This window comes from Nothoprocta perdicaria, unplaced genomic scaffold (assembly GCF_003342845.1).
Source record: "Nothoprocta perdicaria isolate Ctin4 unplaced genomic scaffold, notPer1 scaffold_40, whole genome shotgun sequence".
NCBI classification, from domain to species: domain Eukaryota; kingdom Metazoa; phylum Chordata; class Aves; order Tinamiformes; family Tinamidae; genus Nothoprocta; species Nothoprocta perdicaria.
In genome coordinates this window covers 4,850,199-4,994,377 of record NW_020455644.1, presented here as the reverse complement: position 1 = coordinate 4,994,377, position 144,179 = coordinate 4,850,199, and the positions used below count along the sequence as shown (strand labels likewise).

At 41.7% G+C, this 144,179-nt stretch overlaps 1 protein-coding gene across 1 annotated transcript; it reads left to right on the top strand.

Moving 5' to 3' along the window:
* Window positions 1-50,597: 50,597 nt before the first annotated feature.
* On the top strand, window positions 50,598-143,913 carry LOC112952624 (copine-4). Its single transcript, XM_026045516.1, has 13 exons — window positions 50,598-50,675; window positions 58,748-58,819; window positions 61,800-61,874; window positions 66,909-66,992; window positions 67,934-68,023; window positions 99,096-99,194; window positions 105,427-105,513; window positions 106,086-106,145; window positions 112,186-112,319; window positions 126,895-126,949; window positions 136,581-136,632; window positions 141,345-141,478; window positions 143,668-143,913. The coding sequence occupies exons 1-13, from the start codon at window positions 50,655-50,657 to the stop codon at window positions 143,911-143,913; spliced, it is 1,209 nt and encodes a 402-aa protein (XP_025901301.1). The 5' UTR covers window positions 50,598-50,654.
* The last annotated feature ends 266 nt before the right edge of the window (window positions 143,914-144,179 follow it).

Below are 144,179 nucleotides of genomic sequence, written 5' to 3'. Positions count from 1 at the left end.
GAGAGCCCCGAGGGGAGCGAAGGGGCCGCCCGGCGGCCGCCTCTCCTGCCCGGGGCGACGCGCTCAGAAACGACCCGCTGAGCAGAAATAAAGGGAGCGCCCGGCAAAGAGCACCTCCTCTACGTTACATACGACATCTCGTAGTTCACGTGATGCTTTTTCCCCCCACCACCATTAAAACATCCACTCGGACATTCAAGGAACAACGCACAACGCTGCTCCCCCACTGCCCGGTTCCTACCCCCCAGTTTGCCACTACCGTACAGCTGGCAAACTAAATACATGAAGAAAGTTCCCCCTGGAAGCTTTGGGTTCTGATTTTGTTTAAAACCTCAGCGGGCTCAGCCTGTTGCCAGCAGCCACTGCAGCGCTGSAAGCGATTCCCGCCCAGAGCTGCAAAACGAGGCGCTGGCCACGCAGCTGCCCTCGCTCAGGTCAGTAAGCCGTGTGAGCACGAAGGGYCGTGCAGGGATGTTCCCATGCCGAGCTTTCAAAGCTCCTTATTTTCATAGCAGAGACGGTGCTTATTAGCACCTTCTGTCCCATGTTAACTATTTAAGAACCACCTCCTTCTGCACACCCACACCCAGCAAGTGTCTGCGCTGCCCCATCGGAGACCCCATCAGGGACCCAAGGGACAGCCCCGGCTTTGGTCTCCATTCCTATCGGGAAGCGCTGCCAAGCCTCCCTCAAGCAAAGGCGMCCACACGTGAGCTGCAGGCAAAATACCCCTGCCTGGAAAACCGTTGGCAGCTGCGCCCTCAGGAYGCGAGGCTTGGCAGCTGTATCCAAACCAAAGCTCGCGCTTAGCTCCATTAGAAACCACGTGAACCTATAAAGTCCAYGGAGACGAGGACACGTGCTCAGCACGGGGAAGCGGAGGCAAAATAAGGGCATATTGGCCCGGTGCTGCGCACACAAAGCAACTCAGCAGCTTCTGCACCGCCGTGTCTTCACGGACCGGCCAGGAGCAGGTTCACACACAAACGCAGCCACCCAMCGCACCCGCGAGGACAAAGCCGGGCAATCATTCCTGCAGATTAAACCCATCTGCCCGACAGAATCCGTCTGCTCAAGGAGCTTATTAAGACTGAAATAAGTCTGTCACCGGGCGGGGGACGGAGATCCGAACCTGATCTCCGTCACCTTGGGGCTGCCCCACAGCCCAGGGCCTCCCGCTCATATCCCTGTGGGGCAGCCACGCTGAGGAGACCCCTCCATGGGGCTGCTTGGGGGGCAGTTGTGTTCACACAGGCCATGCTCAGAGCAAAAAAACATCTCCAGGAACAGAAGCGGCCCCGGCACCTCCCGCACCAGCCTCGGTGCTCTCCAAGCTGCCCAAGAGAGGGGACAACCCTCCACATGCACCACAGAGAGAAGACAAGGAAGGGGCTCAACCGGGATTAGATTTAAACTCTGCCTCCCTCCTTTTCTTTTTCCAAAATCTGGATCGAAAATCAATAGGACACTGACAAATTTCCACAGACCAGGCCATATACTACACCTGAAAATAAACCCACAGAGGGCTCTAAGATTCGTACCAAGCCATGCCATTTTTCTCCCYGCATTTTCCACCTCCCAAAAGGAAGCACATGGAGATACAGGACAGTGAGATGTGATGAGGGATATAATCACCAGGRACTGTGTTCTATGACCAAATGCCTATAGGATACATAGACAAGCAGCTGCCTCTGTGAACAAGTATTCGTTTCCGTAATTTCCACAGTACTCACCTACCCGGCCAGGCCGGGACTCCCGAACAGCAATATTGCCTTTACTGCCACAAGAACGACTTTTCCACCTCCTTAAACACTGGAAACRAACCTATCTGCACATCCTGAGGCCTCCACGTACAAAGGAATAAACAGCTCCTCATCCCCAGCAAGGGGCCGCACGCTGCTCCGTATCCGGCGGCTTTCTCCGTGCTTCGGAGCTGCCTGTTGGGGCTGGCTCCAACCCACCTSCCGCTTTGGAGGACACGTGTCCGGGGCAGCTCCGGGCCGGGCCTCGCGCGCTGCCCAGGCCTGCGCCCTCCCGAGCACATCCAGCTCCTTCCCCACTCCCCGACCAAACCCGGCTTTGCAGGTCCTCCCTCCTGGCAGCGTCTGTGACTTCCCCTTCTCCCTCCGCACATTCCATGTGAGTGAGACAGGGATTCAGCAGCGGCAGGCACTGATTCCATTGGCACCAAGCTAGGGCTCTCCTGCTCATCCCTGCTCATCTCTGGCACGCAGCTCATTTTCGAGGGAACCTAGAATCCTAGAGTCCCAGAATGGTTGAGGTTGGAAGGGACCCCTAGAGATMATCCAGTCCAGCCCCCTGCTCCAGCAGGGACACCCAGAGCACRGGGSMMMRGGSSGSMWYCMRGKKGGKTTKGRRGACCTCCAGAGAAGGAGACTCCACAGCCTCCCTGGGCAGCCTGTGCCAGTCCCGCCTGGCAACCCCGGAGCATTTGGGCAGTGCCCACGCACAGCAGCTCCTCGGAGCGAGCCGCCGGGGAGCCGGCGCGGCAGGAGCGGGGCCCCCAGCGCCTCCCCGCAGGGCTCTGCCCCCGGTCACCGCCTGCGCCTCGCCGCAGGGACGGGGTCGCTGCCCAAAGCACCCCCAGGGGCTGTGCGGAGGAGAAGGGGGCATTCCCAGACCTTTTCCGTCGGCCTTCTGCTGCTTTGCCTTTTTGGTGTGTGCAGGCATGTCAGTCATCTTATTTACAAGGGGCAGTCACTCCACCTAGGACCAGATCGGCCCCGTCTTTTCTCCCCCATTACTATCAAGAGCATCTTCKGTCCCGCAGGTGCAGCAGCAGTCAGCAAGTGGGACAGGGCAGCGCAGCCCTACCCAAACCCCAGCCTGCGCCGCTCTCTGCGGGATCTGCCCRAAAGGAGGGATGTGGAAGAGGCCGGAGCATCACAACATGCGCCGTGGMTGCCAACCAGACACACCGCGGCAGAAGCTCCTCAACAGCAACATATATACAKACATATACACATACACACACACACATTCATGGGTGACAAAGGCCACGGCAGAAGCCCAGCTCAAACGGTCACTTCCGTGGCTGCTGTTCGGTGGTGTCAGTCTCAGCTCACCRGCACTGGCAGGGCACTGGGAAACAACCTCCCCGAGAACAACGTTCTGACAGAGACGAGGCAGAGGAGATGCCAAGGAGCCTCAAGCTAAGCAGGTCGAGCGGATCAGAAACCTCCTCTTTAAAGAAAACACAGCCATGTGTCTGGGAATGTAACTAAGGCAGCTGCACACGCAGAGGAATGGGACCACTTCAAAAACAGGCTGCAACTCTGAGGCTCACTTGGTGCACGTGGGAAAAGCTCTGGGGCCACGCTGGAGGACTTGAGGATCCRTGTGGGAATCAGAAGCCGGAGTGGGCTCGTCCGCAGGACACGGTGAGAAGCCTCCCGCTTCGCCCACGCGCAGGGTCAAACACGGAGCCGAGCGATGCGGGCTCACCAGCGAGGACRCCCACGGCAGCTCCTGGAGCCCATGGAGCCCATGGAGGTCGTTGCCCATGGACTCGCGCACCAAAGCTCTGCCGCGAGGGCCGGGCAGACCTGCTCTCCACTGCTGCCCCAGAGCACTGCGGCGTCACACACAGTCCCAGGAAAAACAACGTGGGGCTTTTGGCCAGAAGGTGCCCAAGCATCCCGGCCTTCGGCTCAGCACACACCACGCAGTCCTTTTTTAAAGGCCTTGYGGAGAGGGGGAAAGGCTGTGACCGCAAGCAGGGAGCATCCCCCGTTCAAACAAACAAACGAATGAAAGGGGTGCAGAGCCAAAACAGTCTTGAGGGGGAACAACGTACGAAGAAAGTCGCACGGCCTCCAGGTAGAGTAAATTATACGCCCAGGTCTGAGGTGGCGTTTGCACATTGACGTCATCTCCCATCAAGCAACAACAACAGTGTGAACCTGATACCGTGCTGGCCGGAACAACCACAATCCCAAGGACACGGCGGATCCGGCGCCTTCCTGGCACAGGCAGCGCTACAGGGATGCCCAGGACGCAGCCCCTGCGGGCACAGTGTGTATCACAAAACCAGCCCCACTGAAATCGGCCCAGCTGTGTAACACTGTGCTCCCACATAACCCGGTTCCTTCTCGCTAGCAGGGACAGGGCGTAATTTCTCTGGAAACCCCAACTCTGGCCTAAGGAAGGCCTAAGGAAGAGAAGCCTTGTCCGTGCCCGGGCCTCTGCTCCGCTCCTCGGTGTTGCCAAGGAAGGCAGAGGTTCAGCACCCTGAAGCTCACCCAGAATTCGGCACCCAGAGCTGATAGCTCAGTGGGGTGGCCGGGTCTCCGGAGCCACACGGGGACCTGCTGGACAGAGCCAGGACACAGCCTGTATCTCCCCTCGCAGGGACCTTTTTGCCTTTTTTACCCTGTTTCAACCCTTTCTCACATAAAGCTGCTGATTGACACAGGAACCAAAAGAAGCACCGAAAACGCACAGATGTGCGAGGGACAGATGTCACGATTCTGTATATTAGGGGAAAAAAGCATCCGTTCAGAAATCCTGCTTTTAAAGCCTGCCAGGGCGGTCACCATTATACCCTTAATATGTTAGCATGCATGATTTATACCTTCCTTGTGTGCAGTCCACACACTGGGTCTCTTGTACACTGAAAAATTCATGGCAAACTAGCGCAGAGGAGCCCCAGCAGCAGCAGTGCGAGCTCTCAGCTGGAGGCTGCATGAAATGCTTCAACGGGAATATCCATCCACGCATATGGCTCCAATTCCGCACAGCAGAGCAACCCCTCTGCATTTCTACCACCTTTCTATTCTTTTTGCCTTCCTTTTGTTCCCCAGCCTTTTATAGAGAGGCAAAACTGTAGTTCCAAATACCATTTTACTTGATTTCACTGTTCAAACCCTTGTTAAGGTTTTGCTCAACGTTTGCAAAGAATGGAAGGACGGTGAAACGCACAGTACAAAGGACAAGACCACTCCAGCAAACCTGCATTGGCTTTYTGCTCGTTTCTAGCCCACCTGAGTATTTCACCCCCAGATGTAGAAAGCAATAGTTCTGGAACCAMTTTACTGCCTTTTTTAATAAAAACGTTTAATAAAGAGAAATGTTTCCTAAAAATACAGCAAGCCGCTAGGGCAAACCATAACTAAGCACCACTGAAAAATCCTACTCTGCAGTACTCTAATATAAAGTCACACCAATGACTTTGGGACTGATGATCCAAGCACACTCCTGCGCCAGCACATGGTGTCCTGCTGCCCTCACCAACCTTTGAGCCTTTCCCAATGAAATATTAAAGCAGGAAGYCAAAGCCAGAGCTCTGTCCTTACACCTGGGTCAGCAGCCACCAGGAATATGAAGGACCCCTCAGCTCACTACGCTTCTGATCCCAATCCAACAAGGCTTAAGACTTCAGCTGAAATAAGGAGAATATCAGTAACCCAGACTGGGTTTTGGTCCTCACTCGGCCCATGTCCCGGCTAAGGATCTGGGAGGCCCTTGAGGGCRGCGGGAGCTTTTTGCTGCCAACCCCTCATGGACCAAGGCCGGCCAGGACAGCTGCAGCCTCCCGTGCAGGACACAGGACACTGCCCCAGCCCTCTCCTGGATTTTCATTTTTAATTGAATTCGATTGGATTTGTGATTTGGGAAGAAAAAGAGAGGAAATGGCAAGTACAAGGCTCCGGGCCAGGATTAACGGCAATGGACACGAGTCAGGCTAAAGGGATGGCTTTTTAAGGCACCAGCCTCCCTTGGAGCAGGCGCTTGGAAGCCACTGCCCGGTGTTCCTGCGTTCCAGTCATCCCTCCCTCTGAGAGGCAAGGATGATTTAGAAGGAAAAAGGAAATAAAGCAACACTTCATCACCGTACGCACATAAAATGGCACACCCCATTCTTACCCAACTGAAAATCCTCTTAGGCTATTCCCGGGAAAGCCTGGGAATAACGGGCAACAGAAACACCATTGGCATGTGTTTCTGAGCAGGGGAAGGCACAGAGACACCAAGTGTYGACATTGCTCCCGTTCTGTGGAAGGAGATGAATTGCTGGACTYGACACCGCGCTCCAGCATCCCGTGCTGGAGGAGGCTCTGCTCAAGCCCGGCATTCACCCAGCAAACCCAAATTCACAGAAGTTTCTCGGACTCCCTCTGCTCTTCGCTGGGATAAACTGGTCAGCAGCAGCCAGGTACCCGTTACCCGGCCAGGTCCCTGTTACCCGGCCAGGTCCCTSTTACTCAGCCAGGCTCTCCCAGCCCATCTCACACCAGGCATCTGTACCCTGGGCAGGGGGTACGCAGTAAAATCCACATGGGCAACATCTCTGTCTTCTTCAGATTAAACTAAGCTTAACCTGGGATAAAAAACTCACCCCTGGCTTCTGTAGTTCACTCATCAGTACCCAAGGTATTCTCGAGAGTGCCTGACCAAACTCTTCTTTTTGTTCTCCTCRAGCGTGCCAGGTAATTTTCCAAGGGAGAAGCACTAGCTTGTGGCATTAGCTTTATATAATATTTCCATTGATCAAATGACAAGGACATCCTGAAAGCGCACAGCACTGCATCACGTGCCTACCCTCTCCCAGGACTGCTGAGGTTGTTCCCAACTTTTGGAGACTTCTCAAGCTCCCAAAAGCTGGGCCTAAGGCAGCAGCAGGCTCCCAAGAAGGCTGGGCCATATTCCTGCTGTGTTTTCTCTGCAAATGACATATGAGAGACCTTCTCAGAAAGAACTGATCGACAGTGACTGAACMAACGTAGGGCAAGACCTACTGGGCCAAACACCAGCACTGCAGTCCCTTAAAACCCTCTGCTCTGCTCTATGAACTGCAGCTGGGGTGCCCAGGCATTTTTTTTACCCAAAAGACTGTGGTCAGTGACAGGTCTGACATTGTCATCCCTCTTGCTGCTAGAAGAACTACCCCTACCTCACAGCCCTTCAGCCTGCTGCGTACCGCAACAGGGGGTCCAGCACTCCCAGATGGGCACACTGGTCCTGCAGAGGTGCCCAGTTCACACTGAAGGGCCTGGGCAGGCGGCAGGACACTGCCCACACCTCTGCCCAGGGCTTCTTCGGGACAGCACCCACCCCAGACCAGACAGACCCAACCACAATATGAGAGGAGACAAAACAAACGCTGGGGGCTCATAYTGCCCAACTCCTCCTGCCCCAAAACACCCCACGCTCCCCTCTCCACGGCATCAAGAGCAGCCCACTGCCACCACCACCACCATCCCCCTCACAGGAGGCACCTTCCTGCTCCTGCCAAGCCAGGCTGGCATGTGATCAGAAGGAAAATGATTCACGGGACACCGAAACATATTTCACCCCACTTGCATCATAACTGGAAATTCTCCCTGGACTTCCCAGTTTCTCAGATCCCGGGCTCCTGCGCTCTCCAGGCGTGCAGGAGCCGGCAGCCGACACACAGAGGTGGAGCCCAATGACTGAGAGGTGACGGCCTCTTTTCCAGCTCCTCCTTTTCAAAAAGTACTATTTCCGAGCCCCGCTCAGCAGCAAAGGCAGCCCGGGGGAGATAAGAGATGCCCGGCGGGCAAGCAGAGCAAAGAGGCAGCTCCCAGTGCCGAACAGCACAGGATGCACCACAAGCCCAAGGGGCCTGCAACCTTTGGCAAAGGCGGTGGGAGCTGCTATAAACACAGGATCACCCAGGGGGCTCATGAAGAGAAGATCTGCAAAATTCAAACTAAAAAGAGTTCATGGTGACGCACATACCAACAATAATATGTATTTTTTAAAAAGTCTTCGCTCCGCCAGGCACAAGTTGAACTGTGCAAACAGGGAGACACTTGATTTTAAGAGAGTACTGGGCAGCTGCAGCTAAATTCACAGGGTTTCTTCAAAAGCGCCTGTCTGGGGTCTCCCTGTGCGCCGGCCTGGCCGTTGCCTCCTCAGAGCCAAGGAGAGCCTGCCTGAGCAATTTGCTTAATGCTGGAGCTATTTTGAGAGCAGTGACCCAGATCTTTGTTTTGTCAGCAGATGACTTGTATAACAGAGATGAATTGACAAGGAGTCGAGCAGGCCCTGGGCAGTGCCCCGGCGGTGACGAGCAGCAGCAGCGCCCGCTGAGCGGGGACGGCGGCACCAACAGGCTCCTCCACGCGAGCCTGCGCCTTCACCACCAGCATCAGAGGCACCCAGAGGGTCACCCGGGGCCACCACGAGCTCTAGGGCAGATACAGCCTCTGCGGCTGTATGAATGTGCCACTATGACCTGTATCCACAGCAGGGGCACGTTTACCGTGGTTGTCACAGCATCACAGAAGGGTTGAGGTTGGGAGGGATCTCTAGAGATCATCTAGTGCAACTCTCCTTCTCCAGCAGGGACACCTGGAGCACAGGGCGGCATCCAGGTGGGTTTGGAGACCTCCAGAGAAGGAGACTCCACAGCCTCCCTGGGCAGCCTGTTCCAGGGCTCTGTCACCCTCACAGGCAAGAAGTTCCCCCTCATATGGAGATGGAGCTGCCTGTGTTTCAACTTGTTCCCATTTCCCCTTGTCCTGTCACTGGCCACCAATGAGAAGAATTTGGCCCCTTCCTCCCTACRTTCTCCCCTCAGCTATTTATACACAGTGATCAGATCCCCTCTTCTCTTCTCCAACTAAACAGGCCCAACTCCCTTACTCTTTCCTCACACGAGGGATGCTCCAGTCCCTTAATGATCTCYGTTGCTCTCCGCTGGACYCTCTCTAGAAGTTACCCATGAGTAGAGTGCTCCCCAAATACACCAGGCAGCAGTTAAGAGTGAAATGGCCGAGCCGGGCCTGCAGCTGAGCTGCTTCCTCAGTCACATCTCAGGAGGGTGAATCACTCCGTCCACACTCCACAGTTACCCGAGTCCGAGGAGAGCAGAAGACATTCAGCCTTGACCAGGGCTCTTCTCAACCACTCATTTATTGCAGCTGATTAAYGTGCAACTGAGTTCCCGGCAAAGAGAAAGGGCCCTAGGACTGAAGGCTGGAAAGCAGCTAGGAAAGACAAACTCAGGAAGCTTTAATTATGGTTTTTGTCTGCTGAGACGTCCTRTTTTAGGTGTCTCCAGCATTTCAGGAACCTAAGTCACACACAATCTTACGGAAAACGGGCTGACAAAGCGCAGGGAATATTCTGGGGCACAGGGAATTGAAACCTCGYGAAGACCAGGAAGATGGCGCTAGGGAAACGGCTGTAGAAAGACATGTGGGGAAAGGGTCTTACAAGGGTATGGGGAGGGCTCCAGAGAGGCACAAAGGCGGGCGGCAGGAGGGGAGCCGGGGAAGGGCTCTCGGCCGGAGCGCAGGCCGACACGCCGCACCGCCTGGCAGGGCCTGCACCGGCACCGCTCCGCTCCGGAACACGGCGGCTCCTCCCAGGAAAGCTGCCCGCTCGGCCTGCTGCTGTTTACAAAACATTAGTCACAGAAAAAAGTGTCTCGGCTTTTCTGATTAGACCAAAGGGCAAACRTACGTGACATGGCGGCACCCTGGGCACAGGCCTCTGCCACGGGAGGAGCCAGGCTCCTGGTTTTCAATGGAGCTTGGTTTCCTACTCACGGGTAGGAAACCTTTCCCACATGGCTTTGAAGCCTAAGGTTCAACGTTGCCAAGGTTGTTAAACGCAGYGTGTGAGGGGACTGCAAGTGGTCACACAGGCTCAGTGCCTTTCCCTTCAGTTTTTGCTCTTCTAGGACAGAAGAACCAAGCTGAAAACACGTGAATTGGGATTTCTGAAGGGGAGGGTCCCCCTCTCCGCAGTGCCGAGGCTGCCGGCCCAAAGCACGAGTGGTAAAACAGCAGCAAGATAGACTTACCTTGCTGATAACTAGATAAACAGAGAGACTAGAACRGCGCCAGCAACTCCCAGGTTGGGGCTTTCTGCCCTTGTCCTCCCTCACTGATCAGTGTTTTGGGAACGACCACGCGTGGTCAGCACGAAGCTGCTGCCCAGAGCAGGGAAGGAAATGGCTCGGGAGAGGCAAACACACTCACACTTGTAATAACAGACCCTTTAATACGCTACAGGAGGCAGCAATAAAACTAACTTTGCGCTAATACCATAAACTTAATCAAGTATTTCAGACGTGTTGGACCTCAGGACCAGAGCTCTCCAGGACCTCCTAGGGTTGGAAATTCAGCCCTATCACCGCGYGTGCAGGGATCCCAACGAGACTGCRTCTGCCTGTAACCAACAGGCAAGAGGATCATGGCGGGGCCGGGGGTGAGGGGCAGGAGAACGGGAAGACGAGCAAAGACATCAGAATTCCGCAGGCTTCCAAATCTAAAGTAATTAAAGTGGAATCCAAGTCTACTACAGAATCGTCAAACATTTAATGCAGGAAAAAAAAGCCCTTAATCACGGCGCTGTCAACTGAGCTCGAGACAAATTCGCCCCTCTCCCGGCATATGGCTTAATCTGCTCCCAGGGCGCAGTCCCAGGCTCGGGATTTGCGGGTCGAGCAGCCCTGAGCCGGGGGTGTCTGCATTAGCTCAGTGGCTGCTGCCTTAAGCAGAGTCTGGCTGCAGGGGCACCSAGACCCTCCACGGAGCAACTAAGGGCGCCCGGAGCCTCTGCACACATTGGGCGTCGCAGAGCCCTGCTTGCCTGCTCTTCCCACCGCTTCGCACACGGGATTCCTGCAAGGAAGGCGCAGCTCCCAAGTCACAGAGTAGAGGCCCATAGAGGCGTTAAGGGAAGGCTCCCTCCATGCCCTTCCAGCCTTCCAGCAGCGCACACACCGCGCTTAAACATTTCTTTCTGGAATGAGTGCAGCTCCTCGACAAATGAAGCTCTGTCCAGATGGTGTTCCCAACAGAAACTCCTCTAAGTACCTCCTAATACCTAAAAAACAGCCTTGGCTCAATCCTCCCACAACTGTCACCTCCTTGCAGAGTGAGGGCTGGGGGCAAAAAAGAGGTAATCTTAAGGGGAAAAAAAAAGGAAAAAGAACAAGCCAAGGAAACAGAACAGCCCGAGCAATGCAGGCAAGTGTGTCTTCCCTGAAAATTAGAGTGTGTGCATGTTATGCCCAGTTATATTATCCCTTTCCCCACGATTAAATGGATGTTGCTTACGGCCTTGAGCCCCTGGTCTCCCCTGGTGCAATCGCACGGGATCCCGTGCAGAAAAAAGCGGTGGATGCTGACGGAGTCCCCATGGATTGCGCCGAAAACACAGCCCTGGGAACGAGCTGCTCCTCTTCTTCTCTTCCCTCCACCTCCACCAGCAGCTTAGCAGTTATAGCCATTAAAAAGCCTACAGGCACTTCTTTCCAGCCAAAGAGGTGGGAAAGGAAACCCAGGTCACAGGGAGCGTCCCACAGGGGCTGCAGCAGATTTGRGAATATCCGAAGTGCTGGAATGCCTAAAGCGGGGCGGGCTAGAAGAGGGGAGGGCAGCAGTGCGGGTGAAACGYGCGCGCTGCAGACGCTGCTCAGGAGCCGGGCGGCCTCGAGCGGCTGCATCGCACCAAGAGGCCCCGTGCCCAGGCCCACACGCAGCAGACACAACCGAGCTGARCTCCACGAGTAGCACGAGACACCCAAGGGAAACATTAGGCTCCGGTTCCTTCGGCAGACGTGTCAGAGCGCGTCCCTCCACAAAGCCCTCTGCAAACCCGCGCAGGGAAGCGAGGACAGAGCAAAACTGGCCAAGCACCGTCTTTCTGTAAAGCCAACCCCAAAAAAGAACCACAAAAAGAAAAAAGGCCTAAAGAAGGTGCAGAACGTGTGGTGAAACACGTTAATTCGGCAGCAAACCGACCTCATCCCGGTCGAACTACAGCCACACAGGTCACAAGACTCAACTCTATCCCTTTTCTTTGCTGCTTACACGTACACCAAGGCTGCCGCAGACAGGCCCGGGGGAAGGATGACAAGGGATGAGTGTAGCCAGGGAAAAGGGGAACTGCTGGAGGAGCTTCCCCACATGAGGGTGAGTGTGAGGAGAGAGCGCAAGAGGGACAACCCGCACCACGGAAAGAGAGGCGAGCCCAGTACCACCCAACCTTGGACAAAACCAGAAAAGAAAATTCCAGGAGAAAAGATTAAATCAAAAAYGTTACAGGTAGAAGGCACTTTCGACAAGCAGTATTTCTCAAAAGAACTTTTCCAGGAATTTTTCCTTTTTTCCCWGCTAAGCTTGAAGCGGGAACATTGCTTTACACCAGGAATTGCAAATTCTTTGTGAGCCCAACTCCAAGCTGCAGAACCAGACTGTTAGCCAACTTCCTTCCACTAACAGCACCAGACCAGACCCTGGATGGGCAGCAAAGTATTCCTACCTTATAGGAATAAGGTTATAGGTTGCATTGCTTAAACAAAGCAATATTCACCTAAATGCTGCAATAAGAAAGCCCTCCTGGATCATGATCTTGCGCTGTCGCACTTCTTCCTTCTCTCAAATAGTATTTAAAGCTCTTAAAATTATGAATTTATATTCTGCCTGCATAATCAGTTAAGGTTCCTGCCAGCCTAGGAACAGCAAAAACATCTGAAACATTCCTTCTAATACTTGATTTCATGATTTGAATGTTTTGATGACCAGAAGTTCGCCTCAGACTCTCACAAGACTTTTTCTGACGTCAAGCAAAACTCTTCCTGAAACTAGGTGGTTTTGCTGATGGCTGTGGCCCGAGTGCCCGGCCACTTCTGCGTGTTGTTTCCAGTCACTGTTAGAAGAATCCCACAGAACTGAGCACAGCCAAGGCAGAACCGCTCTGCGCACACATGATCACAGGATGGTTGAGGTTGGAAGGGACCTCTAGAGATCATCCAGTCCAACCCCCCTGCTCCAGCAGGGACACCCAGAGCACGGGGCACAGGGCGGCATCCAGGCGGGTTTGGAGACCGCCAGAGAAGGAGACTCCACAGCCTCCCAGGGCTCTGGCACCCTCACAGGAAAGAAATTCTTCCAAGAACTTCAAGAGCATCCCAGAGAAATTCAGGACTAAGCATCCCCATCTCCCTCTCGGGAAGAGCAGGTATGAACACAGCTCTCAGGGGACCCCTTGGTGCTAGTGCTGGATGCACCAGGTGCAATCCATGCAGGAAAGAAAAGAACAGCTATTGCATTTTTACTAGGTGAAACACTTACCAAAGTAAACCTAGTCTTTTCACTCTCAGCTATTATCCTAACACATACGGTACATGATGTTAATGGAGCCCAGGAGTCCTGAGATGGAAAACACTCTCAGCTTTGGAAAACGTGAGGTTTTATCAGAGTTCAGCAGTGCCCGGGGCTCTACGAAACCCCTTGTTTGGTGGCACCTCTCACTCCACATGACAGAAGAGGCAGTCGGTGGCAGAGGGAGGTCTGGAAAGGCCCCACGCAAGCAGCACCAGGAACCAGCACCCATACAGACCCACGAGTAGGCAAACCTCTGCACCCCAAACCACTGCCTCACAGATCCTGGAAAAAAACACACCATCTTCAATGGATTTGGCTGCATATGAGCCACTGCACAGGTTATTGGTCAATAACCAGTGTATTTTTATTCCTAAATAATTCCTAAATAATAGAGCGCTCTGGTTTCCTCAACCGGAGCACTCTTCCATGAGATCGGAGCAATCCTAAGGAAAGGGAGCAGTGCTCAGGGCTGATTTACTGCCTCGAGACACTCCGAAAACCATAAAGCCGGTGGCGTTTAAGACAAGCAACTCATTCACAAGAGCTCTTTGAACTTAAGCACAAATGAAATTAGGTCAATAATAAAGATTTTCATTCCTTGCCATATAAGACTCCTACAAAGGCTACGAAAAGCTTTTCCCATCCCCTCTCCTAGCGCTCAAGTTATTTAGCAACCGAAATTTCTTTCACATGACTTGAAACCTTTTCTCGATACTCCTTTGTCATCACGCCAGAATTTAACTCTTAGAGGGCGCCTGAAATGCCAGGGGACACGGATAAAGCATCTCCCACAGCGCCCAAGATCGGCAAAACCCCAGTTTTACTTCCCTTGACTTGAGTGAAAGGAAGGAACTAAGCGCACCCTTCCTACCACTGACATTAAGTAAGGTTTTTGAAGAAACGAGGTTTCCCAGGCACTCCAGAGACATGTAGCAGACAAAGAGGAGAAAGGCTGCCCTGCCACTATTAATAGACTGACATTTTTTCTTCCCCCCTGGACTCTACCAGAAGCACAGACGGAGGTGATGATTTAAGCCAGAGCAGAGATGCAGGAGCCCTCCGGGAAGGCAGGACCCCTTCAACGTACGGCACCCTCCAACCACACACCATGTACACCTACAACCAGGTACACCTACACGGCAGCACCCTACAACCACGTACACCCACGCTGYAGCGCCCTACAACCGCACACCACGTACACCCACACTGCAACACCCTACAACYACACACCATGTACACCTACAACCAGGTACACCTACACTGCAGCACCCTACAACCGCACACCACGTACACCCACACTGCAACACCCTACAACCACACACCATGTACACCTACAACCAGGTACACCCACACTGCAACACCCTACAACCGCACACCACGTACACCCACACGGCAGCACCCTACAACCGCACACCCGCAGCGTCAGGTGCCCCTCGGAGGGCAGGGATGACGCCTGCAGCAGAAAGACGTAGCCTAAAACACCCACAGCGAAACAGGGAAGGGCTTTGACATCAGAGACTCCCCTGCATTTCCCAACACTTCTTTTTTCCATCCTGCAATAGCGGGTCATTAACTTAATCCTTGCAAATAGCGACGGATCGTGGGATAAGCTACAGATCCAGCATCCCCTTGCATTCCCGGCTCTGCGTGCACGGCTGTGTTCGAGTGCCTTCCCTTTTTTTATTTATTTGCTTTCTAAATCACCCCAGAGCTCTTGCTGGGAGCAGAAGGCCCCCGAAGCCATCACTGTAATGCAAYAGGTGCTAATACACACCAAGATGCCAACTGTAAAGGTATCAGCACTGCCGTTTGGTCCCGGTAAAACACCTGAGCRCCTGCCCCACGCCTGGCAGGGAGCAGGGCAGCTCTGTCCCAGGCTTGTGCTCTGGTCACACCACTGTCTGAACCCCTCTGCTCACACACGGCACAGCCCCACTGCACACACAGGCACGCAGGGCTGCAACGAGGCTGCGCTGCAGGACCCACCTCCCCAAAACCCAAGGCCATGGAGCCCTTCTTCCAGAAACCATGCCGGCCCTGAGCAAAGTCTGCCCCCGCTTCACCAGGGCAGGGGGCACAGCTGATCTCAGCTGCTATCCCGGGAAGGGATCTCTTCCCGCAGGAGGAGAGCTGGCCTCCACCTCTGCCACGCACTTCCCGCGGGTCGGGGAGCAAATCCCCTGAATGCCAGGGTATCCCTTCACCTCCCTCCTGGGCTCCCACTCGGAAGTGAAACCCGTGGGGCAGCGTGAAGGCAGGCGAAGTGGCGCACATGAGTCCCGCTCTTCCCCACACCTGCAATGGGGCCGAAGCTCCAGGCTCGGAAGCGGAGCACAATGTGGAGCTTCCAAGTCCTGAGAGAGGCCTGTCGCCCAAGGAACACCGCTGCCTCCAAAGGGGGAGAAAAGGACGTGTTAATTAGAGGGGAGACTCGCAGATTTGCAGCAGATTGAGATGTAAAAATAAGATTCACAAGCAGATTGAGTTCAATCAGCTGAGCTCACGGCTATACAGAAACAATACAAAGATAGGGCTGGACAAAAGAAAATAAAAAGACTTTGGTGGGAAAGGTCCTTGCAGAGAAATACACTTAAAAATTAGCTTGAACATCATGCACTTAGTTACAGCCCATATCAACATCATTGAAAGAGCTCATGTATTTCCCCAGTTCTGTCCTGAAAAATGTCATTTATCTATACAGAGGAAAACCCAATACTTGTTGCTGAGGGCATGGAGTGGAGAAGCCTGCTCTGCACGCTGCTAGCTTCCCAAGCAGTTGTGCACAAATAAACYTGCCTGTATTTAACCCCCCAGTCTCTGTACAGACATTCTGAGGGAAAGCACATTCGCTGCTCGCTACATGTGCACAAAAGGAGGCTGCTTTTTTATGAGTCCTTGGGGAAATGGGAAGTTTTCCTTTCAGCGATGCAGAAGAGGGATTAGACACTTTGCTCACTTCCACACAYCAACTTGCAGTGGGGTTTTCACTCCCACTATATATTCCACAGTGAAGGCAGGAGCTGCAATACACAAGGTTTGCAGCGGGGCCACCTGGCTAACCACGGACATTCAGGAAACATCTTCCCAACCCRCCTGGATGCCRCCCTGTGCCCCGTGCTCCGGGTGTCCCTGCTGGAGCAGGGGGGTTGMACTAGATCATCTCCAGAGGTCCCTGCCAATCTCAGCCATTCTGGGATTCTGTGATCTCCGACCCGCTCATCCCAGGCTCTGGTCGTGCCTAATGGCCACAGGCAGACTCACGTGAGGAGCAATTCGTCTCGTCTCAAGCCAGGTGCCACCACAGGCCGTTCATCTCACTGGCTTCTCCCCACCCGAAGGCCAAGGCCAAGGGGTGGGCCCACACGTGTAGCTCCTATTTAGGTGTCAGCAGGACAGCACACAGAGGACGGCCCAGCTACCTGAGCCCCTATTCACCACATAACCCAAGYGCCCTGCACAGAAACACGCTGCACATGGGCGAGGGGCCACACGTGTCTGCAGCACCCACCACTGAGCGCACGCCGGGTGCGTGCCAGGCCACTGGGAAGCATCCGGAGCTACCCAGCGCTGGCAGCCACCTGGAGAAGCACAGGAGAAATTAAACCAGGGCTCCCACCCAGGAAACAGGGCAGCAGTAGGTTCAGGAACCACGGCAGTCAAGAACCACGGGCGCTACCACAGCAGTGTGTGCTGGGGGCACTGCAGCCAGGGGTCTGTCGGCATCACGATCTTCTCTATGTAGAGAAGTACAAAACAGGAAGAAAAACAGTGAAGTACTGAGGAGAAAGGGGCATCGCCAGACTTCTTCATACACCTAAAAACAGGTACGGTGTAGGACACTTTAAYACCTTAAGGCCCAAGGAGCACAGGCTGTGCTTTCCTTGTTTTGGAAAGGAAACAAGCTAACACCACTGGGCAGCCCAGAGTGAAGGGGGCAAGCTTTTAAGACAAGCTGATTTGGGTTTGAGCTTGCTGTTTAAACTGAAATCGTAAGTTTTCACACACTCTCATCCCCTGCAGTTAACTCTCTCAAATTCCTGAGAAGACACAAGTGAAATTCGTTCAGTTGAATTTAAAAATGAGTTTAACTGAACAAGATTGCTTTATTTTAAACCCCTGGAGTGGTTTGCCAAGCTTCCAAACGCAAAAAGCGCACCCGAACCTCAGCAGCTTTGAGGTGAACGAGCAGGTGTAGACGGTGGCCTGGGTAGTCTCCGCGGAGCTAGGCGAGATCCGACGTGCTGCAACACAATCTCCGAGGCAGCTGCTGGCCRGGGCAGCTGCCGCGCTCCCATCCACCCCAAAACGCTGCATTTCACCCCCGCGGAGCCGCCAGCTGCGGAAACTGGAGCCGCTGCCTGGCGAGGATGCGGCAAGCGTGCCGGCCCATGGAGAAACAGGCCTCCTGATGCCCACAAGAGACGGGAAGCGGCCGGAGAAGCCCGGAGCAGCGCTGCAGGCCTGGTGGGAAGACATTTTAGGGGGCAGTTTTACGCAGCACTAGCCCTACCAGCCGCACTGGGCCCCGTGCGGGSCCAGAGCTCCCTGCGGCGGCTCCGTTTCCACTCCGTGACTCCCTGCAGCCCTTACAYGGATGTGCCGTTACCAGCGCCCCACGGAACGGCGCCAAGGGCAGGTGACCGAGACCCCACGGATGAGCGCGACGATGCCGGCCCGGCAGCGTCCGCGGCAGGAGTTTTCCCACAGCGGCTGTTTTGTTGCCATGGCCGATGGGCACGCGCGGGCGCTCGCGGGGCCCTGTCCATGCCACTGCAGTGGTGGCTACAGGGCCCGCGGGGACGGCGAGGGACCCAGTTTGCCACGGGCAGCCCCCGAGCCCCCTACGGAAACCACCTTTCCTGGCACGGCCGGGCGGGAGGCACCGAAAGCAGCACCAAACCCGGCTGCATAAATAAACCCGTCCCCAGTGCCCACGGGCTGCCTGGGGGGAAGGCAGAAGATGCCTCAGTTGCCATGGGTCAAACCCCAAATATTTTAATGATGCAAGTTCTGTTAGTGAGGTAAGGATGTCTGCTGGCAGTGAAGCTGGCCTGGTGCTTTTTCTTATATATAGCACCTCATTGATTCCACACTACTTTTTGTTTTGCACAACTATGAATCTTCTACCGGTTTGTGCTTGGTGCTCAGGCCCTCTCCTCTGCCTTCACTTCCCCATTTCCTCAGTAAATTCGCTTTTGCAAGGACTGATTTTCTCTCAGGTGTCCAGTTGTCTCTTCCCACTCACTTTCCAACCCCACATTTTACCGCAGACCTGGTCCTTCACCCATTGGATTAGCTCTGTGGAAGGTCAAGCAGGAGAGCATGGGAAGATCCCAGAGGCAGTCAACACCTCCCAGGCTCAAGCCCAGGTTGCTGCACAGGCCACTTTGGATGGAACTAGCACCAATTTCTAAACAAAGTGCAGAGAAGCTGGCCCTTTTATGCTTAGACTTGGTGATCTTGAAGGCCTTTTCCAACCATAATGATTCTATGATCCCATGCCTGCGTCCACCTGACCCTGCACACGCTAGGGCGCTGTGACAAGCCCTGCTCAAGGTGGCACGGGGGGACAGGGGCGAAGGTTCAAGGTGGTGGCACCCTGAGCWACGGAAGGGCTTGCAGAGCACGTGGCAGCGCTCTGCACATTGCAATCCCAGTCACATTTCGTGCCTCGGCACAAGCCTCCCAAGCTGCAGCCAAGGCGAGAAAAATACTCCGGAAATAAGTTCAAAGTTCACTGGTAAAAATCTCAAAGCTTATTATATTCCATGTTACCTCAAGATCCCTAAGCATTGTGCATAGTGGCCTGGTTTTCCCCCTTGCCCTTCCTGCAGTTGCCTTCCAGCACCAACCCTGCCTGGTTTTTGAGGCCGTGCTGATCGGAAAAACAATCGGGGAGGCAGAAAGCTCCCAACGGCAGGTACTGGATAAGAAACCGCTTGCGCAAAAGCAGGAGATCCCCTCCCAAATCCACCCCTGAGTTCAGCAAGCTGAATTCTTTCCGCCGTCTCCAGCGGGAGCTGGGCTGAGCCCTAAAATAACGCCGCAGATAATCATCTCCTGCAGCCTCTGACTGCAGGCAAGCCCACATTGTGCAAGTCAGTGCCATGGAGCTGAAGTGTCACCCTCATCCCAAGGCGAGGAGGAGAAATGCTCCTGGAGGAGCCCGCATGTGCAGGCAGAAACGCACAAAGGGATCTGCAGAGACACCACCTTCCTCCAAGGAAAACAGATCCCAGGAAAGTAACCTCACACCCAGCCAGGCTGAAGTCACAACTGCAGCAGAAAGCACCACTTTTAAAAGAAGATGACTGGAATATAATGTGTGTACACACACACGCCCCAGACCACACGAGAAAAATCAGCCATCGTTCCAGTCCAAAAATCTATACTAAGAAAAAAATGTRTGTGCTGAAGGTAGGGAAACGCAGAGGCTGACTCTTTCTTGCAATACGGGATTCCCTCTGGGAATGGGAGGCATGGATCTGCTGTCATCACCGAAGTAAAACCCTGCAATGCTGCTCACTCCCACCAAGGCCCTGGTGCTCCCCTGGCCGAGCACAAAGCTTCACACCCCCTCACTGAAAATTCCTCTGCCAACCTTGTGAGGGAACAAAAGGGAGCAAGGAAAAGTAAGGAAGGACTCCAGAATACATCCGTATGTTTCTCCACATCTTTCTGCAATGTCCCTAACAAAACTAACAAAAACAGGAGAGACCACAATAGCATTTCAACTGAAATCTAACCCAGACCAGCTGAAAATCCTCCCACAGAAAGTCAGAWAATGTCCTAGGAGTCAGTTCAGTCCCTGTGCTACATTTTGTTCCATCCATCACCTCCAAGCTCTGCACACATCCAGGTCCCAAAGCGCCAGGCCCTGCTCTAATTACTACAAGATTAGAGAGTCCCTGCCCCAAGAGCCTGCAATTTGATTTAAGACAAGATACAAAAAAGACATTTTGACAAACAGACAGATGGATTGGGGGAGGAAGACTGAGAGGGAYATGTGGTTACCCACAATTAGCAGGTTGCTTTCTTTTTTTTTTTTCTTTTTTTTTTTTTAAATAAAAATAAAAATCTCAATTGGAGATATTGACTTCAATTGTCTGTATTCAGAAATAGTACAAGCTTGCATTGAAATTTTGGGAAATGCGTAAGTGTAATAATTTAAAAATAGGTTTTGAAATTTCATTTTCTCTTTTGGCAATGTTGGTTGCCATGGAGTTCAAGTAATAGGTTGTGATGTTTAACACTGAATTAATTACTACTTCTTACTCACAGGGAACATCTAATTATACATATTCATGAAGAACGGTGTTTGGCATTCCCAAGGGATAAAGTTCTTTTTATTTATTTATTTTTTTAAATACAGTGTACGCATACTTTTGCAACCAGATGGGATCTGGTAAATGCGWATTCTTTTATAGCACTTTTCCCCAAGGTTTTTAATTGTTTCTGAGTTTAACAAGGTTTGTAGTTTTAAATACAGTCTTAAAATAAACTCCCTTATATAATGAATACTTAGATTCAGTGAGTGCAGACATTTACTTACACAAAAAGTTTGTGTGCATATGTAAAGATAAATCCATAGAACAATGAATATTGTTTTTACCTCGGACAAAACAGGACAGCAGTGACTACTTAGCCCCCTGGCCCTCGTGCACGGCAGCTCTTGCTCCCTTGCCATCGTATCGGTGGAGTCAGTTGACCCTGAGTGCAGACGGAGTGCTGGGATTTCTGCCCTCTGGCCTTGCAGGGCTCTTGCACGTGCCCCTCTTTAGCTTCACAGCAGTGTCAGAAATGAGAACAGCCCTTGGCTTCCAGGTCCTCCACAAGCCTAGTGCCGCCGGTACTTGGCTTCATAACTGATTGGTGGCTTTGGGCTGGTGCTTTGGAAGGCATCTCTATTCACAAAGATCTATTAGTGCTAAATGCATTCTCGAGTGCTGTCCCCAGCGATGGTCCACTTACAGGAGTGAGAGGTGGCAGAATTCGGCACCATTCGTCCCTAAGACAAGCAATTAGAGATGCTCTGAATTACAGTTTCCTATTTCTCCTGGAGTCACCACTGCTTTCCCGAGCCAGCTCTATGCTGACAGCCTTCACAAGACCTGTGAGAATGTCTCGCGCCATTCGGTCAAAATAGTTGGCTCTGAATTCAAGAACTATTTGTTGTATTTTTATTGTGAAACTGTTAGGTTTAAGTAATGTTTTCAATATAGTTTCTGGGAATCATAACAGTTTCATGCACAGCTGTCTTGTGCATATATGCATCTTTACATACTTTGAAGCCTAATAGCAAAATTCTAAGTATGTGGTCAATGCCAAGATGTTTTTTAACTTGCACAGCATTTATCTGCCATTGGAAGTCATGTAAATGAAAATTACAGATGAAGGGAAAGATTACTGTCTGTCTTTCAGCTGATCCATCCTTTTAAAATTCTCCACAGAAAATAATCTAATTATCTACATATCTACCGCATAGATATGTGTGTTACTTTTAGAAAGTGCATGGTATTCTAGGATAAATATTAACATCTTTGGCATGCTAAACTGACAATTGCCCTTGATAAAACTTGTCTGCTTCGCTCTGATAAACATCTGCAGAAAGATTCTGTATAAACAGAACAACTAAAATCAATTGAGTATTAGAAATCAACTAGAAAATCTGAGGTGTTAAATTTCTGGTGCTCTCTCATCCGCCTCCAGTATATTGTTTCCTAGGAGTGATCAGCTGTGTTTTTGTAATACAAACACTGCACTAGCAGATAAACAGAAGTGGTGATTGAATGGGTAGCGGTCTTCTTTTTTTCATACATCATCTTTCTTTTTCCATTCCTTCTTTTCTGTTCACTGGTGTATATCTTTTAAAAATTCATTAGATGTCTGTTCCCTTTCCATGTAAATCCAGTGGCAATGTCATGTTCATTGCACTAATGTTCCTAGGACTTCATAAATCGAGAATGGTCAAGCAAGAGGAAGTACTTTCACTTTTTGACTTATAGAAAATTAAGTCAGATAATTACATTCTCTAGTCTTTAGGTAATGGGCAGTATATGAACTTCAGCTAATCAGCCCCTTTTTGCAATTTCCCCGTTAGCACTTTTCAGTAGTAATAATGAGCACTATGGTGCACTTTCTCTAGTCTTTTTGATGCAGAGGAATTTGCTGATTAGTGTGTGATTGGCAAAATCAACGCAGATTCCACAGTAGGAATAATAGTAACCATAACGGGAGAAAATAAAGATAACTGCAATGAAGAATGGTTCATTGTGAAGGTTCTCATACAAATATCTCACAAGAGATGAAATGTTCTTGGCTATTAAAATTAAGAATGATGAAGGGCACTGATACAGTTTTACTGGTAGCTCGTGAGCTCCTGGGAAATAGTGTTGTGTTTTGCTCAGGCCAAAGAAACTATATCCACTCTCCAGAAATAGGGGGAAGATGCCAAGCTTGCACTGATCTGTTATCCTGTTCAAACCACACAGCTCTGATACAGCTTTCTAACCAGGAAGCAACATCATTTTCCTCCCAGTGGAGCTTGAATTGGCAGCATCCTTGGTTAAAATAATTAATATTTAACTGGGATGTGAGATGTCTCATTGCGCGTCTGCGCCGTTCCTCCTGTGCTGCGCTGAGCGCACTGCACCACGGGTTGCTGCTCTGGGGTCGTGTGGTGGTTACTTCTACACACAGAGCAGCTCTCCAAGATTTGAGGATGCAAAGGGTTTTAAAAAATGGAGGAAGAATTGCACGTTTTTGATCCAGTGTAAATGTTTGTGCAATAAGTGTATGCAAAGTTTGCTTTCATGAGCCACAGGAAGAATTGTATAAATAGTAGGCATTTTCCTTATTTCATATTCCAAACTTTTGCTCTTTCTCTCTCAGCACTGTTGGGGAAAAGGCTACGTTTCTGCCCCTCTTTCCAGGCTCTTCCTGCCCTCTCTGGGTTTTGCAGTGTTGTTTGCTGGCAGGAAGTATTCGTGTGCACACTTATCCAAAGCAAAGCCATTTTTATGCCTTTTCATTCAGCCATAGAGAGAAGCTCCATCTACCCTCGCACTGCTAATCCTGCACGTGGACTCTACTCCTGCGTAGTAGTTCTGTTGTTCAAGCTTGAACTGTTTGAAAAAGGAGCTTAACAGCTCTGCACATTTCTGAGCTGTTATGCCACAGATTTGACCGTGTTCCTCTCAACCATGGATCTGTCACAGCAGCAGTCACCAAGATCAAGCTCAGAGAAATGGTTCAGGTAAGAAGGCAATTTGCAAATGCCCCCTGGAAAAGATTTGCTGTCCATCCCACGGATTGCCGAGCACATGTCCAAGGCTACTCTGCCTTGGCCAACTCTACTGCTGGTGGTTTTGTCCTCGGAAATGTGGCACGGCCAGAGCTGCGTGTGCAGAAGCTCTGCGGCAGGGCAGGACTTTCCTAAGGGAGGGCGCAACCTCTGCCCTCCCTTGCAGGCAATTCCAGCAACCGTCTCCCTTTGGATGGATTTCAAGGAGTCTTTGATGATACTTGGCAACAAAATCCACACTTTTAGCTCCTGTGTTATTCCCATTTCTCTACTAACAAGGTCATTGAGATTCATCTGCATATTGATATGATTTTTACACATCATTTTTTGCAGATGCCTCTAAGGCACCTAAAACCTGTAGCAATWTTATCTTTCTTCTTTCAGTCATCAAGATGAATATACACTGTAAAATGGCCATGATCTTATTAATATTTTAAGGTGATGACAGATTTCAAATTAAATCTAACTTGGCTGTATTAAAAAGAATGAAATCTGGCCAGCCTGAAAGTCGTCACTAGTTTCCAAAATGCTTTTAGGAAGACAAATATATGGTAGAAAATAAAATGTGTAATTATAAGAGCAGCTCTAAAAAAGAGTTGTATTTAATATTTAAAGTCATAAGTGGTAGTGTAATAGCACTTTCTGCCAAGAGCAGACTTTTATTGCATATTAATGCAATTAAAATTACATCACAATTTGCTAGTTTCCATCTAGTTCTGTACATTTAAAAGCAAGAGTAAATCCTGCTGATTAATAGCTGTAAAGGGAAATCTCTGTGTGAAAAGYATTGCAGAAGGTGAAAGTTATATAGCAGTGATGGGCTGTGCTTCCTTGGGCAATTTTCCTTGTTCCCCTCTTTTCTTTCCCTTATTAAACATTTGTAAATTGAAAGCCTTACTGCTGAGGTTCTTGATTTTCAGAAAAGCATTGCAGATAGTAAACAGTCTGTTTCTCAAGGCAGTCACATAGTTTTGTGTGGCTTGCTTTGTACAATCGAGTGCTTCAGGTGTCTCATAAACTGTGGCACAAGAATGCAGTATTCTGAATAATCCTGCCTGTAGAAGGGCCCCAACCTGGGCTAATGGGACTCCGAATGGCAGTCTTGTTTSAGAGAGGCTTCTTATATTTCTCAATGTGCATTATGACTCAAATTAACATTTTCCTCAGACGGGATTTGCCATGAGTTTTGGACCTTGGAAATAATGCGAGTCCCAGATTTCCTTAGAGTGCTGAGTTTGGATGGTGGGTCCCTACTTGTAGGCTTTCAGCAAGTCCCCAAAGTACTTTGGTAGGAGATTTTAAAGTAATTTCACTTACTGCAGTAATTTAGTACTACTACTCCTGAAGTAATTTAGTAACTAGTTGTTTCTGGCCACTAAAAATGTGTTCACTAGCTACCCTTTAGTGTCCCTATTAAACCTTTCTRGGGCCTTCTTTCATTCCCTGAGAGCACTCCCAGAAAGATCATTCCGCTTTGCTAGAATAGAATATATTTTTCTGCAGAGAAAAAAAATATATCTAATCATACCTAGTCAGTCATCTCTAATTGGCTCAAACAGTGCCTTGGAGGAGGAGATGTGCCTTGGGGAATGGCACTGCAGGGGTGTTTGGCCTCTGTTGCACTTTTGCTGCAGGCTGTGAGACCTTAGACAAGCTCTTCTCCTTTTTTTCTCTGTCTTCTGCTGTAGAGCAGCAGCTGCCAGTTCTGTTCAGCTAACCCAGAATGMAGAGACATCTAGGTTTAAGAGATTGGGTGAGGAAGCAACGTAGCCACCAAAGCTGATAAACTCCCCAGCATCAGCACAATGCTATTGATATTGGATTTGGGTTGCTTTATCTGTAGACCTCCCCATTTCCACTAGTTAGAGGGTCTCTGACCTGCATTCTAGCCCCCATTTTCAGTTCTGCTTCTGTCTCTGTCAGCTCTTCTGGCTTAACACCAGTAACTTCCACCTGCCAGTGATGAAAAGGGCTTCAGCATGAAGTAGCAACTCAGAGGCATCCTGCCATCCCTTCGCCGTTCTGCGCTCTCTCGTGTTCACACAGGTAGCTGGTGGAGCCAACGCTTTCCTACCTGCTCCTGGCTTCTTGAGCTCTGAATCTGAAAGGGAGAAGAACCCTGTAGAATCCCAGGATGTGGAAGTTCAGGAAAGTTAGTCCCCCCTCATAGATTACTGGTCTTCAGATTTCCTCTGACCCTTTGGGTGCTGGGAAGTGTTTTAGTTGTATGGATGCTTACACGATGTTTACACTCAGAGCTGCACTGAATGGTCGGGAATGGTCTCCTGACTTCGGCAGTTAGTGTTCCTGTGCCTGACTCTTAGTTCTTCAGTTTGATGTAGTCTTAGAGACCCTAAAACAAGAGTGCTTTCTTTCTTTATCCTTTTTTTTTTTAAAGGTCTGCAATGTTTGCATTTTGAGAGGCTTTGAATCCCTCCCTGTCCATGGATATTTTGCCCTAAGCCGAACTTTTAGCCATTTAGACTTGTCCTTTAAATCATCAGTAATCTATGGCTTGTTATCAGTCAAGGAACATCCATTAAATGTGCTAATACAGTATTTAAATTATTGAGTACTAAAAAGTACCAGCTCAGGGAGCGTCTGTGACATGAGACAGAAGCTTCTGGGAGCTCGTTTTATTAGATTTTAATGGCACAGCAGGTGCCATGCAGAGTAATGCATAGAGTCCATTTGCTTGGAAATGCTGTCCAGGCTTTTCTGTGTTTTATTTCTGTGGCAAGACTGTAATTTCTGCAGCTCTACTTCCTTGACTTTATTTCTCTTCAGGTCTCACAGTGTGTAATAACTGTCCCTGATTTTCAGGTCATCTACCAGGTATCTGGTACAATTGACAGCTCTAGGAAAAGATGGCATAAATATTTCATCTTTCATTTATTAAAAAATAATGTCGTTTGTAACAAGGTTCTGTCAGGCACTCAGCCATGCCTGAATCAAATCTATGATTCTAGATAAGACTTTTTCGATTGATTTGGCTTCTGAGAGGAGTGGAGTCTAAGGAAAACTACAAGCGTCTGTTCTGCACATCTGGCTTAAATTCACATTCTGGGAATACTTCAGATGGTTTTGCTTGGGATCACAGATACTGTCTAGGATGTGCATTCTGTGCTACTAGCCAGGCTCTAGCGTTGCACAGCACAGGAAGAGTTTTGAGAGGTTCTGAGAGTGGAGATTACTGGAAGGAAAGCATTGCCAAGAACTATGAATTGTAAAGTTAGGAAAATGGTTTCATTTGAATTTAAATTACAATACCTCGTGTTTAAATGATACAAGCTTCTAGCTATTTCACAGTGCTAATGATAGTAATAGAAGTAGGGTTTTTCATGACTATTCCTTATAATAGGAGCTGCCTTTAAATGCAATATGAGGCCAACTGTATTTATTTGTAGGAAAATTCTACTTCAGCCAAACAGCCATATTTCTGGAGATACTTTACTATGCACTAAATTTTAAATGCCTGTTTTTAACCACACTGATTTCACTTGGACTTAATTATGTTTGAGCGTTTGATTGATTGCTTTGCTAAGGGAAGGGTCACTAAAATTCAAGTAAAGCTTGGTATAACTTAGAACCTAAAAGAGCCTGATTTTTATATATTTGGGTTAGCAGACTGGCTTTATATTTGCTTTTAGTCTCCAATTTTAAAAAGAAGTAAAAGCTACAGTTATTTCTTCGTATTTACAGAAACTGTGGTTCAGGTGCTTGAAGACTATTGGGGAGCACATGGTGTGAAAACCAGGTGGAAGGATTGCAAAGCATAAATGTTCCAAGTGAGTTTCCCTTAAGGAAACAGCGCAAGTAGAAAGATATGAGAACGAATACATATGAAATCGTTCAGGTAATATCTTCCCAGGATACCTTGGAGACCATTATTATTAAAGCCGACCAAACAAGATCGATTTAAATTCAGAATATAACCGGGCTGAATTTAATATAGTTTGATCTACTTTATACTCACAGGTGCTTTGAGAGAGAAGCAGCAGCTGAATTCTATCTTTCTGCATAAAGCTCTAATCCARATTTTCATTAGGCAGTTTGAATGGGGCTGATTTTATCTCTTTATCCTGTTGGATTTCTTTTTTGACAGCGCTGGCCAGAATTTCTTCAGGACTTAGCAGATACGTCTTTTTGCTGAAACGGAGTAAGATGCAATTGATTTGTCTATGGCTGTAAGCTCTGCAACTAGGGCAGCAGAGCTGAGAGAGCAGAGCAGCAAAGCAGACCAACAGAAGGTAGTTTTCTGGTAGTGCATGTACTCTTCTTAAGATGTGAACCAAGATGACAACTACTCCCTTCTGATTGTATCTAGAATGGCGTTTTTTAGCATGAGATTTTCAGCTTGGAGCTGCCAACTATCCCAACCAAACCCCTGGGAGTACAGGCTGAGCTGAAGAGTAATTCATGTTAGATTTAAACAACGTTTTTTTCCTTCAACTTGATTTTATAAAATAATTAAATATGTWTTTAAACCTCCTGGGCATCAGTTGAGCTTAAATAGGGACTTGTCTGTCCCTATTTTATTGAAKAAGGACAGACTTAAGGATGTGCTTGAGACTGAACTTGTAATTGAGTGCTTTTCTAGAATCAAGTCCTTCCATCCTGCAATTTAATACTGTTTTATTAATCAGATTATATATATACTGTGGTACAGTCACAAGTTTTCATCTGAATTTTGGGTCTATTCTGGTAAATGCCAAACTGCAGTTTAACGTGCGTGGAAGATGTTTCTGGCTGTGCTTACACAGAAACTCTAGGAAGGTTAGATAATGGAAGATGAAGGATGAGAGCACAGATTTAGCTAATTTGGGTGTTCTGTGTATCTCTGGCAAAGCACTTAAGTCTGTCTATGAATAGGGCATAAATGATTCTGAATTACAGCCTCGTGTTTAATGCATATACTACAAATACTCCACAGAAGATGAATAATGGAAGGAAATGATTCATTTGTTGATCCTCATGCAGTTGAGTGACTTTGTTTTTGTCCTGTTCATTAATTGGGAGAGAGATGAAGAGAAAAATGGTTCTCATATTTGAAAGAAAGGGCATAAAGGTAGGTTAGAACAGAAGTGATTTAGAAGTGTCTTTCTCCTTGGGTCATCTGTCCAGGGCTCAGGCACCAGACCTGTTGGAAGATGTTTCCCCTACTTTCCTTACATTTTTCCTGTTGGTGTCATGAGGAGGCTACTTTCAATTTATCAATACTAAATTGTCTGCCAGGACCTATAGTGCAATATCCTATTGCTTATCAATTGGAAAAAGAAATCTGTGAGTGTGTTTAAAATATATGCAGAATGTCATCTTTTGAACTTGCTAGACTAGATTATGTACAAAAGAAATTGTAACCATCTTGGATATCTCTTCAGGACCCCGGCATTACCTATCCCCAAGTCTCTCTGCTGAGCAGAAAGTCTCACTTAGGTGTGTTCTTCTGATATACCCATATTTTGGGAGGTAAAAAGTGGGCTCCTTCTTTTTAAAATGGCACTGGGCAGGTACAGAGGCACTTCCATGCAGGAGGATGTGTGAAGAGAGGGCTGTGTTTATGTACTTATCCTGCCCGTTGAGAGAGAACTCAAACAGATAAGATTACAAAGTCTCATTTTGTTTTCTATTATGTTTCAATTGAATTTTTAATCTTCTGGTTATTCTCCTGAAAGAGAATGAAGAAATACTGTCACCAGAGACTTTGCTAGAAAATGCTAAGAACTTTTTCTCAACTTTTCTGGCTTCTTTATGTGAACCCTTTCTCTCTGGCACTTGTGATTACTTTTAGCGCAATGCCAGGCATAAATGACTACCTAGATTTCAAAAACACAAATAGACCAAGTGTAGTTCCTTTATAAATACACACACTCTCTGCATGTGTGTACACGCATGCACATGCAAGCTTGTGGGGAATTCATGGTTAGCTTCCCACGTGTTTCAATTCTGAAAGGACACACATGGACACATACTCATAGCAGAAAGAGGAATGTGCCCAACCAAGGTCAACTCTTCACTTGAGCAGTGGGAATTTGCGACAGGGAGTTGTGAGTAGTATGTTCTGAATTTTATATCCCCATCTCCCTTCATCCTCCTCCTTCATATACCCTTCCTTGAACTCAGATATTATAGATATAGCATTTGTGAGTTGTATGTTTTGTTGCATTTAATTATAGAGAAGTGGGTTTTTTTTTCATTCTGTATATTGATGCCTGTATTAGCCTGCACTGTGCTTTTTCACAGCTAGTTTGTCTACAGTAGGTTCCATATGATGATGGATTTAGCCACCTGTGCAGCACGGCAAGTGTAATTGCTGTGGCATATGTTTGCTCTTCACCTCCAGCAAAACTATTTCAAGACAAAGCAATGTCAGTAGGGAATGAGCACAGGCCAGATTTATGTAATGAGTATTTATGTTATTATATATTGCCAGCATCAGGCATACAGGCAGGGATGTACATTATATATTGCCAGCATCAGGCATACAGGCAGGGATGTACATGAGGGATACAGCTGACATTGCCCTTCAGCTGGCAGAACTTGTGGAAACGCAACCCACTTCCTAAGTGAAGTAAGTGGTGAAAGAGCAGTTTTGCTGCTGGAACTGCTCGCTGGGACTCCAGCAATGCGTTTACTTCACTTAGCAATGACACCGAATACAGCCCTATCAGCACAAGCCTGGGGTAGAGAGCTTTTGTTAAATGGTCAAGGGAGGAAATTCAGAGACAAGGACTGGAATTTCCAGAAAGGCCACCCATTAATGTGTTTCTTTTTTTCTGTGTGTGTGTGTGTGTTTTCAGAAAAGTCAGAGTCCCTCTTCAAGCCCATCTCAAGACAGGTACACCAATGTTGTCCTCCCCCAAGGGAAAGAATAGCCACCCTGGGAATCTAGACCGATCTGGGAAGAGCCATGAGCAGCACCTGATGGTTGTGGTTTGTCACACCCCTGTTTGTAGTCCCCCAAGGGCAAGAAAAAAACTATGTGCATGGGGAAGGCAGTGGTAACAAGGGCAGAGATGCTGTGTGGTGGGCAAATTGGCTGGCAGTAGCAGAGCTTCTCTGTAGTAGCTGAGTTTCACTGCAGTCATGTGTTTACGTGGGACTAGAGCTGGGCAGCTCCAAATGCAACAGCAGGCAGCGAGCGTGCAAGGTTCAGCTGCCTGGGAGGGTTCTGTGACTGTGTCATGGTTCACCCAGGCTTGGTAGCTCTGCAGATGGTGACACCAATCCCACGTTGAAGCTGAGACTTTTCAAAGCCAGGAGGGGCTTGGGGTGCTGAGCACTGTGGGATTTGCAGATTTTTTGAGTGATCTGGTTCCATGACACCGCTTGTGCACTGTTGTGCAGCCTCGGGAATATGCTTAAGCCCTCCTGAAAGATCTCCAACAAAGCTGAGACCAAGTACCTTTGATCCTGGGTAAACTCATCATACATCTGACATGTATGAACGTGCTCAGTGAATCAGCTCGCAGAGACAGAAAGGAAATGTGCATGTCTGGCTGTAAAATGAACCATGTCTATCAGGTGTTTGAATCTAGGCAAGGAGCTACTTGGTGTCTCCAGCCTTTGGTGCCTCCTCTCACCTGTGGACACGTGCACATTATCCAACAACAAAGTGTTCACCCTGCGAGGAGGAAACCTGCCGGCTGCAGCTCTGCCCAGGGCCTTCCCTGAAGCCCTTTGAGGTGGAGGCTCTGTTCATTTGTAAATGTGATGACATTTGGAGCTTGTGCACAGCACACGGAAGCTCCCTGGGAAGCTCCTGGCTGAATGATTTCTTCCTAGAGAGCATTAAATGAGGTTAAATCAGTTCCCTTCTGCAAGGGGAGGGAGAGGGGAAGGAACAAGAGGAAATGACTTTTTTCCTTTAGCTCTCAAAGCAGTTTTATATATAAAGCTTTTCTTTAATTTCCTGTTTTAATTTATCCCAGTCTTTCATCTTTTCCAAAGTAGGAAATCTTTTGTTATGGGTACAAAGTACCAAGTGAAATATTTAGTAACTAGTGTGACACTGACTTGTCAAGAAACTAAATATCAAGAATTTTACAGTTCCATTAGCCCCTGTTACTGTTGTGTAGAGATTAATAATCATCACTCAAAAGTTTGGTAAAATACTGATCCCTAATATGCCTTACAGGTGTCAGATATGCAAGGTATTTTTGACAGCTGCTCGCAACACTGTGGGAGGTAGGTAGTGCCTCTGCTAAACTGAAACAGAGAGAAAAATGCTTTTTTTCTCACGTTTCAAAGTTACCCTGACTTGGATATTTTTTGAAGCCCAAGGAGTGTCTATGAGTTGTGTTACTTTGTTGTCCTTAGCGTTCAGATTTGACAGAGTGGGAAGAAGGGAGGGGAGAGCCCTGTGGGACTGTAATCTCACCTCAGATGCGGGTGCACACACCCTGGCTGGCAGTGATGAACCAGCAAGTTTCGTGGTTTTGAGTATTTCTCCTTGCTCAGCAGGCAAGAGGTGAGATGTCAGTAGGCCCTGAGAGATGATGAATAGTTACATGGAAAGCAATAGCTGAAAGGAGCTGAAAGCTGAGCCCACAGAGGAAGCTTGGCTGTATCCCCTTATGGATTTTGGCTAAAGGCAAGGGCAGGTTCTTACTTGTCTAGACTATTCCCCCAYGAATTATCTTGAAAATTCCTAGAAATCTCTCAATAATAATTTGGAGCGAGAAGGTAACACGTRTGAATGATAAAGGCCAGTATCTAGGATTCTATTGGGATCTCAATATATTTCTAACCTGCAAATGTGTTGGGTGAATTGGATGTGTGAAAGAGCAGGAACCCTGCACCGTGTAAGGGCACTGCAATTAGGTTTATTCCTGTAAAACGGAGTGTGGATTTGGATAGAAATATTAAAGAAGGTAAAAACTATATTAGCCTGGTCTKGTTCAGACATAATGAAAGCTTCCTCCTCTGAAGTGTTTGACAGCTTTGCAAATATGACTGAAAGTGCCTATTTCTGAAGGAGTATACATACATATTTAATAATTTATGTAACAAGCTTTCAGTTGTAATTTGGTAGAACAAGACTAGAAAATATCAGTCACTCCCAGTATCTCCCTAGCTCAAGWAACTGTGCAAAGATGAGGACAAGTCTGTGTTGGTATTAGTATTTCTTGCAATATTTTTGTACTTACTGATTTCTTTTAAGCTTTACTGACAGACTGTTTTTTATTTTGATTGATGAAAGCGGTGGGGTTTTTTTCCATAAAATAATGAACATTTTGTTGCCTATATAGTATTGTATTAAACAGAATTTTCTTCCTGTTTATTGGGAACAAACAGTCTAATGGAACAAACTCTCAGAGTGTCTGGAGTCGAGAGGGAAGTAAAGTAGGATGGATTCTCTTGGAGTTCCTCCTCAGCTCATTAGAACTCGCTATTTCCCAGACTCAGACTCATTACTTCACAGTGTACTTACATGTAGCTTAAGTGACTAGAGGTTAAATTCTTTGTGCTGAGCGAGATGCCTCTCTGTTGCGGAGGCATCCATAATAGCGACACCACACATTTTCTGGGATAAAGCTTTTCCAGAAATGTTCTATAACCCTGGAAAGATTTAGGCTTTTGTTTGTGTTGTCTCATGAAGAGCCAAATGCTCCGGTTCCCTCTGGTGCCGTCTCTGAGTTCTCATGGTGCTCATGGAATTCGCATCCAGATTTAATCCATTTCTCTCCCTAAGTGATGATATGCACTGAAGTAAATCACTGTAGTAATGACTTCTGCAAAGATATTTTTATCATCTTTCTTGAAGATTGAGGAGGATAAGGAGCAATATTTTATAATATGTTGACATGAGCGTTATGATTGTATGCTTGGTATGGGCACAGTGGGCTTGTTCTCCCCTTACTACAGTGAGACAAGCCATTACTCTTAATGCAGAAAAGTCTCTACTGGGACAGAAATAGACAGCTCCTTGCCTTTCCAAATTCAGTACAGAGACAGTCATTAAAATAGGAAACAAAACRCATTGTATTGTTTTATAATGCAGGTGGGTTGTGTATCCACTGAACACTGAAGAGTATTGTGGTTTGCCGTCTCTTTAGGACAGGCACCGTTTGCTTTGGGGTGTTTTACTGAGGAGCCATGTGGCTTTGTTTCATATATTTCAATACTACTCTTCCTTCATGTAGTTCCTGCTTATGTTGACACTGAGGCACATGTGTATCCAGGTGATAAGATTCTCCAGCCATAAGGAAAAAATGGGGAGAAATATTCAGTGTTTAGATGCAATGTTGATAAACATTGTGTGTAATTAACAAGTGCTTTATTGGATGGCTAATAGCACTTTGCTTAGCAGTTTTTGTCAGGAAAACAGATTTCAACGCAGATTCTACACGTGTGAAAATCCAAAGACATATCTCAATATGCTTCCACATGCACAAAGCTTTGTGGCAGCTTTTCTGCCTCTCCTGACTTTTCTTCTGTTTTTTCTTCTTCCTGAAAATTAAAGCCTGTGGTTGTGTTTTCAACCTGGGGCCTGCAGTTTGGAGGCTCGGAGCAGGCAGCCTGCCTTCCTAATGTCCCTCAGTCCGAGCCTACCAGCGTGGAGCAGAGCAGCATCCTGCTGGCATCCAAGGTGCCCAGAATCCTCTGGAGCAGGCAGGATTTGATGGGATGTGCTCAGGCTCTGCCTTCTGCTTTTTGAAGAGGGTTAGCTAAGGCTGGCTACCAAAGCCTTATGCTGCTAACYGGTCTCACATAAAAATGACCAGAATCTTGACCAAAGGTTCTCCTTGGTCCAGAAGCTTCTCTTCCATTGTGGCCAATGATGGTTGCAAAGTAAAAGGTAGTGGAAGCAAGGCAAATATTGGCTACCACATCATTTAGCTCCTCAGCATTTCTMAGTGAAGGAGTTATGGACCCCTTAAGCCAGAGCCTGGATTTCTTGATCAGAACTGGCTTACACACACCAAACCTGGGRCACAGGTCAAGGAGCCTTGGTCATTGTGGGCTTCATTGCAGTCTGCCCAAGAATCTGGCTCTCTGTTTCGCATGAAACTCCTCTGTGCATTGCATGTGGTTGAATTTGGGGGAAGCAGGTGGGGATAGTAGTGTGTGCCCACAGTTTAGAGGTGATGTGAATTAAAAATGTGTGAAGCTGCAAATAGATGTGTTGATGATATGGTTGGCARTAACAGATGTACTTGACAGAAGGTGTGGGTAGTTGTTTAATGCTCAGGAAGAGACTGTTCAGGCTCTCTGCTCTTCAGGAGTTTTATGAAACACTGTCAACCTCAGGATTTGAAAAGCACCTTCCTCCTTTCAGCCCGCAAGGCCRTATTTGTTGGAAAACACATTGAACAGGCATCCCCTGAACCAACTCTCCAAAAAACGTATATCTGCAGTGAACAAGCGAACTCCGTATGATCCCAATGATTTGTTTTGCTATTTGTCCCACTATTGTTTTGCTATTTGTTCTACTTGGAACAAATCTTTTCTTGTAACTGTTCAGTGCATTGTCACCAACAGAGATACCATCTTGTTTGCTTTTTGGCCACTCCTTGCAATGCTGCCTGGAGCCTCCGAACCATATGTGCGCTCCTGCATGCACCGCTCAAATAGTCCATATGCCACCCGACAATCTTTCCACGGCACCTTGAGAAAACTCCTACTTCTTGTAATGAAATGTGTCATGAGGAAATATTTTAGCCTTCAGAGTATTTCACCAAGATGTTAGACCTTCTTGTTCTTGTGAGATGAGCAATGCCATGACGGAAAGTTTTGAATTTTCAGATTGTTACTACAGTAGATGGTAAATAATCTGTCCCTATCACTAGATAAGAATTATATTCTTGCTTTATTTGAATATATTCATGCTTTGTTTGTGGTATCACTATCTTTTTAAGTAATTAAAAAAGCAAAAGARACTACATGCTATCTAATATGGAGACTACATTATTTTCTTGTTATCCTTGTTGTCTACTCTAGGGAGTACATCTCTGCAGGTCCCTTCCTTCTGCATCTAAGGTATCTGGATTATTCACCATAGCAATCACCTATAGGGAGTTTTGTCTATAGGAATTGAGATTTAAGCAGAGTTTCAACTGAAATATTGCAATCTTGAATGGGCAGACCCCGTACAATTTTTCCTAATACCTACAGGGCATCATCCAAGCATCTCCAGCTCAATTTTGCATTTCAGTTTTTAACTGAAGAACATCTCAGCAATTGGGTAGCATGACAAAAACACCCACTCCAGAAACTTTCTGATGTCTTTTTTTTCTCTGAAAGTGTTGACTTTCTTTTTCTTTCTTATTCTGTGATTGGTATTACAGCTGAGGAGAAATCTGTAAAGTGCGCTTTCAAATACAGTTTTTTACATAAGTTGCCTTCTAAAGAATAAGTTGGTTCAGGCTTTCCAAATTATTTTTCTGAGACTGTTTACACAGTTGTGTCATGTTGTGAGAAGATCAGTGTTACATTAAGAGTCTGAGTGTACAGTGAAAGGGTTTATATTGCAGGAGAGAAAAAAATCTAAGATAGTGCTCCAAAGAATTTTTTAAATTGATTAATTAATTGGTTGCTTTTCTGTTATATTAATTACATGCCCCATTCCAATTAATAAACTATGTTTAGAAAAGAAACAAGGCTTCCCTGTAGAGGAAAAATGACTTAAATCTTCAGCTCTTTTCATTCAGGTTTCCTGATTAGGATAGATAAAATTTATTCTACAGAATGCCTTTTTTTTTCTGTAGAATATAACATTATTTTAAAAATACAGATGAGATTTTAAAAAAATTAAGATTAAGAAGTGCTGTCACCTCCATGTAGAGTGGGAGCAGATGTCAAGAACCTTCCATGTCTGTTGGAGAAGAAATCTATTGTTTATGTGGTTTTTTTTTTTTTTTTTAATTAGTGAGTATGTTTATAGGAGTCCTGGAAAGAAATGTTCCAGAAAGCAAGACTGAGAGTGCTCTTAAGTGCCCAGATGCTTTGAGCTTCTCTGCCTGGTAGACCACACTAGTTAGGCTGCTGAAATAGGGGATCTTTGCCCTGCCACRGCAGTTTCCTCCACAAGATGACGTGTGGCTGAAAATAAGCAACGGCACCGCTATTAGGCTGGCTAACACTCCTGYATTAAGGAGAATGTCTTCTGTGGCGTGTAGAATTACCAATGGAAGGCCCAATTATAACTGTGGCAAGCTTGATTTAGGCTGTTGAGATAATTGCTCGGTCTCGTGACTTCAGAGAGGTTTGAAAATTGCACCCAGAAATGACTAATTAAAACAGGACTCATATGCGATTTAAAGAGCAATACTGCACTCGTTAGCGAAGGTGGCTCCTAAGCATTACACGGGTGGGTAATTAAAGTACTATGAAGTGCTTGAAATCACCAAGGTGCTTCATTAGCTTTCTGCAATCTGGTCATCCATTAAAACTGGGGAGAGGTCTCATGCGCTTAAATGTAAGGATGTGCATAAATCCTTTGCTACGTTAGGGTTCAGCTAGCAACACTGCCGACTGTTCTGTGAAAACCTGGTTTCTGGTCCTTACAAAGTCTAGAAAATTTGATATTGTGCACTGGTAAACAAGTAATTTTCCACAGGATAAATAGACCAGTACCAGAATAAAAAATAAGATYGAGGGAATGACATGACAGCAAATCTGTTGTAGTTTTTGCTGAAACAGTTAGAAGGTTATCGATGACTGAGAAGTATCTTTCCCCACTGTGGTTTTACTGTGTGTGGTTCTGAATATTGATACTTCAGCCATCAATATTCATGGTTTCACTGGGAGGGAATCAGTAGTAACTGCCTTTAGGCTGCGTTATTGCTGGTATGTGAGATGTGCACTCCTATGTCAGGGGAAATCATTACAGCTGCCCAGGTGTCCCCCTTATATCTTCCCACCGCTGTAATAGAATCACAGAATCGTTATGGTTGGAAAAGACCTTTGAGATCATCAAGTCCAACTGTAAACCCATCACCACCATGCCTGCTAAATGAGCTCCCTAAGCGCCTTGTCTACACATTTCTTGAACACTGCCAGGGACGGTGACTCCACCACTTCCTTGGGCAGCCTTTTCCAGTGCTTCACCACTCTATCCATGTAGGAATGCTTCCTAATGTCTAACCTGAACTTCCCCTCGTGCAACTTCAGGCTATTTCCTCTTGTCCCTATCTGCAGTTATTCTGGAAAAGRGACCAACCCCTGCCTCACTACAACCTCCTTTCAGGGAGTTGTAGAGAGCGATAAGGTCACCCCCGAGCTTCCTCTTACCACTGCCTGTGATGAAATACTCAGTCTGTTGGTAAATTACAGGCATGCGTCGTGTTCACAGATATGAAAAGAGACAGTTCTTGACTTAAAGAGGCTATAATTAAAAGACAAAATGCAAGCTTAAGTAGAATGATGAGGAGACCACAATCAGATTGTTTGGTCTTATCACTTGGGCATCTTCTTTTATAGTTTTGTACTCAGAAAACACTCACTTGTGTGTTCTTTATAAACAGTATCTATACCTGTACTCATTTGAAGGCTTTTGGATGCTGAATTCAATTCACCRACTTTCTTTGTTATATGAGGCTCACAGCTGGTGGTGGCTGAGGTGTTCTCTTCTGAGCTGCGTATGTGTTTTGACACACTCGTCCCTTAAAAATTTTATGACAGCATCATGCACAAGTTTTCACACATTAGATTAGCATTTAATGTTTCTCTACAGTATCTTTACACAGTTAATGAAACCAAACAGCATTTTCTAATGCTGAGCTGGGTCAGTGGTAGATTTTTGCTCCCATCCTTCCTTCTCCCCAACCTGATTGTGAATTTGAGATMAGTGATTTGCATTCCAAAAGGTTCATTAGGCATCACACTGTTATGCTTTAAATGACTAAAAGCATTCTGACAGATGCATGCTAATTCCAGCAAAATTTTTGGTAGCTAGCACCAAATCTATTTAAWTTATAACGGGGAGACCCTAATACATAGGGGTCCTAATACGTTTAAGCACTTATTAGCAGATTTCTGTAGCTATAATGATTGTCAATTCTGTATTTTAGTTTTCACTAGTGGTTTCATCCTAGTCCTAGGTATTGCTGCTCACATGAACAAGTGGGATACTCTTTGGAGGTCTATCCCTGAGATTCAAGTCAAGTATACCATAGTCTAAAATCCTGAATCTTGGACTCATTCATAGAATCACAGGAAGGTTGAAGTCATAAGAGATCATCTAGCCCRACCCCTCTGCTCACGTGGGGCACGTTGCACAGGATCACGTCCAGGCAGGTTTTGAGTATCTTCAGAGAARGAGACTCCATAACCTCTCTTGCCAAGGAGGAGCTCAGTTCTCTGGCAGGACACCTACAAACTGGGGCAAGACAGTTGTCCTGCTACTTGGGGATTTAGATGTGACCTTCAAAAGAACTAGGYTTTTACAGTCCTCTTGAGAATGAGTTGAAGCACTGGGAGCTCAGCAACCCTAAAAATCAGACTGTACRTATGTCAATGGACATACCATAAAAGAGGAAAGCCACAGCTGWGTGTTTAGTCCAAAGAGATTTCTTTTGTGCAAATAGAGAAAGTGATGCTTGAGGCAAGAATAAAATAGTCTGCTAATTTTGAAAATGTGAAATCATCCTTTAATACTGATAAACTAAAAGCAAAGGTTAGAAAACTGAAATGGAGAGAAGAGTGTAAAGACMATGTATCTCAGTGTGTAATTGATTGTATTATTTTCTTCCTATTTTTAAGCATATCCGGATAAAGAAATCCATTTTTGAGCTGCTTTCTTCTGATGTGAAATAAAAGGTTGCCCTATAAAAAAAAACATAAAAAATATAGAAAGGATAGCTCTTAATGTAAAACAAGTTTGCCTTCTGGCAATGCTGATTGTTTGAAGACCGGTTGTCTGTATATTGTTTCTATATAATGACATATGTTCTCTCATGATTGCCATCTGCCTCACTTGGTTTTATCCATTTGAAACCAAACAGAGCAGGATATATGAAAATTATCCTTTCATGCCACTCTCTTTTTATTCTGCATGAATGGCAATAAAATACCAGGAAGAAGAATGTTGCAGACTTAATGGTGTTATGGGAGCTTCCTCCCAATGTTGTCACTCTTCCCTGACCATTATTCTTCTGCAGCCACGCCAGCTATTCTGTCTTCTCATTTCATAGTGTAAATGGCTCATAGTGGAATATAGAGATTCTGCAACATGAAGGTGTTTTTCTTTAAAGTGATCAGTGATATTTTACATGCCTTGCATACCATCATGTTTAAACCCAATCTCCATTCCCTTTATGATGTACAGAAATATAAAAGGATGAAGAAAACAATTGAAAGATCTAAATTCTTTGTGGTCGAATATACCTTGTCTTAGGCACTTATTTTCATGCTACTACGCTTGTATTTTCCAAAGCTTACAAGGTAAATAAGCAAATAAAGCTTGAAGTGAGGTTTTTTTKTGAGCCATGGAATTATAACTACATTTTCAGGCTGAGTTAGTAAGTAAAGGTTTAATTAGCTCTTTGCTGCTGTAGTGCCTAATGGCCTCCGTATTGCACATCTGAAGTCTGTGCCATAAAGCAGGATGTAATAAAGCTCTGATTGACAGGACCAGAAGGACAATGAGATTAGCTGGAAAATAAATAGAGAACCCACAGGCATGGGATATTGGTTAATTATAACTACATGTAAGTAAAATGAAGTTGGGAAAAAATGAAGAAGCACTATAAAAACATTGCTGAGTAATGTCAGCATTTTCTCAAATCAAAAATATGAAAACTCCCTCTGTGGAGTGATGTATTTAATTAATTGATATAATTACAGTGCTCTTGCAAAAGCAGACGTAAGTGTTAAATTATTTTTTTCTTTTAGGGCAAATGAATTTTTGTAGGCRTTAAGAAGTTGTTTTGATAACACACAATATAAATCTGCGTGCTCTCTGGCATCTGGTTTGGTTCTGGGTAAAGTAGCAGATGAGCTGCTGAAGAGTATATAGCGCATCTGAGGAAAGCCTCCTCTCTGGGCTCCAAGCTGCCCTGCAGGCTTGGGAAGTGGCTCGTTTTTCTCTTCTTGTGGTCTTAGATAGCAAGATGCTGAAGCTCTCAGGGGACCCATAGGATTCAGGCTCTCTGCTCCTCTGAAGATCCCAGCCCTAAAATAGTATAACTGACAGAGCAATGTTGAGTTATTACGCAGTATATAGCACTTATAGCAATAGGTGAGTGTTTACGACACGTAGGACATGCTGGGAGGAGATGGGAGTGGGTAGCAGAGCTGCTTTCACTTAAAGGAAGTACCTAAAACAGTAACACTTGTCATTCGTGATTGAATTGTGCACTCATTAGTTTAAAATTAAACACTCAGCATCCCTACTGGCTCTGACAGGTGTGAACGGGGTGGATTTGAAGCACTCTGCACTTATGAACCCGCTTCACAACTCTCTATACACCAACCACCCCTGTGAAGGTAAGAGGTGAACTTTTGTGTATCTGGGACACGTCAGAGCGATTGCTTGTGAGCAGGTCAAGGCAYGGCACTTTCCAGGAGGGCCTGCAGCCATTACAGGAGGTGGGTTCCTGCCCAACGGCGTCGCGGGAGCCAGTCAGATCCGGCAGAACATGCCGACCATTCCACTGCGCACTTCCTGAGGGAAAGGAGGGATTGCGACTGTCCCGAATTCAGCTTGGTACCTTTGGGTGCCAGTGTGTGTACACTAGGCTTGACTGCAAAGCTTTTGTTTTCCAGAAATCTCTTTTGAATAGACATTCCCCAGTAAATATAGTAACCGTAACGCAGTGAGATGCTTCAAGCCTAGTTCAAACCAAACGCCCCTGAGCTGGCAGTCTGCTAGCTGTCTGCAGAACTGTGATACAGCTCGGCTCAACGTGCTGTCTTGTATTTTTAATTGGCCTGTTGTCCATCATTTGATGCCAGGAATGTTTGCTTGTGGGTGTAAATGGCCTGAAAAATTAATATTGCCCCATACTCTTACCCTGAGTTTTGTGGTGGGTCATACAAAGGCTTCCGTTGATTTTGCTGGCAAATGAAGCAAACTGTTGGGCTTGTATGGATTCAGCAAATAGTAACCCTGCTGACAAGTTTAATAAGATTTATACGTGAAGGAAAAGAAAGAGTGAGAGCTGGTTAGAATGGACAGGGACTTTAGAAAGTCCCTGGAAATACGCTGTTTTCCCATACATGATCAAAATGTCAGTTCTGTGCAAAGACTGACATTGTTTTAAATGGGCCTTACAAATAGTTCCTCCTGGTATGGGAATTCAGGAAAATCTAGTAAAACAGTGTCTATCTAGCATTAATAGTGYGCTGCCCTCCTGCTGCTAATGCTTCAGTGTTATAATTGATTTAACAGTTGAATTACAGCATTAAAAATAAATTAATAAATCTGCAATTATGAGCACTTCATTAGCAAATGAATTTTTAAACTAACAGTTAACAACTTGACTGGGCCTCTGTATCAATTGACATAATTCATTAGCCTATATGAGAATCCATATTAGTTATGCTTAACTTACCTGAGTATCTGTGGCAGATCTTTATCAGCATAAATAAATTATCAAATCACTATTTATAGTCACTTAATTAAAGAGTGAATTACTGAAGCAATGTAGATTTCCTACTCATTTCAAATAACAGTCATGTTATGGATTTTTTCTTGCTGTCATGCAGGCAAGATTATTAATTGTACTGTGAGTTAAAGGAGTACTTAGAGCTTCTTTTAAAAGTAAAGAATTTAAAATAAATGCTGGAAAGCCCAAAAAGACTAAATCTGAGCAAAAAGAACCAATATCTGTAGATGAAAGCAGGCTAGCTCAAGTCTCCTGGGGATGCTCCATCCTTTTCTGATCTTTTACTCATGTTCATCCATTTAATGCAGGTGTTAATGCATAAAGTTGGTCCTTGAGCTGCTGTAAATTGCCAAACCTGGTAGCTGCCAGTAAAACGAGAATGACAGTGGTAGTTCACGTCAAAGGGGAGGATGCAAATTTCAGAAGTAGAAAGGGAGGAATCCTCAGGCACTCATAGAAAGTCTCCTGTCATTGCTGACACTGTAATTGCAGCATGTTGCCAACACAGAGATTCCTGTATGAAGCTGCAGCCATCTGCCCTCCTCAGGTAAGACAGGATGTCAAAGATCTGTCTTAATATTTACAGTAAGTCACAGTTCCCTTCGAGGAGGGTCCATTCCAACTCACAGACTGATTCTATACTCAAGTGTAATTGCTTCTTGTACCTCAAGTGAGGTAGAACAACTCCTATTACTGTAAAAGTCAATATTCTAAAGCAGCTAATTTTTCAATAACCTGAGACTCAAAAGTACTACTGATAGTTCATGACTAATTACAAGGACAGTGTCATGGATTAAGCAGCAGTAGGGATGAAAGGACCTTCACAGTCCTCTCTGCCAAGGAGGGAGCCCTCCYCAGGGCAGTAATAACTAGGGGATGAAGCACTGTTAATAACCGCTGCCTAGGCCTGGAGGTGCCAGGAGCTACCATGGCTCTTAGGAGAGAGAAAATCCATGTTCCATTTTGTAGGAAGGTCAGTTCATCATGAAGAAGTTGCCCAAGTCTTCTATGACTACCTGAAACAATGCTCTGTCTTTGGGCTTGTCCTTGTGATCTCTGTAACAGCTCAAAAAATCGAAATTACAAGTATTCACATGTTAAAGGTAAAAAATCATTGAGAAGAGGCTGTTATTGTCATCTCACTAATGTACCATGGTCCTTCTTGGACACTCTCCAGTTCACTTAATCACTGTTTATTGGGAAGACCTTAATTTACAGGGAGTTGGTTATGTACTCTGAAGAGACACTGTGCTTTTCAGGTTCACTGAAGTGTCCCATAACCTTCTGCAAATTGCCTGGAATATTCACAGTGGAGGAGCTAGTGCAAGAAATCTAGTCCTTCATGACCTGAGATGGATGGATGGATGGATGGAAAGAACTTGATGTTTTAGTATTTTTACTGAATGGGAAAGTTCTGGTTATGGCCATTACCCCTCATCCTATCGCTGGCCACCAGTGAAAACAGCTTGTCCCCTTCCTCCCTGCATTCTCCCTTCCTGAACTTATACATGTTAATCATATCCCCTCTGAGCCGTCTCTTCTCCAGAGAAAACAGGCCCAGCTCACTCAGCCTCTCTTCGTACGGGAGATGTTCCATTCCCTTAATCATCCTGGTTGCTCTTCTCTGGACCCTCTCAAGAAGCTCCACRTCCCTCYTATACTGGGGAGCCCAGAACTGCACACAGTGCTCCAGGTGCGGCCTCACCAGAGCTGAGSAGAGGGGCAGAATCACCTCCCTTGACCTGCTGGCAACAGCAGCTCAAGCCCTTGCTGCATGTGCAGCTTCCTGAGAACAGCAGGCAGACTGGGCAGAGTCGGGGCAAYGGCGGCAGCTGAGCTGAGCCATCGGGCTAGCTAGCTGCTAGGTGGAGGGTTAGYGAGGTAGTTTGTCTCTGGAGATCTTCCAAACCCACCTGGATGCCACCCTGTGCCACGTGCWGTAGGTGTCCCTGCTGGAGCAGGGGGTTGGACTAGGTGGTCTCCAGAGGTCCCATCCAACCTCAACCCTTCTGTGTGATGCTGCGTGTGTATGTTTGGCTGCTGGGTCTCGCTTGTACGTGAGCCTGGCATGGTGCGGAGAGGCTGCTCTGTGGGAGTCCTGGTGACCCGTCCCGGCCCTGCGTGCTGTGCGGAGTCACAGGGCTGCTTTTGGCTGGTGGTCCCCAGGACCTGCCACTGCAGCACTGCATCGTGTCTTAAGCAAACTGCAGATAGAATGAGTCATTTTAAAGCACTTTTTACAGTTTAGGAAAGATTAAAGTCATCTGGGTGGTCATAGTTGCAGTAGGTTTCTCTGGGACAGTGACTGTTTTATAATTTTTAGAAAGCAGAACAGTGAGAGAAATGATGCAGAATAGCCAGCAACCTGGTGGCTGTTTGATGTGAAGGACCAGAGCTGGAGTTCTTGATCTGAATCGGGCAGACCTTTCTCTGAATMCACCCTGGGTGAATAGCTGGCATTTTTTTCCAAACCTTCCCAAGCAAAACTTTTATCAAAACTCTGTAGCTAGCAGACAGGCCACATTTCCTGTTTAATCTAAGTTCATGACCTAATGAAAAATACTATTGCTGAAAGAAAACCAACCATATCTGTACCTGTTGGTACACAAGAAGTATGGCTCTTTGTCTGTGTTAACCCATGTGTYTTGTGCAATTTCTAACTAAATATGCATGTTAGATGCTTTGCACTATTGCTAGGCCAAATTAATTTTGTAATTCTTTCATTTTACAATTGTGAGTTTACACGTGTGGGATTTATTTATTTGTTTGTTATTTATTTGTTTTAAATATTTTTGGTAGAAAATAGTGGATTAGACTCTACCCATATTACAGCAATGTAATCCTACTATAACTATCCTTAAACTATGGCAAAATAGTTCTTCTAGCAGTAGTGAAGCAGATGGAGTCTCACCAGTGTATCGTGTAGAAAGTCATCAAAGATGCAGTGGGATTGTTCCACAGGAACCATTTTAGTCGGTTTGTTTTTATTCCAGCCTGTACAGTGACTAAAAATCATGATTCCAGCCAAAACACACTTGAGTTGTGTAATATGAGACACTATCTGAATAAAATGAAACCATTTCTTTCCAAAGGAGAGTAAGCAGTGCATTCAGGGCAGATTTGAGTATTCATTAATGCATTACGTGATCCCTGAACCTGAGGTTTCCTGCAGGACACTGAGTGGGGGGACTTCCCTTTGTGCTCCCATCTTCATGCATGCTACAAGGGTGTCAGTGCTCTGCCCCAAATGCTCCCGAAGGTGAATGTGGCTGCCCTCCTTTCCCCAGAGATCTCTTCTGTTGCAGGAAACCAGGAGCGCCCTTTGCGCAAGGGCTCCCAAGCAGTTTAGCTCCTGCTTTCTGCATAGTGAGGACTGAGCATGGCTCTTTCCCATCCCAGCTGAAGGTCTCGTCTTTTTGGACTACTGGATTAATGTTAACAGTTTTTGCCAGCACCAACAGTTGGTGCTGTTTGTGTRAAGATCCTAAAAATAATGCTACCCCTTCACCTTGTACATTTTGCCATCTCAGCTGACAAATGTGATTTTTATAATTTAATCAACATTTTGTATTGGCTTCTACTGAAAATACTTCATTTTTTTTTCCCTGCTGATATATAAAATACATAGGGAAGATGGGTTTTTGATGGCCTAGGAACTTGCTAAAAACATAGCAGTCACAGTGAGTGTTCACACTTTGGGCTGAATGTCTACTTCCCCTGTCTTTTTAATGAAATTTGCATTTTTATGGCTCTTTGACTGGTATTTTAAAATCACTTAAGGAGATGCAGTGTCTGTGCAGGTTCTCAGCCAACAATTCTGCAGTCCAGGGCTTTTTCTTTGTTCATGAGGCAGGGGGTCTTGTTATTAACTATTGCATTCCCATGCTCTTTCATGAATGCAATTAAAATACCACCAGAAGGAATCTTCTATTGGTGAGAAGACATTGAATTCTCCCCCTGCTGTTTGACTCCTGCCCCCTCTTCCCTGTTCTTATGTTGAGCCTCTTATTTAGCCTCTGAAATGTTGAGTAACAGCCATTGAAAATTTAGTGGCTCATGCTACTTATTTGTATGCTTGCCAGAAGTACAACRAGCAACAAATAGGTACCAGTTCTCCATCTAGGACACTAAGCTTTCCACGGAGCTGATCTGTGTTAAATGCTAAAGCATTGCCTTGAGGTGAGAAGCCTCAGATCCTGGAGATAATTCTGTTTCCCTGGTTCCCAGGGGCATGCTATGAAAGCACTGTTTTATAATCACTTCAAAGCCATAGACACCAGGTAACAGAATGAGCTTCTACGTGATCATTGTTTATCCCTTGAATATGTAATGGCTTCTACTGCTAACAATTTTGATAGGAAAAGAAATAATAAATCTCCCCATGTGCTGGCTCTTGCTCCTTTGCTTTGCTTTACAGCTAAAGGCAGGGAGTAGAGAGGTGATTCTCAGCCCRTACTTTAGCTGCTGAATTACTTCTCTGTCAGTGAAAATTTACTAGGTGTTGCTTGTTTTTTGTAACAAGACCAGAAGTGAAAGTGTTACTTGTTTATCGCAGGCACTGTTGGACTTAAAAACTCTCTCCAGCGAAAGAAATGGAGATTTATCATGGTTGCTAGTGTTCTTCATTATGTTGTGGAGTGCACTCAAGCTCAGTTCTTACTTTCTGAATTTTCAGTTGAAAGTTCAGTGGAGGAGGCTGGGCAAAGCAGTAGGGTATTTTCTATAGCTATCTTCATCATCCATGTTAGTGGAAATCTCTGATTCTACTCGTGGTATTAAGGAGAAAGGGTGTAAGGTTGACATCTTTGCAAACTGACACGGGCCGGGTTCTGTGTTAGCATGGGGTGTGTTAGCAGATGTTACTTTGAATGCAGCAGGTTGGGCAGGTACTGAGATGACTTGCTTGGGACAAAAACAAGTTGGCCTTTTCCTGGTATTGGCAATGATTTAGACTGTGGCCTCTTTCATGTCAGCAAGAAACTGTATCTAGCACTATTCCCACCAGTTTTTCTCGAGGTTTCACACTCATCCTGCACTTCTTAGAGAACCTTAAGTTTATAAAATTAAACATCAGAGCAGCAATGCTCAAGAAGAAGCAGCTTCTAATAAGCAGTAGAATTCAAATAAGATTATGTCTTATTTTTATATAGCACCTTTCCTCCCAAATCACTCCTTGAGAGATAGTGAATTTATTGAATTATCTGTTCACCACCGCTTTCCTGACAAGAAAAACACCAACTGTTCATCAGTGCACAATCCTGCCACACAGTAAAGCGAGGACATAAATGCAAGCTTTGCMTGCAAAGGACCCAGTTAGACTTTATAGCCAAAGACAGAGAAACTGTGAAACATGCTGACAAAGCACATTGGGGACAAGTTAGGGCTAATGGGGCTAATGCCATTGTACACTGCTGACTGCTGAGACATACTGACTGCATGAAGGATTTTTTACCATTGGAGAGATTTGGGCACTGCTTCTTTCTATATAGATTTTTTGTCAAGCACTCTCTGACATGCTGGCATGATGTATCATCTCAATAATGTGTGAAGACTGGGGAAATTCAGTATTGTGGCTTTATTCCAGTACAGTGTCTGTCAAGAGAAGGGTGTCAGTCAATCGCAGGCTGGAAAAAGCAGTGTCCTGCTGCTCTGTGGGGCTGAAATTCTTAATGTCACTGTGTGCAGACCTGTGTCTCCCTTTTCATGCACGTGACTCCCTTGAACAGCCATGTATTTTACCCATGTTGAACACAAGCCTAAATCTTGCCACATTTCACACTGGAGGACGGGAGCAGCAGGACACTGGAGATGAGAAGAAATGACAGAGAAACTCTAGTTAGTGCCTGGGGAGATCTGCCACACTAATAAAGCTATTTAAACCACTCAATTACCATTAAATTATAGACTTAAAAGGAAGGAGTTTAGGAGATTGAACCAAATTAAGGTATGACTATAAAGTAAAGTTTAAAACAGATCGTTGAAATGGTTTGCTTATTGAATCTGTCGGTGCACTGCTTCCTAAAGTGATGGCTCTTCTGGAAGTGGCGAATCACTCAGCATGGGAGAGATGTTAGTGACAGTTGCAAACTGCTCTGCTTGGAACCTTAGTTATAAAAATGCCACTGAGCTGACTGGCCATCTTAAGAAAGGAATGCTTCATATTGTATCAGCAGTGGTGAATTCAGGCCACTTAGACAGCAAAAAATGCTGACCCAGGCAGAGCAGCTGAAGGCAGGCAGCCGGTGTCCTTTCTCACTTAAATTATTCTTATTATGCTCTGCCTCACTGTTACCAGCACCATCATTTTGGGGTAGTCTAAGCGAAGAGATTAAGAGTTGAGTTAAATAAATAAGGCTTGTTTCCTTCTCACGATGTTCCTGTCTCGGCATAGTCAGCGCATTGACAAAGCTGTGCGAGGGCAGCGATGGTAGCACTGGTCTGCATCTGTTTGGTGACTAGTAGCATCTGTTTGATGATTAACTGAAGGATTTCAGCTGTTAAAGCTGTCAATCTGACACCTTTCTTGAGTACTACAGTAAATCTGTGCTCCTGAGAATTGCTCTTTTTTTTTTCTTTTTTCTTTTTTTTTTTTTTGCTTCTTGCACGTGATTTACTCGATTCTTTGTGTCCTTGCCAATAACTACCATGGCGGCTAATGCGCTGTAAACTCGGAGATGTGAAGCAAGTGGCTGTCATTTTTTTGTTCACAACAGATGCTCCTGATCAGGAATCAGACAAAGGATCTCATCACTCTTCCTTGGAGCAATGTAATTTGTCCCCTCCGTGGCGTAAAAGCCAACTCATGCTCAGTGACTGATGTGCCCAAGTCCTACTTCATTTTAGGATCAGCTCCTGGAATTGTACAGAATTATTAGCTTTTTGACTACATGAAGGCAAAGGCAGTGGAAAAAAAGAAATGAAGTACATTGCTTACAGTGTCACCAGTAATGCATCACATTGAAAAGTTGCAAAAGCCTCTTTCCAAAAATGCGAAATCCAGCCTCTGTATTTTAAGAAAAGTGAGAAACACTCTGAGCACCTTTTTTTGAAGAAATAGCAGTTTAGATTTTGTGCTRTCTCTTCAGCAGTTGTAAGGCTTGGAGGTGGGAATATGCAACATATAATCTGTCACATTCTTGTAACTTGTTGAAGTGAACATTTGATGTATTTATAAAACATGTGATTTGCCTTGGATCTAGTTCTCAGCTCCTTAATAATGCAAGTTGTCCAAAAGGAATAATTACTTGGGGGTATTGCTTTTCCTTTGAGTTTGCTAAAACTGTATTGCTCTGCTGCTGTTGTGTTTTGTTGAATTGGTACAACTGGAAGTAGAAATTCTGAAGTTATTTATACATTCATTAGTCTAGGTAATCACCAAGTTACCATATACCTCTCCATCTCTTTTATTATCATATTTCCAAAATCCGGAGAATATGTATTATTAGGAGGAACTGTGTTATCTGTCTTTTATAACGTCCCTGCTAAGTTGGAGAGGTTTAACATTGCTGTGGATAGGGAGTTCTCCATGTATTCATCAAGAGATGAATAAGTGCTCCAAAGTGATTAGATTGCCACAGGGAAGGCAAGTCGCCTCCGGCTCGTCCACCACAATAATGAATTGTGTATGTGTCCAGTCATACCCAAGCCAAACTGGGATATGTTGGCTAAAATTGTCTTAGTTGCTCTAAAAACATAGCCTGCTTTGGTTTCTGTGGTTAAGCTGAGGGGAGTTACCTTGCTGAGGCAAGACAACTTAATCATACTAGACTTTTCACCTGCTGACATCTCATTAAATTCTAAATTTTAAAATAAGATCAGCTTGGTGAAGTCTTGTAAGAGTTTAATTAAAGCTTATTTGGTTTCTTGGGGTGTATATAAGATTTATTCTGTTTTAAATTCCTACTGGTCAAATTCATCCGTAATCTAGCTCTATTGGTCATAGCTGTACTGTACTGTATTGTAGGTGGTTTTGAACATAAATTTATCTTTCACAGTCTGCCACTGCGTTCAGAACTCCAAAATGTCCAGTATTTTATTGAATGCTTCTCTGCAGTGCAAACGGTTGTGACCTGATCTCTCTCAGCCTTTCTCTGTTGATCACATGCTGTCCTTGCATTCATGTATACGTTGTGCCACTGAAACCTGCTCTTGTGAGATCTTTAGAATTGTCTTTCAAGCGCTGCTTGGCTGTGTGCCCTGGCACAGGCTGTTTTGCCTGTGTACAGCGCCTGCTTCTGCCACCCAACAGCCTAATGCACTCAGTCCTCACTCACCCTGCACAGGAGATGGGGGACAGTTGCTGATGCAATTCCTGCATCAGACTTACTAGAAAGGAGAGACAAGGGAAGTTGGCCCTGTCTCATGTATGTGCCCAGCCCTGCACAAAAATCAGACCTGCAAAAGACCCAGGCAAATGATCTATGGCCACAGTCACCACTATCGTTCCTGATAAGTAAGCAACCTGTAGTCATTGTAGTCCATCACTGGTAGAAAAAGAAGCCACTTACATGATCTCTCTCTTTCTTTTGGCAGGTCGACAGGACAGAAGTGATTCGAACCTGCATAAATCCTGTCTTCTCCAAGCTGTTCACAGTGGACTTCTACTTTGAAGAGGTGCAGCGCCTGCGGTTCGAGGTCCATGACATTAGCAGCAATCACAATGGACTGAAGGAAGCAGATTTCCTGGGTGGTATGGAATGCACTCTTGGACAAGTAGGTTTTTTTGCCATGTTTTTTCCCTGGTTGTTGTTGTTTTGTTCTTATGTGAAATACTTCGCTTGTTATAAGATTGATAGATAAAGTTTGTCATTCATGACAAAATTCTTAATCAACTCTTTGAGCTAGATAATTAAGAATTTCTGTTGGTTTCACTTACTGTTGCAGTGCAGCTTCAGTCATCCAGTGCTTCAGAAAGTTAAGCATCAACAATYGGTTGGTTATATACAATATATACATTATATACCAATTATATACCAATAAAACCATAGGTTCATCATACCAGTGTTGCGAGACAGAGAGACTGCTGAGGAGAAAGTTATTGTCCCTAGCATTATATGGGATTTAAAGCAAGTTCCCAATCCAAGGAATTCTTACAAATATATTTTATTCCCATAGGCTAGTGCCTAGTGATGTGGCAAATAGAGAGATAGGGTTGGATTCGTTTCCCTGGCTCTCTGTCATCCTGAAGTTAGGTGTCTAGATCTAACTCTCAGTCTTCTAATTTCCATCTCTAGTCAGCAGAGAGAAACAGTTCCAGTAGGTGATTCATTCCACCTGAGACACCCAACATAGATTAGGATAAATTGCCTTCAGGAGATATCTGTCTCTCCCCATCAGTTATGAAGAGAGCCTGGATAGCTGTCTTGGAGAAGATACTGAGCTTTTTAGATGACAAAATGTAAAGGTGATCACTCCTACTGAAAGGATCGATATCTAGCAGTTGGCAGAACCAGGGCTGCAGCAAATTCCTGTATTGCTGACTGGTCGTGTGCTACAGTGTCCCAGGCATTACAGAGTTTATTTCTAACTGGCAGGCTTTGTGTTATGCAGCATCTTATGACACAGATCTCTGCTCTGGCAATGATAGCAATCCTGAAGCTGGTCTCACTTTCACTGAGCTGAGTTTAGATTGGCAGTTCACTCTGTGATTTTGGGTAGCTTGTGTGTCAATGAGGGAAGGCAGTGCTCTCATTTGGATTATCTTTTGGGTCCTTTCACATAAGCTTATAAGTTGAACGTGAGAAGATCCTGCAAAGCTTCCACTCTCTATTTATCACCTTCTTGTTCCTCCCTAACCCCGACACAACCCTTTTTTCCCTCTCCCTTCTGTTATTCAAGAAAAGTCAAAAACCTGGGGCCAAACATGCTGAAAGGGGAAAACTTTTACTCAAAGAAGGAACAAGAAATACATGCATTTCCTGACTTGAAAGCTCAACATGAAAGTATTGGTTCTTAGAATCCTTTGAATGCATAGTGAAGGCTGTTCTTTCTGACAGACTGCTTGTGGATGTTTTATAGCTGCAGTCAGTCAAAATAAGCTACTCCTATAATACCTAGAAGAGTGAGAAACATAGAAAAGAAATTCTTTTCTCTCATAATTGGCTTAAAAACAAAAGAAAATTTGTCCTTGCTGCTGCCTGTAGCAAAAGCATGTCTTTATAATGATTTGATCCCTATAAATAGTACACAGTTGGGTAGGTTGCAGTAATTTTAATGGTAACTAAGAAAAAATAAGAATGTGAAATCTGAAAGCACAACTGTAACCTTGCAGTCTCTGATAACATTACCACATTTTTTGGTGATAGTGTTTTTTCTCTCAGTTTTCCAGACCAGAAATATTCCTCAACTCATCTAAAAAAAAAAAAAAGTTAGCATTGGACTTGTCATCTAAGAAGAGCCAGCCTTGAGGAATCCAGAACTCAAAATCTTGCAACACAGATATACAGATATACTTTGTATATACAGAGCTTGCAGCCAAACTTGGAAACTCTATGTAATTACTGCATTTTTTACGATGTTAACAAAACCATGGCTTTTCTTGAGCTAATTTGGACATGAGCTTCTTTCTGTACATCAATTTCATGACTGAATAAAACAGTCTTCTCCCAAATGCTGAAATAAATGTGTCCCAAGAGAGCGAAAAGTATCTAGAGACACACTTCTCTTAGCTCTTTCAGCAGGAGCTTTATGTCTACTGCTTTTGCAGAGTCGAGCCGACTCTGGATCCATCTTTACCAGTAAGTCCTGCACTTAGCAACATTCTGGCATGCAATCCTAGTTATGCCTGCATGCAAACCGTAGAAGCATCAGCAGGCATTTCATGTGCTGCACCTCTGTACACAAGTAGAGTGAATGGTCATGGATGTAGACCTGCTGTGTGYAGTCAGGAAAAAGTCACTGTGCTAAATAGAGACATTTCCTGAAAGCAGTTAGGCTGAAAAGCTTTAAATAAACTAATGGCTTCTGACTCTTTAAGGGGTTGGGGGAAGTTGGTTGGTTTGTTTGTTTACTTTTAAGCATTTAAAGAGTCTTTTCCTTCGTTTGTGCTTCTGGAATCATTCAGTAGACCCGAGYACACAGAGTAACTGTGATCATTTGAACCAAGGGGCAGGAGAGTGGTTTATTTTTTTTTTTTTTTGCTGTCCATCAAAACCTAATGGAAAAAAAACTTGGACAAATGCTGTCAAAACATGAATAGTTTAATTGTCTGGATATTCAGCTAGAATGGGATAACTGCAAATTCAAGSCCTTTTATGCTTTTGTATTACTGCCTGTGTGTTTTCTGAGCCTCTTTATAGCTCTTTTTAAAAATTGTTCTATTTTATATSGCATTAAATTTATAATGCACTCAAAAGATATTATTTAGTACAGTAGGGGCTTAAACTTTCTAATACCCCAAGTTCACTTCTTAACCACACCAGAATTAAGTGTTAGGAGRTTCTCATAGAAATTTCTTTTGTCTGAAGTTTTTCCCAAACGTCTCAGGCTAATACCTAAGAACTCTCAAAAATGGTTCCAGTAAATAATCATTTTCTGACAAGTTTGTTTTGATTGAACAAAATTATGCTGCCAAGACAGTCAAGAGTCCTGTTTAAAAACCAGTGAAGTTGTTATTCCCTAAATGCTAAGAACAGAGCTCTGCAGTGGAGTAGTTTTTCTTCTATTACTTACTACAGTTGGTTTCTGCCAATTTGTGCTTCCATGTCCTGTTTTCCGTCTTTTAATTTAGAGAAATGTGAAAGTATTGTTACAATTCACAGCCCCTTTACTTGCTCAAAAAGCGTGGAACCTGTAGTGAAAACTCAGCAGAGAAATGTCTTGTGCTGTCAAGAGCCTGTTCCAGTATTATTTAAAGGATTAATGTTTCTCATAAATGCACATGTATAAAAGTCATATTGGAAAGACTTCTTCTCAGTAAGAAGTATTGTTGTCTGCATTAATACTTTTAATGGTATCATTAGCAGCTTATAGACTTGAAAATTCTGATTGTTCATTAATGAAGTTTCAGCCGTTGCAAATCTCCTTGCTTTTGTATTAAAGAAAGGTTAGAAGAGCCATGACTGCATTCAAATTATTTTAATCAAAATAGTCTGTCTGAGAATAGCTGTTCAATAGACTGCTTCTGTGGAGCAAAAGTTGGAATTTTCAAGGTTTCCAGATTCTTACATCTCATAAGATGTCTCTGTGCTCCATAGTTATCTGAATACCTTACTTGGTCTTTGATCTCCTCCGTATGAGGCTCCCCTATTCATTAGTGGGATGAATGRTAAATAGCATTTAGATAAAATATCATTTTCTACAGGGGTGACTCAGAGCACAAATGCACCATCCATGCAGCAGTCTCGCTTTCCCTCAGCATTTCCACACCTAAGTTCACAGAGAGCCCAAGGTTGCCTCTTGACATTGCAATGTGAACCCTAAAGCTGTGAGATTTTCTGTTATAGATGACTCTTGCCAACCAAAGYTAATGGAATTACTTGCACAATTTGCACTGCTTTGTTTTATATATGTTATCTTTTGTTTCAATTACTGTGGCAATCTAGAAAACTAATTTAAAATCTAGTTTTCTGTTGTAGAGAACTGTTTCTGTTCTGTTTCAGAGAGTTTTAATAATAGCTAATTGTAGAAAGGCTGCACACACTGCATACTAATTAAATCCAAAGATGTTTTATGCCATCAATAAGCTATTTCCTGTAATATTATTATTTCCTCTTGTGATATAGCTATCTTTTTTTCACAGTGTTCTGTTTTGATTTGACTACTTTCAGATACAGTTTTTTAACAAAGACAGGCAGAGCTGTAATTCAGATGTAAATAGGCTGCGAACTGATCAATGCCATAGGGATCAAAAGAAATCCTGAAGAGTGGTATGTTACAGAAAGGGTCGTGTATAAGAGAATGATGAGTAGAGTAGTCAGACTGGTACTACCAAGAGGAAACAAGAAATCCTCTGATCAGGAAGGAAGCCTTCTGTATTAAGGACATATATTCAGTATCTGTGAAGGACTGAACTTCTCCCCAAACCTTCATGAGTACAGGGTAAGGACCCTGATAGCCACCTGCTGCCTGGCCTCCCTTTGTGTTGAAATGCAGGATGTTTGAGGCACCTCTGAGACCTGTGTTACCATTTCTGGAAATAATTTGATGGGTTCAGAAGAAGCTAGGGGACAGACAGCAGGAGAGACACATGGCACTGTAAATCTTGCTTCATCCCAGAGCAAAATAAAGATAAATGTATGAATAAGAGGGGACAGTCTTTAGATTGTGAGCCAGAGCTACCTTTCTTCTTCTACCCTTGCTTAAACTGAATATCCACTTGCACAAGTGAAACATGAGTAATGTCCATCTGTTTACTTGTGGATATTTAGAAGTTTATATTTGACCTAAATGAGTTGGAGTGCCCTAATATTTTAAGTGACAAGCTTTAAGGTATATTTTTCAAATGTTAAATCTCTAAGCATTTGCCTACCATCTTTGGTTTGCCTGCATGAGTATGGTGTAAAATTAGCAATGCTTGTCAAGAAAGGAGCAGAGCTAAGATAAAAGATGCTTTACGTTAAGCCAAATATGTATTTTAGCACKTTTTGTGGAAAACAGTTGAGAGAGCTGTATCTTTAGGAAGCTCTGAAAAAAATCAACTGCAGTTTTATAAACACAGGTTGCTGTACAGTGCTGTACAGTCTGGACTTGTGTTTGTATCACTTCTTTGGTTTGAGAACAGCATGGTACCATGAACTAAAAATGATCCCAATCTGTAACATTTACACAGTGGGCAGGAAGCTATATTGCATACCCCTTTACATGCCACTGAGACTATTGGCCCAATGTTTGCTGCTGTAAAAATCAGAGAGCCGTGGTTTATATGTCACAAAAGCCAGGTGTCACGGTGCATAAATCAAAAAAGAGCTGTGGCCATAATCCGTGGAGGTTTCGGTCATTATTTATAGGAGGTCTGTGTTAGCTGAAATGAATCATAGATCCTTCATTGTCATTGTCAAAAGGTCCTGGGAAATGTCCCTGGCAACACAGAGATCATCTTTTAGCAATAACTTATGATTTAAAATGGAGCAAAAATTTCTGAGACATACAGTGATTGCAGGAACACTTTCAGAAGCCTTTAGCAAAACAATATACTGACATTGTGTCTGTGTATGACTAGATATTACATATGCCTATTTAATTCAAGCAAAGAAATTAGAACAAACGTTTTCTGACACTAGAAAAATATGGAATAGGGCCTCCTGCTCATATATCATACTGAGAGGCCGTGTTTGGTTTGAYAGCTTTAGGCAGTGCAGGTTTCACAAGGTGTCACCCTGCGCAGGAGGCCCAGTACTGAGTTCTGCTCTCTGTATTGACGATGGCAGATGCTTCAAGGGCTCATTGCTTAGGACGAGAACTTGGTTGTTGGCAACCAGGACTCAAATGCTTTTTACAGTGATGTTCAGCTACACAATGAACATGATATGTAAATGATAGCAATTTCTGAAAACTTGGCTGCTATAGCCACTGAGAGCTGCTTTTTGTACAAGGCACAAACAAAAAGGGTCATATACTGCTAGAAAAAAAAAAAATTCCTTGTCAATTATCACAATGATAGTGATAACTGACAAGGATAAGCTTATCCCAAGTTACTAATTGCCGTTTGAAGCAATGATGTTGGCACATTGCTGCCAGATGGAAGATTCCTTTTACTGGCCACTTAATTAACAATCATTAGGCCTTTGTCCACCAACACATGTTTATTCATAGAGAGTGCTCACTGTGTCACCGTGATGCTGATGGCTTAGGGGACTGGCCTTATTACTGTGCCTTAGCAATGGCAGCTGTCAGGGAACAATAAGGACTGGCTGCCCTGAAAAGGAAAGTGAGAATTGAGGAGAGCAGTTTGAGGTCTGGAAAACCTGGTCAAAAGGAAAAGAGAATGAAGTTGGGTAATGTCGTCTACAGACAACTCTCCAAAGATGGTATTGGTCTTGAGATGAATGATTGCCTAAAAGACAAAGACATTATTTATCTTATTTATAGTGGATTAGACAGAAATAACAGTCTTAAATTGCAGAGAATAAGATTAGCTGTTAGGAAAATATACCTACAGTAAATATAACAAATAACATAATAATTTGAAATAACCAGAGGAGGATGTTTCTCTCTGCCTTTGAAGAACTTTGCCTTTAGAACTGATTAAAGACACGTCTGTCCTRAATGACCCTGCCTTAAGCCTAGGAACTGGACAAGAGGATTCTCAATCAAGTCCTGTGATCTATGAAAGGTGGACACAGGGAGGAATGACCAGGAGCTTTACTCAAAAGCACTATGAAAGGAACAAAATCTGCATGAGCTGTGAAGATTCCCTAATTTTCAGAAGACATTAAAGACATGTCTCTGTCCATTCCAGGTTTGGAGGAGACTCTTCTGGCAGGGATCTGAGCATGGCAGCATGTGAAGCTTGTGGTGCTTCACTGGATAGGTTATTAAATACCTGTTAGGTCTGACAGAAATATGTTGATTCTGCTTGGGGAAGTAGGAAAAATAACCTCCTTGAAGACCTTGCTTGTCCCCTGCCATGTTCAAGTGATCCACTGTAGCCTCCTTGCTCAGATGAAGCAAAACAAGATCACATTTGGGCTTTTGCCATTGTAGTTTATGGTGTCAAATTCCTTCTCTGAGATGWTGCAAGGCTCGAATTTATGTCAGAACTGTGTTTTCTCTCCTGCCTCCTAGCAGCTTGTTGATAATGCCCATGATTYTGCGTTGCTGTGATTTTGCAGTGCTATGATTTTGACCATTACGTACTGATTTGGCTTATCATTAAGGTGCACGTAACACCCAGGAGTCTAATGAAGTGTTTGGAGTTGTTCTTTACACTGTATGATTGCCTCTCTTTTACAATGAATATTTCTGTGTATTTTGCCAAAGCCATAGTTTTGCATCTGTTTGTGGACCACTTTATTTGAGGTATTACATTTCAGCCATCTGAGTGAAGCTGTCCTGGTAATGTTAGATGAAGGAAAGGGCTGATTGTAGCATAGAAGGCAAGTGCCAGAGTTTGGGGTTCTTCCCTAGGGCAGGAACAATCGTTTCTTCAGTGTCGGCTCAGCACCTACCTCAACATGATCCTGCTCCAATGCTGTGACATTGCAAGTARTTTTAGTTGGCAATGTAAGCTGTATTTGGAGGTACCTCTACATCTGTTGATGCTTTGGAGTTTTCCAATAAATAGCATTTTAATATGTCGTAAACTTTACCAGCCTGAAGGATCTGAGATACTGGTGCATGAACTGTAGCTTGCTGATTATGAAATACTGAAAGCTTTTTTCCTACCCTATATTTTTCTAATATTTTTACAAGTCTGGTTTTAAAGGTTTACTGTGGAAATGTAACCATCATTGTGACAAGAAATAGGTTTTTTTGTCATTATAGCTCTGATAACATTTATTTGAGGTACATTTGTAAATGTTAATAGGCAAGTTTATTTGCAACGTTGTGTTCCAGCTGAGGTGGTAAGAAAGGAGACTAATTTAGAACTAAAAGTAAGGGTTGGATTGCTTGTGTCTCTTCTGATTTTAGAGTTGTTGTGTTTTTAAAACAAAATAAATTCTTTCTGTTCAGTTCAGATTTTGATTTCCTCAGATCAAGGCTGTACCTTGATACAAAAAAAAAAAAAAAAAAAAAAAAAAAAAAAAAAAAAAAAAAAAAAAAAGACAATATAACATTGAAATCATAATAAGTCATGTATTTACTACAGCTTCTAATTTTTCCCAATTGTTTTGATTTTTGTGCAGATTGTTTCTCAGAGGAAACTCTCCAAGTCCTTACTCAAACATGGGAACACAGCAGGGAAATCATCTATAACAGTAAGCCAATGCTAAATACACTGTTTTTTCCTTTTATTTAAAAACATCTAGTGTGGATTATTCTGCATAAAAGCCTCTTGCTAAGTTACCAGCACAACCCTTAATTGAGAAATGCATTTASATTGTTTATTTAAAAGATTCCTTTACTGTTTCTGACAAATATTTATGATAAAAGAATGTAACAAATAATGCATGTCTTTTTACAAAAGCCATAGTATTTACTAATTTTAAGGCACTTTGCTGAAAGCACTAATGTTGTTCTGCTTGATTTTATTTAAAGCTCTAGTGTTCACTTCTATCCATTTTGACATGCTTGGTTCTGAATTTAAGATGTTGCATGTGAACCACTCACCTTATTCCTCATGAAATTAAATGCAAATTTTATATGGTCACTGTTAGAAAGRTGAAGGCATCTTGTGTTTCAAGGCCTTTGGACTCTTTTCCACTTCCTTAAAAAACATCGGAAACCATCCTGCCCCAAAATAGCAACAAAAAATGCAGAATTGCAATGGGATTACGTATTTTATTTTGAATTGGATGCATTCTAAAATCTGAAAATTAAATTAAAACATCTCTTTCCTGGCTTGTTGGGATATCATGCTTTTCTGCACTGAATCTAGCTTGGTTGTGACGTTTGCAGCTCTTCACTAAGACAGTGGCTGTAATAAAACACGTTACTGCAGGACTGTCTGCTGTTTGCCTGATGGGGTTAAAAAAGTTTTTTTACCCTTCATATGCAATTAGCCAAATGGGTTTCTCTTTGTTTGACTGTTTTTGTTTGKTTGGTTGGTTGGGGTTTTTTTCTTGCCTTCTGAAGCATTAGAGATTGGACATAGCCAGGGAAGACACAGCAGACTGTAAGAAGCAATACTCTGGGGAGCCCAGGGCATTTTGTTTCCTAGCTCTCTTCCTTAATGCCCGGCTGAGAAGTGATTTGCTCAATGTGCAAGGTGAAACCCATTCTTGGTTTGGCTTTAGAAAAGAATTCCCCTTTATTCAGACTGAGCAGAACCATGAAAGACTTTTGCTCACTAAATAAGCGATGCGTTTTGCCGGCAGGGATTATAAGGGCATATTTCAATTCCCCAGCCCCAGTCTGGACRCTCCTCTTGTTCTGCCAGGGACACTAAGCATCTAGTCTTGTGAAAGCGTGAATGGTTTAGTTCAACTGAAATGATTGGACTTGCTAGCAGAGTGTTCTGGAAACAAAATTAATGAACTGAGATATACAGAGGATGAGAGAAATAGTCCCTGCTGGCCTAACACGGGCTGATAACCATAAAACATAGACCATAGTTACCTGTTTGGGCTTCTAGACAGCGGTACTGCAAAGCAGGTAGACTTTACACAAGCAAGAGAAAAATGAACTCAAGCAAAAATAACTCTGTGAAAAGCTTACTCTCTCAAGAGAATAAATCAAAAAGGATCAGTTTTCATTATTTCTGGTCCCAGGGCACATAGGTGCCTGTCAAATGTTGAATTTACAAATATCAGTTTCCTAACTTGTTTAGCTTATTGAATTATGAATTTTACCCAGGATTTTGAAAGTGCCTTTCTCAGAATAGTTTTCTGTAGTTTTATTGTGCCTGTGGCTGTGGAATGTCTCATCAATACATTTTTATTATGTGCTGATGGGATAAAAAACAATCCCTTGCAGCCTCTCCAGATAGAAGCCTGGCAGCCTTTACAAGAGAGGCATCATTATTTTCAGTTAAACATATTTGTGAACCTGGGTGTGCAAATCTGAGCAYACTGGCAGTGATTCCTAGCATGTGATCCTTTAAGCTGCCAGATAACATGGAAGCAAAACGTTTTGTCAGACTCCATGGGCTGTATTTTCAGCCAGCTCACACTTACCTGGAGCTTGTAAAGCCYAGGTACATATTGGTACATACTGTGACTGGACAGTGATGCCCAGGGAGGCATTTGTGGGTGTACACGGCTACAGGTGAACTTTTTGCAGCAGGRAATACCAGTTTATTGCTGTGGGCCTAAGCTAGTTTCTCATAAAAAAGAAAAGAAAAAAAAAAGACAGAAATGCCCTAAAAATCYCCAAAGATACTGTTTATTGAAGCTGCAGACTGCCTGGAAGTGATTGTGGGCATGATACAGCTGTGTTCTTTGGGGTGATTTAGTCTGTGGGGAGGATACTTGCAATAGGAAATGGTTTTATAACTGCCAAATAGAATAAGCTGTGGTTTGTTTCAAAGACCATTTTTCGGCTAAATAGCCCTATTTGGTTAATACTTCCTCTCTACTGATGTGTTTCAGTGGCCAGTAGGGAGGGTATTTTGCTGGTTTGTTTTTGGCTTGGTTTGGTTTTAATCAAAATCATAGAGCACAGTGACTGACATAATTATCAGCATAGCTCAAGACCACTGAAAGAACTACAGTAAATTATTTCAGCATCACTGTTACAAATGAATCTACAGTGAGGGTTTTGCCACTGTATTGCAGTCGAACAGCACCAGGAGAACCCTCCTACTGTAGATCTATGTGTTATAGCAGCTAGTGACAGGTGACTTCACTTCTCTTTCTATTTAGCATGCCAAATGACACTGAAATGGTGTAGGAGTAGCCTAAGTTTCAGGTCCAAATAACACCACTCCTGTATGGCTTTTTTAATCCCTTAGAYATAGTCAGACTGTGTTGAATTCTCTAGTGTCCTATCTGAGGATAAGTACGTGGTCAGGAGAAAGGGCTCAATGGTAGACGTTGATGTCTGTCAATTAACAACTGATTGCCAGGGTATAAATGTGTCATCAGATGTGATTCAGATTTGGAGCCTTAACAAGTTGCTGCCCATTAACTGAGCAGTGGATTAACTGAACACTTAGTCCTTCATGATTGCAAGGAGAAGCCTCTTACCTCGTATCACACTTCAGTTTCCTAATGGGGTCTCCAGTCTTCCCAATGTTAAATGCCATCTTTTTCCCTCTTCGCTATACCATGCAAAACTTAAATGGAGTTTTCCATTTAGGTGATTGCTGAAGAATTATCTGGCAATGATGACTACGTTGAACTTTCTTTCAGTGCACGGAAATTGGATGATAAGGTAAGCTGCTTGATATTAACCTTGGTGGAAGATATAGGAATGCTTGCAAATAGAGTTTGATGAGCTTTTCCCCCCATGGATTTTTTTTTTTTTTGGCCTGTTATTAAACACATCAGAGATTTCAGACCAGTGTTCACAGTGAGGCTTTCCTCAACCTGTGAAGTAATTAAAATAAACTCAAAGGAATCTAATTAAAACCAGGACAATTTAATTTTTTAAAATGCCACAGATGAGAAGTGCTTATTTAAGTGGGCTTTCTATAAGTAGTCAGAGATATTATAGTTGAAGTAAGCATCTTAGAATAAAGCTGGAAAACTTGCTAACAGCTTGAGACGTGTTTTTCATTCAACAAAATATAGCCTGAAAATGACAAAAAGACCACTCTATATCTGTTTAATATTTTTTCTCCTATTAATAAAAGTCCTTGCATTGTATCTAACTACTTTTCAATTTAAGAAATGTTTCTTTCTGAAGATATTATCTGTTGTTACTTAGCAAAATTCATATAATAAGGACCTCTAGCAACTTTTAGCCCAAGAAATCGAGATGACTTTGCTTGTCAAAGGAACACCTGCTGTTATTTTAGTGTTATAGAAGGCACATAATTATKTGAGGTAATCTGGGGAATATCTTTGTAATTAATTGCAGTCATAAAGCCATGACCATCTTCTAGATAATAGAGCTTTACATGTAATTGAAAATCAGATGATTAATATTGCACTGAAGTACAGTATCTGCCATTAGTCTATAGTCCCCTCCTGCATGTGAAGCTGACTGTAATTTGACAGAGATGGTAACGCTGTGCAAAACTTTGTGGCAAGAACATTCAGATGCTCTAAACTTGTGCTGACATGTGATAGCTTAATCAAATCCCTCAGTGCTTTTGGAAACATTCATTAGGTTTTCAAAATGAGGCCATAACTGATGAATAGMATTTGCAGTTGAAACTCCCAGAAATACTCAGGGAAGCAGAAAGTGATTACTAGAGCAGGAATGTATTTTGAACATACAGGTAAACAACACTGCTGTGCTCAGCTTCGTTAATGGTCATAAATGATCAGGAACTCAATTTGTTTTTTATCTGAAAGATAAAGTACCCCTTCATTTAGAGATGCTGCATTCTTAGTGACTCCAATCACGGCATTTTTTTTAGATGTGAAAAAGTAGATTTAGTAAGTTCTGCATGGACAGCCATTTTCAGACTTGGATTTCTCAAGCTGCATATGTCTGTTTTCCTGATCCACATGTTGCCACATCTAGAAAAAGGAAAGGAAATGTGCAACATGAGATGTCACTGGGGCCTTTCTTTGCCATAGGTATAAATGCATTCCGGTGTAAATACTTGCTTATAGCTCTTGTTGATATTAAGTAAAAGGATACTTCTAGAATATGCATCTGCACTGGGACAGGGCTGTCCGGGCTATAGCTGTAGAGAGGTGCTGAAACACATTTCTTTAGGGAGTTGAAACACATTCATATTTGGAGATAAATTAGGGAGTATGGTTATGAAACATGACAAGTGCCTTGTGACTCTTGCCGTTTTTACATATTTGGTCTAGGTGGGCTTCATCTAATAAACATTTCCTGGATAGGTCTCTGTGCAACCCAGGCAGTGACTCACCATGTGTTATGTGAGTCAAATATCCTAGCCTCAGTTGACAAAAATTAACCAAGGTCTGTTAGATTTGAAAGAGGTCTGTCAAAATACYTAAAATGAATTTTGACATCAGTGGTCTCAAGGGACTATTAGTAATTATTGTTAGTAGGGCTTGAAAATACTTGAATTGCATAGTTCAACCTTTGGTAAAAAAGAGTGAGTGCTTTCATGTCACACAAAGGTCCAAAAAACCCATCAGAGAACTAAGAAGAGCCAGACTTCTGAAATCTTAAGTACAGCTTTGCCTGTCTTCCTACCCAGAGTGGCAAAGGGCTGAGTAGAGAGAAGGTGATATCAGAGAAGCAGAGCGAGGTCTGTAGCTGCCCTGGGGTCTCCCGCAGGAAGGAGGGAGCCTGTGCGAGCAATCATTGAGGCAATCCTGCCRGATCATTCCTGCAACCCAGGATCACCTTGGTATTCACAAGGGTTCCAAGTTAGGCAATAGGGTTGCACTGGGGAGGGCAGAAAACAAGCTGAATCCTAATCCCTCACAATTATTGGATAAAGAAGTTGGATGTCTCTGAAGAAGACAAGTTTTGTTTCCCATCCATACCATCAGTGATGTCTTGAAAGGACAAGCATCGTCTTCCTCCATGCCTCAAAGGAAAACTCTTTGAATGGGGGTGCTGGATTATGGTCCTTGAATAGATGAGCTTTCTTCTGCTCTGAATATGGTACCTGTGCTCCAATATAGGGATATGTTTCTAAATACAGCCCACTGGCAATAATTACTATTGACCACTCTGCTCCTTGGCCTCCCGGGACTGAGGAGTTGGGTGTTCCCCAGTCGGTGTGCAAGCAGCTTTGAAGAATGGAGAGGAGGTGCTGTGAAGAACAGAACTGTCCATCAGTAGTGTAGTGGCTCTAACTAGTGAGCTCTAACTATGTCATTCCCCTAAAAATACTATTTTTTAGATAGTGTATATTAAAATAAATATCCTCAGTGATGAAAAAAAAAAATGTAAGCAACACAATTTTGGCAGATTCAAGAAAATTTGTTACTGTAATTTAACAGGCAGTGCAGGTTTGCTTGCTTCTCTATTACAGCCTATAAAAATACCAGAGATGTAGAGAAGCTATAAAACAAGGAAATCCTACTAGATTTTTTGCTTTAAGATATGGCTGAAGATTACTGAAAGGTCACAGGTATGCAAGTTTCTTTTGCTTAACTAAATTTGCAGACATAAAGGTTGTATTTTTATTGTGGTGCTTGACTGGAAGGTGCAACCACCTTATCATATTTTRTTGAAGCCTTGCAGCTCAGATAATGCATCTTTGTTTCAAGAGATCCACTGAGAACACTTCATAGTGGGACAATAACTTTTGGAAAAGTTGTATCGCATTAATAGCTATATCGTAATTACAACAACAAGCAGCTATGTTTTTATGATAGCTGTAATAAATCTTGAGTACTGAGGCAGGCAAATGGCTCTTCTTGTTCTAAGAAAAGTTCTTATCACAAATCGGAAAAGATTCTCCAGCAAATGTCTAGAAAATATACCACATTGTTTTATATTTTCCACGTACAGAAGTACTAAAAAAAAAAAATCCATGAACATTGGACTTTACTATTTGGAAARCTTCAAAATTGATTAGTGATTTTTGGCTGCTTCAGCCCCTTTATTAGAGACTTTTGATTAGACCTCCAAACAGATTTTTAAGAAGTGTTGTGTTCTGAAAATGAAAGCACTAAAAGAGATGTCTAGCTGACTGGTCAGAAACTGAGGTGTTTAATTTTTTTAATTTTAGCTGTTCACTTAAGTTAATACTGTGCAACTGCTGCACAAACTGAAAGAACAATGCTCATTAACTGGTAAATGTATTACATTAATCATTTAAATGTTATTAAAATATCAAAACATTGAAAGTTTATTGCTACTATTCTTTCAGAAGATGTTCTTATGAAATAAAACAAAGCTAGGTTCAGAATAATGATCAAAAAAAGTCTCAAAAGCATTAGTAACTATGAAATAAACTGTTTCTTAAGCATATCGATTTAGAGTTGTTATGAGGCATCTTTAATGTTGAACAACTTTTGGTTTGTATTTCTGAAAAGCAGAGGATATTTTACATTGAAGGGGAAGCTGTAAGCCAATATCCAGAGTTAAAACCTTTCTCTTTAGTTGGCATTGCTTTGGTTATTAAATCCCCATATTAAAAATTAGCTCACTTGTACTGATGTTTGTTGTTTTTGTTTTCATGATATTCAACTGAGATTGAGACTATAACAGAGTGCAAACCACTRAAGTTTACTTCGAGTTTTCTTACACAAAATGTCGGTTTCCTTTCTGAATTTTAAGTCCTGCAGAGGAAATTCTCTGGATGTATCATTCTGGGGTGTTTTCTTTTAGATAGTTTTCTGAATTATAATTGAGTTTACTAAAGAATCTATTAACACAGAACTTTAAAAAAGGAGTTTGTGAGTCTGAAGAGGCAGCTCAATCTATTCTAACACTATGCACTCCAGGGTTTGGTATCTCCAGTGGAATTAGGTCCCCCTCTCTCTGCTTGGCCTGTCGGCTGTGTGGGAGTCTGGCAGAATTAGCAGCCAAAGCCCCCTGCACACCGTCAGTGTGAGGAGCTGAGTGGAGCCCAGATGCTAAAGCTGCGTAAGGGCAATCTCCTGCCTTGCACATCCTGCTGGATTCTGTGCTGACTCTTCATTCTTCCATTAAATACATTACAGCCCTGTAGTTGGAACAAAGGGACAAACATACTACTGAGTTTTCTGTAGCAGGAAAAGAAATGGATCATTTATAAAGCAACACTCTGAGCACTGCAACATTGATGAGTCTCATCCTTGGGGCTTGTGGAAGACCTTATGTTGTTTGAGTCGTGCCCAAGACGGTGTGGAGTCTTCCTGCCTTCCCCAGGCATTCAGATTCTATGTCTCTTTTCAAAGGCCTGATCTCTTTGGTTGCTATTTGCATTTGTGGAACAGTGACCATGCCTCACGACATATTCAACCAAACTGATGTACCCAGACATTGGCAAAGAGATTATCCAAAGTTTTTCCCCTCTCCAGAGCAATCCAGTTAGCCAAACAGGTATGGAGGGCAGGAAGAAATGAGCTAGGTGAATGAAGGGGCTAAAATGCAGGAACCAAGCCTGGGCATAAGACCAGAAAAGGAATTAAAACATGAAAAGGAACTAAAATATCAGTTCTGCTTGCCATGTTAGCATAGCCAGACTGAGAACAACAGCAGCACTGTCAAAGTCCTTGTGGAATAAGGATGAAATATTGCTGAGGAACACTAGGAGGTCCCTCTGAAATCACACTTGGGTTTCCTTTTTCATTAGCAACCAGGGAAGCACAGATTCAGTGTGCCTGAAAAGTTCAAAATCTTCAGAGTAACTTGTTCTGTATTTTATTTTAGGATTTTTTCAGCAAATCTGATCCTTTTCTGGAGATTTTCCGGATGAACGATGATGCAACGCAGCAGCTTGTCCACAGGACTGAGGTAAGGAATTGCCCTGGATTTGCTTTCCAAGGACACGTGAGTGGGCTGTCATGAGGTATAAGGTTTGCTTTCTCTGTCACAACAGGCATTGCATGTACCTATGTTAAACAAAACTTTTATGTCTTGGGTATTTATTGACTAATGGGCATCAGGTCTTGACTTACACAAGAGAGAGGGAGAGTGATACTGAAGCSAAACTTTAATTAAACTGGCAGAAAATTCTCCAATTTTAAGGAATTTTTATATATTATATTTAGCCCAAGTCATATTGCAGATGATATGATATTTTCCCATTAATACTGTATTCTGTCAGCTCTGTCTCCTTGTTGCCAATCATCAAAAGGTTTGTAATTTAGGTGCTTTTTATTTGTTTCCCATGCCATAATTTCATTATTGCCTGCATGTCAATGACTGCTGCTGTCTTAAAAGAGCAGCATTTAGGAGTATAGGATCAGCTACAGCAGGTATACAGGGGTATCTTTCTGTCTGATACAGATCCTTTGAAATCTTCCCGACAAGTAAGACCCCATCCCTGAACAGATGCACATCCCCATTGCCTAATGCATCTGTGTCCTTTCCATATTTTCCAGTTCAGAGAGGTATTCCACTGCCTTCTGTTCATGAATTACTCCCAATCTGAGGTGTGGCAGTGCTGGGACAGTCACTGTAGTGCGACAGATCTGTGCACAGATCCATTCCCTGCATGTGCTTCTTCCTGGAGCTTTCTGAAGCAGATATGTTGAAAACTGCAGGCCACTCCAGGGCAGATACCCCGTGCATGTCATTCTGCAAACCTCCCGCTGAGCTCTACCTTTTTCCTTTTCCTCTTTCCTGGGAGCGTATTGAAAATCATGGCTTTTGATGAATACTGTTCAGAGATATGCAAATGTTAAGGGCTTTCCTTTTTTTTTTTTTTTTTTTTTTTTCCTCCTCACTCCTAGGTTGTGATGAATAACTTAAATCCAGCATGGAAGACTTTTAAAGTGTCTGTAAATTCTCTGTGCAGTGGAGACCAGGACCGCAGACTGAAGGTCAGAAGGTGTTCCTGCAGTTTGAATAGTTTTACTTCTAAGATACAAAACTTGGCTTCTGTTTTTGATTTAAAGATCGCTATTCTGTAGTGCTGTCTTTGACAGAAATGATGATCATACAGCAGTTTATGATTACCACAATCAAACTGTGATGCACAGAAGTGGGTTCAGTAAAGTGAAAAAAATGATGGGGCTGTTTGTGCCAATCAGTTGGGTAATTTAAACCCAGCATCATTGAATTGGTGAAAGTGTACTCAAGGCAAGTGGCAAACTTGCCACCATTTTCACTGCTGGTTCCTTGCTTTTATGTCCAGACTTCCTCTGTAAGAAAAATACTGAATTATGAGGTCTGTTTTTATATATGAAGAATGGATGGCCACAGAAACATGTCACAGTAACAACATCGTTATTAGCCAGCTGATGGTTGGGCATGTGTAGAAAAATCTGTCTTCCTCTGGCTTATGAAAATCAAGCAGCTCTGGCTGCTTAAATCAAGGCAGAACCTGATATTTCAGATCTTCTAATCAGGTTTAAGTTTAAAACTAAATTAAAGAATGTTAAAAAAAGAGCACTGTCCCCAACCTCTGTTCAGCTTTTCAGATCTATTGAAAAGATTTTGGGCCCCCAGACTGGTCTTTTTTTTCTCCTGTGATCTAAATGAATTGGCTATTTTTTTTTCTTTTCCCTGCAAATCTCTCTTCCTGTATCATTATAGCTTCATAATGTTCTGTATTATTATTTTTCACATATTATTTTTCTATATTCATTATTTTTCACAAAATGACACGTTTCTGTCTGGAACACATTGCAGTGCCACAAATGGGTGGAAAAGGAGCAAGGAGTTACGAACACTAGTTGTGATGACTCTCATTTATTGGCTTTGCAAAATCAGCACAGTTACCAAACAGCAGTGATGCAGCCACAGTGTTTGTGTATGTACTTTTTTATGGTAGAGTAGATACACCAGGAATGAAAACGTGTCTCTCTTTTTGTGTCTCGTTTTGCATTTCTGAGCAATCATTAAGTGGTGGGGTGAAGAGTCTAAGGTAAAAAGAAGCACTGAAAGAGTGAGGAAGGTTGAGACAAAGATGAAAAAAGGTAGCAAGGAAAAATAAGGGTTGAAGTGGATGGAACAGAGGGTGGTTAGGAGACCCAAAAAAGTATTTGTGATAGATGCATCTGAGAGATTGCAAGGAAGCTGAGAACTGAAGTGATGCAAGGAAACTCAAGTAAAACATCTTTGCATCTGTCCCTGAGGTGGTAAATGGCCAAGCCAGTTGTGTTTGGCATTTTCAGTGACATTGATACTGTCATAGGAGACGAAATAGAGAATGAGCACAGGGAAAAAGCTTTTCCTCCATTTTACAAGGCAAGTGCAATGAACAATATTGACTAAAGAGGACTTGTAATGCAAATGAAGAAATGTGGAGGAGTTAGTTATTGTAGCATATATAGGATGAGAGTAATGTGAAGTGTCAGGATAATGACTGTTATCCTGGGGGGTTGTGATTTTAAAAATTTCCTGGGTAGATTAAATATCAGTGAGTTTGGTTGCCTAAAACACAGAAGACAAGCAAATCACCCTATGTTGTAAAAGCAATGTAAATCTTCCAGAGAGGGGGAAAAAGGAAAAAGAGAAAAAAAATAAATAAAAGAAAGAAAGAAAGCATCTCTGCAGAGGTAGCAAAATGACAGACTCAACGGATGGTCCAGGACGATGAGTGTTTGGTGCCTCTGGAGACCGGGCTCTTGCTTTATGACAAAGTGAAGTGGTAGCTCTGGAGAAAGAGCGGAGCCTGCTGGTTTGCATATTGAGCTCACATTGTAGCTCAGGCAGAGCCGGGAGCTGAGCTTTTTCTTATGAATGGAGTGGACCATGAAAGGGAGAACAAGCAATTCTTGTTTGCTATAGTCTGAAGCGACTGTTTGGGTGTTTAGATGTGGGTGACGAGGCTAAAGCAGCAGGTGGGAGTATTAAATCTACTGCAGCATTCTGCRAGAATGAGTGGTGGTCAAAAGCTGCAGATGTCAAAATGCTAAAGAGCCTGGCATACTCAAAATGGGAGATGCTGAGAGACTGGAGAACGGATGTAATGTAACAGTCTCTTTATCCGTCTTCTACAGCAAAGCTGCTCTCAGTGCATGTGCCTTATGCAAGCAGATGCAGAAAGCAGCACCCTGCCTTTACCTGGGCACAAGATCCCAGGCCACCTTGCCCAGCTTATATCCCACAGTCACTTAGAGCATCAGCACTCAGCTGTGGCTGCACTTAGAGTTTAAGCCAACTTTTTAAGCATGGTCTCACAGTAACCTGGGACTAGACTTTGGTTTGAGGCTGAAGATGGCCATACTTTTGCTGCTCAAATGAGAACCCAAGTTGGCACAGAGCTGCTTTCACCACACTGTGTAGATGTGGCCTCTTAGATCACTTTGGCTTTCAAGAAGAAATGCAAAGGAAATGTGATGTTTAGAAATGTGATGTCTACAACATGAGGGCAGGTGTCAAATCCATGAGGGAAGAGGACTGTGGTTCTGGAGAGGGTGCCATGTTTTAACCTCTTTGAGACTGAGGTGAGAAGGTATCGGAAAAAAACTGCTGGTGTTTAACATTAGGCATAACATGGATTTGGGAATAATGGAGGAAGGCCTTTGGGTTATGAGCAGAGACAGCAGTTGAATTTATGTCTGCAGATGATACTGCTAAAAGATAAGGTAAAGAGCGAAAAGTCAGGAGGAAGAAGAATAGTTCATTGAGACTATCTGTAGAGAAGAAAAGGGAAAACTGAGGGAAAACTYAGAGGAAAGGGCTTAAGGAAAGAGAAAAGCATCAGGAAGAAATGGACTTTATGATCCTATTAWTTTTGAAAATTGTGTGTTTGTGAAAATTTCTTCTTTTTTTTTCAAAGTGTATGTGTTTTCATTTGGGTATGCAAGTGCTCATGGGCCCTGACTTAGGTTTTTGAGTATTTGTCCCAAGATTATGTTTAGACATTCACAGAAAAGCTCTTATTTGTGGAATATGCACCAGGTCACTAATGAGCACAGAAATAATTTCAAATTAATTATAATATAAAATAAGAATGAAACTTGAAGCCTCTTTAAAAGTCAGTCTCCTTAGCCCTTTTGGTGCTTGAAGATGAGGTTACTGTTATAAAGCAGCCCCTCAAATCAGCTGTGTCTAACAGATAGTGCTTTTCAGATGGCAATTCTGTTTGTCTTCTGGGTGGACTATAGCTTACGAATTTGATGGCAGCAAGAAGAGAAGAATGGCAATTATAAGATTTAGAGAAGTGAAGGGTTTAGCACTATATAAATGTTTATACTTTGATTTACATTGACTAAGCCTTCTGTTCTTCAGGCTACCGTATTTTTGAAGATCTGACTTTAAATTCTTTGTTTCATTTCATAAAGTATACAGCAATATGTTGCTGTTAAGCACTGGAAGAATTCCCTGAGCAGTATTCAATGTGGAGCCTTTTAGTGCACTCCAGCTGCCTTGCTGAGCACCAGCTTCTCACCAGGATTGTCTAATCACTGCACAGTAATCCCCTGAGCCTGGGTGATTTGGTGACTGTACCAACTGTTTCTTTTTAACATACTCTAAAAACATAACCTAAGTTAAGGTTTTAAGAGGCAGCAGGGATGCTTGGAGGGAATATGTCACTGTGTGTAAATTCTGCAAAGGAGGGAAGTCCTTCTTAGTAGCAGACACGTTGCACTGATGGCCTCCCTGGGCTCTGTCCACACTCTGCAGGCTCTTTGGAGCTCCAGACTCTTGGCCTTTCTTCTCTGCCACTGCAATTACATGTGTTCTGAGCTCAGTGGTTTGATTTATGTTATGAGGAGGGGGGACTAACATTGCAAAAATACACTAAAACAATACAGCTTAACTTACATAATATACTTAAGTTACAGAAATTTGCCCTTTGGTGAGTATTGCACCGAAAGCAGCCTTTGTGCTCTCTGAGCTTTTGAAACCTTCCAGTTAAAAATGTCTGTTTAAAAAGATGAGATGTGCAAGGTCACTAAAATCAAAGCAACCAGCAATTAGGGTCTCCCTTAAAAAGTCTTTGCCAGCATCCCTTACAAGGTCTGTAAATTTGAATTCCTTGTGGGCTTTTAAAAAAAATCYGACTTTGCTTTATTTAACTGTGGTGCAGAGAGCAGTTATTTTTTGTTCCTCTCAGGATGTCTTGTAAAACTTCACTGCAATTATTTCTGCTCTTGGTTTTATTATAAAAATGATGCCTTGTGTTTATGAACCTGTGCTTTTCTTCTTGGCACTGAAGCCACCTGAGAAGCTTGGTCACACTTCAGTGCCAGTCATAACTTCATTCAATGCTAACAGTACCAAGTTTATATATGTTGAAGGCTTCAGCCTTTCTGATATGTAAATACTAGCTTCAGTTCACATAGGTTATTACTGAAAAAACTGCATGGGGGCTATAATGTGTTATCCATCTCTTCTAGTAGTTGTAGGTTCTTGTTTAAGAGGAATTGTGGTAATATACATGAAAAAATAGATGTTATAATTATTTAGTGTAATACTTGATGAATAAACAAGTAAAAAGGTGCTGTAGAGGTACAGACTGTGTGGTACAAATGACTTAGGGTAAGAATGTAATCTGTGGAGACTGTACAGAAAACTTCACTGAAAGAAATTTGCTCTGAAGGAAAAAATGGGGGAAAATGGAAGAAAAAGTTACTTACAGATGAAATAGCAGAAGAAACTGCAAAAGGAAGTTCTTGTCATGTCTATTGGAACATTCTCTCTATCCCTCTCCAGTACAGGGAAAATTTTTGAAAGAAAAATGTACATTAGGCACTTTGCTGCTGTTCAAAAGCTTCTCCTGTATGTTGGGATGGTGTCAGTGTGTCAATATGTTTATTATTGCTGCATCTCTGCCTATAGCAGATTACARAACACGGTCCTGATCCTCCTGATGCTTATTCACATACACACAGCTCTGTCTGGAACAGGCATCACGGAGCTCTACTTATACCAGGAGATCATAAGGCCTCCAGATGTGTGAATGATTCTTGCAACATGAAGCCCTGAGACATTGTACAGAAAGGAGAGGCTACTTCTGAGTAACCTGCCTTTCATTGGACTCTTCCAAGTGAGGTTAAAGGCTGGTTTTCCATTGCTCCTCATTCTTTCTTATGTCCTGTTGACTTCCTTGCTTCTGGCCTTTGGATGTGCTAGAGGAGCTACTACTTTTTGCACATAGATTCTATGTTTGGTTTGCTGGCAAGGGATCTATCTGCACATGTTTGTAGGCCTCAGTATATTGAGATACATTGTAGGGTCATCAAGATCATTGTGATTTCAATTTAATAAGAAGATCTTTATAAATAGCAATACCTTGGCCGTTTCAATGTGAATTTTCGTAGGCAATGYTTTTACGGTATATCATTGCTAACAGAGTCTTCTGTAGAGATCTGCACTTTGCTTAAATTAAAAATCTACAGTGTATTTTCTGCCTTGTTGCTGCTATTATATAATATGATCCTTGCTTGCAATATTAATAGAAGAAGCTCTACAGCCTGCCTTTCCTTAACAAGAAAGATTCTGATGTTACGCTAGATGAAAATAGGCATTSACTTTAATTTTAATCTTTTTCCTGGGATCTGATCCTAGGTTATGTTATGGCATTTTGAATGACAGGCCTTTCTCTAATAGCTGTAGTGGTATTTCTTTCTGATTTCTTCAGAGCATTAAACTTTCCACACAAAATGACAAAAATTTGATTGTATCATTAAAGGGAAAAAAAAAAAAAAAAAGCTTGTTTATGGGCTGCAATTCTTTCTAGATCRATAAGCTTTCAGACCTTTAGACTTTACTACAGTTCTGCTAATACAGGTATTTTATAAGCTGTAATCCTTCAATAAGCATGCAGTATCTTTGAATAACAGCAGTGAAAGTAACTGGGCAGAACCTATGAAGAAGGCGAAGCAAAGCTTAAGAGACGAGCAGTAAGTAATACTTTCTGACAAATCCATTAGTGCTATATTCTTTCATGGTTTATCTGCCATAGAGTATTTGAAGCCCTAACATAGAATGATATGGTTTATGGTGAAAAGCTGTAATATTTGTGCGGGGTTTTAAAAGGTATGTGGCACAAAGGCCAAGCCAAGCAGTACGAGACAACAATTAGGGAAGCTTGAACTGAAGGATTTCATGTCATTTCATAATCAAATAATCATAGCTTTTTTTTTTTTTTATTCTCTTAATCCCGTGTAGAAAGAGACTCAGTCCAAAAACCAATGAGAACCTATGTTAAACCTAGGTTTATTTATTTGAGTGTTTTTATTCATACCTGATTAGCTATGCAGGTCTACATTTTTCTACTAAATTTACTAACAAAATTAATACCAGGGAAGTCAGTTATTCACTCATGGCCTACCTTGACGTTGATATTGTTGAAGAGGTTTTGGAGTCCTTTTTGTGGAACTCTTTCAAAAAATAGCAAGAAAGAGAATATCAAGCTTTTACATGTGAATCATAAGAATTTAAAGATGCTTTCAATTTACTTTTTCAGTGAGTCTCAGTTCTTTTGTATTAGGTCAGGGTATTTTCCTAAAATTTTTAGAATAATTGCCTCCCTCTCGGAGTGTGCAAATCTTTCTTTAAAAATTTAACATTTTAAGGATTTTCTCTGGTGAGTTTTCAGAGGTGTTCCTGTAAAAGAGACTGGTAATTTTAGGTAATTACAAGTTTCTCCTTGGTGTTCATAGCAAGCAAAAAAATAAGAATTGGGAGATTGTGTATATTTAACACAGGAGTTTATATAAAGAAATACACTAGATAAAAGGTAAAATAAAGTGTAAATTTGTATTGCTTAACAAGAGGAAGGGTTTTAAAACTGATTTCTGAAAACTGAAAAATGATCCATTTTTTTGAAGGTTTTCATAAAGGTAAAAATAAAGGGCATGTTGTAAAGGCTGATCAATTTGAGGCCTGCTTGGGTAAATGCCATAGGATTTCCTTTTCACAGTCCTTAGTACTGTCCTTAAATGTTTCTCTTGCTTTCTCTCTAATGTTCTCCTTGTTTTTGATGCACACTTGCGGTTGCAGGAACAGTATAGTTGYTAAAAACTCAAGTGGCTCACTCGACAAGAAGCACTGTGATTGTGGGGAATTTTATGCAACTACTCATCCTGTTTTATGAGTTTGGGTTAATATATAATTTAGCAATCAGTTTATGAGTGCCTCCTGAATTCATTAATCACAGCAGTGTGTTTGGGACCCTGATTCATCCGAGCATCTTGAGAACTGATCCAATCAATCTTAGCAAGGTCTGTGTGGGGGCCGGGGAGGGGGCACAAGATCTAAGTGTAACCTCAGCTCACGTCTTCCATTTTCCCTCTCCTCTTCCCCGACTGTATTCATGATAGAGCAATGAATTCCACATTGTGCTAAAGATTTAAGACTGGGAAATAGACTCGAGAAATGAGCTTGATCTGTTTCATATTGGAGTCAAGGGAACTCATTTTGTTGACTTTAATAGGCACTAGTTTGCTTTCCATTGTTCTAACTGCTGGATATACGGCAAATTAATTGCCAGATTAATTAATCTAGATTTAGGTTAATTGATGTTTGTAAAGTGCTTTGAAGATGAAAGCGCTATCTAAATGACAAGTGCTGTCACTACACTTAGAGGTGCAAGCGCATTGCACAAAGGACAGATCACCTGATACRCAGTGCTTCAAAAGAAAATAGCTGATAATTCAGATCTCGAAGGGCCCAAGCTCGTGGCGATGGTGGTGGAAGGCTGAGGAGTACTGGTTCCATATGAATAAAATGAACAGGGCAGCAAGAGACGGTCATCTTGTGCTCTTCCCCTGGGGGACTCTGACAGACCTAATTTCGGCATAAAGAGATTTCTTTTCCCCTTTACCAAAGTTCACATTTTCATGATCTCTGGGACAAGAATGAAGAAGCTTCTCTGTGACACTGCAAAGAGCATTCAGTGTGTGAAATAAGGGCAGAAAATGGTTGTGTAAGGTGGACTTTGTGGATTTGTTACTCTGGGTTAGAGGATCAGAGCAGTGTTTTCTCACTTTCTCTCTTGTAAATAAGAGAATTGCTTCCAAATAATATGTACATTGTATTTATTCTGAGCTTTCTCCAGTTGCTTCTTGCCACCATCGTTTCATCTCAAAACCACCATCGTTTCATCTCTCCAGCTTTGCAATGGAAGTCACCAATATGCAAAATGTTTAGAAGGTCTCTCTCTGTACTCTCTCAAGTTATCTTTGAAAGTGGATGTTAATTCCCTGAAATGAAACAGAGGTTCCTATAAATGCTGCTTATCGTAATCCAAATTAGAGGGGTCTGGTTCTTCACAGGCCAATAACTGGTACAGTACTAAATCCCATCGCTGGGACTTTTTCAAATGACACAAAGTCAAGCACCAGGAATGAGGATCAGCTCCACAGTAGAGGGCAGGGATGTTGGGGAGTGGGTGGATGAATTAGATGACCTCTACCTTCTTTCTGATTTTCCAGTTGGTATATTGATAATCCACTGAACACTACACAGATCCATGTATTACCTGCTTACTGGCTTACTATAGCAATTTAAAAGGAAATGCTACTGTTTGAATTAAAAGTAGAAAATGAATCTCTGCTTTCATCAAAATAAATCAGCTTAGGTATAAACCTATAAAGCAGCTGTATGCTACGGTGAGGGAGTTCTAAGTATTGCATATCCTAAATAAAAACCATCAATCTAATACCAGCGCATTTGCTGTGAGGCTTACAGTATCTCATCATGTTCAAAATGAGAGTAAATGGATGTGTAGTCTATTTTTCATCTTCTTTTTTTTTTTCATTTCTTTCAGTTTAGACAGGAAAGAAGAATAAAGTCAATTTGCAGACAATCTAATTTTCAGACTTTCATAGAAAGTTTTGAAGTATCACAATGGCTGATATCTAGCCAACTTATAAAACATTGTTCTTTTCAAATATCATTTTCCCTGTGTAAATTGAAAATTACACAAACATAGAGATTTTTCTCTAGTTGTTAAATTTTGTAATAAATGTGTTCTTTTCTATCAACTATATGTTTTTGCTGCTTAAATAGAAAGCTTACCTTAAAATTCTGCTCATAAATTATATCTTTATAGTTTATATGCAATCACACAGCAACATAAAAATGGTTACACATTAGAGAGAGTCAAATATATTTGCTTTAAATAGGAATATTCTGAGAGAATGTGGCATTTTAAAATTCAAGGAAAAAATAGTGTATTTGTTATGGGTAAAAAGTACAGCAAGTGTCTTCAAGGAGTTAATTATAAATGACTTCCTCTGATACTGTAGGCAACATAGAGCAGAAATWGCCCTTAAGTGTGGCTAAACTTGAATATTTTAGAAAGTGTCTCAGCACACATGGGTCACTTGGAAAGTATGGACTTTGTCTTGCAGTGGAATTATGTATTTAGCCCTTCCATGCATTTTTAGGAAGCCTGYGAGGAAATAATCTGTCATCACCCTCTACTTTGGTAATGCTTGTGCAGAATAACAATAGGGCAAGAGGAAACAGCCTTAAGTTGCACCAGAGGAGGTTCAGATTAGACATTAGGAAGAATTTGTACACTGAAGGAGTGGTGAAGCGTTTAAAAAGGCTGCCCAGGGAAGTGAAGGATTCATCATCCCTGACAGCATTCAAGAAACATGGACATGAGGCACTTAGGGACACGGTTTAGCAGGCAGGGTGGGGATGGGTTGACAGTCAAACTTGATGATCTTGAAGGCCCTTTACAACCATAATGATTCTGTGACCTGAGTGGTCACTATGGCAGCTCCTACCATTACACTCAAGTGCCTAAGATTTATTCAGATGTACTAATTACCTACTATCTACTACTTGATATTGTTGACTATAGTGTTACTATCTTAGAGTTCCTAATGAGTCTCTTCATTTATTTTCTTTCTGAGAAATTCCATGATTTACTGCTGATAGGCAGTTTCTCTTCTATACTAGGAAAGCTTTAGTCTAACACACCTTTTCCCAATATTTATCGGGTGTTTCAGCAGTTGAGATGGAGTATAGGAGAGATATGGACCTTGTGATACCTTTAAGAACAAAAACAGCAGCAGCATTTTTTTCACTGATACCTTTCACTTGAATTAATAACACGGCATTTTACAGAGCAATATGTCAGAGAACTGAAGAGTATAATTTGAAGTCTTAATGAAAATGTTAAAAAAAAGTATGGAAAAAAGTTATCTGTAGGATTTGGAGTCCAATTAGATGTCCTGGGTAACTGTAGAAGCCAACAATGCATGAATTTTTAGTTTCTTCTTTTCTTTTTCTTCTTTTTTTTTTTTTAATTTGGAAACAAAACTGGGCACATGACCACTCTGAAGACTAGACCATTGTATTGTGTCCCAAAAGAGGATAAGTACTAAGATCACTCATATGTTTGTGCAGAAAGCAGTTACATGCATATTAAGTGACGCAGTTTCTGTTGATGGCTCCTGCTAGAATAAAAGATATGAAACAAGTTGAGAACAAACGACCAGTTTTTAAAATGGAAGAAGTTATCAGAAATATCTCCAGCAGTCTCTGCTGGGACCATATTTTGTCTGAGGTAATCAGGAGTGACCTTGAGAAAAGGAAAAATATGAAGTGACAAAATGTATCACTGATGACAGATGACATAAAATCATCCAGGATTGTTTTGTCTTCAAAATGTCACAAAATGATCTTATTGCCAACAATTGGCCTGAAGATAAAGGTAGCAAGAAAGTTAACAAAAACGTTCAGAAGCATGGGAAGGCTCCCATCCACAAACAGAGAAAATTCAGGAAAGCCAAGAACTGCAAATGTGTTCAAAATGGGACTAGGCAAATTCATGAAAAGCTATTGCATTGGCTGGCTAATAATACCATGTATCAGATGCTCTCACCAGCTTCAGGAGATTCTGCGAAATTGTTGACTGACAGGAGTGGGGAGAATATGATGAAACAAGGAGGAATGTGTCTTTGCCTTGTCTCATTTAATCTGCTTCTGAGCCATCACTAGCTTCTGACAGAGCCGACAGAGGCCAGTGCCATGTAACAGTTAAAACATTTTCTTATGGTGAACGCTGTTGGACTGTTGAGCCTGTAGCTTTCAAGATGAAATTTGAGTGTTGACTTTAATCTGTAAAATATCTCTAGATGTGTAGAGTTTAATTATTTGAGAAACTGTGCGTGTTTGAAACTATCAAATGTATATTTGGGTGTGTGCATGGTGCAGGGTTTTTGTCCTTCCAGTACAGCTTTATGAACAGCTGGAAGACAATGGATTATTTAGCACTGAAATYTGTACAGTTTGCTGTGTTTAAATACACGGATGAGTCACACTGGTTTTCTGCTGTACTGTGGCACCTGCACTACCATGTGGCAGAAAATAGTAGTTCTGCTGGGTGCCTTCAAAGCCTTGCCCAGATCCTGGACACACATGCAGAGCCGTATTTGGCATTCTTTTCTTGTTTACATTAGCTCATTTACTTTTTTGAAAAACACTCGTTCTTAACAGAATTTCCGTTCAGTAGCCTCTATTTCTGCTTTTTAATGAATCCATTTCTAGTTACAAGGACAACATCTGAAAATTGGATGACTAGATGTCTGGTAAGGCTTATTTTTACAGGCTAATTAAAAGGTAGGCTGCTGACATTAGGCAGTTATGATTCATATCTTGTACAGACAACAGTATTTCAGGCTGCTCTTCAAAACAGTGAAGTAAATACTTCATTAGAGTCATCTCATAAGTAGATCTTCGACTTACAACCAGGCTAAAATGTCAGAGTAAGATTTTTACCTGCTGTCAGGTTTGGTGGCTGCTTTCTTCACAATGTGACAAACCATTCATGAATAAGAAGGAACCTGGGGGAGAGGACAGGGACAATTGCTGCAGACTAATGATACATTTTATTAAAAAATGAGTTTTATTGACCCACGCAGTGAAGAAACTTTTCACTTCAGTGTTTCTTGATTTTGACAATAAAAAAGAAAGATAATGGAWACAACCAGATTGCCTAACTAATTTTCCTGTGCTTCCAGGTGGCTATGGAGAGAGTTTCTCTTCCCTAGGTCCCCACTCCCTAACCGACCTGAGCTATCCAGGAAGAGTCAGTATCTGACCCTGGGAAATTTCACCTCATAGTGGCCCTGGGCTTAATGAGCAAGCCTACTACGAACCTTCCCACTTCTTTTGTGGATGGGATCCCTTTACCACAGTTCAGTCTCCCCTCCATCCCATGTTCCCCTCCTGGGAGTCTTGACATGGTGGCTCTGCTCTGACACTGTTAGGCTGAGATGAGGGAYGCTGAGGCATGGCCTGGATTTGGCCCTTCTCTGTGCCCTTACAGGAATGGAGAATCAGTGCAGATTTAAACCTGCAGCTTGGAGGGAGCAGAGATAAAGCAGACTGGATGGCCCAGAGCTGGGCAACAGAAGGTACCACATGTGGTTAGGTCTGAGGCTGTGATACCATCAGCCCCTGAGGTTATTACGGACATTTGAAACTGTGACTCTGCTGCAGTGCTGTTTTATTTCCTATCACTGAAACCTTGACTTCTGCTGCGCAAAAGCTGTGTCAGACTGTGAGAGAATGGTGTTTCTCATCTGGATGCAGAGTGTGCTCYTCCAAGCAGACTTATGAATATGTAAAACATGCACAAAATAATTAAAAATCACTAACTCAGACTTTTAATCATCTTGTGCACATTTTAAATTTTTAAATTGTGATTTTAGTGGCCCAAATTTGTTTGTTCACAGCACTTGAACCCTTAATCTCCTTAAGGGCCTTAAATCCTCAACATTACATAGCTTTAAGGTGATCTGCAAAAGTAAAATACTGAATCTCAGTCATGTAATATTCATTGAATGCTCTCCTAGGAACAGGATTGGCTGCCTTGCTCCCATTTTCCTGCCTGTTCAGAGTATTGAGCATGTACTTGTAAAGTTCTTGACATTTGAATTCTTTCCTTTGATCTTTAATGATTTAGAAATGAGGGCCCGATCTGTTATTGAGCCAATATACAGCGTCTTGTGCTGATTTCCTTSATAGTTTGTTTCCTGCCTTCCTAAGGCATCCTTGCTCTGTTCACTGTTACATCATTGTCACTGATAGACTGGCCACTATGGATCAGTTAAAGGTTAGATTTTCAGAGGAGCTTCAGAAATAAAGTTAAAGTCTGGAGAAGGTGAAATAAACCAAGGAGGGATATCCCTTTATTAGGCTTGTATAGGYAAGCATTCCTTTGAAGGTAAATAGTTGAGATTTCCTTTAAAACCTTTTTTCATAGAATCATAGGATGCTTAAGGTTGGAAGGGACCTCAGAGGTCATCTAGTCCAACCTCCCTGCTCACGCAGGGTCAYTTAGAGCACATGGCACAGAGCTTTTGTTTTGTTTTGTTTTGTTTTGTTTTTGTATTCTAGGGGGTATTCATTTTAGGCACTCTTTAAAAGACACTCAAAAGTCTACCTGTAGTTAATAATTTTTGAAAACTATTTTTGCTTCATGGAGTACAATAAGAAAAGAGGCAGCTGCAGGAATCAGTTCTGCTGTGCGGTGCTCTGTCCCCAGCAGCTGTGGCAAACAGACCAGTCCCTCTCAAGGCCCCACTCTGCAGGTCCCAGTGACTTCYAAAAGAACCTAGGCGTAGTTTTAGTACTGAAAGCTTTGCTAATTCRTTTTTTTCCCAGAAATGACAGAAAGGAAAAGATATGCATACTGTGAGGATATCCTTCAAATAATGCTAAGAGAAAAATAGCTGCACATCGATGGTGTGTCAAGCGCCCTATGATGCCATATATTTCTTGTCCATCTCTTCACGCTACTAACAGGCAAGCCAGTGCTCCAGTATCTCACTCTTGCAAGGTTAATTTGTGGAAAMCATCCAGAATTATTAATGATTTTTCTTTTTTAAAAATCTTGGCCTTTGCCTTTTAGGAAAGTATGCACAAAATCCAGTGATGCAGGATCTTACTGGCAGGACCGTGAGCTGTGTGCTRCCATTTGATCTTCTGCAGAGGAAAGGGCCTGTGCAGATGAGGAGCAGAGTCCGACCATTACAATCCCGCAAGAGCACTCAGTGAGGAGCCTCCTTATGCCAGTACAAGGCAGTGCTGAAGGAAGTCATCAGACTGGCAGTGTCTTCATTACCTTTTTCACCCTCATTCCACCTGATGGTAAGGATACTTACCCCAGGTAACCTAAGTACAGTAGGCAAAACATTTGTGAGAATTTTCACCCAAACGTTTTTTGACAAAGTCTCCCGATTGAGTCACTTGAAACAATTTGAATCTGTCTCATTTTTTTCAGCTTGTTTCATAACAAAGGTTCTGTATTGAACTTTTACAATTCAAGGTGGCATTTTGTAGTCTGGTTCTTGTCTTTTTTTTTATGTCCTTTGAATTTTAGAACTGGGAAATTGAAATCAAGGCTTCTTTCCTATTTTTCAGTTTTTTGATTTTTTTAACATTGGTTTGGATCAAAATGCAGAAGTTCATGTGATATATTTGGTAATATTACATGAATACATTGTAATACATTCTACATGATGGTAAGATATTACATATTTGGCACAATATGCCCAATAATATATTTGTAATATATACCTCCAGTACAGAGAACATCAGTTTTTCACTTAGTTCTTTCTCTGTGAAAAAGTGGCATAAAAAGAGGTAGCAGTAGCTGGGGAGAAAAAAAAAAAGCATTGTCAGCATATTTTCTTTCTCTCTCCTCTGCTCCTGTTAAAAATTTGCTTGGAAATAAAATGATCGCTCCTATTCTTTCTACTCCCTTGCTAGCTGTGATCCATCCCTGGTGAGTTGCTCTCCCCRTTGCCCCATGCAGTTAGCTGTACTTCAGTGTCGCAGCAGGAGGCAATTTCTGCTCATACTTTCAAGCTCATTTGCGATTAGCCTTTAGCCCAAATGTCTTCCTGGCTTTGTTCTTGGCTTTCCAGTGCTCTTCTAGCTTTTCTGCTTTCCCTGCTCTTCTCACAAATAGACAGATATGTCTAGTAAAGAAATTCCAGTGAGATTGCTTTCCTGAAGTCTTGTTTATAGGTTTTATTTGGAGAAGTGGTGTGAATTTGCTTCTCATCTGGAGTGCCTATTGCATCTTAGTGATTTCCAAAAGGAGACTTCCTTGTTTTGAATATTTCCAGTAGTGGAAAATGACTGTTGCATCTGCATTGTACATAACACAGAAAATGAGAGACAGATCCTGATTTGCCAAAAAGGATTTGATTCTACTGATCTTCCTCAGATTTAGTATCAAAACTGCTTTAAAGCAAATACAGACCTGAGCATCACTTTTTGGGGATTTTCTTTACTCCAGTAAGTGAAGGAGGGCAATCACCTGCCCAGTAAAGACAATATATTGTGTTATTCGTAAGTGGTATTTTAACTTTTTGTTTCTTCTCATCTTTCAATTCTGACTTCAGGGTTAGTCAATGTAATAACATCAGTTAAATGAGGTTTTTTTCTGCAGACTTTATTATTGTTATATTTAATTTCAGAAATTAAAATTAATATACTCAGAAATGTATTAATGTTTTATGTCCACTATATTAACGGCACAATGAAGCCACACAGTGAAGTGTCTTACTCAGACAGTAAAAACTCTTTCTGAGCAAGTGTTATTCACTCCTCGGTCTGTACTGAGTCATTGGATAACAAACCTCCCTAAATTTTGATAGTTATCCCCAGGAAAAAAAAATAAGAGTAATTATATGACCTTTTGCTTATTTTTTAGATTGAGATATCCTAGATGATTATTAAATTATAGAATAATTTAGACCACAAGTGACCTTAACGATTTGAATTCGGGTAACCTCATTGACAATATTTTCCTCAGATTAATATGTAACACAGAAGAAGTATGAAAGATATCTTTAATTCCTAGCGCTGTCCCTAAACAGGAAGTAAAGTGAAACCATGTGATTTTGATCATGATATGGTTTGAATACTTGTAACAAAAAAACACTGGAGATTTTTGGGTAGGATTAAAAAATATGTATGTTTTCATGTGCCTAATCTGAGCACTCTAAAAGATTCAATTTTTCAATTTCTCAGCACTTTCTGAAAATATCTTGACGGGTCTTAAGCTGGAGGAGTCAAAATCACAAGTCACTGATGAAAAAAATTGGCTTGTGAAGTTATTTCTGTATCTTCACTTTTTTTTTGTCTGTTAAATTACCATGCAAGCCTCCTCTGTGCTAAACTAACTGCAAAATTAACTATTTGTTTTAAAAGACAAACATCTTTGCTTATGGCCGGAGGTGATTAATTGTTACCTTTGGCTAATTCCTGTAGTAATTTTTACTTCTCCTGAAACACAGCATCTTCTAACAAACTGTGAGCACCAAAAAGATGCTTCTATTAGCTCCATTTGATTTTCTGAGCTTTGACTGGTATGCCATGCTAATTTTATGGCCGTTTTTATGTGAGTGTGTAGTCGACTCATACAGCGTCATATTCACATAAAGGAACCATTCTATTTGTAGCTTTTTAGTGCATTTATTAAATATATTTATTTCACAGTTTTAATATGTGGAACTAATGTATTGCTCCTTAACACAGTTACCTAATAGCTTTAATATTCTGATCATTTATTTATTCAGATCATTTCCTTCAGGGATTTTCAAATACTTTACAATGAATTATTCTGTATATTTATGATATGAAGTAATTAATAAAACCATTCTGGAGACATCTAGGCAAATGGGAGACTAGACTGTGACATTACTCAGATGCACCATTGTTCAAAAGAATGAATAAGATCTCAGAAGGTCACACAACTCTGAATCAAAGGCATGATATTTTGCAAAATTATTGCTTACCTTCTGTTGGCACTCATGTTTTCAACCTTTTTCCCATAGCTATAAAAATAAAGGTTTATATATGTGTGTGCATGTTGATACATTCACAGGATTCCGAGATACCAAGCTTAAAAAATGTTATAAAGTTTAAGATAATTGGCAGAACATCTCTAGTTTAGTGTAAGAACAATGTTGCAGAAGCAACTTGGGGGAGGAATTCTGCACCCTAAATTCATTTTTTCCTGGTGCTGATGAGTAGGACRAATGCTAATCTGTCCATAAACCATTTGTTTGAGATCACACAGTTGATAGTGTTAGAATCAGGCTTAGAAACAGGGAGCACTGGCACAACAGCAGTGCCGTTAGCTGTAAACAGATGTATTTCTTAGATGGTTCATATCTGAAAATGTGTGCAAATTAACCTATTTCTTGGAGAAGTATTTTAGGCAAGGTTAGAATTTTTGGTGAGAGTGAGAGAAAGAAAAAGGGAGAGAAATTAGCAGCACATCAACCAATGGTCAAGAAGAGCTGGCTGAAGTGTAGGAAACCCAATTGAATACAARTCATTTGCACATTGGCTAATTGAGAGCCAATTTCTCCCAATTCCTCCTGTTCAGGCAGATCCACATTTCATAATTGGACCAGAGGGAGTGCACAAGAGAAAGACTATCATACAGTATTTAAATGCTCTCCTGCGATGTGAGAAACCAGGTTCAAAACCTCGCCTTAATAAATACTTAAAGATTTATGCAAAGTGAAGCAGCTCCAACAGAGAAGAATGAGAGAGAGGCACTGAGCAGAARCCTAGAATCGCTCCTCTCTTGGTGGATCAAGGTGATCACTGAAAAGTGTGCAAAATAGCAGAAGGGGAAGGTACAGGAAACAGTGTCTGAAGTACGGGGCAGAAATACTGTTTTCTATTCCCTTACTCAGGACCTAAGAGAAACATGAGCCCTCTTAGGTTTGTCCTGTTAGAGTACAGAGAAGTTTCTCAAATCCTGAAAAGGCTTCCTGGGAGAGGCAAATATTTGCCTCAACGCTCTCATTAGAAAAGGGTTTTTTTTTTATTTAAAAAGCAGAATCTTAGAGATACACAGGATGGCCAGACTGTTCACTGACTGCTGAAGGGAATAGGAGTATATCATGACAAGCTAGTAATGCTTAATAAAAAGATTCCCTTTAAAGAGAAAACTGCTCTTTCTTGGAGATGTCTTCATCAGCAGATCTGTAGAAGATACTCAGCCAGCTTAAGTAGTTACCTCCTTTTTTTCTAAGATGAGTGAACAAAGGCACAGAAGTTAACCTCTGGCCCCACATTATTGTAAGAGTTCCAGACACTTCATCCTGTGCTCGGGTACCTAGAGATAATTTCAGARTATGAAGCATTTTGTACATGTATTCTCCAGCCAAGTGCAGCACTGAGATGCTGAGCACTTAGTTACAGTTCACGAACTGACCTCTTTCTGTAGATTTGGTGTTTTATTTCAGCCTGTGCATTGCTTGAAATGAAATTATAACATCAAAATGAGCAATCCACTTTCAGTTAGAGATCCTGTTTCAGTTATTGAGGGTCCATTATGGACCATGCTAATTCTTTATATTCTTCTAGAATTAGGCCTATCACTGCYGTATGGGCAGTTGGAAAGCAAAATCTGTGACGAACGTAGGAGAAGTTTCTGTCCTGTATAATATTTTCTGGAATACTGTGAGGTTTCTAATTGGCTTGAATACTCTCAGGCCCATTCATATAAAATGCTACCTATCAATTCTCTTTATATTTCTTGAGAGATTCTCAAGAATATCATCTTGCATACCATACCTGTATATCATCTTTTCACTTGGAGACACACTAACTGATCAGCCTGACCTTAATACTGTGACTGCCAGCTGGCTGACTGTTCAGCAGCAACATTTCTACTATGTCAAAAGGAGGTCTCCCTGGGAGACTTTATAAAGCTCTGGAATAACTGATCAGACTAGCTAGGTGAGGGCTAGCTTTTAGGGAGACTGACAGCTGCTACTGACTTATAAAAATGCTCCTGATGATACTGCACAAAATTGGAAGACAGTGGAGCAAACTGCGGAGGTGCTGCTGCACGCCCACGGGGAGCGAGTGCTGTTCTGAGCTCCGCACATTTCGTGCTGTTTGTCGTGATATCAAGAGGTGCCGCTTTCGAATGTTCTGCAGAAGCTGGAGGTCATCTGAGAGTCAGTGTATCTGCACACAACAGAGGCACAACAAACTGGAAACTTTTCTGCGTGTGCAAGGGAAGGTGGAGAGAGGTCTGTGCTCATTGAAGGGCTGCCAGGGTTAGGGCACTTTTTGCGTGGTTTAGATATAGACATAGGTCTAACATATGCTTCCTAGCACAAAATGAAATGTACGGTGTTAAAGTTCCCTTTTTCCAAGCAATTCTGTTAAAGGATGGTATGAAGCCAAAATCCTTTTCCTGTCAGCTTYATCACAAAGCTCTTGTTATTTGAACATGCAGGAGTTGGGTCAGAGTTGAGGAGGAGGATAGTTGTATTCAGGATATATTCCTGGTTCATTGCTTACTCTTTCTGTAAAATGGGAAGGTAATAATTGTACAGGTTCATCAATACTTCATAAGCGGTATGACATTCCCAAACCACAGCAACACTCCTGAAAATGTCACAGCTTGATTTTTCATCATTAAATTTGCTCTTCATTTCATCAACATCTATAGCCAAATTTAACGCACTGTGGAGAGGTCACATCTGCTCTACTTCTAACCAGCTGTTTTCAAGACAGAAACTTTATGTTACTATGGTGGCAGGATTTTTCTTTTTCTTGGATATTTTATTCTGGGGGCCATATCCAATTGGCATTGAAGGTCAGTGGGGCAGATTTGCAGCTGGTGTAACAGATATAGGCTTATCTTTTACTCCAGCTAACATTGACTTTGTATCAGATGATATCTCCTAATCTTTGCCTAAGAAAGAGTTTTTTTTTTCTGTATACTACTCCTATTAGATTGCATGCTTTATATTCATAATGTATAATGTACTTCGCTAAGTAGGTTAGACTCCTTCATGCTGCCTCCTAGATTTACTAGTCTGAGGAATAATGTTGTCTCGTTTCATAATGACATAATGGTGCCACCTGCAGTCCAGATCCTTATACAAGTGGTTTCACATAGTGTGGCTCACAGTAATAAACCCATTGAACACAGGAACGGGAAGGGTAWTGGCATAGCGAGTCATTTGTAGAAGTCATTTGTAAGAGGAGCTGCTTTCTTTTAGTTACGAGAATAAGACCTTCATTTTTCTCACTCATTTCCTTGAAAATTAAATCAGTGAAGCCAAAATCTTTGGGTTGGTGACTTGTCAGGAGCATCTGAGAAGGCTCAATGACATTATCCTCTGCAGCTCACCAAGGGTACTGGAAACTGCTAAATCACCTGGCTGCAGATGACAGTCCCTGTGCACACATCACAAATAAGGAAACCTGCACCCTGGTTAAACTGTGTTTGAACTTGAGAAGGATTTTTTTATCTTTTATTTTTTACTAACAGGGTAATATGGAATGTGTAACCAGTTCAGGATTTTCTTTTTTGATGTTCTAGTCCTTCTAGAGCTTTTTTTCCTTCTAATTTATATAGAAAAACCTGTTTTCCTATGCCAAAAGATTAATAAGATGCCTAAATACAGAATATTCTACTAGGAATATATTATTATTATTATTATTATTTAATATGTGGGATTCAACATGTTTTTCAATGCTTTTTCTTCCTTCTCTTTCTCTTCTTGTCACTATTGTTAATGATACAGTACATTAGTTTGGTGGTACTTTACATAAATATTAGAAAATATATCTCTAAGCAGTGGCAACCTAAACAGAGAAAATGTGCAAATAAATGTGCAGACAGGGTTTGGGAACCTGGGAGAAGAAACATGATTAAATAGAGAAGATATTCATAGATATTATTAGTTCCAGTTGTGGTTGTTAGACAGGATGTAATTAGTATTTATTACTTAGATTTTTTTTTATTGCTTAGATTTCATAATAGTCTTCAGAGACTGTCAACTGGCGAGTTAGATTAATCATTTTATTCTGCCTGAATATTCTTCTATGGATAGGTTCCTGTTTCTTTGTCTATTGATACAGGCACTTGTTTTACTTAAGTGTCCTTATTTCCTTTTATCTTAGTGAGATAAATCAYCAACATTAAGAGGGAACAGCAGTTATAATTACATTGAATTAAATGTTTGATTCCCCTGCTTCWTCCATTGGTAATTATTTTAATGATAGTTTTGTAATTCACCTACCAGAGTAATGAAAGAATGTCCACACCTACATCATTTTCCTAAACACAAAGGAAATTGCATTAATCTGACAAAATGTTGACATAAGGGAATGAATTATGAGCTCAGTTTTAACCAAGTGTCTTATCTGTGGCATAATTATGGTCATTTATGCAATCTAAGTACCTGATTGCATATTCAGAGAAGATACTTAGATATCTAACTACCGTTACTTCCTATCATTTAGTTGAACTGCAAACATAGACCTCACTTTTCGGAAATTTGGCATTAAAGGGCTAGCTCCTTTTTCAAAAACACTGCGTTTCTTTCTGTTTTCAAAAGATCTGAACCCTATCTGAAGCTCTCTCTAAAGCCAGAGAGAGCTTTTCTACAAATCTATTTTCAAGTTTTATATATTATGCAGTATTTCCAGTATTATATATTTTTCTGCAGCGTTCTTCAGCCTGACAAAGGGTGTGTTAGTGAATAATATTAACTYGCTAACAGGTCGTTCTGAAAGGTGTGATTTTTATTTTAAGGAAAGTTCACAGGCAATCAGCCATTTTCTTTCTTCTAATCTCAGTAGCGCCTTTATGCCCCGAGGGTTTGTTTGAAGTGCAGAGAAGGAGACAGCAAATGGGAATATGCATCAAATGTTTTTCTTTCTTGCTTCTGCACTGCTTGCAGCAGATATTAAGTATTTTAAGTGCCTCCGAACAACATGGTCATCTGTAAGAGCAAAAGGGTCTAGACTTGGATTTTCTTCAGCCGATAAGAGCTAACAGTAGAAAAGCAAGAAGGTCTCAGTTCTTACCTGCTTTGGCTACAATAATTGCAAAGTCTTAGAGACGAAGCAGKTGTCAGCTGCTGCTGGTGGGCAGCCACCCTTGAGGTGGCCAGGGGCAGCTCCTCCCCAGCTCCYAAAGCTCGTGGCAGTTCAGGCAGGGAGACGTGAATAAACGCTCTGAACTGCAGGCGTTGTTGAGATGGTAGAAATTTAATTGCCTTTGCTGGAATTAGGCCGGTAAATGGGGTCAGCTCTCTTGTTCTTTGAAGAAATAATTTGGCATTTTTCGAGTGCAGCAGCAGTACTTAAAAGGTGCAGCAGTTTTTTTTTCTTTACAGCAAGCTTCAATCCCAAGCAGAATTGAAGTCTGCACCCTGTACTGGGAAATTCGCCCTGCAGTCCCTTCAGCTGAGGGCTTGCCCAAATCCCAACATCAGTCCAAGCCACAGGCCTGCTGACTCAGCATCTTTCTGCTAGGATCCCCTGGCAAAGTCTTGGCATTATGCAATTGGTTGAAGGCATCCTTCCCTCCTCATTTATACACCACTTACTATAGCCATTCTTGAGTTTCTCCATTGGGTTATAACCTTTAATTGCTTGCTTTACCAGTGGGATGTGGTTGACTACTGTAACATTTTCAAAATTGCTAGGTTAGTGTTAAAAATTCAGCAATTCAGCAGAGAAATCTTAATGGTAAGTGTGGCACAAACAACATGGTATTTTTTTATCATTCAAAAACATGCCAAGAAACTGAATTTGAATGGGTTGTTCCTTCTGAAAATCTTGATGGTTGGTCTTCTCATCASTGAGGCGGGGCACTTTGGACTCCCTGTTTGCTGTGTTGTGAATATGTCAGAATTTGGTTGAGATTGATAGATACCAAATTTTGAACCTTTGCTTAGTCACAACAAATTGATCACAAGTGAGACACAGGATAATCACAGAAACTCTTCAAAATGTATCATTTCAAGAAAGTCTTCATCTGATAATAGACATTTCAAAAGTAGGAGATTAATCAAATAAATTGCTGTTTGCTCATGCTGTGCTTTGYGCATTTGGCAAAAAGTTGTCACACTCCCCGTTTGGCCTGTACTCCTTTCTGGGGCATCTGTGGGCACCAAACGATTTGTCACCTAGAAATATTGTTCCCCTCATAGAAAACCACCAGATTCTTCATTTTAGTTCCAATATATGTAACTGAGTTCCTTATGAGTCTACCTGCACGTAACATCCTATTCCCATGCTCAAGGACCAGAGAAAAAAATAATAATATGAATATTAAACAATATTAGTATCTAACTTTTACTGTTGATTTAGACAGTGTATAAATTCCAAAATGTTTTCCTTGTTAGAAAAAGAGAGATAAACCAAGGAAACACTGARTAGCTACTTCCTATTATAGGAAGCATTTGTAACACACTTGAATGGCTGCAGTAGGGAAAGAAATAGAGAATGGTGGCACAATGGAAATCTGTGTAGATTTAGGCAGGTGTTTAATGTAATCTGTTAAAGACTGTGTAGAAACACAACTAAAGAATAATAAAAAAAAAAGTAGATTAATATATGTGTGCAAAATGTAGATCTGAAGAGCAGTATAGAAGATATGTTATATATCAACAGTTCTAATGTCTGTTTCACATTTTTAATTTACTCATAAGCTTCCAAGAAACAGGACAAGATCTGGTATTTTGGTGGTGTATAATCTTCCTGAAAGATCCAGACACTGTGTCATGATCTTAATTTAACTCTTACTGGAAATCTTTGATGTTACAGCGCTTCAAGAGCTTGCAGGAGGGCAATGACTTAGATTTTTCACAGAGATACTCTCAGGRTCTTCACAGCAGATGAATGCAACAGTAAATACAACATAGGAGATAAGATTCAGGCCTGAAGGCTGACTGCAGAGTTGTGCTAAAGGAGATCTACTGGTTTTGTTCTGTTTGTTTTTGTTTTTAAATATGTCTTTTAAAATACGTAATCTGTGTAATAATTGAGAGGAGATATATGAAGGGTTCTCCTTGAACCAATATAATGTTTCAAGACASTAACTGAAACTCAGATGTAAAAAGAAAGAAAAGATAATAGGAAATGAGATTATTCACATAGAGTAATGATGTAGCAATGCTGTAACATGCAGAATTTAGTAGAAGTTTCACAAGGATGGGTTTAAAAATCATGGATGTTCATGTGAGAGGAATATTTTGACCTTTGTTCTCTCAGTCCTTTACCCTGAACTGAATGGTAATTTTAATCTTAACCTCTAATCTGATTTCAGATGTTTGAGTTATGCCATTTTATATATTCAAAATGCTTTGTCTCTGATCTAGAAATCTAAATATTTCAATCCTTGATTTTCTGAATGAAGCATATTTTGGAAATATTGTTTCTATGAATGTTTGGAATTTCTTCATTCCACTTTTTTTTTTACAAAAAAAATATCCATGACAAAACCCCTGCCAGTCTTGGTTTTATAAATTACCTAAAGTTGGGAAGATCCAGCTCCACTGAGGTATTATAAATACTGTGTTGTTGTTATTATTATTATATACTGCGGTATTATCCACCAAATAGAGTGACCAGTTCAGGGCCTGTGCTGTTTAACAGTTCATTCCGTTGAAAAGATATCCAGGAGAGATGTGTAATTAACTCTCCCACTGACTGACAACAGAAAGAACATTGTAATCAGTCACTTTGTAGAAACACTTGTCATTATTTCAAGTGGTGTTTGGGGACAAATTCATGCTGCTCTAGGAGGGAAGAGCATTTTACACTCTGTCTGCCAAGTATCGTTGTCTTCCTTTTCCATTCTAGGTATAAAGCGCTGGTGGATTTTTATCTGCTGACTTTCAGAGTGCAAGCTAAAGCCACCTTGAGCTTTTTCTAGGGACTGAGAGTGAACAGTGAGAACTGGATAGAGTCCTGTCTGGCCAAGAGCTCTTTGATTACGAGTTATCCCATGAGTTATGCTGAGTTTCACTGCTGTGTCTGCAGCTTCTCCAGTAGGTTCCTCAGGCAGGGCTGCTGATAAGCAGAGCCTGGTCTAATGTGCTTTGTTCTCTGATCAGAAAGTGCAAATCTCAGATACCTGTTGATAACGAGGAGAGGCACCAGTGTGACAATACACTGATTCATCACAAGAGTTTTATGAGAGATATCCCTCTGCATAGGGACAGATCAGATTGTAAATTAGGAGGGGAAAATTAGGAGGAGTTTTCTCAGGGAGAAATCTGTGCGAGACAATAATCCTTTTGATGAAACAAAAAAGAAACTTTGGGACAATGTTTGAAAAGATGCTTTTGTTTGCATGCATATTATATATGCTTATATAATACATATATAAGCTATGCATTATGTGGTAGACTACTAAAAAAGCAAAAACATAGGCTGAAAAGCTGGAATCCGGTTGATTCAGCTAGAATGTCCCCACTACATAGTTGGTTTTAAAGTGTCTTATCCTGTCTCATCTGTTAGACAATCTTTATGAATACCAACAGGATACTTAAAACTAATCCCTTTCCTTGTTTCATGTTATGTTGTTAGGGGCATTTGGGATGAGAAAATAGAAAACAAAAATGTTGTAATTAACATAGAATTCTTTGCCCTTAACAAAGACAGAGTCTAATTTCTAATAAGTTTATAGGTAATACTTTATAACTACACAGGCATCTGTTTTAGGCCAGTGCATCAGCAAAATCAGGCATTCACAAACACATTGAACTTGATCAGCAACTGTGTTTTGTGTTTATATAAACTAAATTCTTTTCTGCATAAATGTAACTGTGGCTGCAAAGTAGATGCCACCTACAAAGTCATGGAAAATCCTATAGTAAGTTGTGCCCAAAATGATACTACCTGGTACTGCATATTTCCCTGTTTCAGGAGAGTATCTCAAAGATACATTTATCAAAACTGAGCGGAGTGAAAGATCCATGACTGAGACTCCTAGTCACCCTAGTAATACAAATAATAGCAATCAGGAAGCCACAATTTCAAGTAATTGTCTTGGTAATGTCCCTGCTGGTTCTTACTRCTATGAGCTGTCAGGAAGACACAACACTGCTGAGCTAGTGAAGATGTGCTCATGTCTCCAGCAGTGGGGTAGGGAGGCTGCATTAGTGATGATGGTTCTGCACATGGTTTCTCTTTTCATTTGACAAGAAGGGAAATAGTCTTTGGCTGGTATTGTATCCCAGCYATCAATAAAACATGACTGCTTACTATGATCTGGAATCAGAGAACCTGCAGCTGTTTTACAAAACTGACTAGGAATTGCCTATCCCTCCTCTTCTCTCCCAAGCAGATAATTTTAAAATCAAACTTCTTGTGTTCTTAGATCCCTGTGAAGATTGTTTTTCTTTGTGTTTTAATTGTCTTGGGTGCTGTACTTACTGCAGCATATCAAAGGGAATGCTGAATCACTAGTCTGTTAACCAAGAGAGATCCATCAGTGATCGCTGTCTCAAGGCTCCCTCTGTATCTGTAGGCAAAGGATCTGAATCCAATACAACCCCATGAACTTTTAACATATCAATTCCCACCGTCCCTGTATGGGAGGCTCAAAGGTATTGATGGAATCCTGGCAGATGGTGAAGTGGTAAAAATCTCATTGCCTGTAACAGAGACAGGATTTCATCTATCTCTTAAGGGCCAGATCATACGCCAGGCTGGTGTGTGCTGATATATTGCCTTTTTCTTTTTTTTTTTTTTTTTTCTTTTTTTGAGTAGTTCTGAAAAATGGAGATAGCTTTTCTGAGTAAAATGGTTCATTTTTTTTTTCCTCCACAGTACTCTGGAGAAGGCTTTATATCAGCCAGATAGAGATGCACAAGAAATAACAGTTCATTTCAGCTGTTTCACTCTATTCTTACACAAGCCCAGCTCCAGAGGAAATCTGAAAAGATCCACAAAAAAAAAAATTATATTTTTGCAAGAAGTCCAACTACTGAAAAGAGAAAATGGAAAGATAACCAGCTTGTTTGAAAAAGCTTCTGCATGAAGAATTGCTTGTAAAGCAGRAAAGACCAAGTTCTAGTGTAGTTATTCTGCGACACGTAATCCAGGATTGTGATTTGCATTAGTGTATAATTTGGCTTTGGATCATTATAAATACAGAAACAGGATAACATTATGTGCCTTAGCTTTTGTGATGAAGTTTTGCATAGCTTTTCTCGTAACCAAGTGAGGAKAAGGGCTAGGTAAAGGATAAAGGCTTTCCTATGAAAAGAACTGCTTTGCAGTATGGTAAGTGGGTATCTATACTCCAGGGAGGAGCTTAACTTCATTATCAAGTAATGATAACTGAGATGACAGACAGACTGTTCAAAGAAGTTACTTTGATAAGGAAGTAACTTTTAATCATTATTATTAATGAAGTAAATCTATGTTTTGCTTTTTCAAACTCTGTTTTTATTGTTGATATGAATCTCAGAGATTGAACCAAAAGAGAATTTCTGTTTGTAGCTTTTTGCCACATTGTACCCACCTTTGGTTCTTGGAGAGGGAGTTAGTGTCATGTGAATCCTTACCTAAAAATCACTGTGAGGTTGTTTTAGTTTAGAGCTAAAGAGCCMAAATCTGTTAAAACTGGCAGGGTTGTAATTTATTACATTCAGGTGCAAAAATGAGCACTCTGCTTCCTGCCTAGTCAAAAAACAACTTGTTCTGCAGAAATGCAAGGAAAAAGTTATCCAAGGTAGTTTCTGATCAGAATTTAGCCATTCCTGTTCAGTGCTGTTGCCCTAAACTGTGTCTCTCAAATGCCTGCAGTTTCTGACTAAGGATAATTCTCTTTCTTAAAAGCTATTATCCTTTCAGCTCATTATTGAGCCTCAGGGTATAGCTGTCAAAGTATCAGCACACACAAAAATTGTTGTTCTTCATACAAAACACAAAAATGGTTGTTTTTCATACARTACCTGAGCTAGGACCTCACCTGCATCAGGGCAAGGTCAGACTAGGATGCTCCTCTTCAAAGGGCTTCCTCGGCTGCTGCGGGGCACAGGCTTCCCAGCTAGCACAGAGCAGCTGGAGAGGGAACCATGGATTTGGCCTTCTCTCCCATCCAGGCCAGTCCCTTTTCATCCCAAATCTGCAATATGCTTTAGCTAAGGTCCTACATGATGAGCTGGGTCATCCAGCTCTTTGCCTCTCCAGGTAGGTGGCCAGGTAGTACCGGGATGAATCACACATACACTTTGCTCCATCAGCCTCTGTGTGTAAGCACAGCTGTCTAGTTTTTGCTGCCCTTGTACGTACCACAAGCTGCAATGTCTGACTGGCTGAAGGAAACATGAATTATTTTCAAGAAGCACATTTGTATGGTCTGGCTTTCAGCTGCCTCCAGATAGGATTTAGTTGTAGGACTTGCTGCCAGTCTATTAACAACCAGTCTTCACAGCATGTTTTGGACTGGTTCATAAATTATCAGGCTAAGTTACAAGACTCTCCATTATTTCTCTGCTAGGGCATGATGTATAAAATAAATATCTCCCTGTGAAATCCTTATGGAGACCAGCCACTTAAAACATTTCCATGAAATGTAGGGAAAATATTATCAGTATCCGTGTGTGCCTGTGAACAAACATGCACTCACATTAGGTGGTATTTGCCCCTCCATGTGATGATTTTTCTCTATTATATTTCATAAGACAAAAATAAAGAGAATGGTGAGGACCAAGAGTTACTTTGTCATAAAAAGCATGGGAATATTGATCAGTGAAAATGCAGTCTGGGCTGTATATTGAGACTTTCTGAGATATTTCTGAGACATCTCATATTGAGACTATTGGAGAACTGAGAGAAGTTCTTGTCTCAAATCAAGTCAAAGAAATTAAATTTTAAAATATTTGAGTTTGGATAATATGATCTAGATCTGAGGTAAGAATTCTTCTTTTGTGGTTTAATTTTTTAATTGAAGAATTTTTTTTAATTGAAGAAAAGCAAAATTCCAGATGATAAGATGGAAAAATAAGAGAGTGCTCAAGAACTGGGATGTGCCTGGCCACTGAACTATTTCAAATGATTAATGCCTGCAGCAATGAGGAATGTGCTTGTGCTCTTCCCCTATGCACTGTCTGTTGTAGTGCTGCTGTACATCCACAGTGTGTATCAGGGAAATTCTCCTTGCATCAGACCAAGGCCTTTCCTGAGGCTGAGTGGAACAGTGTTGAAAGTTCAAAAGAAAGCTAAAGGCATGATGAAAAAAGGAACTTAAATGATAAAGTATGTGGTGGCCTGCTGCCAGAGGAGTCCTGTGCATGAACTTGGTAAAATCACCACCTCTGTTCCTTCTGCAAAGGCAGCTGAGGCTCCCTGGCACTCAGTAGCATGATCTATTCGGGAAGCTGGCTCAGATGTAACGATCAAATGACTCCCAAGCTGTGCTTGAAGTCAATGTACCTTTCATTGACAAACATCTTGTGAAGAAGAGGCCATTTATTGACCTACTGCTGTTATAGGAGGATGTTAGATGGTGTGAATCTGTAATGGGAGACTTTGTGTAAGATCTTACTTGTAGTGCATTAAAATTCTTGTAAGCTAATCTTTCTCTTGTTTTTTTTATCCTTTTTATCCTTTTTATTCTACTCATATAATTTGATTATTTTGCACATACCTCAAGCTTGCTATTGATTCTTTTCTCTTACCTGCAAAGTAAGTAATTTGCAAACCAGTTTTGCTAGTCAAATAAAAAGAGATTGGTTAGAGTGTTCAGGAAGTAACTTTGGCTGAATTATTCATATGTTTATCACCTCTGGTAGAATTAATGTGAAAGAATCTAAGTAGAGTCATATTAAAAGGCTGGTTAGAAACTGTACGCAGTGGACATGGAAGTCTGTTTCAGTAGAGTCCTTTCCTAGAAAAATTTAACACTTAACATCCACTCAATCCAGTGATTTGCAGTTCCATCTGTGTGAATTYGAAGTATCCCTTTGGACCAAGCCAACTTCAATGACTTGAGCAYGAGAACTGCCTGGGGAACAAACTTCACTTGTTCTCCTGTGTTGTCTGGCCATGAGGACTGGGTTAGAGGTGCTGAGCCTGGTAGTCCACTACAATCACCCCATTGCCCTGGGCTGTTTGTCACTCCTGCCTTTCTCAGCAGGCAGCATCTCCACCTCTCCCACTGGCCCAGTCCTTCACCCCACACCCAGGCCCAGACCTACCAGAATCTGGTCCTCGGACAGGAGAGAAAGTTTCCCTTGAAGCCATTTGATAGGCAAGTATCAGCATGCTCCTCATGACACTGGAGATGTTGAGGCATTTCTGCTTTAACAACAAGAACAACAAAAAAAGAAAGCAGAAAAAAAAAAACCAGCAGAAATGGTTTTTAGCTGGATGTTTTCAGGACAGGTTTCCTGATTCTGTCAGTATACGTGAACTTCAGCCAGTGAGACTGTGAGGTTGAGTCTAGGATTCTGTTCTTTAAGGTTGTAAACCACTTTGTTGTCTTTGGGTCAGTTTTAAAAGTAATAGTTAGCAAACTTGTAGTTTTTGCTATGTGCTTTAGTCTTGATTAGCTGGATTTTATTTAGCAATATATGTAAATAAAATTCACACCATTAAACTCATAGAGATATTCACATTTATGCATATTTTGTGAATGACTTCCAGTGGGAACTGGATTGAATAGTCACTGTTGCTCCACAGTGGAAAACAGCCGAGATACAGCCACCAAACACCGATATGTGCAAATTTAAAACCATTTCAGAAAATGATCTCTGTAACTATTTCCTCACCCTCATTGACTCAAAAAATGAGAGCAATAGTGTTTGTCTACTACAAATAATATGCTGAAAATTAAATGATATTTTTAAAGCACTTTAGAGAGGTAATTTACTCTCGCTCGGGACAGCATTTGAGAATGAACGTACAAATATAGACCATTTAATTTTTTTTGCACCTGTGTAAAAGATGCAGTCCATGAAATATTTCTTTCTAAGTGCCRTGAACTTACTTTCATCAGCCAGCACCACTGCACACAGCTGCTAGAGTAACTGTGTTGAGATTCCACTTGTCATTTCATTTTCATCTTAACAAGAATGGGTTTTTTTGAATCTCTTCTGATTTCCTTCTAGATAAAGCATTCCACTGTATGCTTATCATAATATCGCCTGTAATATTTTTCAACAGAACGTTTGTTATCTGAAGAAAAAATGTTTCCCTCTGTTCTTTTCTGCTTTCCCTCCCCAGTGCATAGTGTGGGACTGGGATTCCAATGGCAAGCATGACTTCATTGGAGAGTTTAGCTCAACATTCAAGGAAATGCGAGGAGCTATGGAAGGGAGACAGGTAGGTGAAAACCACAGAGAGCATCTCAGCATGCCTGTATGGCAGAGCAGCCTTCATGGGACCTGTAGGTAATAGTGCTAGTGATATTGCTTGATTGTTCTTTGGAAGGTTGCTTGATCTGTTGATTTCTCATACATGTTTGACTGTTACCTGGACAAGATACTCTGCAAATGCAAATCACAGCTCTTCCTGCCCTTCCACATAGCAGTCTCTTTCTAGTTCACATCCTGCAGACATTCCCTTCTGCTAATACTCATTTTCTTTGAGCCTGATCACGCAGTTTCTCTGCAGCCCTGCACTGCACTGCCAGGACAGGCCCTGTCCACATTCCCCTGTTGGCCAAAAGCCCTTTATTGGGTGAGGGTCGTTCTCCACCTCTCTCCAGGTCTGCTGTGCTGTATTCACTGCTGCCAGCTCTACCTGAACCAGTCATGATGAAATCAATTGACTTCTTAAGTGTCTCATGAATTACAGTCCTAAGGGAAAATGGAATTGCTACCTCATTAATAATTTCACTTCTTTATGTCAGTCTGATCTTTGCAAATTGAAGTTGATAGCAATTATTGCATATGATAAATCATTTGGCATATCTAATTCTAGAAACTGTCATTTGCTATTATTATTTAATCCCAAAGGCATTAGTTTTGATAATTTTTCTGAGGGAAAGTTAAAACTGTTGGCTTTCTGATTTGCTGATAATTTGTAGTCACTGCTTCATGGCGATCTGAAAATCAAACAGAAATTCCTAATAAACTTTGTTTGGACTTTACATTAAGGTTCTATTTATAATGGAAAACTAACAAAGAGTAAAAAAGTTTTTAATAAATACTAAGCAGTCTGGCTGTTCCCTAGGCAATTCTATGATTCTGCTACATATCTGCCACTTATTTGGAAACTACTGTTTACATATGCTGCTCATGTGTTTAAGAATTTCCTGATATATATGTCAGTCATATACTAACCCATCATAAATCAATTCTGAACACGTCTGATCGTAAAGTAAAAACTTGTTTTGCTCTCTCAGAGTCAAGTCAGAGGATCAGGACCCACCAGCAATGTTTTGGGCTTCTATTTATTTATTTATTTATTTATGGTTACTTTTTGCAGCCCTCTCTTGAACTGGTGCCTATTAAAACTAAATCCAAACTGAATTTGAGTGTATATAAACGCCATCTCAAAAGATTAACAGATTGACTAGCATTAACAGAGTGAATAGCATTAACAAGGCCAATGCTGTAGCAGTACCCCAGTCTTCTAAATAAATGTCTGTCTCTGGTAACAGGACTGTGTGAGAATAGTAAAGAGTGTGTATACCATTCCATGTGCAAAYTTCTTTAAAAGAGCATCTCAATCCTTCCCACACAGAACGCTTTTTGGGCAAGGTAAGAGACAGTCTAGAGTACCAGAAATGTCTGAGAAGGACAAATTGTATATTCTTCATTCTGATGGAGAAGCAGTGTGCTGTTTTCATCTCCAGCTAGAGCAAAGGATGGTTATTCTGTCGCAGGCATAAGAGGTTCATGCAGTCATGTGCCAGTTCTTGTTGCAGTCCGTACAGGTCCACCCTGCGCTGCCATCCACAAGTGTTTCGATGTTGCGTGGTGCCCAAAGTGCCCGGCCCCTTGCATTGCCAAGGGCCTGCAGGTTGCAATTCCGCAGACTGTCTTTTTCTTGTGTCACTACAATCTGCTTTTTGTTTTCAAGTGCACAACCTTGCACCTCTGTAATCCCAATCAATTGTGGCAGGATTTCTCCCCCTTGTTTCTCTCTCATTATTTTTCTTGTGCAGTTAGTCTATGGGCTTGCAGCTGCACAAGCCCCTGTTTTTACAGCAGATTCTCATAGAAAGCTATGGCTTCTAGTGGCAGTCACCCCTTCTCATCCCTCCCCTTTGCTAATCCCTGTTTAGTAGCTTCTAGTTTGTTCTATAGGACTAGATTTACTGAATAACACAGTGGGTAACAGTCATTTAAAAGCTGTTAAGTGTTGCCCCAAAATATGCATGCACAAAGCTCTACAACCAGTCAGCATTTGTACCCAGCAAAATCCTGCTTTTGTTGGTGCTAATAGCACAACAGGCAGGAACAAGCTGTAGGGAATTTGAGCAGATCCTGATGAAAATTATGTAGTTACTATGGAAAAAGTGTTCTGGGGGATCACCTACTGCACAGGAGGGTGCTTGTGTGAGACCATGCTRCTGCTCTTCCTGGCTGGCCCCTGGAGAACAATTTCCCTTCTCATTCCCATTCCCCCTTCCTCTGTCACTCTCATTGGCTCTCTTTTTCCTTTTGGTCTTTTTTCCAGAAGTAACAGTTACTGTTAAAGGGAATAKATGCCGCTAACTACAAACCCCATAAAGCCATCTTTATGCACGTAAATCTGTCTAACATCCCTTGTGTAACATAGGGTGATATTTAGCATTTATCCTTTTTTTGGTTTTTTTTTTTAGGTTTTTCTTCTCTGCAGAGAGAAAGTAGGTACAGCAGAGTGTTTGCTTTGAATACAAGCAATTTGATAAACTTGGAGGGAATAGCAGAGGAGGAAGAGGGTAGTTTGTACTCAGGTGTATGTGTTGCTAGGTATTTTTAATAATAAAGGCCATCTCAGAGAAATGGGTTTRTACATGAGTGAGGAGATGGATAGCTTAGGTGCAGCCCTTAATTCTTAGGAGAGATTTTTTCATAGGCTCAGACCAGAATACTTTCTGTTTCCTGCTCCTTTTAATTGGAGGAAAAAAACTGCCTCCTTCAGCCTGTGGTGTTCAGCATTCTTTCACATACCATCTAAACAGTGAGTGTCTTGAGAGTGCGAGTCTGGAACTAGGTGTCAAATGCTGGGTAGGGAGCCAGTGTAAAGAGCAGAATGTGGGTCTGGCTCCCTTGTCTGTATTGCTAAGGAGACACAGAGAAGCCTCTTAATTTTGTGCTTGCTTTTTCCTCTATGTGGCAGACTTCATGGCTCCCTGGAATACATTGCTATAGTTCTATCAAAGATAGTCAGCACCTCCTGATGACCATCAACCAACTACGGTCTGTTGGGCAACAGGAGAGACTAGGAGAGAACACATATCATAGGCAGGGATCAAGGAATTCCCCTTAATTTTCTTTAAGTATCAGTTGCAAATATGTAAGAGAAGGATAAGACTATTTGGGGAAGCAGCATCCTTTACTGCAGAGATGGATAGCTCTCATGGAGGGACTTAGGCCTCCTCATTCCAGAGAAGAACAGATTAGGACCTTCCCAGAGTCACCATTAGTTTGCTGACTTTCACTGAAGAATAGCTGGAATTAGTTTCTTTTACACATTTTTTCACATGCTGGTTTAGATTTTGTAGAATGAAAGGAACACCAAAGCAGTGGAGTTTGGGGGTTTCGTTACCAGCATTCGTAACAGCTGTTATATTAAATTAACAGGAGGCAGTAAAATCAGGTTGCTTTCTGTTTCAGATTCACTGGGGTATTTGACAGGGWAAGAGCCTGTATAGCCCAGAACTGCCAGACGTATGGAAGAAAAGCAAAGTGACTGTTAGAATCATCAATTTAGATTTCACAGCATTTACCATTAGTGTCAGACTGCAGACTCTTGCATTAGTTTCCTCTCAACTAAAAGTTAATTCAAAAGACAAAAACGTATCAATAGAAATGATGTCAGATGCCAAATCAATAGTGGAATGTGGGAACAGACTGAAAAATRAGCCTCACAGTGCAAGCAAAGTCTCAAACTAGATCGTGGCAGGTAATTAAAGACAACTGTGAAATTTATGTAAAGCAGTCCAAAATTCTTTATAAGTCCAAACATGAACTAGGGAAGGAGTTTTCCCTTCCCCTGCCCCTTTCTCTTTCCTATACTATCAGACTAACAGATTTAACAGCAAAATTGTTCTTTTATTTTTCTGCTCTCTGGAGATTCCTTAATCTACTTTTTCCTTTGCTTTCTTATCTACGTAAGCTCATTACATGTTAGTCATCCGTGTGTGGAATATTTTCATAAGCTTTAGATAGTTGMTGAGAATTGTTATCCATAAATCTCAAAATGCAGATCAACATTCCCACTTAAATTTTACAGTTAGCACAGACGAGCTGAGCAGACTGGCCACGAGCACACAGCTTCCTCCCCTAAAATTGTTTTTTTATTGCCTTGGTCTTCAGAAAATGTATACTTTTCCTAAAAGCCAGTTACGTGAACATAAATGTAGATCAGGCTTACATAATCCCTTCCCCAGGGGAGAGGGATTATGAGCACACTGTAAGGATTTATACGGGTCAGGCCTTGTTGTTGAAACATGCCCACTGAAAAGTGCTCACGTTCACAGAAGATGAAATTCAGTAAATGCACCTTGACGTTCAGGGGAAAATAGTGAGATCTCACTCCATGTAGTTCAGTGTCGAAAGGAGGAATACACCATTTTCTCTGCTGCTCTCAACTCCTACTTTTTCCTCTCTATTCATTATATTGCAATTTCTTCTTAATGTATAGAGACTGCACAATTTCTTTGTTTCGATAGGTTTGGAAGATAACTGCATGCTAAAGCATCTTGCTGGACAGCAGTCTACCAAGATGCGAGTGGGCAAGGCTTGGCTTTGCTCACAGCTTACTGTCCCAAAGATGAGCTTATTGCAGCCTTGGATCCTGCCACGTAGAGCTCTCTCTGCTAGGAAAATCTTGACTGTTTTTTAAGCCTGACTGATTTTCTAGAGTAGAGAAAAATGGTTTTGGGGGATTTCCCCTGAGTRGGTGGACCTGTGTCTGCTTGTCTTCTCAGTTGGAAAATTCATTTTACAAGGCAAATAGTAGAGCTGTAGGCTAACTGGTAGAGCAAGCAGATGTGCTTCCTACAGTTTGGATATTTCTTGCTCTTATTCTCAGCTCTGTCACATGTCTGCAGAAACACAACAATGAAAATATTCCTTATTCTCTACGTAGAAAAGATCTCATACAGCCTAAAGCCATGTGTTTTTCGTTCTCCTTTTGATACCTGGGGAAAAAAAAAAGCTATAAGTCTGAAATATTTCAGAAACATTCAAATAATGGTTGTAAGGTGAAAGTGCTTTGCAAAGTGCTTAAGCGCTTTGTTCAGACAAATGGTATGTGAGAATCCTCACTATAAATTGTTGCTATATTTAAACATGTTTTTCATTTCAGAATATTAAAATAGTCTTCTTTTACTGTACGGGCCATCCTGGTTACTTCCAGAGATGGATTCTTTATGTTACCCAACATCACATTAGAACTTGCATGTTTTCTCCTCCCCAGCACTTGAAAACATCTCTTTGAAAGAAAAAATAGTCATATTCTTAGCACCACATTACACATAAAAATTTGGGTTTGCAAACACCAATAGATACTTGAACATGCAGCTGTGTATTTTGCTTCTGCATGAATATTATTGCAGGCATTAGAGTTCAGATTCTAAAACCTCGGCTTTACCAATCTTCCTGAAAACAGAGAAAGCCCCAAAATTAGAAGTGAAAACCAGAAAGTCTCTGGGAAATGTTTTGATGGGAATAAATCAATATATTTCAGTCACAACACAGACATAAAAATTGCGATTGTAAAATTGCATACTTGTAAATATAACTAATCTGCACATTTTGAGAACTTTTTTTTTCATTTCTATTTTTGGGGATACATTTCAAAATTTGAACTCTTAAATATATCAGTAATTACCTTTCTGTGCCCATCTGAGGGGAAGTCTTAATTTTTCCTTTGTACTATTGTGGTCAAAGAACCAACTCTTGCCAACTCTCCAGAATCTAAAGGCAACAATATGGATTAAGGAATCATTTTCATCTCTGAAAAAATTTTCTCTGAACATGACAACTTAATACAGAACACCGGAGTTACTATACAGAGAGTTTTGTTGCTAATACAATGCATCAGGATGATCCCTCACATATTTTCACTGTTATTAAGTTCCCTGCTTTTCTTTTTCTTTTTCCTAAATGATCTCAAGAGGTACTCAGTATTTCATACCCCCTCTACACRCTTGGAAGATGGTAACGTAGGAATCTAGGTAACTGTCTCTCTCTCACTGCTGTGTCTTTATATGCATTTTGGAAGACAGATGTCTGTCCTGGGACTTTTTCTGTTAATATGATTCTCAGAATAGTTATGGTTTTCATATTTTCCTTTGTGTGTACTATTTGAAGGGCTTTAGTCAGTCTTGGAAATCTTTTTAATTATTTTATTTGTACATTAATTATCCCTCGTGCATTTACTGCTTTTTCCACAGGTACAGTGGGAATGCATAAATCCCAAGTACAAAGCAAAGAAGAAGAATTACAAGAACTCAGGCATTGTCATCCTTAACCAGTGCAAGGTATCTGTATTTTGCTCTTTGTCTTTTTCTTTTCTAAGATCTCAGTCATATTGAATAGTGATGRTTTGAAATGGAGCCATCAAAACAGAACCGTGGGTAGAAGAGCAATAGAAAACGATCCTCTTGAAAAAAAAAATGAGATGAATCTCAATTTTTTTTATGAACACTCCCCAAATCCTCTTTCATTTCTGTTGTCCTCTCTCTGCTGCTGTGCTATGAAATAGGCAGTATGGAGCTTGTAAAGTTACAGGGTTGCTGTATGGGCTTCTGCGTGTTTCCCTTCCAATTCTTTTGACATTCCTAACTCTAAATATAGAAAAATACTCTACTTCCTCTTAATCTGATAGCAAATTCCCCTCTGATGTCCCATGATAAGATGTAGTGCTTGGTTCTACTTTTGATGTGAATTTACCATGCTGTAGTTTTGGTACTTTCTGTCCGTTTTTTTTTTTTTTTTTCTTCTTCTGTTAATGCATCCTCCACCTTGCATTTCATTTTGCTCAGGCTGTTTCCAAGTGTTGGTATTTCAGCAATACACATTTAACTTGGATATCTTGCTTTCTTGTCTGCAGATTCACAAGATGCATTCCTTCTTAGATTATATCATGGGAGGCTGCCAAATACAGTTTACAGTAAGTGACTTCCTTTTCCAGCTTGCATTAAAGAAAGGGAATCCCCTTAGATAATAATTCATCATTTTCACAGAGAAGAGAGCCTTGCATGCTACTCTCTGATAAATTATTAAGGTCTTCCTGCAAAATATATTATGCTCAGCAAACAAAACTATGCCAGTGCTGTAAGATTTTCTTTCACACACTTGATTTTCTTCTATGCTTTGCAGCAGTGGCAATCACATTGCAAAATATAAAGACATAAAGACAACATCATGCAGAGGGTGAGAAGCTGAGCTGGTGTTATCTCRTCAACTCCATCTGAACAGCACAAAGTGCCAAAAGCAAAGGGAATAAATTAGCCCATGTGATAGGGGAAATATCCCTGTGATAAGGGAATAAATTAGCCCCTGTGATACTGCTGACTGACCTTTGACTTTTGAGYCTCACGTTGTCTACAAGCATTTCAGAGAAGTTTCCTTGCTAGGGCTACGTCATATGGAGTTTTATCTCACCAACCTTCAGCCGTTCTAGCCAGGCACCTCTCACCATCAGTGTGGGGTAAATGTTGGTATTTGGTACCTCAGTCACAACTACCAGCAGCCAAATGGCACTAGAGGGGATGAGGGAGTAATTTAGAACGACTTCAGAAGCTGCTCTATTTAATGAGCAGGATCAAAAAATGATTTGCGGGTATTACCATATGTTTGTTTCAATACCATAGCATGGGAATAATGATTTTGGCTCAGTTCTAGTTCAGTTTATGACACTTTTATTTCATGACAGATGCATGGATTAAAATCTTGGAAAATTAAAATTTCCAAGGCAATATTCTTCTGGAGAAAGCTTTTCCTGTAGTATCCTGCTTCAGTCATTGCTTGCTTCACAAGTCCTACAACAAATGAGCCAGATTGTTCTGATTTTGCCTTTGATTTGACTAGATTGGACCTAATAATCTTGTTGGGAGACCTTTTGAAATAAGAGAAACAAAACAAAACAGAAAATGTTTCTTTTCCAAAATATCAAGTATCAGACGTTACTGAAGTCTTCTGTTTCACTTTTCCAGACAACCTTTCATTTCCCAAAGTGTTTTGGGGAGGAAAAAAAAAAAAAGATGTTTGTATCCAAACAGTTGTTTTCATCAACAACAGCAGCTCTATATGACAATAGCTTATACCCGTCTATATGAATCAACTTTTTGAGAAATAAATACATACACTTTGCCAATGTACAACTCAGTACAATTGAACAGATGAACAGTACAACATGTTCATCTGTATTTTTTTAAGCAAGGCATTGTATGCAATGCCCTCTCTGTGTTACTCTAGCTCGTTTCCTCTGTCTCTAGGTTTTGTTTATTCACAGATACCTGGAGCACCCATTTCCCCTCTACCTCTCAAGGTCACCAGTTCCAGAAAACTCCTTGCATTTGTCTTTCCTGAYATTTCTTCTCCCCAGATAAGCCCAGAAGAACTCAAATATCAAATATTTTGCCATTTGCAGACAGTAGTGTCTTCAAGCAATTATTTAAAAGCATTTTCTAATCAGGGCAGGTTGATTATGCACATGCAAAGACTAGTTAATATTCTTTTCYCACAAGTCTAGCATAAGCACAAGAAGGAACTTTACAAGCATTAAAAAGTGTCTGGGGACATATATGTTGTTATGCTGCAGCTRTGATTTACAGGCTCTTTTCATTCTCCCTAGATGTTTTCTAGTAGAAGAGCAAGGCCTTATAAAGTGAATTGAGGACTCCTGTCACGTGCTTGTCTTTTATTTACCCCTCACAGATTTTCCATCAGGAGTCTGTGAACCACGAGTTGAGAACTGCTGTGTTTAAATGGGTTTCTTAATGTAGGTGGCTGATGGTATTGTTCTATTRTATCCTATGTGGGATAATGTTGCCGGCAGATACCATTTATCTGAATACCCAGTACAAAAGATGGCCATGTTTTTGCTGGACCAGCCTGTTTAAAGGGGTTTATCCCAGTACCTTCACCTGAGAAGTTTTCTTGTTTTCTCTGAGTGCACAAACGTTGTGTGTTTTCACTTGCACTCSGTTTGCATATTCAGAAGGGTCTGTTAGTGATTAGTTAATCACTGAAACAAGATGAAACCATTGATAATATGAATATAAAGTAAACCAGTCTGTAAGGAAAGGTGGGCCATGAGGACATGAAGGAGATGAAAGGTCCACTACAGTGCGGGCTGCAGAGATTGCAGAATTACTGCTGACCTAAGTGGTACGAGCAGTGGAGCCTCAGTGAGGGAGCTCCCTCAGTGGAGTGGATGTCCTCTGTTCATTTATAAACTAGAGATCCTGCTTCCAGGTAATGCCAGGTTGAGTTTGGATTGTTTTACCTCATGCTGCGGAAGTTCCAGCAGTGTGGAGTGGTGAGAGCATGGTGCAGGTTGTGAGCCACAGGGCCCTTTGCAGTACTGTTAGCATAGATTTATTTTGCAGTCCAGGAAGCAGAGAGTGCAGCCTGCAGCGGAGACATGGGAARTTCTTCTGCTTTCTGTGCACATCACATGCTCTCCTTTCCATGTTGTCCCGATTCAGTTAATTCAGGCCACTGAAACCTTGTGAGCCTTTTCTTTCTGCCTTCTGGGATTTCCTTTTCCTCAAACTGGAGTGGGAAAGTGGACCTGGAATTATCTGACACTGCCCTGGCACAGTTACTGTTGTGGTAGTCACCTCGATGACATTCCCGTGCAGTTCGTGCCACGTCCCAGCAGGATCACACAGCTGTGCTCTCCAAGGCCCTTGTTGCAGGAGGGAARCTAGAATGCTAAGCATAGGTCTGACAACAAAAAGCCCCAGTGTGATGTACCTGCTAATTTAAGGCGCTAATTAGGGCTTTGGTAACATCATGCTATGTATTCTTGGGGTACKTTTTAGCTCTGTTTCAGGAGCATAGTTTGTAGCTGGAGTGAACATCTCAGAAACCCAAAGTAAACTTTTCCCTCGCTTTGAAACCATTTATTAGGAAGCTTTTGCCTACAGAGATCAATAGTGCTGATTCCAGAACGTTTCTTTTATGCAGCGCTTATTGCAAAACCCTGTATCTCTTATCAGACAGTGTTCCCTGCTGTAGAAGAAACGTTCAGAAGTTGGCAGTGCAAATGGGTTTCCAGTCAGAAGACATTTCCATCAGTTTGGGAAATACAGCAGAAAGGGTGTGTAACATGCATAAAAAGATCTGTAATAGAAAGATTTATTGGACAGATTTTCCCTCAGACAGGTCACGGTGTTGAACAGACTTGATTCTTTGCTGACAGCTCTAGCAGGAGTTATGTAGGATGTTTCCACCCTTTTACAAGGCTGAAGGAAAATGTGCTAAGAGTGTAGTTACTACTGTGTTATGTTCTTGCTCAGTGGTGGGAGGATGAAGAAATGCCTTGAACTGGTACAYTTAAAGACAGCCTGTTAAAAATCTAATGTACATATTACAAGGAAGGGTCCTGCACTGCCAGTTTTAGTTCAAACATATTAGCCTACCTTCTTAACTTGGTTTAACACATCTTCTTTCTACTTATTTGCACAAGACCTTGGTGCTGCCAGGGAGCACTAATAGAGCAGAGCGTTGTGGTGTTGTTTTGGAACTACTGCATCTTTCATAAAAGTCCTCTCATAAGAAATTAGGAAGATCTGAATCAAAACCGMGTATAGTGCATCAAAGTTCTTACAAACATCATAAAAAATAAGGATATTTCTGGTTTATTAGCAGCTCTCTGCTGCAAGGYCCGTTTGTAGAAAAGAAGCTGTTTTGGGGTGGGTTTCTTTAGTGCTTTCCCAGGCACTAGCCACAGACTTTTTATCTTGCTTCATGAAACCCACTCCTTATTCCTATGTTTTGATATTATTTTCAGTAAAAAGCATAATGTAGCCTTGGCTAACAGCCACTGTACTTGTCCATTTCTGTCTGGTTCCATTCAGTCCAACCACATTAGCTGTCTGTTTTGAGGTTATCAGTGAAAATGCCTGTAAACAGCTCCACAGAACTGCCCTCTGCTYATTTATCATACAGTAACACTTTTATGCTTTCTGTAATCAGTACAAATAATTAAGGTTAAATTAGTATCAGGGAAAGGATATACATTTTTAAGAAGATAAATACATGCACACAWTGGCCAACATTTTTTTTAAGCGCCCCACAAACTAGAGCCTTGAATCCCTACAAGTATCCATGGATTTGCCTCAGGTTTCCCAAAGCATTAACATTTCTGCCTCATTTCTGTCAGCTGTGGCACTAAAGATTTATGTTGCAACGCGTATGGTTATGTACATACAAGCAAGTTAACACTAGAGAGGTTTGCCTGGTGATTTATTCAAGTTAAATCATGCTGTCATTTGGGGAGAAAAAGAGGATCCATGTGGAAAGGTAACAAAATGACTTATTCACTGTGTGAGCAGTATGTAGGGAAGGGGAGGTGAGAGAGCACCTTGCTTGCAAGCCAGGTCAGGCTCATAGCTCTTGGCTGACTTGCCAGGGATGACATTGGTCAGGGCTACAGGGGGATTCCAGAGCTAACTAGAGCCCAGAGAAAAATATGTTTCTTCTGCCTAGTGACTGAAGTGGAAAAACAGGAAACGAAAAGCTATAGTGCACTGACTCAGTGTGATTTTTTTCTCTTTTAGCTTTTAACAAAAAAGAAAAAGGTTCAGGAGAACTCTCGCCTTTTGTTGAAGAGGACTCAAAATATCTTGTTTCATCTTGAAGTTGTTTCCCTTATGTTACCTGTTTAAAAAGATAGCTTAGTAAAATGAAAATAGCATGTCGAAGTGAAACCTGCAATCTGAAAATATTTTTAATTTTCTGAAGAGCTTCCCATTATTTGGTCTTGAAATAATCTGAAAGAACTGAATAAATAGTACAAACTATATTTAGCTCATTTCAATACAGGTTTCAGAGGCTAACGAAAATATTTGGTGGTGTCAGTTACTGATCCCTGTGGCAAGCAGGGACTTTAGCTGGGGAAGTGGCAAATTTGCAGAGGCAAACCAGTATTTTCTAAGTTCTTTTTGCAGCCCTGAGCAAGGTCCTTCCTCATATGCGAACCGCAAAATAAAACAGAAAATTGGACCCGGTGCATTTTCATCTTTTGAAGATCCAGATCTAATGTCCTTTTGGAGGGAGTGGACATTGGTCAAAATCATAAGAACTTTTATAAATAGCTTTATTTTTTTTCCCCAATTTATAAAACATCTTAGGTTTCTTGTTGCTCCTTTTAGGAATTCCCAGAAAGCAGCGTCACAGATCTGGGAAAGGGCTTTCCAGTGCATACAGTCCCTGCGCGTGATATACCAGGCAGGCGCCTGCAAGAGTGTATCTTCAGTAGGAAGTACAAAGAGAATTTTAGAACAGGAAAATGAATTTTTAAAAGATTCATTAAATTTTTCTTTTGTGTTGCCTTCTTCCTCTATATATTTACCCCTGTAAGTCTTTTGAGGACAAAAACCTGTGCAGGATTCAAGTTTTATTTTTACCCTGCAGCTTACCTTTAAGCTTCCTACCGCCTATGAAATTGGAAGTTTAATTATTTAATGCTTAAAATATGCTTTGAAGATAAGAACAGGTGGAGAGTATTGCCTACTATTCTACAGATGTAACAAGCTTTAAAATAACTAAGATATATCCCTAACTGAAGTATTCATTTATATTTTGAGTAGGGTTTTTAAATCTATAGGGACATTTTAACTACACAGCCTTTATGTCTTGTACATTACCTGAGCTGGAGTAATTTAGTTAAGTATGAGCATGTAGAGATAGTTAATTTGATTAATTTTTATTACAACATAATTCTCCCCATATAATAATTATGCAGTGAATCTTTTTTTCCTAATTATGCCATCATAGTTTCATTAACTCTTACTTTTAAACTGTTGTTTAATTTTAGATAAACTTCCCAATGCCATCACAAGGTAAATTGACAGAAGGTGCTGTAGAATGACCTTGGCTTGAATTTTACAGTATCTGCAGAAAAGTGGTTCTGGTGTGGGGGGGAATGCTGCTGCCCAGAGCAGCTGCAGAACTTACTGACCGCTCTTCTTTTGCAGGTAGCTATAGATTTCACTGCGTCAAATGGTGATCCGAGGAACAGCTGCTCCCTGCACTACATCCACCCCTATCAGCCCAATGAGTACTTGAAGGCATTGGTGGCTGTCGGTGAGATCTGCCAAGACTATGACAGGTAAATAACCACATTTGCTGAGAGGACTGTCTTGGGAAGGTGTTTTAGCAGCGTGAAATCAATGACTGCCTGCCGTCGGCTGCAGTAGCTCCATGTTTAGCAGATGGGAGAGCACATCAGGAAGATTTATATATCCTGACCCACGTCTGAGGGAGCTTGAGGGTAACAAAAGGCCTAGTTTGGGGCTATTTTGCTGGTGTGTACCTTAAGTTTCAAGTCTGTTCCCATATGCTGAAATTACACAGATTTCTGACTTGAATATTGCACTTGAAGTGTGTTTTGCGGTGCTGCCTGCTTGACACCATGACACCCTACAGAGAAGCATTCCTAAATAAATGGCTTGCTGGCCATCTCTGTTCTCCCAAGTAAATCTGAGGTCTTTTCAGTGTTCTAGTCAACAGACATTATGGTTAAACATTATGGTCCCTTCTGAAATAAGCTTTAAAAGACATTGATAATCTGTGCGCACAACATGCCTTAAAATAAACAAACAAATGCAAGTAATTGGGCCAAATATGCTTTGATTATTTTATGTTCTTCTGTTGCTTTTGAATAGGCTGCCTGCCTCTGTCAAATTAATTGCCCATTATTAATCTAATTACTGAGTGCATTTCCTGTAAATGTTCTTTCTTTGTTGGTGATACATAGTATCTGGGGACACACAATAGACATCCGCCCACCACTTTGCTATATGTGAATGCCAGAACTCAAAAAAAAAAAAAAAACCCAGAAAAACAGTAGTTTTAAAAAGATAGTGGTATTGTCAGTCCAATTTGAATTATGCTTTGTGCATAAATTATGGAGGGATTTAATAACCATGGTTTGCATGTTACATGCCACAGAAACACTTGCATCTGCTTGTTAATGAAATGTTGTCTCAAAGAATAATGATGAAAATACAATGCTGTGCTGATGTAATTCCTGTAAGGGTTTGATGGTCCTGTAAGGGTTTGATGGTCCAGATCAATGGATCTGAGAAAATCAGTATTTTATTACAAATGATTTGATTATTTGTCAGGGATTATCCTGTAATATAAAAATTAATACAATAATTCAGTGGACATCAAAATAGGAAAAGAAATAAAATGGAAGGGCTAGTTTATGCACAAAGATTGTTTGATTCTGTCACTTATGGTAACTTTGTTAAGAGAGAGAGACAGTTAGGTGATACAACCCCACAATACTTATTGCAAATAATTCTTTTTGCTTATTCCATCCGTATGAAAAATTTTCAGTTTATTCCCATCAGTATGAAAAATAATGGCCAGTAATTTTTTAAAATGAAATCTTCAGCATCATTCAGTTCTGTTGTACTCCAGAAAATGCCTGTTACTGCTAATCTTGGCAGTGAAGGCTGTGCGAGCTGTGGCTAGGGCTAAACGGAAGGCATCATTTTCCCTGGGAAATGTCACCTTTCTGGTTTGTATTTGACCTGTGTATGCTCTCAAGTTGTGACACTGTAAATTTCTTCCCATCCAGGTGTCGATTCCATAAGGCCTTTGCTTTCTTTTTACATATATTGAATCCAGCAAATGGGAAATGAAAATTTTCTCYGAGGAAGAATAAAAGGAGAGCAAACCTACTCTCAAAATAATCTGCAGGCTCAGTGTAGGCGCTCATTCTGTGTACTCCACACATAAGCTAGTCTTCTGTATTTACATTTTAAAAAAACAACAGTTTCAAATTTAGTTTAAAAYGCTAGTTAAATAAGGTAATGTCTGTTGATTGCAATGCTTTTTGTATTCCAATACCACTGTGGTTGAATACTAAGTACTTTGATAGAGCACTTAGTGTTACTCTTTTGCATACTCTTAATACCTCTGCAATTAGAAGAAATAAAGTAAAATTTCTCTGTAATTAGAAACATTCAATCAACTGAAGTTATTTGTAATTTGAGAGAAAGATATATAGTATACTCCAAAGGCACGATTTTCTGTGCTTTAGTTTAAATGATCGCCTCAATCTTTACAGACTTTAGGTTTCTATACATACCAGACTACCACAAGGGATCCCTATGTAATTACTGCTCCAGATTAAGTGCTGCCTTATGTACCTTCACACAGTGCAATAACCCCCGTTCATGCAGAAGCCCCTTTATCTGCATGTTTCCAAGACTGCCAAAGCAGTTCAGTGAACAGCACCGTTCTGCACAGCTAAACGTGGGAGAATAAGGTTCATTCTTTCATCAGCAGCATTCAGAGAGTGAGAAATAGGCTTTGATTATTAACCTGATTGCAAAAATGCTACAGGCCTGCAGGACCGGGCCRGTCTGATAATGGCATGAAAAATGGAAGAGCTGTTCATGGGCACAAAAGACTTAATACTTTTCACATAGTGGAATTGTTTCAGGTTATGGCGAGATTTGTCAGGAGAGAAGATAAAGGTTGTAGGTGATGCAATGTGTGGCYGAGCAGCAGTCGCAGTGGATCATAAAGGAAGGAGGAGCATTCATTAGTTTTAAGAAATTAGGCTCCTAAATGTATTTGGAAATACTGGAAATGGAAAAGCACATTAAAAACCTGCTATTGAAACTGTTGGGTAAATTMAGCAGACAGCTCCGTGGAGATTTTATTTTGGGCTAAATTATTCATGAAGGTTTAAAGAGAGCCTAATAAAAGCAATAAATAAGAAATATATATTTCTAGTTAAACATTTTCTCAAGGTTTCTTGAAGAGCCCTGATATAATTTTATCTTGAAATTGACCAAATCTGTGGAGGCTTTTTTGTCCATAAATGGAGAAAAATGATGAAAAATCATTAGCAATCAAAAAGTTAAATATTAAGAGGAGCTGCTTCAACACCACTCCATGTTTATGCTCGATGTCAGTTATTTTAGTGTTGAGTTCTCTGGTCAGAGATCCACACGAGTGGTTGCTGAGTGCCAGCGTTACAAGCCTCGCCAGGACTTTTAAAAATCTGTTTACTTCAACACCACCAAATGTGCACAAATTCTGCCTAGATGCTCTGAGCAGTCCTGCGTAGGCAAGAGCCGGCATCCGAGCAGCCCTGCGGTGCTGTAGACACATGGGCACRTTGGCCAGTTAGTTCTCAGTCTTGTAATCTGGAAACCTTTGGGAACAGAGCTGCGTGCAGATAAACCAGACACTTGGCCCTGCTGGAGCAGKGGGGCTGGACTAGATGATCTCTAGAGGTCCCTTCTGACCTCAAACATGCTGTGAGTCTGTGATTTGCCCAGGGTAGGAGCAGGTGTGTTGTGAATCTGTCATATGGGTATCTAGAGCTCTTTACGTATATAAATGTGTGGGTGTATAAATATAATATATATATATGGAAATACAGATATGTATTTTATACTATATGGCAATATTTCTATTTTTTTATTATTGTATATATCATGCTTTATGTATTAGGTAAACTATTTATGTGGAGTATATGGCATATAAATATATACACACATATATACACTAAAGCTAAATATATAGGTATGCATATATAGATAGATAGATAGATAGATAGATAGATAGATAGATAGATAGATAGATAGATAGATATAAGGTATACTCATATATGTATCACATTTATGGCTAGCACTTAGCCATGCAGAAAAGAAGTGGATTTCTCCTTTACGCTTCTTAGTTCCCCTCTCTGCAGATCAAAGCCATGCAGCACAATAACCAAAGTACACAAAGTTCATTAAAAAAGGCTGGCTGCTTCATTTTAATGATTTGTTTTACCAATGCTGGAACAGAACCAACTAGTCATGAGTGTAGCTCCTCTTTTGTTCTGCAGTGCTAGCTGTCTCTGACAAAGGCAAACAGGCTGAAACAGGGCTGGAAAGTGCTTGTTTGYAAAGATAAGTATTGCTACATGCACACAGTGCTCAAGGCTGATTCATAAATGATTATACACTGTTATGGGCTTTAATGATGACAATGGGAGTGAAGCCTATGGCTGGACTTGAAATTCAGATCCTCTGTTTGCAATCTGATTTCTGCTGTTAGCTTTTTTCCATTCTCTCCAGCTGATTAAGAATTTCATTGTATTACATTAAATATTTATGTTTGCCTTAAAAACTCGCTCCGGATTCAGCAAGACGCTAGAGCTGATTATCTAACCCCAGTGAATTCAGTCCAACTCGAGCAAACAGTGAAGTGTTACACAAAATACAAAAGGCACTAAGCTAGAATTAAGAGCTTTACTGGATATGAACTCACTGTTAATTGTTCACCCTATGCCAGTCTTAAACTGCTCAGTGTCCACCATATACATATATACGCTTTATGAGTTTTACAGTTTTACATTTGTACAGACATTCATAATTGCTCTCTGAATTATTAAAAAGGGCTCATAAATTTTTGTGAGAACTGGCTACTGCGGCCTCGAATCAATTTCATACCTTGAACAAGACAGGGTTAGATGTAATTTTTCCAGTTCTTTAAATATTTGTTGCATTGGCTCTTCGTGCAGCTTCCCATTCTAGCTGGGTTATCCCCATTATGATCTGGGCTTTCACCTCATGCTTCCATGTCTTCTACTGTGCAATTTGTAAAATGATGTGTAAAATTCATCCCCATTTTATTCATATTGAAAATTATTTCAAAAATTAATTCTAAATTATTTAAATTCTGCCTGTCTGATCACTCCTAAAGGCACTACAAGTGCGTTTTTATTATATTTCCAAGAGCCCTTGAAACAGAGAAGGTGAATTATATCTGTTTCCTGAAACTAATGTCCTTTTAGAGCTATAGATATAACCTCTTGAACTCTAAATATTAAAATGGCTCCTTAAAGCTAATGTTCACACTGAGATCTGAATGTTACTAAATAAACTGCTTGTATAAAACACACATTTAGCTACCTCCACAAAGACCACTAATGAACAAAGAATGCATTACTCCCTGCAAAGCACAGGAACGATTTATGCTTCGAGCACTAAATGTTTTTAGTGTAAATTAAAACAACCATGATTTACCTTGAGTGAAGGGATCCGAACCAAATATCTTAAGGTAACTTCAGTAGAGACAAGAAGAAAAGATGGATCTTCCTTTGGTTGTGATGGCAATATTATGATAATAATTAATGAATTACTTCATTAAAACTGGAGACAAAGAATGACGCCTAGAATAACAGGCACTACGTGTGACATTGAATTTTTCATCAAATCCCTACATAGAGCTATAGATGTTGAAATTCAGGCTACCCATGGTTAATAAACAAAATTATGTTTAGTTATTTAGCCTAGCTCCATCATTTTAAAAGCAGAAAAAACCTTTCTGGAGGCAACTAAGCAAAAAAAAAAAAAAAAAAAAAAAAAAAGCTGATTAGGATATTGAAACAAGTTTTAAAATCTTGGGGGAAAAGGCAGGAATTTTTTTTATTTAGTGATTTAATAGGACCCAATTTACATAGACATAAAACAAAAAGACAGAATCTATAAAGTAAAATTTGTAGCATATGTTTAGCATTAAGCATTCGTTTAGATGGGGTTAAACACATTTTGAAGGGTTTTGTTGAGCCAGGGCTGGAACTACATTGGTGGAATTGAATTACTAACACTTTTCATCATCCAACTGGATGGAAAATCCTTGGATTGAAGTGCTGAGGCCCTAGGCTGGTGCAGCTATCCATGCAGAGCCATRCATGCCTTTAGGATCTTGCCTTTGCAGAGGCTGTATTTGCTCACTGCTGACACRCAGGAGCTTGTACTGGGCAACGACTAGTCCGTGTGAATCAGCCCAGTACAAGTGTGTTGACAAGGTGACTTTGGAGCAGTTTCTTTTGTGGTGCCCTTTATCTAGTCGGGTACTGTCAGTTCTTACAGCTCAGCCTTTCCCTCGGCAAGTTGCACCTCGTGCCTTCTTCGTGCTGCCTCCTCTTTCTGGAACTCACTTCCCATGTCAGGCTGTCAGTCAGGACCGATTCCTTCCTAGTTTCTTATCAAAAGAATTTCTTTTCCATGTGCTTCTCCGAGACGTCTGCTGCTTCTCAGAGACATCTGCTGCCTTCTGTCTAACTTCTTCAGGGTTTTTTCTATGCAATCCTTACTATCTTTCAAGTCATCTTGAAATCTTCTCTGAGGAAGAAGAGATTGTGCTAGTAATTTCGGCTTGCCAGGACCATGCAGACTGATGCCATTGCCTGCAATTTCTCTGTCAGCATTTCTTTCTGCAGAGAATGACCTAAAACCAAAACCCCACAAGTTATATATGAAGTAGCAGAYTGTCAGAATAGACTAGTTAGTGCTGTAGAGACTGGTTGTTTGTATCAATAAATCAGTACAGATAAAGGAAATATCTGTTCTAATCATCTACTTCATTACACAAACATGTAGCTTCCCTGAACGTTATTCCTGTTTGGAAACCCAGCAGTCCATCAGTGAACACCATTTTCTAAAATGTGAGTTCTTTCTCCTGCAAGTTTCATCTTTTACAGAAAGTGGAAACCTTTGGCCTCAGGAGGCCTTAACAGAGTAGTTGTGGGTCRCATTACTCTCAGTTAAAGCCAGACAATCTCTCTGAATCACATAGACCTGTCTGCCACCTAATTCCTGCTATCCCCCTCACAGCTCTGTGGGTATCATTCCTGGTTCAAATAAACCCAAATCTTCTTTATTCTTATCTGTCTGTCACGATAGAGAAATATATTTGGAGTTTCAGGAAATAAATCAGCAGCCTAACTGTTGAAACAATGCTGTTCCAGTAGACCTGTTATAAGAAAGTTAGTTTAGAATTGTGCAGTTTTGTTGTGAATTTAAYCTTGATCAGAGATTCCAAGCAGCGGATTAACAGAGCTCTAGCCCAGTTCCTCCTGCATACTTCATGATGCCTAGCTGAACACTTAATCACCAGTACATTTCACTTGCAATCTTGGCTGTAACTGTTTTTCATAGTGTTCTTCATTATGACTAAATGTCATTTTAATTTTGGCAAAATTACATAAACAGCTCATTTGACCCCATTAAATCACATAATATATCTATAGCRGTTTTATCCTGCTCATCCTGGAAATCTTATTTGCAACTTGAAAACACTCAGACAAGGTCTGCTGATACCTACCTGTACGTGTGTGCCAACACAACCCTAGCGAACCCAGAGTTCAGCCTGTGCTCTTCTCATGGAGAGTATTTGCAGGGCAAGCCTCTGAGCAGTCCTTTCCAGTAAAAAGAACAAAGATGCTGAGCATATGTAGCAAATTCTGAGCATGTGTAGCAAAGCCTTTGCTCTTGTGCTTTCTTAGTAATACACCCTGCAACTTGAAAGCTTTGCCTGTGTTTCATGGAAGAAATGCTCTCCTCTCTTTGTTCTCTTATTTTGTTAAGATCTGTATGTCAGGTGAAGGAACGCGCCTGAAGGGAGCAATACTCTCTTCAAGTCATGTCAGCTTTTAAACTTTCAAGGTTACTGTCTGTATGAGAATAATCTTTTTAGTTATAGTAGAGTTTTCCATATGTATCCCCACAGATCTGCCAAATCACTGTAGAGCAAAGCTTTTTGGAAGCTACAGAGACAGCCTTACAACCCCATAAAATTCATAGGACTCTCTGAACAGCCTGGATTTGGGAAGTTAAATATGACTCACTGTAACCCYTTACAGTATCCCCTTCCCTAATTTATTCCAAGTTATGCATTCCTATTCCTTTTTCAAGACACATTTTACTGAATTGGGTCATCTGTGTGGATATAAATCAGGTCATTGCAATTTATTTATCATCCAGCAAGGAAGCTTGACATTTTGGTCTCACCTTCCTGAGCATGCCATTTTACTAGGCGATCCTTCTAGCAAGTGATGCATCTCTCTGCCATTTCATTTACTTCTGCCTCAATCTCTGGTGACTTTTCTCGGTATGTATTTACTTTTCCTCAGTCTAGGAACTTCTGAATTCATTGGCTGTTTTTGTCCTGCAGAGCTTCTTTTGCGATTCTTTGAATGTTAACAAGGGAAAGTTTAAATCTATTGTACCTGGACTCAGCTTTGTTGTTACTTCATGAGCTGATGCTTTTCAGTGATTAACTTCAGAGAATTTGTATTCCCCTACTTCATTAATTATTTCCCTTGCAGGTGAGACAGACGTTGCCCTCATATTCTTGAAGCCCAATTACTTGGCTATATCTGTTTCTCTGTATTCAGCAGATTCCAGCTCCCCAAAGGTGACAAAGAGCTGTAATTAAAGATAGCAAGTACATTTTAATATCAGAATTTTGAACATGGTTTTGTAATATATCTGCCTGTGATAGACCAAACACTGGAGTTTTTGCAGTGGTTTGCTATTGCTTTACATGCTCTCAGCTCTCTTTTGTTATAAAGATGTGTGATAATCAGTTCATTCCTGCCCCTGTGTTAAAAATCACTGTGCGCCGCGGGCTGGATTGCCAGCTCTGTCGTGTACAGTGAGGTTTGATTAAAGTAATCAAACCGAAATCAGAGGTGTGTTTGTATCTAACCTGGCACTGCCCTGCCACGAGTGTTGTGAAGGTGTAGTGGTCCCCCAGAGAAGAATACAGGTGGTGAGGAGGAAAAACTGCTGCTGCTGCCAAGCTCCTGCACCCCTCCTGAGCATGACGGGCAGAAGGAGAGCTGGGCCACAGCCTGATCCCGGGACCAGCCCGGCCTCCAGCAGCACAAGCAACCATGCAGGACTGCCAGCGAGAAGCAGGTGGGATCTTGTCCCTTCCTCTTGCACCGTTTACATCGACCCCTTGTTTGGTCCTGCTACCTCACGCAGATCATGCCCTCTATCTACCAAACGCTGCTTGCAAAGCAAGAGCTAGAAACATTTAGCTATTGCAGATGGTTCCTGTATTTGCTTTGGAACTGCAGCTAATCCCTGTAAGCTGTTATGATTTGGAATTTACTGGCATCAGGCCCTTCTCAGATARGTACTAAATAATACACTCAGGAGCATGATTCATTCATATGCTTCTGGAAGGAAACACTTAATTCAGCTCATTTTCTTCCAGTTCACTCCCTGAACATGAAAGATGACAATTTTAATTTAGTTTAGAAATGACTCTATTTCATTTGTCCATTCTCTTCTTCTCCCTTGCCTTCTCTTGTCTTCCTTTACCTTCCTTTGGCCTCCCTCAATTAAATCTGTAACAGACATTTCTCTTTTCCTTGGCAATTTCAAATATCTTTTAAGCGGGGGGAAGATATCTGATTTTATCATGGGACAAGTACGTAGAACAAAGAGTCACCATTCCTTCTTTTCAGACTGGAATGGAAAATGAAAGGCAGAGTAATTGATTTTGCTGAGTCTAGACTTGTACTTGAAAAAAACATGCCTGGTAATTTTGATCTTCCACAGAACCAAAGGTACAAATGACAGTTTCATATCCAAAGTTTCTAACCAGATATACTCCTTACAAGATTTCCAAGAGCTGTAAATTTGAGTCTTGTCCACTTGCAAAAAAAAAAAAAAAAAAAAAGAGGAGTTTTTAGTGTTTCTCCCCACCGAGCCCGGCTCTCCATGATGAAGGGGTGTTCCCTGCATCATTGCTCCTGCTGCACCAGCATGAAGTGAGATTTTCATTCTGAGGCTCCCCAAGGCAGTTCCGTAGCACCCTCCTCATGCATTGGCTTCAGGAGCTTAAAGCCAAGCACACCTCTATCATCTCTATCTGCCCTGCTTAACAGCAGCCAAAGGGTTCTGGTGAACAGCATTAAGACTAATTCTGCTTAAGTGGCTAGCCAGAAGTCATGTTACAGATCATTTAGGTAGTATATTGAATGAGCTAGAGATGGTTTTTATTCCCCCAACATTTCTCCCTATAGTTAAGGAATTAAGAGCTCCAGTTTAGTTGGTTTTTTTTTTTTTTTTTTTTTTAAAGAAAAAAAGAACTGATTTTTAGAGACACTAGTCCTGGCAGATATTTTCTTTCTAAATTGAGGTGTTGGCCCATTGAATGAATGTCTAATTCAGAGTCTCCAGCCTTATCTTCGCCAGCAGCTTCAGAGGAAATTGTAACATACTCTTTAATATCTGATTATAGAATAATTTCACCTTGGAAAAACTCAAGTTTTACTCAGGTTGCATCTGAATTCTCCTTGTTTCTGAGAATACCAAACCATTCTCAGACTACAGCTGAACTCTAAGGTACAGTGATTCCATATGTCAGAGGGCACTAGTGGTTAATAAKACATGTTTTTTAGGTGTTCTTTATCTCTTTATTTTAAATGTATTCCTTATCTTACACTAATGCTGGCTTTACTAGCGACACACAAAAAGGTCCCGTTCTCTCTAACACTTACTAATTTATAAAACCTTACTACTACCTCTGTTCATCTCTTCTGCTGTCTGTGCAGTACATCTCACCGAAAACTCTTTCCTCTATTAATATATTGATTTATCTTTGTGTTTTCTCTGTTTCCACTACGTAGTTGGAGAGATGAATCACTAAAACTGAGCGTTGTTACAAAAGGAAAATATGGGATATTTTCAGAATTTCTTTTCTGGTATTCGTTATATTAATGCAGTGCTGTTACTCAAATACTTCTCTCTAAATGGTTATATTTTGCACTTCTCAAGTCCTAACAATCCCTTTTTGTATGCGTTAATTGGCCATTCTGTACAATGAACCTGAAACCTTATCCCTGATTTTAGACTATATTCCTGTTCTGCAGTTACTCTTTCCTATCTTTTAGCCATGTACATCTGTTTGGCATAGAAAAAGGACCAGAAGTCATTTACCTTTATGCTTGCTTGCCTACTCATGGCCCTTATATAATCTGATATAAAACTCCAAAACTGTGCAATTCAAATGATCTTTTCAGATAAATTTCCAAAAGGTGCAATCCCTGTCAAGGCTAATTGATGCTTCTGCTTTCAGTCATCTTGATGTCAAGTACTTCATCTTTTTGGAAATTATGCCTAATTTTAAGTTTCAATGGAACTCTGTGTAAAACAGAAAACTACATAAAATGTGAAGCAAATGTGACAGTAATTTTTATAATGAGYCTGCTAAGTCAAGATCCTCTTCTGATTTGAGTTTGGGAGATTTAGGTTTCATAGTGCCACCTTCCTTTCCGATTTTCACTTTGCTCTCCTGTCCCTTTAGCCATCTCCTTCCAGCAGGATGGTGTTTTATTTGTCCTTGCCCAGGACTCTTGGAGTGCATCTAAATAAAACAAGGGAAAGCTCTTTATTGGGTCGGAGGCTGAGGACGTGCCCATKCCCTCGTACCTGAACTTTCTTCCCCCTGACTTAATTAAAGTGGTGACACCCAAACTGCCACCCGGGAGTTGTCTGGAGCAGAGCTGCCCTGCTGCTGTTTGTGGGAACTGGCTGTGAGGTGCTGCTTGGTGTGAGCACAGAGAGAGCACTGACAAGTAAACCACACGCGTAGTCACATCCCAGTGCCGCAGCCAGGGGCCCAGGTCATTTCGTTTCCTATATAAATGTAGCCTAGATGTCTGGACAAGCAACACAAAGGACAAATAAATCTGGTTCTCACTTGCAGCTCTTTGAGTCAGTTTAAATTAGAGAGGAAGAAAAATCATTACAGCAGATCATTTTCCTATTGCAGTACCAGGTTGGGAGCCAGGGCTGGAGCCTGTGATGCTTGCAGTTTGCACTTGGGGCAAGAGGAAGGGGCCTTCTCATCTTCTGATCGTCTCAGTCCCCGGTGTCCTCGCCCTGGACGTAACTTCAAAAGGCTGGGCAGCTGCCCTGCCTTCTGCCTCGAGCTGCTCTCCTAGGGCCTGAGGGAGCAGCTCTCCCATGCCCTCATCCCAGCAGGGATCTCTTGGGAGAGAGAGAAGCCTTGGCTGCCTACCAGGTCACTTTGCCCTGCAGTGTCTTAGTAGTGCAGAATAAGCAGAAGGAGGGGAGCAGGCTGAGCTGCAGTTTTTTAACCTGTGTGATGAAATGAGATGTAAACGGCAAGGCTGGAGTAGTTCACTTTGTAAAATGTCACTAAGCGGTTAAACTGTGTCCTTAGTGCAGAGTGTGTCTTTTATAGCAGCAAAGCACTTTGATAGGATGTAAAGTATTATTTACCTCAAAGTTGGATTTTATTCTGAAAGTCAGCCACAAATTTTGCAGTGTAGTCAGCGAATGGCATGATCTTGCATTTTTTGTGTGACGGATGTGATGAGCCCTGATCAGAAAGATCCCTTCTTACCTTAAAGATGAAGCTGCGGGAGCTCCTGACAGTTGGTTCTGCTAACCTGCTTGATGTCAGCAGGCTCTGTCACATTGCAGATGCATATACCCAAACTCTGGAAAATGAGGAGTTTCCAAGGGGAAAACTCCAGAGGGTTGGGTTGCCCAGAATGCGGCTAGAGAAAGCACAGGAGTGGACCACAGGATCACCATCCTCTTGAGTTTATGTGCTTTTCCCCTCCTAAAAATAACCCTGTGGAAACCCCTCTTGAGAGTGACTGCGTACATGGCCAAGTTTCTCACCAGGTGGTTGTAGCAGTACCTGGCACTTGCTCAAGAAAAAAGGAGATATGGGAGACTCAGACACAGAGGCAGGTGTCCTAACGTATTCCGGGTAACTTCCTGCGGGGACTTGTACCACTGTGTAGCAGGGAACGTGGGAGTCTCGCAATTGGGAGGAAAATCCAGGTCTTCTCTTTTCCCTGCTAAGAGAGCAGGCTGCTAGAGGTATCACTCACTGCTGTCTCTGACTCGCAACAGACCAGAAAGTGGAGGTGCAAAGACAAGGGTGCCTACACTTGCTTACACCCAGGAAAGACTGGCATCCAAAGCACAGGTACCATATGGATGCAGGCATTTCCTAGATTGAGTAAGTGCTGCCAACGTCAGCTATAGGGATTGCTTTGTTAGATTTAGACTGTTATGTTCTACCAAAGTTTCTTTTTTAAATCTTTTTTATTTCTCCCCAAATCAACTAAATTGAAGCTTCACAGGATTTGATTCCCTAATCCTACCATGTTTAACTGTTTATGGAAAACAAGAGGCTTTTTCCATTCAGAATGTTTTCTAGAGGCTTCCTATTTCTTGCCCCCTAAAAGGTGGGGGTAGGGGGGGTTCTTGCCTCCTAAAAGGGGCAAGAACCTGATTCTAATCTGTGTCTCGTTGCAAGGGCTTCCCTGCCTCCAGGAGTGTTTAATCAAAGAGAAGGCTATTGGCAGGTGATTAGCATTAAATGTCAGTAGCTCCTTTTTTTTCTGACATCTCTTGGAAAAAAAAAATGTTTCATTACCATGCAAATGATATTCGCCCTACTTTCCAACATCCACTGTCCCACAGTGTAACATATGGTACATAGTACTGCACTCCCAAGATATATGCAGCAATTACATTTCTTAACAGAAACGAGAGCTAAGCCATCAAGTAGGAATGATGATTGTTTCCCAGTAATCTGGGAAAGGTGAGTATTTCTTCATCCCGTTGTTGCAGCTACTAAGCTCAAAGCTTGTTTCTGATTTGTTTTAAGCCCATCCATTTTTTCTTTATCTCATATCAGAAGCATTGCAGTGATGTTCACAGCATCTGCCAGGCAGAATCAACCTGGCATTTCTGATGGGTGCAGTTATCTTTCTTGAGTATGTCTAGAGTTACTCACTTCATACTTGGAATGGAAATGACTTGCAGAGTTGTTTGAAACTGCTACCCTGTCTTGGAAATCTTTGGAAGTGCCAGAAAAGGTAATACGAATTCAGCCTCTCCAAGGATCATGAAACCCCAGGTGCAGAATCAGATAAACCTACAAAGAATTTGATTCATCAGCATGCCAGGGTACAGCTCAGTGACTTTGATGAGGCTTCAGGATCTCTGTGGAGCTGAGTTTATGTTTGGGTGATTTGCTAACCTCAAGAGTGTGATCAAGCGCCTTGCTGGCTCCGGGACGAGACATTCCTTACAGCTTGGTGTTTCCACATTGCCAGCTGGGAAGAGGCGCTGCCCAAGACGTCAATGCGCTTCTGAAAGAGTATTAACAACCCTGAAATTTCCAGGGCTTCTGAATAAGGAACTTTGGTCCCTAAAGATCAAATTGGGGCAAAACAGCCTCACTATTGAAAATAGTCCCGTGTTTTTGTGAGGCTGCTGATATTATAGGTGGAAAACTTCATGGAGCCTGCAGGTTGCTGAGTTTGAGTCTGCCCCTTTTCTAATATTTTAGGAAATCTCTTTTGTGCATGCACAGCAGTAAGAACCCAAATTTGGAAATACTGTTAATTTCACAGTCACCTCTTCAGTAAACTCATTGTTCTGAGCTGGGGGAGCATTTCCTTATTTCTCAAAAAAAAAAAAAAAAAAAAAAAAAAAAAACTGTTGGCACAGACAGTGCCTAAACTAAAATTACCCCTAAAATATGACAACTCACTCTCACTCTTCAGGCAGGTAGTGCTACAGAAGAGGTAATATGTACCTGTTTTCGCAGTTGTGAGAGAAGTGCAAGGCACCTTGGTTATTAGATATTCTCCAAATACTTCTAACTTGCCAGAATATTAGGGGTTCCCCTAAAAAATCTCGCATATCACTTCTTTGTCTGGTCAGCAATACTGTTACAGTCCAGTCTGCCATGTAACCCTCTTGACTTAAAAGCCTTTTCTATGCTGTTGCACTTCAGTGAATTTTTGAGTGAATGTTTAGTGTAACATAATGCATTTTTTGAAAGCATCTGTTTTTTTTTTTCTTTTTCAGTGATAAAATGTTCCCTGCCTTTGGATTTGGAGCAAGGATACCCCCAGAATACAAAGTAAGTGCATAAATAACATTTTCTCATTCCTTGATTATTAGACACAAGAAATGGTTCAACTGAGGCTGTGGAGAGGGTCGCAGTTGTTTTCTAATTCACTGAAACTAGAAATCTAAATTAGACGTAAAATAGTTGTGTTCCATCCAAACACCAAGTAGTATTGACAAGCCTTTGTTGATAGATGCTTATCTAGTAAGAGGAAAACTGACTTTCTGAGCGACACTAGTCAACGTGTTTTGAGTCTGTGAGCCCTAGTTTGACAGAACACATTTGGTGCCCTGTATGCTGATAGCCCTCTGATGCTATATTCTGAAGAGATTTAACATCTTCTTAAAAATAAATATTTGAGAAGAATTTTGTTCTGTGACAAATCTCTGTCAGCTTCAGTATCAGGAATAGAAATATAAGAGCATGTATCCATGCTAAAAAGAAGTGGTATTTATAAATAGATTTGAAAAAAGAGCAAAGGTGATCCAGAGTGATGATGCAACTAGTTGTGGACAGTATAATTATACACTCTGGAAGTGTTGGAGTGAAGACAGTGGAATAGAAGAGGATCATGCAACAGAGAAGGTGTAAGGAGAAATACACAGAAGTAGTGTGGGCAGGATGATAGTCCTGTAGCTTCAAGCTAGCTAGGGATTCTGCAAATAATGCTGTCTGAAAAACAGCAGCATTGGACTCCTGGTCATGCAGACCTCATCCAGTATCCCCAAGACTCCTGTTTTGGGTTGTCTGCCCAACCTTTCATAGCTGTGGCTGCAGCAGAGGTGCTGAGCTCTGGCCAGATGCAAATAGTTCTGCCTGGAAAGGGTTGCAGTGTGTGTTAGGCAACAGGAATCAGCAGGTGAGCAGAAAAAAGAGTTGTAGTGGTGTGTCCTTATGGCTTGTATGCCTGATATCTCCATGAGTGTCCAGTAGTGATGTATAGCAAATATGATAGGCAAATTGGCTTTGCACAAGAATCTTGACTTCTTGACACCATCGACTTCTTAGCTAACAAGTGCAATGATGAGAAAGTGAACTGTGTCTGACAGAGCATTTTGCAGTGCTCTATTTCTGAACAGCAATGCTAATGCTAATGCTTTCCAAAATCAGAGACAGTTTCCAGAAGTTTGATATAGATTTTAATATTCTAAATGCATGCAGAACATCTGTGTCTATTGTACAGCAGCAGCTGATAACTGTCTCTGTTATACAAGGAAAAGTGTTTTAGAGAATAAATATAATGAACAGTTTCTAGCAGCAGACACATTAGTGAAGCACAGTAGCTKCTTCTGAAATGTCCATCCTTCTGCAGTGAACATGTGTTCCTCAATCCAGGGCTATGGAGCAGTGTTGATGGGGTGAGCTGGGATGTAAATCACAAGGAGATTGGTCTTTCATGCCTAATACCAACCATCCCTGAAAATGCCACTAGTGCTGCTGTGAGTGTCCTGAGCAGAGACGTGACCCTGGTGGTGCTCCAGCAGTCCCACCAGCTGTGAGGTGCCCATCATTGTGTGAGGGAACTTGCAATTCCTCCAGCTGCAGGGAGGGCGCTTCCCTGAAAGACCGCTTGAAGGAAGGTGTTACTGGCTGACTATGCACCCTGTTCACTGCTTTACTGGGGATGGCAGTAGATGAGAATTCACAGTAYAAGACTGTGTCTTTTCTAGGCAGGATAACCAGGTGGTGGCATTGCTGCCTCGGGTCACATGGGCATGTTGTCAGCACGGGCATTTTGTGAGTGCTGTGCAACAGCCTCTTCACCGATAGCCAGAGCAGCTCACGTGTCAGCTGTAAGACAAGTGCAGCTGGAAAGCAGTGCAAGGGGACTCCGTAACCAGGTGTCCAGTCCACCACCACCACCAGTTCTTCTGCTTTTGCAGGCCTGGTATTCAGATACTTTTCATGACAGCTTTTTAAGCAGGTATTCCTAAGAAAGTGAGATATCTGCACTGAGATCTCACTTGGTAGTCAAGACTCTTGCATAATAGCGAGGGTTGTCCTAAAAAAATCGGCATATTACTAACCTTTGAGGGCAAGAGAGTAAGGGATCAMATGTAGAGAAGTTCAGGAAAAGTAATGCTGAACTTGGAAAGATGGATTAAGTGAATAAGCAAAACAAGTCACAGAGTCCMTGGCAACACAAGTGTGGGCCGGAATAGAGTGTTTTAATCCCACTAAGGAAAGTTGTCATGGAAAATGAGAAAAGCAAAATTATATGATATGCATTAGGTAACTGATGTAATGAAACTTTGAAGAAGACAAGAACTAGTCTGCAGGGGCAACAGTCRAGGGACGAGTAATGAGTTTAGTGTCTAGCATGGGCACATCCAGCTGGGACTGGAATACAATTTAATAATCATCTCTGTTGTTTTTTGGTCCATCCTTGTGTTATTCTCTACAGTTCRTACAGGTTGCTCTCCGTACATAAAATGTATAAACCTTTTTGGAGTCCCTGCTTGGCTTTGGCTGCACTTCTAAACTGAAAGCTATGTCCTCTAAGAAAGTAAGGAGTCATCCTCAACATAATGCATTAATAAGTCAAGACCAATAAACCAGAAAATCCTTCTGTAATTTAGTCTACACTGGTGTCATCAAGTTAATTTAAAAACAGCAATGATTAATGTTTGATATGGAATTTAGCCAAGATGTGTAGGAAACAGTGAAGAAATGGATATACTTAGAAGTAACAAAGAATGCAGAAGAGAGTGTTCCCAACTTATCTCCCCTAACATCTTGTCCTCTGCTGTAAGCATGTGCTAGCATTACAGGCAGCACAGCAAGATCTCATGCTATCCAAATGTGGGGGTTTCTGATGCTTTCAGCCAAAGTTACTACAAGTCTCACTTATTTTGYGCTCTATTAAAGGGCAGCAGTGTCCTAACTGGGATAATATGGATCTACAAATTTATGTCAAATCATTATGAGAACTTCTAATTTCTGACCCCATCATGTAGATAGATCAGCTCTTCGTTTTAAATCAGAGTGCCTGCTTTTGAGCCTCCAGCCCTAATGAGATGACCTACCCTGCTCATAGCACCCTGGTCTCAGCACACCACAGCCGCTACATTTTATTGTTCCAGTAGAAAACAAACTGACAGAGGTGTAGAAAAAAAAAGTCCCGTTGCCCAGAGTTTCTTATGAACCAAAAGAGCTTCTGCACAACTGTAAAACAGCAGTAAAAAAACAGACTTTCATAAAAGTCTGAGTGAAAGCTTATCAACCTGTGTGGCTATGAAACAGAGGACCAGGAGAAGGCAGTCTGATAAAAGCAGTAAGCAGAGTAAGGGAGTGCACTCAGATCGTATTTGTATCATATTCAGTCATAAGCTGTAGTAGAACTAATGCCTGTAACTCATTATTCAGCATGAATCATAGATAGAGTCTCCATTTAATTATCAGTTGACTCTTTATACCTGGCTGAAGGCCACTGTTTGCAGATTGGCTAAAACATCTGAAATACTCTTTTGGCATTAGATTACTTGGTTAAAGGGTTTTGTGGTGCTACAACAGCCCAATACTTCATCTCACGCTCCCTTGAGCTTCTGCTGTTAGCCTGGCATGGGTGCTGGGGGAAGCTGTGCGTTTTGTGAGATTCCAGCTTCCTCTTCTCACTCTTCTACACATTATGATGACAGAAATGGTTGTTATGCCAATTATTATTCCCCGTGGAAGAAAACCTTCCCGCTTTTACATTAGCACTTTAGAACAACGGCAGCATCTATCACCACAGGCTCGTCATCAATCTCTTGAGAGCAAACCCTTTWAAAAACATGTTTTTACATATACTTTACAGAATTTCTACTTTATGAGCACACTGCTGTGTTACATAGACTTCACTTTCCCTTATTATCGCTCCAAGTGAAACACTTGAAACACTTCATCGGTTATCAGAAAAACAGCAGTTTTTGTAGTGACATAAGGAATATGTGGGAATGAAGGAAGCCAGACATAACATATATAATATTCCTTATAAATCTAGAGAGATCATTCATCTTGTATTCAGCAATAAAGTCTTTTTCCTCAAGGCCCCCAAAATACATAACTCTGCTTCTTGATCTAAGTAAACTCAGGAAACAATATTCTCTAGCTGAGTTTATAACATGTCAAACTTGCAGAACATGCAGGTTATTCCACAAACAGAGTCTTCTACTCATCACTTATCTTTACAGTGAGAACTCTGATGTAAAGTGGCAGATAAAACGGATGCAGCAGACACTGCTGCAAAAGGTCACAATGAAAAGATGGAAAGAGAGCTTAACCACTCTGATTTATTAGCAGACAGAATTTAAGCAGCTACAAAACCATACAGCACCACAAAACCTACTGTTAAAATGAAAAGAGTTGTGTCAGCCCCGTGACAGCTGCGTTATCAATAACAAAGAGTGCTTTCCTAAAGAAGAAATGTAAATCCTGAATAGGTAAGAAACAACTTACAGGTTGTTTTACAACATTTCTTCTTCTATCTGCTTTTTAAGGAAAGATTCATCTATTATTTTATGTCGGGAAGAGTCACTGAAGTGAACCTCACTGGATTTATAGAAACAGTCAAGCACCTTTATGACCCTAACCAGCACAGCTGAGTTTTCTAGAGAAGTTATGTACTTGAAAAACACAGAGCTCCTTGTCCTCCTCCCACTTTGGGGGAATTTGAGGACAATAATATGTGCAAACCTAGAAATAAAAACCAATAGAAGGTCATGTAACAGGCCAAGTGAGAAGCCAGAATATTTCACCTTATCCCCGGGACATGGATATAGATGTGGAAGCTGAGCGGCATGCTCAAAAATCAACCACAAAGAAGAATAAAATGAGGACGCATTGCCAAGCAGAAATGTCTGCAATAAGGTCTTAGCCAAATGCAAGCTGTCTGGCTCCCAAACTATTTGATTAATGAGCATTCTGAAAATCATAGCTTTTGAGCGATGGTTCTTAAAATTTGTTAGTGTCCTAAGCTTTTAGAAAATATGCAAGCACCCCATGTTTAATTTTCAGACTGGCAGTGACTTAATAGTGCTCAATTTATTCACAGATAAGTGCTCCACATTGTGCATCTCAGCATTTACGCTTGTGTGCCTTCAGTACTCTATTGTTAATGGGTTTTTGACAATCTGGATTTGAATGAGTAATACAGTGTGTGCCTAAACATGGTTGAATTTGTCAAATTGTTTGTCAGGTGCTCCCAGCACCATCACCACAGAGATTTCTGGAAAACTGGAGTTATTTAGGGCAGGGAGGTTAATTTAAATGAGTGTAACAGTCTAGAAAAGAAAAGTCCTACTGATTTACAGAAGAGAAGCATCTTATTTTAGCATTTGTGACATGAATGAAAAACGTCTGGGTTCTGAGTCAAAGCAGCTAATTGTTTCAAAAGTGGAAGATAAGTTAGAGTGAAAAAAAAAAGGTTAATAAGATATGGAGAGCAAAATAGARTAATATTGATGATGATACTTAAATAAAATGCCTTTCATAGTCCAGAAACATTCCAGGATTATATATATTCCTGCAATATATAAAGCTTTTTTGGGGGTATTTTGTCTATTTGGCAGATTCTCAGGTAGGGTTTTGTTTGTGTTATAAGGTTTCTAAGTCAAGAAGTTATTTTTTGTTGTTGCTGTTGTTTGTTTGAAATCTCAAAAATTCTCATGTGTTAGGAAATTATACTGTCCAGTCAGCTTTGATTAGAAAGCTCTTTAGCAGGGGACATGCTATGAAAATTAATTTTGTTAGGTCCTAAGCTGAGGGAGACATTCTTATCTACGTCAAAATCAAGGTTACATTTCTATAAACTGGTCATGAATGTCTGGAGATGTTGATATGGCTTCAGAAATGCTATGGCTGCAATTCTGCAATGAATAAGGCAGCTGCCTTAATTAAACTTGCAAAATTTCTCTAATTCCTTGGAAAGCTTTGGGCCAGGCAGTAGCATACACACTCATTCTGTGTTTGTGTGGGTTAGYGTAGCTCAGGATTATCTAATTATTAAATTGTTCCATCCTACAAAGAACCCCAGTAGATTGTGTTATCAAACTGATATCAAACACTGTCTGAACAGCCAAGAATCTGGTTATGTCCCTTCTAAGGATTTCCTGCTGTTCRGCATCCTGGATGTTCACCCTTCTGCCTCCTTTTCCTTACTAGCTTATCATTTCTGAGAGCACATAAGAACTGTGTTATTCTCCAGCAGAAAAAGGCCTTTAGGATGCCAGCTTTTGGTCCTCTGGCATCAGCGCAGTTTGCCTTTCCTGCAGTTCCTGCATGTTACATTAAAAAAAAAGGGGAGGCAAGACTCATTAYACTGCACAGAGYTGAAAACAGAAATGTTGAATATTTGATCCAAAGCTGCTCAGACTCGCATGCATTTTTTGACAAGCCTGGGCTTCACCTGGAGTCCTACTGAGCAGGAACCCGAGTTCAGTGAAGACTTCTATACATGTCAAGTGCCTGAAGTTTGGTCACCAGCTGATTTCTGATCACTGCTGGGAAGATGCTGCATGGGCAGGATGAAGCACAACTGTTTTTACTTACCTGAAAGGGAAAGATGTCCYGAGCATTTGGAGAACCTGCTTTAAAAACAGCTGCCACTGGCCCGAGTCAGGTGTTGGTTCCCTGTTTGTGAATCACCACTGAGCTGCCCCAAGAACTTCTGTCTTTCACATTATTCTTATATATAGTTTAAAATCTGATAAATTGTTCAGAAAGCATCGGAAACAGCCAAATATTGCTCTGTGCGTTTTGTTTCCTCTCCTACCTTCAGGATAAATTTTAACATTGTTCTTGGTGAATATGAATGACAACCTATGAAGCTCACTCGCTTTAACAGAATAGTGTGAATTGCTTAGACTGTTTTGTTTGTTTTTTGGATCATGGTGCACTAAACCTAGGCTTTCCTTATTGGCCCAATCTGGCACCTACATTTTTCTGAAAATAAAGGCCAGGGTGCCACAGCTGTGAACCAGGTGAATTGTTTGTATAGTGTGATCCTCAAACAGGCAATACAACAAAAACATCCAGTCCACACTTGCATTGTGTAACTGAAATGCAGTATTCATAGCTCTGGAAAAGAATTATGATATTCCTTTAGGTATTAATTTCAAATGCATAAGGAATAAAGAAATAAAATCACTGGAGAGATATCTGTTGAAGAACTAGCCAGCAATATATATATATATACATGCACCACCATCCTTCTTGCTCTTGAGATGCAGTTAATACAAAATACAGAAAGCCCGAAGGAAGCAGAAAGGCTATTGAGCAACAACACAAAAACGTCAATGAGTGAAAATTCACATAACCATTCTTGACAGCTGCAATTACCTTTGGCCTGAAGCTAGTCATGAGCCTGGCAGATRCCAGCTGGACCAAACGTGCCCAGAGACGTGCAGGGCAGCGAAACAGAAGTGCTCTGGAGCACCTCTGAAGCGTGTCTGACAGCCCTGCTCTTCTGGGCTTGCTCACGGAGGAACATACGTAGTGACTTTCTGCCTTACCTTCCATGRACAAGCAGGGCTGCCTGAGTGGTCCATGTAAAGCATTTGGAAAAGGCAACTGATACTTGGGATGACCACACCAGGCTCCTGGATGGGGCTGAGCTGGCTGCAGACTCTTCARTGGGTTTTTGCTTCAGTCCTTTCCCAGCATGGTAGAAGTCCTTATTTATTTAACTTTTAATAAATAAAGGTATTCGTGGCTGTGGTGAGCAAGATGGGCATATGCTGGGGAAATTCTGATTGTTCTCCCATTTCTCTATCATGAAACTTTCTATGGGCATAATAAGCCAAATTATTTGTCTTTAGAGAAGCCTCTCTGTAATCATGTATTTGATATCCCAACAATATTCACATTCCATATACATACTACATCCATATTCCAGCTATGGTGGAATTTTGACTTTGACAGCCAGCATGATGGGGATTGTCAGTGCATTTCTGTAGCTGTTACAGAAGCTTAACTCTCCTACCTCATCTTCTATAATGCACCCTCTAAGAGCCACTCACAGGACAATATATCAATGATTACAAAGGCTGTGATTGGTTCTGGGTAGAGACTAAACCTCACGCATTTGAGAATTTGCTTTGTGGGGAGTTAAACTGATTTGAATTCGTTGGATTTAACAAGTCCTATCCAACATTATATAAAGAAAGAAGTGTTCTGTGTGTAGTATCTATTTATAGAGCAATCTCTGTGGTGCCTGTGTCCTAGAAATGGAAGTCATCTAAACTAGCAAATAAAGCACCCAACAAATAGATCTTTTTTTCTGCAAATAATCTAGGTTCCATTGTACGAAGCAAGTTACTTTCCCTATGGCTACAACTGCTGGCACTTCTGCAGGTCTTACAGAGATCTCTAAATTCTCGATGATATTAAACTGTAGTTATCTGTGTAAATGCCCATATGCATCTGGGATGACATAGCTGAACTCCACTTTACCTTAGAATTCAGCTTGACCAAAAGCAAACGTTTTATTGCAGCAGATGACTAAATTTTGCMTTTACTCTCAGCCATATCTGCTTTTTGCAACCCAAAATACATACATGCATATATACATGGTGCATTACAAAACAAAATTTGGGCTTCACCCAAGACACTTAATGAGAAATGGAAAATTAAGAGAACTTGAGAATTGAAATTAAAAGGAATCAAGCCTTCTCAGGGATGAAAAAAAAGTAGCAGAAAAGAAAAAAAAAAAAAAGAAAAAAAAGGAAGTTGTAAAGAAATGTAGGCAAGAACAAACCTGAAAACAAGAAAAGAACTCCTGAAGAAATTTCCAGTTCTGAGAGATCTGAGCTGTGGCTGCAGACTTCTAAGTGACAGTCAGACGAAGGAAGCACAGAAACCAGGATGTACATTGTCTTAAATTATTTAGGCATATAGAAATGTACTCTTTTCACAGCCAGTAWAGAAATAACACCTGTTTTGTTAGAAGATGAGTGACTTCTTTGCATTCACAGTAATTTCTCTTAGAAACAGCTCTGTGCTATTTTATTACAGATTTGGAGAGGGAGRGAGTAGGCTATTTACTAAATCTGAGAAAAATGTTGAGTCTTAGGTCTCATATTAGCTTTCTCCCAACCTACTGTAATTTCTTAGAGACTTTAGGCTTTTTGCCTTTCTTACTGCGTTATTTCATAATGAGTTCATGTGATTTTCTTGATCTCTCTGGAGAACGAATTATTTCCCCAGTAGTCCCATGACTTTTCACACATAGGAATGAAGGATTCAGAAAGGGGCTGGGCCTGTGCTGTTACAGTTCTATAATACTGCAACACGACCTCCTTTAACTCTCCCTGCAGCCTGAGTTTTTGAGCCTGTATTTAAAGCTCTCCTCAGATATATTCTTCCATRCATTCTTCTGTGGCTGACATTGGTAATCAGTCTCACAATGTATTTATGGGAGTTCTCATATACTTCGGTGTTTCTTTATGTGCTTTTTTCCTTGTTTTTCTTGTTCTTTTTAACAACTTTGTTCCCAGGCTTGTTACTTCACTCTGCAAGGGCTCCAGCTTGCACTCTATTTCATGTTTAATGCTTAAAATTTGAAATATCCCTTTCTTATCACAGAAAGAAGATAGACATGTTTAAATGCAAGCCCACTTGGAATAATTTTTTGGAGTAAAATTATTTTCTTTCCATTTATCTGCAGGTCTCTCATGATTTTGCCATCAATTTCAATGAAGACAACCCTGAATGTGCAGGTAATACCAACTTCAAGACAGACTGATTACTGTACTCTTTCTGTATGCAAAATGTTGTTGTATTTTTTATAGTATTCCCTGAATATTGTTAATTTTTTTTCCTAAGGAAACAGACAAGAGTTTCAAAACCTGACAGGCCAAGCTGTCATACAAGTGCCACACATTTATTTTCTGAAAACCAAACCCTTAAAAAGTATGTTAAGTTGGTTGTTTAATACTGGCAATCCCTCAAATCACTAGGCCCTTCTGAAAATGAAGCCATCTTCTTTTAGAATTGTTTCAGGTGTTTACAGATTCACAGATTCACAGAATATTTAAGGTTGGAAGGGACCTCTACAGATCATCTAGTCCAACCTTCCTGCTCAAGCAGGCACACCTASMGCATGTGGCACAGGGTGGCATCCAGGCGGGTTTTGAAGACCTCCAGAGAAGGAGACTCCACAACCTCCCTGGGCAGCCTGTTCCACTGCTCTGTCACCCTAACAGTAAAGAAGTTGCTCCTCACCTGGAGACGGAACTTCTTGTGTTTCAGCTTGTGGCCATTACCCCTCGTCCTATCGCTGGCCACCAGTGAGAACAGCCTGTCCCCTTCCTCCCTGCATTCTCCCTTCCTGAACTTATACATATTAATCATATCCCCTCTGAGCCGTCTCTTCTCCAGAGAAAACAGGCCCAGCTCACTCAGCCTCTCTTCATACGAGAGATGTTCCATTCCCTTAATCATCCTGGTTGCCCTTCTCTGGACCCTCTCGAGAAGCTCCACGTCCCTCTTATACTGGGGAGCCCAGAACTGMACACAGTACTCCAGGTGCGGCCTCACCAGAGCTGAGGAGAGGGGCAGAATCACCTCCCTTGACCTGCTGGCAACRCTCCTCCTGATGCAGGCCAGGATCCCRTTGGCCTTCTTGGCCACGAGGGCACACTGCTCACTCATGGTTAACTTAGTGTCAACCAGGACTCCCAGGTCCCTCTCCGTGGAGGTGCTTTCCAGCAGGTCGACCCCTAATCTGTACTGATGCCTGGGGTTATTCCTCCCCAGGTGCAGGACCCTGCACTTGTCCTTATTGAACCTCATGAGGTTCCTCTCTGCCCAACTCACCAGCCTGTCCAGGTCCCTCTGGATGGCAGCACAGCCCTCCGGAGTGTCGGCCACTCCACCCAGCTTGGTGTCATCTGCAAACTTGCTAAGGATGCATTCCGTGCCCTCGTCCAGGTCCAGGTTTACAGTGGTTCAGCTACAGCAACATCACAGTTTTGTAGCTAAGGAAGGTAGGACATGAAGACTCTATCAAAGACACTCTCCTCTTCAGAGCCAGTTCTTCAGCACAGCCTAAATCAACAGCAGCTCAGTAGCCTGCTGCCAGTCTGCTCAGGAGCAGCCAGAAACGAAGAGCCAGGGCAGCAGCTGAGGACAGCTGTGGTTGGAGGGAACACACGTTCATTGCAGCAAATGCCACGATGCCAGTGGGAGCTTGTCTTGACACTGCATGATGTATTGATGTGTTCTAGTGACAGTCRCTAATTCCCACTAGTCAGAGGACAGATTTGTTTAGCAGATTTGCCTCAGGTCTTCTATGTTTAAGTGAGGTCCTCCAGTGACTGATGCTTTCCTTCTAGAATCTCCTGCCAAAATTCACCACGCGTTGTAAAAGACGAGATGAGAACAGGACGATAATCCCTAGGTCGTTAGCCAAGTAATCGCCAACTAATACATGTGAGAGTGTTGGCCAGATGATTGTTGCTGTCCAAAATCACAGGGCATAATCTGTTTAAAACATCTCTGTTAACAGAGATCATCAGAAGTCAGATGATAACGTATTTATGATATAGTGCTTGAATATAGCTTTGTTTCCCTGTCTAAACAAACTCCTGGAACTTGATGAGATGTTTGATGCTCTAGGAAATCTAGATTGTATTCTTTTGCAGAAGTCAGGAAAAAACCTTATCAGTCCATATGAAGAAAATAATTTAGTCCTCCTTTGTCCTCACTCTTTCAATCTTGAAGTTAATTCTTTTATCACCCTGAAATTGATATATAATGATGTGTATTGATTGGTTAATATGTGAAAAGGCTGTCACATCTATATCGTACCAAACAGCAGGCCAGAAGTTGGACAGTAAAGCACTCTGTAAGTAAAGAATTTACCTTCTATTCTATGTGTGCAAAAAGAAATRCAACTATGTTTCAGGAACTGTTTCAGGAACTTTGCCTTAGCTTACGTCAATGTTAATAATTGTTGCACAATTGTTGCAAGCTTGATTCATTCTTTGCATAGGACTCAGTCATTAAATCACCACCTGTGAGGAGTTTTAGGGTTAAGAAGTGACAGAAAGATGGTGACAACGTGATGGAAAGCGAGGAAAGACATTTTACAGCATCCTTACGCACATCTGAAAGATAATGGAAACCCTTTGTCCTAGATTCCTAAATGATACCTTTTAAAATAATATCCAGTTGGACGAAGGCAATAAAAGGAGACAGACCAGAAAACATGTTGTTTAATCATCTGTTGCAGCTTGCTCATCACTTGTCCGTCACGGATGCTTGATTAGTTCCTATAGCCAATTGTTCTGTGATGTGTCTGACTTTCCTAGMTGTTCTCACTAAATTAGACAGCACAGAGTGCAGTATCACCAACACACACTGTGAAAAGAGATTGTTTTTGGGGCCAAGAATGGACGAGGGAGGAAGTGCCCTATTTTACAATACTGTTAYTCCTAGGAGTATTTTTCAGACTTGCCAAATACCATGGGTAAATTGCTGAGGAGCATCCTGGTCTGACCCGAGAAACAGAGTTTGGGCCCCATATAGAAACTATATGCCTGCTTTGCTTTTGAGGAATGAAATCCCTGTCTTTGTGGAAGTAGTGAGCTGGACGTGAGGGCTAAAGTTAACCCTAAACTTAAGCCAGGCCTACCCTTAAGCCCGACTTTTTATGGAAGACAGTAAGTGAAAGTAAGGTGTGAGGAAGAAAGTGAAAACCTCTAATCTGAATGTATCCTTATGCATACAAATATACACATGCACACAGCTATTAAAATGGATTGCAATAAAAAATACTATGGTTGAATTGTGAAGAAATGCCCTGTTAGCTTATTTAAAACAAAAGGGTTTGAAAAGAAAGTTGTCAAATAGGCAGCTCACACATCTTAATTGATTAGGCTACATAAGGAGAGACAATATATCTAAAAGATATTAACCTAATTTTGCATACAGAAATGTATGTTTCTAGAACATGCTTTTTACCAAGTTGGAAGCAACTCCCTGACACAAACCAGCTAAACCTGTGCAGAATGAGAGGAATAAGACTTATGGGGATAAGTCTGGATATTACTTGAATGGACAGGACAAAAAAAAACAGTGCATCTTGCCATCATCTTAGTGAAGATTTATGAGGTCTTTATGCAAGACAAGTACATGTAATGAGATCCTTAGCAAATTTAAAATGGGGAGCTAACAAAGGGTCAGTTTTCCAGTATGTAATTTAGTCCCTGGAATTACCAAGGGAAATTTTGAATTACATTTTAGCCAGTCATAGATATAATTGGAGAGTGCTCTTTTGTCAGTAAGTGCTTCAATGTAAAATATGTTTATAACTATCTGCAAAGAGAGAAGTCCTCCAGCATCTCAACCTAGGAGGTTCAGGTGTGTGTTTGTAAAGTAATTACAGCTCTCTGATTTATTAGCAGTGGGTCTGCATCCATATATCCTGTAAACGTAATTGAGTAAAAGCTTATGAGTAAGCAAGTCTCAGTGAAGACTGAGAAAACTCAGTGAAAATTGAGACTAGCTTAGGATCTTATTGAAATCATTTAATTCTTCAGCATCCCTTTAAAGCTCTTCAGTCTGTCGCCTTTTTTTCCAACTTTAGACCTCTAATCCCTTTGGTAAGTTGGGAGTTCTGCATGTGGAAGTTAATGTGCATCACTTCAAGAAATCCTTCTTCTCAAGGATTGAAAACACCAATTCCCAGTCTGTGATCTGTCAAGTATGTCAACAAAATTCGGTTCTCCGTGGTCTGACTATATATCCTGAAATGAAAAAGCAAAAAATAACTACTTATTCATCAAAAGAACTGAAGTTATTTTTTTCTTCTTCTTTTTTTTTTTTCTTTCCTTTCCTTTCCCTTCTGTTTACTCAGTTTTGGGGTTTTTAGTCACGGTCAAATTCAACCATTAATTGATTATGCAAAATCAACATGAAAAATTATTCTTAGCACACTGGAGAATAAGACATTAAGACATTTGAAAAGATAATTGAATTTCTTTCTAGGTAGTACATGCAAAGGACAAATTTGTTTGTAACGATCATAATAAACAAAACTAAGTATTTGTCTAAAGAGAAGCACAGACACGTGTCAGCGTTTCTGATGCGTGTCTACTCTTTTAGCATRAATGATATCAGCCAAGGGATCACTTACACCTTGAACTGAGACGGATGAAATCTACTACATTGCAAGCTACTACCTGGAAAATACACGTTAAAAGCTGCTGGGAAGGAGAAGCGTGTTATACTGAGTTATATATTGCAAGTCAGGTTCAAGGCATCCAGACAGCTTCTCTGCTATCTGAAGTTGTTAATTCTTGCTAAATAAGTGGCATTTTGAATTCGTTCATTAAGGACTTAACTTGATTTACGCTTTAAAAAAGCTGGATATTGGGGTTGTACTCCACACTACCTYGCCTCTTCCTTTTGTGGCTCTTCATACCAGGAATCCAAGGAGTGGTGGAGGCTTATCAGAGCTGCCTTCCAAAGCTGCAGCTGTACGGGCCAACCAACATCGCTCCCATCATCCAGAAGGTGGCCAAATCAGCATCGGAGGAGACCAACACCAAGGAAGCCTCGGTATGAGCACTGCGCTGTGTTGGCTATTTTTTTGTTGTATGATGGATCTTTTCTAGACAACCACAACAGCATTTTTAAACTGTGCAAGACATGTCTTTACAGTTTTCATTAACTGCCTTCACAGAATACAACTTGAGTCTCTGTCAGCTGGAGCAGYGTATCCAACCTTTCTGCCATCAATAGTTAACAGTTTGAAACTCACCTCCTGCTGTTCTGTTTCGTGCTTTTAGAGCTTTATTTCTATAAAACACCTGGTTCTTCACTAAGAAAACATAAATAGCAGCACTAAAGTGCAAAAATGTGGCCCTAAAAGTGTTGATCATACCAGGAGATGTGTTTCTTTCCGTGATCTACCCACTTTCCAATATCTTGCTGTGCTAAAATCCTTTTTGTTYGCCTAGGGCTTTTCTCCACTGCTTCCTTTGAAAACTGTACTGAWAATGTTGTCAATTTGCTCTTACTGACATGCGGTATCACATGCCTTTTAGAAGTCAAGAAACAAGTCTGCAAGCCTACATCTGATATTTGGGTTAAAATCCACTTGGGCTACTCCCATATTTAGCCTAAAAAGCTTAGGCATAGGTCATATTTTAAATATGTATTAATGAAATACCTTAAGCTTATTTTCCTTCAGCCTTCCAGACAGAATGAGAGGAGAACAGGAGAAAGCATGTGAGCCATCGGGTCTGAAGCATCTATAAATATAGAAGTGATGTGGGAGTCAAGGGTGTAAGAAATCCTTGTGTACCTCAGAAGGAAAGATGACTGTCTCTAGGAATAGAATAGGTCTGTACACTCGCATGCTACAGCTCACCAGGTCTGGAGCCTTCCTGAAGCTTTCTTCCTGTGGTGAGCTGTATTTGAAGCCGTGTTATGGCAGTAGTTCCCAAATTTTTCTGTGCATGAATTTGGGATTGTGATTATCATTTCAGTGTCACTTCCATGACCGTGAATAGTATGTAGAGTCCTGGTTCCAGAATAGGGAATTACTCTGCTTGACTCTCCATACCCACTTAATCTTAAGGTGCTTCTGTTCCCAGTACTGTCACTGAACAAATATGTCACATTGAGTAAGTTGCTTCCTCCTCCTTAACCTAAAATTCTCCACTCAGTGGTYTTTTTGAAAAATAAATTGATTTATGGCACTACTCTTCAGGATAAAATTGCTTCTGTGCTTGTTTTTCTTATGACAAGAGGCAATGAATAAAACCGTGTGAGAGATGTTATAGCTAATTACATGCAGACTTTAGTGATGTTTTGCATGTTGGTACTGCTTAGACAACAGTGACCAAATTCTAAGACTTAGTTTTTTTTTTTTTATTAACACACATTTGTTAAATCACTGCCAGCTGCCCTAAAATTCATAAAGAATCCAAGTAAGTGGTGCTCTTCTCTGTTACCAAATGAAGAATTTGTACAGACCATTTGATCCTAGTCCAATGGACCTTGGAGCTTTGGGAATGCAATGACAAGCACACAGAATTTCTTGCTCTCCTTTGCACAAGGAGGAGGAAAAACTCTCTTCAGGGTTCAGTGTGAAGGGTCTGGAAAATGGATATAGTCTCCCCTGTGCACAGACACCCATGCCCTTCATCTCCTCAGAGACCCCGTTACTCTGCAGAGTGCAATAGACCTACCCCGAGGGTCACCCTGGGGTCTGCAGAGGGCAGCACCATTCTGCTTGCCTATTAGCAAGGCTCCTCTGCAAAGCACTGTCATAACCTCCGGACAGTTCTTCTCCAGGCCTGAAATGCTTCAATACCCCATTCCTCTCTGCCTCCCACTCGTTCCCAAGGAGAAAAAGGTAATCAGAAAGTGTCAGCAGAAGTGATTGTGTAGCAGATGGGAAATTGAGCTGGTGAGGAGCTCAGAACTGTTCCAGACTTCCCAAAGTCCTGATTCTCCCTTTGCTTGCATCTAGGAACCTCCTTTTCTGCACTCTGCATTCCTTGGTGCTCTCAGCTCCTAGAAATGACCTGAACTAGAGCTAAAACCCAACAAAGGATAAATTAGTAGCTGAGGAAGTTTGCCTGTGAAATGCACTTGAATTTTGAACCACTGTCTTCTCTTTAAAAAAAACTCATGGGTAGCAATCACCAGAAACACATTTATACTAAATAAGAGCAAGCAGCTTTGAAAGATGAACTAATGGCATGAATGTTTTCTCRTTTCTTGTCCAACAACTCCAGCAATATTTCATCCTGCTGATTCTGACGGACGGTGTCATCACGGACATGGCTGACACACGAGAGGCCATCGTCCACGCTTCCCACCTCCCCATGTCGGTCATCATCGTGGGCGTGGGCAACGCCGATTTCAGCGACATGCAGATGCTGGATGGTGATGACGGGATCCTGAGGTCTCCCAAGGGCGAGCCTGTGCTTCGAGACATCGTCCAGTTTGTGCCATTTAGGAACTTCAAGCACGTAAGCTGACCTTGCCACCCAGCCCACGTAACACTAGGGGGGACCCTGGGGCTGGGCTTAGCTTTGGATGGGAAAAATACTGAATAAAGCTATGGCATTATGGTCTAAGAAAAGTGGGAAAAATAAGAACTGAAACGTGCTCCATTAGCAAACTGAGAAGGATGGGAAAGGAAGAGATGGGCCATAATCCTAGTGCTTCTTGTGCTGACGTGTTTTACCTAATAATCATAGAATCATAGAATGCTTAAGGTTGGAAGGGACCTCAGAGGTCATCT

What these genes read in the sequence shown, in the direction of transcription:
- LOC112952624 (XM_026045516.1), top strand. Translation starts at nt 50,655, where the DNA reads ATGGAATGCACTCTTGGACAA. An exon ending in CAGGGAAATCATCTATAACA is followed by an intron (nt 58,820 to 61,799) that starts GTAAGCCAATGC and finishes TTTTCCATTTAG; the next exon opens with GTGATTGCTGAAGAATTATC. An exon ending in AGACAACCCTGAATGTGCAG is followed by an intron (nt 136,633 to 141,344) that starts GTAATACCAACT and finishes TCTTCATACCAG; the next exon opens with GAATCCAAGGAGTGGTGGAG.